The 141,934-nt window shown below is 51.3% G+C and overlaps 4 protein-coding genes and 1 pseudogene across 4 annotated transcripts; all 5 read left to right on the top strand.

Moving 5' to 3' along the window:
- The first annotated feature begins 18,177 nt into the window (after positions 1–18,177).
- LOC135873600 (uncharacterized) lies at positions 18,178–39,835 on the top strand. The gene is made up of 9 exons (XM_065398224.1): positions 18,178–18,397; positions 21,364–21,471; positions 22,265–22,348; positions 23,233–23,252; positions 35,852–36,038; positions 36,466–36,480; positions 37,482–37,589; positions 38,606–38,689; positions 39,725–39,835. Exons 1-9 carry the CDS (start codon positions 18,200–18,202, stop codon positions 39,833–39,835), a joined length of 915 nt encoding a protein of 304 aa, XP_065254296.1. The 5' UTR covers positions 18,178–18,199.
- Positions 39,836–50,579: 10,744 nt separating this feature from the next.
- Positions 50,580–73,338, top strand: LOC135873881 (uncharacterized). The gene is made up of 8 exons (XM_065398490.1): positions 50,580–50,759; positions 53,944–54,051; positions 55,720–55,803; positions 62,652–62,666; positions 66,668–66,874; positions 70,976–71,083; positions 72,120–72,203; positions 73,240–73,338. The coding sequence occupies exons 1-8, from the start codon at positions 50,580–50,582 to the stop codon at positions 73,336–73,338; spliced, it is 885 nt and encodes a 294-aa protein (XP_065254562.1).
- A 5,970-nt stretch (positions 73,339–79,308) lies between these two features.
- LOC135874815 (cathelicidin-2-like) lies at positions 79,309–91,953 on the top strand. Its single transcript, XM_065399751.1, has 4 exons — positions 79,309–79,512; positions 89,577–89,684; positions 90,721–90,804; positions 91,843–91,953. The coding sequence occupies exons 1-4, from the start codon at positions 79,309–79,311 to the stop codon at positions 91,951–91,953; spliced, it is 507 nt and encodes a 168-aa protein (XP_065255823.1).
- Positions 91,954–102,041: 10,088 nt separating this feature from the next.
- LOC135874814 (cathelicidin-2-like) lies at positions 102,042–107,251 on the top strand. The gene is made up of 4 exons (XM_065399750.1): positions 102,042–102,221; positions 104,894–105,001; positions 106,019–106,102; positions 107,141–107,251. Exons 1-4 carry the CDS (start codon positions 102,042–102,044, stop codon positions 107,249–107,251), a joined length of 483 nt encoding a protein of 160 aa, XP_065255822.1.
- A 2,104-nt stretch (positions 107,252–109,355) lies between these two features.
- LOC135873880 (uncharacterized) lies at positions 109,356–134,207 on the top strand (annotated as a pseudogene).
- Positions 134,208–141,934: the final 7,727 nt, after the last annotated feature.

Raw genomic sequence — 141,934 nt, 5'->3', positions numbered from 1 at the left:
CCCTGGCTTTTCTGGGCAGGCTTCTCCCCATTGCTCTCCCTCTGTCATCCCTTTGCCTCCTGCCCCCTAACCAGGGCTGGCTCCAGGCACCAGCTTGCCAAGCAGGTGCTTGGGGCGGCCACTGTGGAGAGGGCAGGGGAGGCTGGGTTCAGGGGCCGGGTCTGGTCCATACAGAAGGTTCGACTGGTCAGGGCAGGGGTCAGTGAGAATCTCCCTGGGGCAGGGTCATTTCTGGGGAGGCCGTGGATCCCCTGGGGGGGGGAGATGTAATTCCCACAGTGGGGACGGGGGGAGGGAGGGTCCCTGGCTCCACCCAGAGCATCCTGCCAGAGCGACCCTGTATCCGATCCCATCCCACCCCCCGGGAACCCCAGGAAGGGGCACGAGGCAAAGAGCCTCCCTGCAGGGACGTGCTCAGGGCCCCGTGCGCAGGACTTACCAGCGGCTGCCGTTGGGCTCCGTCCACCTGGGCTGATGCCCCATCACGCGCTGCCACCGCGCCGGGACCCTCCACGCCCAGCGGCTGCTGCAGGATGGGCCCAGCCACGGCAGCCCCGGCCAGCGCCAGAACCAGCAGCAGCACCAGCCACAAACGCCTCATCGTCCCCTCAGGCTGCGTCTCCTCGCGGGACTCTCGGGCTGTGCCACAGATTCTCCTGGGAGAGGGGTCTCGGCCTCGTGTGGGGCTGGGGGTTTTGTGAGCGGCTGGCGGGTGCGAGAGGTTTTTAACCAGCCTTCCTCTCTCCCACACGGGGAGGTACCTTGGGGGTTTAGGAACCTCCTCCCCCCGAAACAGGAAAGTGCCTCGTGTGCAATACACTGAAACTGCCACTTAACGGATCTCTCCAGCAGGTTTCCTCACCGCATGGAAACCTGGAGCAAGAACTATTTTGTAACATCGCCCATAGACCCTGGGCCCGGGCAGACCCCTCCCCTGGGGTGTTTGGGGTCGGCGTGAGGGGCAGGATGAGTTAGCACAGACTGTTCTGTCCCATTACTCGTACGTGATACTTTGTCTCTCACACTGAGCCATCAGCCCCGACAGTCACTACACGGCATCTCCAGGGCGTCTGATCAGCCCAGCGTTAAAGGAGTCAAAGCCGTGGGGCTCCCACCTGTTACATGGCAGAGCTGCTCAGAGCCCGCGGGGCTGGAACGAGGCGGCCCGGGGTGATATCGGGCAGAGGGGGGCCGAGGGGGACTAGTAAGGTATGTGAGTGTGTTTTACCCCCACTCATGGTGTGCAGGCCTGCTCTGGACAGGGTTAGACACCCCAGTGCTCAAAACACCCGCCCCCTCCTGCACCCCTGTCTGCGCTCCCTGTATTCTCACCCCCGGGCGGAGCCAAACCTGGGCTAGGGAAGGGGGGAAATTTGGACGAAAATCTCAGTGTCGACCCCCCTCTTGCCTGTCTGAGGGAAGGTCAGTCCCTGTGAGCCCTGGGGATCCCCACACACCCGTGTGTACCACGTCCAGCCTTGTGTGTGCACAAGCGAGGGGGGGAGGAGGCGAGGGCAGCACCGGTAAAGGGTTAATTACATGAATGCTTTTGGCTGAGGCAGCAGGTGCTGCAGCCTGTGTGTGTTCAATGCGACTCTGCTTCCATTTCCTGCCCGGTGCCAGGGAGCAGTTCAGGGCTGTGCTGAAAAGACCTTGGGGATTACAGTGGATGAGAAGCTGGATATGAGTCTGCAGTGTGCCCTCGTTGCCAAGAAGGCTAACAGCATATTGGGCTGTATTAGTAGGAGCATTGCCAACAGATTGAGGGAAGTGATTATTCCCCTCTATTCGGCACTGGTGAGGCCACATCTGGAGTATTGCGTCCAGTTTTGGTGCCCCCACTACAGAAGGGATGTGGACAAATTGGAGAGAGTCCAGCGGAGGGCAACAAAAATGATTAAGGGGCTGGGGCACATGACTTATGAGGAGAGGCCGAGGGAACTGGGCTTGTTTAGTCCGCAGAAGAGAAGAGTGAGGGGGGATTTGATAGCTGCTTTCAACTACCTGAAGGGGGTTCCAAAGAGGATGGAGTTCGGCTGTTCTCAGTGGTGGCAGGTAACAGAACAAGGAGCAATGGTCTCAAGTTGCAGTGGGGGAGGTCTAGGTTGGATATTAGGAAACATTATTTCACTAGGAGGGTGGTGAAGCACTGGAATGGGTTACCTAGGGAGGTGATTGAATCTCTATGCATAGAGGTTTTTAAGGCCCCGCTTGAAAAAGCCCTGGCTGGGATGATTTAGTTGGGGTTGGTCCTGCTTTGAGCAGGGGGTTGGACTAGATGCCTCCTGAGGTCCCTTCCAACCCTGATCTATGATTCTATGAAGTGCGTTGAGATACTGAGAATGAAGCTGGATCTATTGGCGCCGACTCCATGGGTGCTCAGGGGCTCAAGCACCTGCAGAGAAATATTAGGGGGTGCTCAGCACCCAGGGGGCTGGCCTGGGCTGCTGCTCTGGCGGCTCTGGGGGCAGCTGCCAATCAGATGTTCAGCGGTTGGCCCTGCGCCCCCATCAACTCTTCAGTGTCTGCGCCGCCGATCAGCTGTTGACCTAGGCTGCCCCGCCACTCGCTCCTCTCTGCCCTTAAGGGGTGGGGCACCCACCGGCAAAACCAAAAGTCAGCCCCTCTGGGTGGGTGCCATTGGCAATATAGACCAGGGGAGGGGGGTCCCCAGCACTGGGAGGCCAGGGGAGCCTGGCTTCTCCCTAGAGATTCATCCAGCCCCATGTCCCCTTGAGCAAAGACCTTTCCCGGCACCCTGTCTCCTCATGGCCTGGCTGGGAGCCGGGGAACCCGCCACTCCCTTCGGTGTCAGGACATGAGTTAGGTCCCAGCTGTCAGAGTGGAGGCCGGGGCAGGGCCTAGTCTACCCATGGGCCTGTGGACGGAGCCCGGTTACATGGGCCTCACTCCAGCTGTGCTGGGGATGCAGCCTTACTCCCCACTGGAGAGGGGTGGGGACGGGGGTACTGCAGCGGCTGGGAGCTCTGGGCTGCCTACGGGACCCTGCCCTGCGCCCCTTCGAGCCGGGGCCGTTGGGAATGAGGGAGCCAGGCTCAGAGGTTCCTGTTTTATTGGTTCCTGCTTTTACTCCTGACGTGTAACCTTCGCTGACAGCTCAGCAGCGCCGGGGAACAGGTGGGGGAGGGGAGGCCGGCTGGGCCCAGTCAGAGGGGAGTGACCGGAGGTGCCGTCCCCTCCTGAGCTGAGACGCCTGTTCAGCCTTTCTATTTTCCACGTACAATGAGGAAGCCTAGGACTGAGAGCCTGCCTGGTCTCCACATCCTCCACACGGCCGGTCTCCCTCTCGCTCCCTGAAACACACACGGGCGAGACACGGTGCTAGAGGCCGGAGGAGCTGGAGGCACCGGCCCGCTCCATGGCTGCCCCCTCCAGGCTGGCACTAGGGAGACCCCGGGGGTGGGTTCCAGCCCACCCAGGCTGCGAGGCAGCGAGTCTGGGAGAACCACAGGGCCTGTCTGCATTGAGGTTTTCAGCTTTCTAATCGCAGGAAACTGAACACCCTTGTCCTGCTCCTGCCCCGCCCCCTTCTCCATGGCCCCGCCCTGCTCATTCCATCCCCCCTCCCTCCCTTGCTCCCTCTCCCCCAACCTCGCTCATTTTCACCGGGCTGGAGCAGGGGATTGGGGTGCGGGACGGGGTGCGAGCTCCAGTTGGGGGTGCAGGCTCTAGAGTGGGGCCAGGGATCAGGGGTTTGGGGTTCTAAATCGGGGTTCTGGACTGGGGCCGAGGGATTCAGTGTGGGAGGGGGCTCTGGGCTGGGGTAGGGAGTTGGGATGCGGGAGGGGGTGTGGGGTCCGGGGGGGTGTTTGGGTGCAGGAGGGGGCTCTGGGCTGGAGCAGGGAGTTGCGATGCGGGAGGGGGTTTGGGGTCTGGGAGGGGGTTTGGGTACAGGAGGGGGCTCCGAGCTGTGGTAGGGGGTTGGGCCATGGGACAGGGTGCAGGGCGCGGGCTCCTGGCAGTGCTTAGCCGTGGAATAGCGGCCGGCATGTCACTCCAGCTCGGGGGCAGCCAGGTGACTCCATGTGCTGTCCCCTGGCGGCCACGGTCAGCACCACTGACCGGGCTGTTAAAAGTCTGGTTGGCGGCGCAGCGGGGCTGGCAGGCTCCCTGCCCGGCTCTGTGGCGTGACTCCAGGGAAGCGGCTGGCATGTCCCTCCAGCTCCTAGGCATACAGGTGGCCACGGGGGCTCCACATGTTGCCCCCACCCTGAGTGCTGACTCCGCAGCTCCCATTGGCCGGGGCCCGGAACACATTTCCTGCTCTGAAGGGAGCCCCTTTGCCCAGAGCTGATGAGGAGCTGGCGACTGATCCAGGGGCTCAGCCCTCCCCAGCTTCAGCTGCGCCCCTGGGGAAAGGTTGGAGTGGGAAGGCTGGGTCCAGGGGCCGGCCCCACCCCATATGGAAGGTTCAGCTGGTCAGGGTAGGGGTCAGTGAGAATCTCCTATGGGGCAGGGCCATTTCTGGGGAGCCCATGGATCCCCTGTGTGGGGAGATGTAATTCCCACAGCAGTGATAGGGGAGGGAGGGTGCCTGGCTCCTCACAGAGCATCCTACCAGAGCGACCCTGTATCTGATCCCATCCCACCCCCCAGGGATCCCCAGGAAGGGGCACGAGGCAAAGAGCCTCCCTGCAGAGACGTGCTCAGGGCCCCGTGCGCAGGACTCACCTGAGCACAGTTACCCATGCCATTGTGAGCTCCAGGCTTTGTCACTATGAGCCCCACCACACACACACACACACACACAGACAGAGTGAGTTTCATTTGGAAGGCACACAGATTTTACAGTGATAGGGGCCACATAGGTGTTATGTTCACCACTTACAAACAGAGAAAATAGATAAAAATATTGTGACAACGTTCCTCCTCTACCTTGGTGGGTCCTGCGCTAATTGGCGGATTTGCTCGCTTCACAGATTCACCCTGTGGGTCAGGAAACAGTCCAGAGACCTTCCCCTCTGGCAGAAGCTATAGTCCAGGTCAATTCCTCCTGTGTTTGATCAGGAGTTGGGAGGTTTGGGGGGAACCCGGGCCCGCCCTCTACTCCGGGTTCCAGACCAGGGCCCTGTGGACTGCAGCTGTTTAGAGTGCCTCCTGGTACAGTTGCACGACACCTACAACTCCCTGGGCTACTTCCCCATGGCCTCCTCCCAACACCTTCTTTGTCCTCACCACCGGACCTTCCTCCTGATGTCTGATAACACTTGTACTTCTCAGTCCTCCAGCAGTACACCTACTCACGCTCAGCTTCTTGCACACCTCTTGCTCCCAGTTCCTCTCACACACTTCCTCTTCTCTGTCTCCCTGGCTTGACTGGAGGGAGCCCTTTTATAGCATCAGAGGGGCCTTAATTAGAGTCAGGTGCTTAATTGCCTCACCTGACTCTTAGCAGGTTAATTGGAGTCAGGTGGTCTATTAGCCTGGAGCAGCCCCTGCTCTGGTCACTCAGGGAACAGAAAACTACTTATCCAGTGGCCAGTATATCTCCCTTCTGCTACTCTGCTGTTCCCAACTGGTCTGGGTCTATCACAATATAAAATACTCTTGTTGGAAGTTGCAACGTAGCATGACTTTAATTTCTTAGAATACAGAAACTTAACACACAAGAACCAAATACAGAGAGAGACAAAGCAGGCTGCTCCCTAAATCAGAGAGGCACAACTCATCCCACCTTGCTCTAGGCTGGCTCTTTGCAGACTGACTCTGCTAGCTTCCCTACAGAGCCCCTGGCCTGCAATGAGGACCAAGAAACCCCGCTGAGCGTTTAAAGTGATAGCGTACAATTTTGACACAGTTTTCAATACACCACAATAGGTACCTGGACACAGAGCAGCTCCTGCAGAAGACCAGAGTTGTGTGAGCTGCATCTGCTGCCCCCCACCACCTGAAACACACAATCTATTGAGGCGTCCAGAAGCTGCTTCCATTTGACCTCTCCCACCAACAGAGTAGAGGTGGACATGGCCCCCTTGTACATTGCTTAGGGCTCCTTTGTGTGTGGGGGAGGTGGGGTGGTGATGACCCTTTGTCATTAACGATCACTCACAGAAGGGTAATTAGACTTTAACCTCTTCACTCCCCATAACTTCTCTCGGTGTCCAAAGAGAGACTAACGCTGTCACAGTGGACTCTGCGGAAGAGGAAGGCAGGCTCCCTGAACTGCTACAAAGAGCAGAAATGGAAGTTTTTAAAAAACGGTTCTGCTTTCAAAGAGTGCCTGGCAGCAGCCACCAGGAGGCAGCAGAGGGTAAGGCACAAGGCCCAGGGTGGCTGTGCTGGTGGAAGGGTGACCTCAAGGCCTCCTGGCTGGTTCCCAGCAGGGGAGTCCCTGGGCGGTAGGGCTGGGGGTACCACGCTTTGCTATGGGCAGGGCACCCCAGCTCACGGCGCCGTCTCCATGCGGCACCCGGGGGGTGCTGTGACTGAGGTGCCTGGCACCGCCGTGCAGCCCTGCCCTGCAGCAGGAGAGCGGGCGAAGGGCAGAGTGTTTTGCCTGGCTCAGAAGGGGAGGGCTAGCGACGGCCAGGCTGGCTCAGAATCCATCCCCGTTTCGCCCTTCCCTGAAAGTGCTTCGCTCCTCAGCCCCGGGGCCGTGTCCTCTGGGCATGCCGGCCGGCTCACAGGCACTGGATGGCCCCTTCCCCAGGGCCAATGACACAGAGCGGCTCTGCCCTCCCATGGCACCTGCTGCTCACGCATTCACTACGGTAGGACCCAGAGCCCAAGGTAACCCGCCTTAACCCTTTCCTGGCCACCGGCCTAAAAACTCCTGTCTCTGTGTGTGAGAAAGAAAGAGTGACTCCCCCCCAAGGAAGGCCTGTGGGGTCCGTGCTCTAGGAGCTCTGCCCGGAAAGGGCATCGTTAACGGGAGGCCCGGAGACGCTCACCCCTCTTCCCCAGAAGCAGCTTCCCCAGGGCTGTGCTGAATCTGAGTAGCCTTGGACCGGCCCCAGCCCCTCTGAGGGCAGCCCTGGCTGCCTGAGAGCCCCCAGGAAAGTGGGAGTGTGTAGACACTTACCCTGTGCTGGGCTTGCCACAAGCAGCAGCCCGCCGCGGGCGCAGGTGCGAAGCCAAGGTCACTGGAGAGGGAGGTCAGGTCCCCTCAAGCCAGCGCCGCCTCCCCTGAGCTGTACTCCACTGTCGCCCCAGGGCCGTGTCGGAAGAACCCCGCAGGCACCCGGGGTGATGCTGTTGTGGGCTCGTGCACTCTCACTGCATCCTCCTGGGAAGCTGAGGGGGTGCGAGGGTGGGATGGTAGGCAGCAGCAGGGGATTGAGGTAGGAGACTGAAGAGGGCAGAGGCCTTGTGGCTATGGCACAGGACCAGCTCTCCAGAGAGCTGGGTTTAATTCCTGCCTCTGCCACCGCGCCCCTGGGTGATTTTGGGCAAGTCACTTAGCATCTCTGGCCCTCAGTTCTCCTCTGAAATGGGGCCAACGATACTCCCTTGCTCCCACCCTTTGCCTGCCTAGATTGGAAGTCCCTTGGGGTAAGTCCTTTCTCTCACACGGGTTCCCTGAGCTCAACTGGACCCACTCAATGCTACTGCTCAGCTCCTGTGCACGAAGCCTTTGAACAAGTATTTCACAAGCACTTACATGTACACAAAAATGTAGCTCCACGGAGCTGCCTTAAGGTGGCAGCATAAGTGCACAAGTGCTCACAACACTGCCCTGCGGCTGGAATCCATTGGCAGGCTACATCCCGTTATAGACTACGTCCCCCAGCAGCACATTTTTATTATTTAAAAAACATTTGGTCCCACTGCTGTGGTGGCTCAGCCGGGCTGTGGCAGACGGGGCGCTGCTCTGTAATAATTGCAGACACTGTATGTGATCTGGTTATAGGATGGGTCCTGTATGACTACCTTGGTTCAGTTTAATAGCCGTCTCTTGGGAAAAACAAGCAGGAAGTTAAACAGTAGCTCAAGATAAGCTCCCTCCTGGTAAACAGTTCAGGGTGACAGAGGCAATGCCTGAGCGCCTCCCTGTGAAGATCCTACCTCCGGGCTCAGCCCCGGTTGCAGAAATCATATGCCAAGGCTGGGCGCCAGCAGCGCAGAAGGACTGCAAAGAATTAAAAGGTCGCTCTTGGTCCAGAGGCCAGCAGCGCAGTTGCTGAGAAGTTGACCGGATGGACAGACAATGCTGGGGATGTCTGGAGTAGGTAGGCCTGCCAGGGGCCCCATCGCAGGGTGGTAGGGCTTTACGTCAGACAGACTGTTGATTTAAAATCCTTTTCCTCTTACGTTATGTTCCTCCAGTTAAGGTTAAATGGTACTTTGGTTGCACAAGGCCATCTGGTCACTGTGAATTCCCTCACGATCACAGGCTCCTGAAGGGAAGAAAGGCAGGTTCAGAACCCAGACAGAGCTGCTGGGGTAGGCACAGGTGAATCTCAGGGTGCTATAGGCCAGTCCCTGGTCTAAGAGTGGGAGAATCACATGATTCCACCCCAGGAGACATAAGGGCATGAGGCCTGGCACATCAGGCAGAGGACAGAGATGCAGCTAGCCCTGTAACCGTGGGCACAGCTGCTACCCACATTCTTAAGGCTCCCCTTGCAGATCTAACCTGCTCCCTGTTAGCCTTGCTATAGAGCAGCTCCCGGATCATGTGGAGCACCTCCGGCAGCTGCCATATCTTTTGGTCTTCGTTCACCCCCTTTTCCCTGACAGCAACCACAGATCCGTGTTTGGCTGCTTCCCCCAGAAACAAGCAGAGATCTGCCCTACAAATGACCCCTGCAGCAGTCCGAAGACTATGCATGCTGAATACTAAATATCCCCATGACATTCCCAGGCACCCTACAACAAGGCAGGGCTGCCTTCTCTACGACACACAGCTGTAGTCCGGATTGAGAGGGGAGTGGCCAAGAAATGCACTTGCTCCCTTTGGAACATAGAGTTTATTATCCCCATGCTTCAGAGTGGTGAAGCCCACTCCAGAATCCACCCTAGCCAGCTGTGTAGTGCAGAGCAGGGATTCCTTCCTGGCCCCTGCAGCGACTTGCTTATGCCCTGAAGCATGAGATTTATTTACCCTTATTTTAGCCCCTTATCTACAAAGATCAAATTAACCAGCCTCTTTCCAAACCTAGCCATGGTTCTTAAAGCGACGCTTCCTTCCTGGCCGTTCCCTAACCCCCTCCTCAACAGAGTCACTTTAGCTCCTGAGAAGGGCATGCGGGGGACACATAGCCCCCTTGCTCACAGTGTGTGGGGCATGTACGTGACTCAGCTTCCGTATGAACCCAGCTTCTGAAGAAGGCGGTAAGACCGGTAACCAAACAGCAGCACGGCTGGCCTGTCCCAAATGCATCTATCTTAGGGGCTCTGTCACACCCTATGACAAAACTCCCACTGGCTTCAGTGAGTGCAGGATTGAGCCTCAGGGGCGTAACCACCCTGAAAAGGCACTGGGGGGCTCTGGGTTTATCGTCTCTCTGACTCCAGATCAAACGTGCCCTGTTTACGTGTAAGACGGTTGAGGCACGGGCAGGGAGGGCTCTGACTACCAGCTCTGCAAGCCCCTCTGGGATCGGAGCAGCCCACTCCCCCAGAATCATCTGCACCTGGGCCAAGTGGGTGTAAAACGCAGCTGCTGGTGGAAGTGAGGCTTCTGACTCGGAAGCATTTTGTGCAGGTGTAAATGACTCACCCGGGGGCCAAGGCAGGGGAGGATCGTGCACCGAGAGCCAAATTGGGTTCTTTCCTTCTCACACTCCCCCCGTCATTGATTGGAACTTGGTAAACAATTCTGCTGGTGATGCACATGGCGAAAGAGCCCCCAGCTCCCTCTCCCAGAGCTCTGGTGCCTCCCCGGAGCTAACGGGGATGGAAAAACAGACATCCGTCCCTAACAGCCAGCGCATCTGATTTCAAATACACCCCCGGAGCAGCCCAGTTGAGGAAGACGATGCAGTTATTACGTAGCCCCCTTTCAGAGCAGAACCCCGGTTTAACAGAAACTCCCGTTGCACGTGATCAATTGCGCATCTGCAGAAGTTCAGAAGGGTGTCCATAGAAAGCACGCCGGTTCAAACTCAGCACAGCGCACCGTCAGCGTTCACGCCTGCTCACGCACCACGGCCGTCGTTGCGTAGCTCACCAGGAGAAGGACGGTGGGGAGAATCTTTGTGTTCGTGGGAGAAAGATTTTTTTTAACCCTCTTAAAACTTTGCAAGTAAACTTTAAAAAACAACCCCCCTACAGAAGAAGTGACCGAGGAGGGAACATTTAAGCCCAAAAAAGTAAAGCTTTTGTAAGACAGGAACTGCCGGACTGGATAAGACCCTAGGTCCATCTAGCCTAATGTCCTGACTCGGACAGTGGCCAGTACCAGCTGCCTCCTAGAAAGGTGTAAAAAGCCCTACAGATCTGAGCTAATCTGCCTCTCTAGGAACATCTCCTCCTAACCCCAACAGAGATTTATTTAAACCCTGACGCAGGAGGTTTAATCTCCCTTCCGAAGCGCTTTGGTTCCCATTACCTATTATACCACTGGATATTCTGGTATAAATGTCTGGTCCCTCACAGAATCTTGAATGTTATGAATGGGTGAAAATAGCTGACACTGAAAAAGTTTTTGCAACTTAACTCTAGTGGTTACGGCCAGCAGAATCATTATACTGCTAGGCATAAAGCAGAACTGTGCCCAGCCCTTTGGAAATACCAAGCACACAGCGCTAAGCTGATTTTCCACTGGCTTGCACCCTGCATGGACATACGGCGCTTGATCCAAAGCCACACGGACTCAGCTGACATACTCCCATAGGCTTTGGGTCAGGCCACCCCAAAGGGCGAGTAAAATGCCACCAAACTTGCATGGGAGCATTTTATACTCATAATTTATTTTAGGTTGATGAACCACTTAGCACAACGGGGCACAGCTTTGTTGCAGCTTTTGGTGCTACCACAATATCCGTGTTAAACTGGAAGAAGAAGAAGAAGGTGGCTGGAAGGTGTCAGCATACGAAGGAGAAAAGTTGGCTGAGTCGATATCTTGTATTGGACCAGCCGGCCTGTTCTACCTTGTATTTAGCTGTGACACTCTGAGTACGTTGCCCAGCCCTGAAGAAGAGCTCTGTGGAGCTCGAAAGCTTGTCTCTCTCACCCACCAAAGTTGGTCCAATAAAAGATATTACCTCACACACTTTGTCTCTCTAGTATCCTGAGACTGACACAGCAACACTGCCAACACCTTAGAGGCATTAGCTAGGTCAACGGAGGAATTCTTATGCTGACCTAGTGCTGTTTACATGGGGGGGGGGGGAGCATAGGATGGCACACCCCGCAGAGAGGTAACTGTACCAATGTAAAGTCCAGGTATAGCCCAGGCCTCAATTAACTCTCATTTGGAGACATGATCCTGTGACTGTGGCTGTCCTGTACACACAGCTCTGTGGCTTTACATATGTCTGACAAAAGGCAGCCTGGCCTGCTGGGTAGGCCATTGGGTGGTGTAGAGAGGTTAGCCGGGGCTCGTCTCTCTCCGGGGCGGCGGGGAACCACACCGCCTCGCTACACTCGGGAAGATGCCTTGTGGGGAATTAGTTCGGCCGTGGGAGACTTCCTCGGCGGCCTCTGTGAGGGCAGAAATAAACACAGCGAGCCCAGGCCCTAGATCAGGGCGGGGCACTGGTGAGTCAGGCGCTCAAGCCCTCAGGCAGGGGCTGAGCAGTAACGGTATATAAACAGCAGGCCCAGGCCCTAGGACCCAAAGGGCCTGGGCGAGGGGGAGACGGCCACCCGTGAGTGGGGTGGCAGGGGGGACGCAGGCCCTCCCACTCCACTGCATCCCAGCCCGGGGCCCTAGCAGCGGCGGAAACTCGCTGCTGCGTCAGTGGGGATCCCAGCCGCAACATACTGACATGGGCTCCGGCAGTGCTGCAGCCAGACTAGGGTCGGCTGCCCCCGGGCTACTTCCAGACTCCCCCTCTTGTAGTACCTGGGTCGGGGTGGTGTCCTCCGGGGGCTCCAGCACCATGGGCTCCTCGGGATAGCTGGCCGGGGTAGACTTGGCAACTCCTCCGGGTAGCTGGCGCGGGGCAGGTTGGTCCAGTCCTCGGGTTTACTGCAGGCCGCTGGGGTTTCCCAATCGCGAGCTAGGCTGGAGGCGTCTGGCCTCCCCGGCAGTTGCTCTCTCAATGAGCTCTGAGAATATAAGACCATAAGAACGGCCGTACTGGGTCAGACCAAAGGTCCATCCAGTCCAGTATCCTGTCTACCGACAGTGGCCAATGCCAGGTGCCCCAGAGGGAGTGAACCTATCAGGTAATGATCAAGTGATCTCTCTCCTGCCGTCCATCTCCACCCTCTGACAAACAGAGGCTAGGGACACCATTCCTTACCCATCCTGGCTAATAGCCATTAATGGACTTAACCTCCATGAATTTATCTAGTTCTCTTTTAAACCCGGTTATAGTCCTAGCCTTCACAACCTCCTCAGGCAAGGAGTTCCACAGGTTGACTGTGCGCTGGGTGAAGAAGAACTTCCTTTTATTTGTTTTAAACCTGCTGTCCATTAATTTCATTCGGTGGCCCCTAGTTCTTCTATTATGGGAACAAGTAAATAACGTTTCCTTAATCACTTTCTCCACAGCACTCATGATTTTATAAGGTCGGGCCTTTATACTTCTGGGGCAACGCCTGACCCTCTGGAGGGCGGGCTCAGAGCTCCCTGGCTCCGCCCACTCTGGTCTCCGGAGGGACTCGTCTCTCTCCGGGGCGGTGGGGAACCACACCGCCTCATTACAGGTGGGAACTTGGGAGAGCCGGCTTCTGTTCCTGGCTCAGCTACTGACCTGCTTTGTGACTTCTTAAGTCATTTCACTTCTCTCTGCCTCTGTTTCCCCCATCACCCTTTGTCTTGTCTATTTAGACTGTCTGCTCCTTGGGGAAAAGATTTACTCTGGGTTTGTGCCCCACCCAGCACAATGAGGCCTTGACCTTGGCTTTGGGGATTGCTACAAAGAATAATTCTATATATTTTCTTTTCTATTTATCCCAATTCTACTCTTCATTCTGCTTCCTTCATCTTAACTCTGGTCACTTCAGAAGGACCTTTCCCTGAGTGATTTGCTAACACCCAAGTAAAGAGGTTACAAAAGTCTGTTCTTGCCACACTGGTTCCCAAAGTTTAGTTTTTGCATAAAACTGTTTTCCGGTATGTTAGGAAACAAGAGGCAGTCTGCACCGTTTAGAACTTGGCATGGAGGGGGAGGGAGGCTGTCATTTGACCAGCCCTGGGTTGCAAAAACATGTACTCAATACAGGGCCGCGGAAACGTCTGCAATGCATTTTCAAAGCAGAAGTGGAGGAAGAGTTGAGCAATTCTAAGCGCTCTTCTCCAGGCTGGCAGCTTCTGAAGATTGGCCTGTTAGCTGGCATCAAAACCTGGGCCTTTATCCCTAGAGCCCCAAATCTGCCGAGAGGGCCTGGCTCTCCCTCTCCGCAACCTCGGGGTAAATCAGGAGCAATGCTGCAGACGTTATGGACTTACAAGGGTGCGAATGAAGGGAGAATCGGGCTCAGGACCTTCATGTAACTGTAGCTGGCAGGGAGCTGTGCAGCTTGCCTGATCTGATCATTGACATCATCACAGTCAGGCTTCAGCAATTCAACTGCAGCGTGGCCCAGCTGTTTGCACACATGGCCCAGAAAACTGTACCCTGGTTATGGCCAGCCAGGTGACAGATCGTGGTCACTGCCCTCGATTGGCTAAGAATTAGGCACCTTCTATTAATTTTATTACCGTCTCCACCACCCCCAGCCTGTCTGCCTGACCCACCCTCCTGTTACGCTTTGTCTTTTAGACGATCAGGGCTTTGGGGCAGGATCTGTCATTTATTACATCTCTGTACAGCGCCTGGCATAACGGGCCTACACCCTGCTTGAAGCTTCGGGGCACAATCACTTAAAAATCACATGGGTCTGGACAAGTAACTGCTTTTGTGCTACTTACTCACTCAGTACCTGCTGGCCTGTGCAAAAGAGGGGTTTCCAGGCGCAGCAGGTGTTACATACACGTCTGCTAGATGCAGCTGGCCCCAGCTGTCTCATAGAGCTAAAAGAACCAACACTCAGAGCATGATCCTGCACGCTGTGCCATTGATTGTTTTAATCAGAACTCTCCAGGGATTTCAACTGAGAGTGCAGGTTAAAAACCACCGCTGGGGTCGCTTCTGAGGGTCTAGATCAGGGATCGGCAATGTTTGGCACAAAGCCCGCCAGGATAAGCCCCCTGGCGGGCCGGGCCGGTTTATTTACCTGCCGCATCCGCAGGTTTGGCCAATTGCAGCTCCCACTGGCCGCGGTTCGCCGCTGCAGGCCAATGGGGGCTGTGGGAAGCCGCAGCTAGCACATCTCTCGGCCCGTGTCGCTTCCCGCAGCCCCCATTGGCCTGGAGCGGCGAACCACAGCCAGTGGGAGCCACGATCGGCCGAACCTGCGGACGCGGCAAGTAAACAAACCGTCCCGGCCTGCCAGGGGGCTTACCCTGGCGGGCCGCAGGCCAGACGTTGCCGATCCCTGGTCTAGATCGGCTTGCAATGATTTGGATGCTTATTCAAAGGGATCCACTTATTTCTTTTCCTTTCACATCCTCGGAGGAGTTCACTGACTCTGGAAATATTTGTCACTGGTCCAGCTGGGCATTTCTAGCCCATCGAAGGCAGGGATCGATTGAATTGGTAAGACCATATTGCATCATTCTCTAGGCCTAGCTGGGCTTTCCTCACTTCCAGTCCTAAGGGACTGGGTACCACTGAGCTGTTTCAGTCGATCGAGATTTAGGAAATGTCTTATGTTAATATTCGTTCCCTTCCAGGAACCCATTCTGTGAGCACAGTTAACAAGACCCGCCCGGTCACGGGCTTACCAGGCGTGGCAGGGCACGAGGTGTTGCTGTCCCAAGCGGGTTTGTATTGGTTGAGTGACACCTTGTTGCGTTATTGCTCCCAGAGAAGCCACTTTTGCAGGCGCGCTGCGTTGACACCCACACAGCAGCCCAGGCCACGACAGGGCCACTCCCAAGGGACCCATTGAACTGCTCTGATGCCTCAGGCCCAAGTCTGCTTCCACTGAAGTGGGTGGGTCTCGCCACACCTGACTTCAACGGGGGCATGACTAGGTGTGTGTGCATGGCCCTGGGGTCTAAGCCCTGGCAGTGAGGGTTAATAGACGTTCTCCTTTCGCTCACGTGGCAGAAGCCTGTGTTTTCAGAGGCCAAGGGTGCAGGTTCTACCCCTGCTGCAGCATATTTATGGTTTAGCTTTAGGGTGTCCATTATCTTCAGCCCAGAGACTCATTCCAATGTGGCTTTGTCTTTTCCCGCTTCCCTTCCCAGCCGTTAACCGTCCCCCTCACCACCTATTTCCCAGGATCCCACGGCTCCAGGTCAGGTTTGGGCTCTGTGATTGCTGCCACACACTGCTACGGCCCACGGGGGCTCTAAGGGTCCAGCAGCTCACTCCTGGAGGGACCATGGTGAAGGGCGAACAGCTCCTGGCATGGGGGAAAATACTGTCCGGGGTGTGTGTGTGTGTGTGTGTGAGTGATCCGTGCACAAAGCGAGGGGAGTTGGGAGTCAGCCCAGCTCTGAGATACGGACGTGGGGCACTGGGAGTTCCCGTAAGGGTGGGCTCTGGAGAACCCTGGCAACCTGCCCTTTGATTGGCTCATTAACGACACATCTCTGCTGTGGTTTGATCCTTCCCATCCCCCCATCTCCTTACCCCTCTCTGGGGTCCCTCTCCTGACTGCTTCAGTGTGGGATCAAAAGAGGGATTTTCATGGGAGATTACCTTAGGGTGTGGAAAGCACACAAAGCGACTGGCACAATAATCTGCTTCACACAGGACCACACACACCGGGCACATTGACAGAGGGGAAAATGCATGTTAGGAGCTTGATCCTGCTTGCTTTACTCATCCGTGTGCTCCCATTCCCTTCAGTGCTCATGGGAGGACAGTGACCATGTCGTGAACTGTAAAGGCCCAGGGTGCTCAGAGCCAGGGGATAAATAATATCGGAGCATGACATTTCCCTGCCTTGCCCTTATAACTAAACTACTGGAAGAAGAACGTCTGGGCAGGAAGGGAGGGAACCTTTGTTTAACCACATGGAAGTTGCCCATGATGTGAAAGTACCTCTCAAAACTAGATGGAAACCCCCAGTTTACTACAGCAAGGCCAGGGCCAGTAGTCACTTCCATGTTTATGTAAGAGCCTGGGACCTGCCCCCAGCTCAGCAACAGGCCCCATCTATGTTCAGATGCATATGGGTCTTCTGGGTAGCCCAGGGCAGCCTGCAGTAATGCTGGCGCGACTGCACATCTAATTTGCCCACATGTCCAGGGATTGCACGCTTAAATCAGGGGGTGGCAAGTGCAAGGTGGCCAGCGGGGTGTCTAAATGGTGGTTGGCATGCAAAAATCCATGGTTTGCAGTGCACAGGCTGATGCCACAGCGACATGGTCACCAATCACTGTGTGCAGATTTCTGAACACAGCTGATGCTTTATATGATTGGTGTCATGACACATAGGGATTAGAGGACCGTGGAAGGATCCTGCTGCTGGCATGCCCCCTTGTGGCTGGGCATGGCATACCAGGCTTTCCTCCTCTAATGTCCCCATGGGACGGTTGCTCCAGTCCCTGCGGTGGTCCGCCTCATTTCATGACTCGGCCCTCCGGCCAGGTCACAGCCATCCCACCCCTTCTGGGGTAACAGACAGTCCAAGCAAAACAAACGCCTGACCCCTCTGCCGCCCTTGGTTCTGGACCCAATGGTTGATAGATGATTTTCCCAGGGCTTCATGCCACCCTATCAGAGGCTGGTAGCGGAACCCAGGCCCATCCTCTACACTGGCTCCCAGTCCAGTGACCCTAGCAGAGGCAGTCAAGGATCACACCAGACTCCTTGCTGCTAGCTTCCCTCTAGACTTCTCCCTCCCAAGGGTGTCAGCAGGGATCTCTCTGTTTGTCCTGCCAGGGCCAGGATGCACAGGGCTCCCCCCGGAATACCCCATCAAACCCCCCAAACAAAAGTATAAACAAACCCACTTCTGCCCTCCTTGGGCTTGACCTGTCATTCCCCCGATCCTCAGTGGAAAACCTCCCAGGCGTCTCTCCCTGCAAGTCCAGATCCTGCCTCATTATCGAGGCTCATCACCAGAGCCTGCTCCAGCCCCAGAGCCTGCTCCATGTCTCTCCTGGCCTCTTCCCAGACTCCCCGGCAGAGCCCACTCTTACCCTGGGCTCCCTCCTGATCTCTCCACTCTAGTCCCAGAGAGTGACTGCAGAGCTTCTCCCTGCTCCAGACTCCCTGCCTTTAGAGCGGCCACCCCACTCCTCTCCCAGCTGGGACTCATGGGCTGCCCCCCCCAGCTGCAGCCGGCTGGGTTAATTGGCCTCTCATTAACCCTTTTACAGCCGGATGGGGTATATGTATCCCATCACAGGGCCAGTCAGGATCAGGGCCCCCTTGCGTGCGTACACACACACTATGATATAGTCCTTGCCCTGAGGAGCTTACAATCTAAATCAGGCCCTTTGCAGTTTCTTTCCCTTGAGTTGGGGTGGGGGGGATAAGTGGTATCTCCTAAGCAACACCCACTTGTGATGCCAAACTGCAGCGTCATAGTTGGCATGAAAATGATCGTCACTGGGCCCCTGAGTTAGTTCGGCACTGCAATGAATGGGGCAGGAGCTGTTGTTTCAGGCTCTCGGCAGGCTCAGGCAGACATTGCTGCAGAGGGCACAGCTGAGACCGCATAGAACAAGATGGCAGTTGGGGAGAAGTGGTGCTACACCACGCTGCTGGGCATCTCTGACCCAGACCCTGGGAGTTAGGAGCTAATAATAAATGAAACATATCGCAGGGAGCTGCACGTCCACTTGTTCCTTCTCTCTTCGCAGCTGCTTGCCCATGCCATGTAAGGCAAATGTTTAGCAATACACACAGCCCCAGCATTGTCCCTTGTTTGCGCTGATCTTCTTGTTTTGCATGTACCAGCAGATTGGCCAAGGGAGATTTCCTGTAAACAACAGGAAAAGCCTCGGTTTCCGGGGAGCCCAAGGACATAAACAGTGAGTCATGAATCTCCCCATCGCGGAGCGAGATATAAAAGGGCTTCCCTCAGGCGGCAGGATGGCACTCTGCTGGCACTGCCGCCAATGGGCCCGAGGATGGAGACCTGCTGCCGGCGCGTCCTGCTGCTGGTCATTGTGGCCGCAGCAGCCACCGCGGTGCCTTCTCAACACAAGACGCTGAGCTATGAAGAGGCCATTGCCCTGGCCGTCGATTTCTACAACCAAGGGTCAGGCATCGACCATGCCTTCCGGCTCCTTAAAGCGGACCCACAGCCTGAGTGGGTAAGTACCAGCTCACTCCCTTTATGGCACTATGCCCTGGCTGCGGCTTGAAACCAGGCACCAGAATCAGACCCTCCCCCACTAGGCTCGTCACTCCCCCAACCCAACTCCCATCGATTCAAAACACAACCCTCGAAGCTTTGAGATATTCACACCAGGTTCTAACAGCAGCTTCCTGCCTTGTAAGTGTCACACCGACAGACCCCGGTTGTTGGGCAGGATTGAACCTGGGACCTCTGAAGCTTAATGCATGAGCCAAAAGCCACAATGGCCGTTAGCTGAGGCTGTAGCTAGGGTTACCATATCTGAACTTTCAAAAAAGAGGACACTCCATTGGGGGGGTAGCCCCGCCCCCTAGCCTCTCCCTCCCACTTCCCGCCCCCTGACTGCCCCCCCCCAGAACTCCCAACCCATCTAAACCCCCCCTGCTCCCTGTCCCTGACTGTCCCAACCCCTCTCCACACCCCTGCCCCCCTGACAGCCCCCCCGAACTCCCGACCCATCCACCCCCCCCGCTCCCTGTCCCCTGACTGCCCCCCTTCTCCAACTCCCCAGCCCCCTTACCGTGCCGCTCGGCTTAGAGCAGGTGTCTGGCTCCGCGCCCCAAGGAGCGCCCCCCCCCCCGAGCGCTGCCGAGCGGCGTGCTGAGGCTGTGGAGGAGGGGGGGAAGCAGAGGAGGGGCTCTGGCCGCCGCTGCCAGCCCCGCCGCCACGTTCCCTCACGGGCGCACAGCCCCGCCCCCCAGCGCTGCCAGGCGGCGTGCTAAGGCTGCAGGGGATGGGGGGAGCCGGGAAGGGGGTTTGGCTGCCGAGGCCCCAATGAGAGCGGCGCTCGGCTGCCCTGTCAGCCGCTTTTCGGTCGATAAATAGCCGACCGGGGGGAAATCCCGGACATTTTTAGATTTTTAGAAATCCCCCCCCGGACGGCTATTTAAAGAGCGAAAAGCCGGACATGTCCGGGGAAACCCGGACGTATGGTAACCCTACTGTAGCAGACTCATTGATCTCTAAGTGGTCTCGGTGTCACTAGAGGGGACAGAACACCACACCCAGGAGGTGTGTGGGTTACATACTTCCCTAGCTGAGGAAAGACGTCCTGAGCTTCAGAGACTTCCCAGCTAAAATCCCGGACGAGCCTCCACTTGTAACACCAACAGACCCCAGTCGTTGTCGTGTGGGATCAAACCTGGGACCTCAGTGCATGAGCCTCTACTGCATGAGCTAAAAGCCACATGGTTCTTAGCGAAGGTGGTAGCAGACTCATTAAGCTCTAAGTGGTCTCGGTGCCACTAGAGGGGGCAGAACACCACATCTAGGAGGTGTGAGGGTTACATACCGACAACCATGATGGGTCGTAACGCAGCCTTTCTGTAGGATTTGTTAAGATCGGGATTGTTTTCTCTCGAGGCAAAAATTTATGATAAACCTTAATATTACATATATCGCAGAGCTCTCTCTATATATATTTCCAATGGAGAACCATGCAATAAGAGAGAAGTTTTAAATTAAGGGCCAGGCGTTCAAGCACTTGGTTGTGCAAAATACAGAGACGATAGCTAGACTAATTTGCACATGTGATTGCTGGGATTGCTTGTGCAAACTGGTAATTGCATTGCCAGCGGCTCAGCAGTGGCATTTGTGTGTGTAGTTGTCCAGTTTGCATGCTCACTTGCGATAATTATGCATGCAAATTAAGTGAGTAGTTGCCATCCAAAATGTTTGTAAATCTGCCCCCTAGTGTCCACTGTGTGCCTCACCATGCAGTGAATTGACATCTCAATAAGATAAACCCTGAGACACTACTCTAATGGGTGCCATATAAGAGCCTAAAGTACAGAGCTGGAGAATGAGTTGAAAGCAGATTTATGGAGATTTAGCAACAGAGTCACCTGCTCCCCATGTGTCCTCTGCAAATGGCGTTTGCAAAAGACTCATTTTATTTGTAAATTGCAATGCTGGGGCTCAGTTCTGCTCTCGGTCGCTCCGGTGTGAACTGGAGGAGTTCCACTGGGGTGAGCTGGGTGACACGTGGGAACTTCGTCTACTGCCTCATTACAGCTGGACCAGTGCTCTACCTGCTGGTGCAGTAATGCCGAGCTGCAGCCCGATGCACGGCTGCTCTTGCTGGATATATGCAGAGAGAGAAGTTGGGATAGCACGTGGCTGATGTGAGCTGATGGCGAGGCAGAGCCTGACGTGTGGGTGCTGTTGTGGATATGGGGGTTTACTCACTGTAAGGAGCTTGACTCACCCCTGCGGCACCTCCTGCTGGTTGTCTCAGGGAATTAGCTCTCCCAGCGTCCGGAGTGCCCTCTGCAGGCCGGTGATCTGCCTTACCTGTGGCCCCATGTCCCTCCCAGGACCCTGGTGCCCCCTTTACCTGGGGTGCTGCCCCCCTGGCAGTAACCCCTCACAGCCTCAGGGTCTCCCCCTTCCAGGGGAACCCCCACCCACTATCCCCACTTCGCCTCAGTGTTCGGCTACTGCCAGTCCCCATCTAGCCCCCCGCTCACTGGGGCGGACTGCAGCGTACGCCACTCATCATAGGCAAAGGGGGTTTTGGACCTGCTGCCTTTGCCTACCCATGGGCTGCCCCCTGCAACCCAATACCTAATGCCTGCAGCCTGGGGCTTTCCTAGGCCGGAGCTCCCCGGCTCCCTAGGCCTTTCTCCAGCCCTGCTCCACTCTAGGGTCCCTTCTTGGCACCTTGCAGCCAGGCCCTTCTCTCTCTACAGGCAGAGGAGACTGCCTGGGCCTCTGGCTCACCGCCTTTTATAGGGGCCAGCTGGGCCTGATTGGGGCATGGCCCCGGCTGAGCCTACTTTCCCCCAATCAGCCCAGGCTTCTTGCCCCAGCCACAGCCTTCTCCTGGGCTGTCTCTAGCCCCGCAGGGCAGGAGCGGGTAACCACCCCGCTACACTCCCCATCAGCGTTTATCCCAATCTTCTATTTCATTTTTTCCCCCAGGACATGACATCTAACCTGCGGCAGGAGCTGAAGTTCATGGTTAAAGAGACCGTGTGCCCGGTGTCAGAGAACCTCAACGGGACCGAATGTGACTTCAGAGACAATGGGGTAAGCCATAACCGTCTCTGGAGACAGCTCCACAGGCTCTGTCAGCTGCCGTGGTCCCTGATCAGCGCTACCTAACCCCCAGGGATAGCAGGCGTAGAACGTTCATCGCCATGGCCCTTTGCGTGGCGACAGAGCTGAAATAAAGGGGGCTAGTCATGGGAGTAAACCCTACTTAGGAGGAGTAAGAGACCCAAGCCCTCTTGCTGGAACTGAATATCCGGAAGGGGGGTGAATTCATTTGACAAGCATGAGCAGACGTTCACAGGCTGATTTGCCGTTATTGCCCAGCAGGGAAGGCTGCTGCTGGGGGGAAGCGTTCTTAGAGAAATGGTTGGAGGTGGGCTCTGACCCACAGTGTATGTCTGTCTTTTGCCCATAATGGTTTGCAGCTTGTGGTCCAGCACTGCTCAGGAAGCAGCAACGGCCTATTCAGCCTTCTGCCTAGCCCAGAAGTTGCAACTTTTCCTCTCTACCGTGGTCCTCACCAGGGTCATCCAGCTGTAATCACCTCCAGGCTAGACTCTTGTAATCTGCTCTACTTAGGGCTGTATTTGCAGACCACCAAGGGCTTTAACTAGCAGGGATGCAGCTGGTGGATAAAGTGGCCATCCCAATCTCTCCCTCTCATACCCGCCACACCACCTGTGGTGCTACTTGTCACCATGACCTAGGGTGAGGACTTCAGCCCATTTTCCCCACAGCCAGATTTGTACCCACACCTCCAGAGGCGGCTCACACACCGCCCTTCCTCCCACGGCACTCAGAAACTGAGCTGAGATCTTCCTCCTCACAGGTGGTCAGAGACTGTTCAGGATTCTTCTCCACCCAGCAGGAGTCACCCATAGTCATCATCAACTGCAACACTGTGACCAAGGAGGTAGGTCTTGCACTCTGGTGACATCATCTTCCAAGTGGGGGCTGGGCTGGTGATGGGGCAGGGAGGGTGTCTTCCCCATCGGTTCCCTGCGGGGGATTTGAGACTGTGAGGATAGCACAGCGATGGGTGTCTAGCTGCATCCGGTAGGGGCATAGCCACTAGAGACCCCCCCCTTGGGCTGGCAGCTGAATCCCACAGATCCCATCTGCCATGCAAACACCTCACTGGGATATAGGAAGCGTCCAAACCTCGATGTCGTCTCCACCTGGGATCAACAGATGGCCAGGTGGAGAGGAGGATGCCCTCTCTGTGGCTACGATTTAGTCCCATTTAGGAGGTTTATGGGTAACCGATGCAGCAGGAGCCTTTCCTAAGCCCATACAACAGATATTGACACCACGATGTAGCAAGGACCTTCCCCCCTGCCCAGAGAGCCGCCATGGACAGAATTGGGAGGTGGTGCTCTTTCTCCCATGAAAGCTTTGTCCCAGAGCTCTGGCTCTCCAGCAAGGGAGTTCCAGGCCCTCCCAGACAGGCCCCATCGTGCAGTGTCAGCCTTCAGCCAGGAAGAGAGAAGCAACAGTCTCTCCCTGGGGGGACCCACGGGCTGCAGCTGCTTCCCCCTCCTCCCAGGGCACCCAGTGATAGCATCCCCTCCACTAAGCGCCCAGCTGCTGGCCTTGGAGCAGGCAACCAAGCTGGGCCTCCTGACTCAGACCTCCCCAACACAGGGCAGTGCAGAGAACATAGCAATGGGCTGTTGAAGGAAGCCACCTCCTCCCCCTTCCCAAGCAAATCCAGAGTGGCAGATAGTGATGCAGAGCCGGTATCGGTCTCCCTGGAAACACTCGTGTGCTCCTTTCCCTCCAGGATACTCACATCAGGAGGTCCAGGAGCCCAAGACGTAACCGGCGGCCTCGTCGCTGGCACCTGCCTGGCTCCTACACACTCATCGCCCATGGCGGAGGCAAAGGCAAAGGCAAAGGCAAAGGCAGTAGATTACAAGTGGCCTGATGGGAAGAGGCCTGGGCATCCACACGGCAGCTTCGGCGACTCTTGCTTTGTTGCAACCCTTGTTGCTTTGTTCCTTCCGTTTCTGTTCTCAGTTTACTCCTGATACCATGTCATGTTCTTCTGCACCAGATGTGGACTGGCTACCGAGCTTCCTTATACCCACCACATGTGTTCATCATAAGACCCTTCAATGCTTTGCCGGGTGGTATTTGACACACAGGTGTGGCTAAAAGGTATTAAATAAAGTATTTGACACACAGACCCCCCCCAGTGGCTTGACAGTATAATACAATTTAGCATCCCATTACAGTTCCAGCCTCCTTCTTGTAGCTTCTGAATGGCTTGTAAGTGACTCAGATATAGGGTTACCATATTTCAGCAAGCAAAAAAGAGGATGGGAGGAGCCCCGCCCTAGCCCCGCCCCTGTCCTGCCCTAGCCCTGCCCCTGCCCCTCCCACTTCCCACCCCCCTCAGAACCCCCAACCCTCCCCCCCCCTCCTTGTCCCCTGACTGCCCCCTCCTGGGACCCCTGCCCCTAACTGCCCCCCAGGACTCCACCCCCTACCTAAGCCTCCCTGCCTCTTGTCCTCTGACTGCCCCCTCCTGAGACCCTCCCCCCATCCTAACTGGCCCCCTAGGACCCTACCCCCTTCCTGTACCCTGACTGCTCCAACCCTTATCCACACCCCCACCCCCAGACAGACCCCTGGGACTCCCACGCCCCATCCAACCACTCCCCACCCCCTGACAGCCCCCCCCCAGAACTCCCAACCCATCTAAACCCCTCTGCTCCCTGTCCCATTGACTGCTCCGATCCCTCTCCCCACTCCTGCCCCCTGACAGCCCCGCCCCCAGAACTCCCAACCCCCCCCCGCTCCTTGTCCCCTGACTGCCCCCTCCTGGGACCCCTGCTCCTAACTGCCCTCCAGAACCCCACCCCCTACCTAAGCCTCCCTGTTCCTTATCCCCTAACTGCCCCCTCCTAAGACCCCCCCCAACTGCCCCCCAGGACCCTACCCCCTACCTGTACCCTGACTGCCCAAAACCTTATCCACACCCTCCCCCAGAAACCCCCCCCCCGAACTCCCAACCCCCCCCCCGTCTCTTGACTGCCCCCTCCAAAACCTCCCTGCCCCTTCTCCGACCCCCTGACCCCCTTGTTGTTGGCCTTCGCCTAACGTCTCTGTGAACTTGCTCAGGAACGGCCTGAGCCGCTCGTCCCAGCACGCTGAGCAGCGGGGGAGGAGCTCCAGACTGCCGGAGGCGATCTGCGAATGCGGGGAGGGAGGGAGGGAGTGATCTCAGCTGCAGGGGAGAGGAGGAGGGGCTCTCTCTGGCTGTCAGAGCCTCATGTAAGTGGCACCATCCGGCCGGCTGCCCTGTTAGCCGCGCGCGCTCTGCATGGGGGGGGAAGTCCGGACATTTACAAATTCCCCCCGGACGCTATTTTTAGCTCAAAAATCCGGACACGTCTGGGGGAATCCGGACGAATGGATGGCCACACGACATCAGAACCACAGTCCAGCTTAGGGTGACCAGATGTCCTGATTTTATAGGGACAGTCCTGATTTTTGGGTCTTTTTCTTATATGGTCTCCTATTACCTCCCCCCCCCCCCGTCCTGATTTTTCACACTTGCTGTCTGGTCACCCTAGTCCAGTAGGCCCGTGTCCTGCCTCACACTGTGACTAGCTTCTCATGATGGCACAAGGAGGAAAGACGTTTCAAACGCTCTCTCATTTCCCATCGCTTCCTTGGGTTGGTTTTAAATGGCACGTGTCCTTTCCTCAACAAGAGATTTAACACAACCGGGCGACACAGGGGTGGGCCTTCGAGTAACATTCGTCCCTGGGCCTCCTGCCCAACTTTGTGAATCCAGGGACGCCCAGCACAAGCGAAAGCGCTCTGGGCTCTGAAGCCAGTAGGGACACATGAGGAGCTGGGGTGGAAAGAGCTGGGAATGGGGCTCCTGCATCACAGCTGGTGGCTCGGTACAGGTGACAGGTGCTCCAGAACTGCAGAGCGATGCATTCATCTAGATAGGCAGATGGTTAAAACACTCACTGTGTATGGGCCTGATCCAAAGCCCATTGAAGCCAGTAGGCGTGTCAAGGCTGTATTCCCACTTTGAACTTTAGGGTACAAATGTAGGGGCCTGCATGAAAACTTCTAAGCTTATCTACCAGCTTAGCTCTGGTCCGCTGCCACCATCTCAAGAATTCCCTCCCTGGGAAGCCTTGAGAAACCTTTCACCAATTCCCTGGTGAATACAGATCCAAACTCCTTGGATCTTAAATAAGGAGAAATTGACCCTTCCCCCCTCCTTCCTTTTACCAACTCCTGGTGAATACAGATCCAAACCCCTTTTGGATCTTAAAACAGGGAGAAATTGACCCTTCCCCCCTCTTTCCTTTCACCAACTTCTGGTGAATACAGATCCAAACCCCCTTTGGATCTTAAAACAAGGAGAGATCAATCAGGTTCTTAAAAAGAAGGCTTTTAATTAAAGAAAAAGGTAAAAATCATCTCTGTAAAATTAGTATGGAAAATAACTTTACAGGGTAATCAAACTTAAAGAGCTCAGAGGACCCCCCTCTTCTGTCTTAGGTTCAAAGTACAGCAAACAAAAATAAACACTCTGGTAAAAGGTACATTTACAAGTTGAGAAAAACAAAGTAAATCTAAGACGCCTTGCCTGGCTTTTACTTACAATTTTGAAATAAGAGAGACTTGTTTAGAAAGATGGGGAGAACCTGGATTGATGTCTGGTCCCTCTCAGTCCCAAGAGCGAACAACCCCTTAAACAAAGGACACACACAAAAGCCTTCCCCCCCCCAAGATTTGAAAGTATCTTGTCCCCTTATTGGTCCTTGGGGTCAGGTGTCAGCCAGGTTACCCGAGCTTCTTAACCCTTTACAGGTAAAAGGATTTGGAGTCTCTGGCTAGGAGGGATTCCATAGCACTGTACACAGGAGAGCTGTCACCCTTCCCTTTATAGTTATGACAAGGCGTCTTTCCATTGACTTCAGTGGGGTTTGGGTCAGGCTTTCAGCTCCCGCTTCCCTTTGCCTTTTGTGGGTGAGACGCTCCGGATTTCACCTGGTCTCTCCCAGTGGCAGAGCAATCACTGCGGCACTGAAGGCCCTATACCGCTGACAAGAACCCCAAGGCAATGTAAAAAGGAAGTAGATGCTGAAATTTCCCTTGTGATCAGGGGAGACAGAGACAGTATTTGACACTGCATCAGGCTTCCCATCTCCCTTAACCTTTGGCAGGGGGCCCTTGATACAGACTAGTCTCAGTGCCCCCTTTGGGGGTGGGGAGAGTTCATCCCCCGTGAAGTTGTGGTTTAGTACAATTACATCCAAAGACGCTATTAGAATCTACCCGCATACGAAGGTTCCTGTAGATCAGAGGTGGGCAAACTACGGCCTGTGGGCCACATCTGGCCCGTGGGCCCATCCTGTCCGGCCCCTGAGCTCCTGGCCCGGGAGGCTAGCCCCTAGCCCCTCCCCCGCTGTGTCCCCTCCCCCCGCAGCCTCAGCTCGCTCCGCCGCCGGCGCAATGCTCTGGGTGGTGGGGCTGTGAGCTCCTGGGGCAATGCAGCTGCAGAACTGGGGCCTGACCGGATCTCTGTGCTGCGCATTGGCGCAGCTGCCTGTCCTGGTGCAGCCACGCCGCCAGCCACCGGTGCTCCAGGCAGCGCGGTAAGGGGGCAGGGAGCAGGGGGGATTGGATAGAGGGCAGGGGAGTTCGGGGGATGGTCAGGGGCCGGGGGTGTGGATAGGGGTCAGGGTGGTAAGAGGGCGGGGAACAGGGGCGTTGAATGGGAGCAGGGGTCCGGGGGGGGGGCATTCAGGAAGGAGGCGGGGTTGGATGGGGCAGCGGGGGGCAGTTAGGGGTGGGGTGTCCGGGGGTGGTCAGGGGACAGGGAGAAGGGGTGGTTGGATGGGGCAGAGGTCCCGGGGGGGCAGTCAGGAAGGAGGGGGGGTTGGATGGGGTGGCGGGGGGCAGTTAGCGGTGGGGGGCAGTTAGGGGCAGGGAGTCCGGGGGCAGTCAGGGAGAAGAGGGGGTTGGATGGGGCAGGGGTCCCGGGGGGGGCAGTCAGGAAGGAGGGGAGAGTTGGATGGGGTGGAGGGTCCGGGGGACAGAGAGCAGGGGGGATGGATGAGGCAGGGGTCCCCTGGGGGCCATCAGGGAACAGGGTGGGGTTGGATGGGGCAGGAGTGCTGGGGGGCCGTCAGGGGGCGAGAAGCAGGGGGGGGGGGTCAGATAGGGGGCGGGGCCGGGCCATGCCTGGCTGTTTGGGGAGGCACAGCCTCCCCTAACCAGCCCTCCATACAATTTCAGAAACCCTATGCGGCCCTCAGGCCAAAACGTTTGCCCTGTTCCTGCTGTAGATCCTCACCCCATTGCTTCCCCTGGATGTTGTTGGTTTAGGCTGTGAACTCTCTGGGGGCAGAGACACTGTCTCCCTATCTGCACAGCTCCTGGCACACTGTTAGCATGGTATGAATACATTCCAATAACCATCTCAGCTAGTGAACGTGGCTCCTTGCAGCTATCCAAGAGATGTACATTCAGTGAGGTGTCTATGCTTAGCTACCCATTTGTCATGTAACTTGGAAGGACTAGGGCCCACTTACAGAAAGCAGTAAAACATGAGCCTAAAGTCGATTACATGCTTAGGTCCCATTGAAGTCAATGAAGTTCTCTCCTGAAGAGAGATGCTTTTCTCAGCCAGGCTCTAGGGCATTTAATCGGTCACCCCCTGCCAGCGCAGGGTTGTTCCCGACAAGGTAGTGCACACCCCAGTGCCTTTCCCAGCCGAGTGTCAGCAATGGGATTCCCTCCGCTTCCCTTGGCAGACTCGTCCACGGCCCCCAGATGTTCTACCTAGATCACCTTGTGCTAAGTTTTATCCCAGTTGGTTGCAACTGCTTTCCTCTGAGTCTCACCCTAACACCCCATCCTAGTCCTGCTCCCCGAGCCACTCCTGAATTTACCATCCTCCTCTCACCCAAGTAACAGTCCCCTTGGAGAACTAGCCCTTCATGCTCTGTTCCTGTGCTCTGTGGGCCAGACACAGACAGTCCTGCCCTGGGAGGGGCTCCACTCACAGATCTGACTGCGGACGCAGCTCTAATTGCCCCATGTGGGCACTGCAGGGGATTTGAACTTTCAAGGTCTGGAGTTATTGAAGCCACTGGCCAGACTCCCCACTGATTTCAACAGGCTTCGGATCCGGCCCTTGCTGATTTGTGCCCTTTTTGTCCCCACATGGCTGCCCTTGGGTTCCAGACTCGGGTCTGAATTTGGCTCCGGCAGATCAGGCGGTAAATAAATTTAGATAATCAGCTGTGATATTTACAGCTATTCCCAAACCCAAACCTGAGTGCAGTGGCTAAGTATGGGGGATCGAAACACAATTACATCTGACTGTCCCAAGCAGATCTCAGGCACATACAGCGTGTAACAGAAACGTGTCAAGCCTCGCCCTTCACACTGAGATTATAGACAGTAACATCACCCCCTGCACGGCCTCTCCAGGTGAAAGTCACCCCTGGGCAGAGGGTCAACCCAGGGCTATGCACCACTGAAGTTCCACGGATGACCTCTGTGCTCCGTAAGGCTCTCCGTGAATGTTCTCTGTCTGGTCATCTGATTTGCTTTGTCCATCATACAGGAAGGCTGGCCTTCGACTCAGTTACAACCTCTTGATTTCTATGATCAGACAATCTTCCATTCACCTGTCTCGGTTCCTGCCCCATGGGGTATTTCCCTGATGGCTCGGATGCTCTTTCAGTCTAGTGACACATGTTGTGGAGCACCTGTTTGCTGTCTACTCGGAGACTTATTGTTCCTCATGGCCTATGAAACGTGTCTGCAAGCAGGGGTGCTGGACTAATTTGTGTAGTGAGGGTGCAGAGAGCCATTGAACCAAACCCTGTATATAATGGAGTCCATTTCAAGCCGGGGGGGTGCGGCAGCACCCCCAGCACCCATGTCTGCAAGTGACTTTCTCAGCACAGCTCGACCACTGCACAGCCCCTGGCATTGCGGTCTGGTCTCCTACGCTGCTCTGCCAAAGGGCCTGCGACACCCCCTGCTAATCCAGGCCTGAGCCCCCCCATGTAGCTTCACAATGCACCTCAGGGCTGAGCTGCAGCTCCCCTGCTCTCCCATCCTTGGCCTTCCCCCCCACCGATCCACCAGGGCATATGGATCCTGACCTGCAGCATTCCCAGCTGTTTCAGGCCTGGGTGTCCTCCATCTCTGCCAGGCCACCTCGCCCCTCACGGCCAGCAGCTCCTGCTGTTCCAGTCCTGCTCCCACCCCACAGTTCTGCCTCTGGCTTTGTGGGACCCCCCCGCTCAATTTTTCAAGGGGATGGATATTGCATGAGGGACTGGGGAAGTGATGGGCTAACAGCAAAATCAGGGAGAAGAGCCCAAAAGATGGAAAAATGAACCGCCAAAGCCGTCTTCTCCCTCAGCTCAGGGTGTGGTGCCGAGCAGCCCAAGTGGGGCTGCTGTGGTCCCAATGAGCCACGAGGAGGCCCACACAGCCCCTCTGCATCCAGTGCAGGGAAGGGCCATCCTATCGCCCCGCTAGGGCAGCCTCCTCTGTTACCCTGACCTTGCGGGGCCTGTTTGTGCACTTGGGTTTTCCTGAACACTGTTGCGTCTTGTGATGGGCATGGTCCTGTCCCAATCAAGAGAAGGCTAACGAGCCCCTCTGGGCTCAACTGGCACTAACTAAGCACACCTGCAGTGCTTGGGCCACTTGGGGGAAACACGCTTAAAAGGGAGAGCTCGTCAAGGGACGAGGTGGCTCCCAGGAGCAGGGCGGCTGTGCCCGAGAGTTCGCTGTCTCTTGCAATGGGGTCACTGAGAGGAAGACGGCGTGTAAACTTCTGCCACCCCCAAGGACTCGCCAGACGAGGTACAAACCGATTGCCCCAGGAAGAACTCAAAGATAACCTCTGACCTGGGGTTTAGCCATATCTCATGGCCACAAATTAGCCAAACCTCTAGAGATTCCCTTAAAGGAAAAGTCAGAGAGTGAACATCCCCTTAATCAGAAGGTCCCCATACCTGTGAATGTGGGAAGACTGGAGGAAGGTTCTGTCATGGACTCACAGGTCGTGCCCACTCTTGGCCCCGTATGGTCCCTGGGGGGAACCCCCTTCAGTGTGACAGCCCTTCTCAGGGGTCCACTCTCGTTCGGGGGTTAAACCCCTCCGCCTCCTGGAACTGCACCTCTCTGAGCCTTAGCACACCTGTCTCTTGCCATGGGCCTCCTCAGGGAGTCCACTCGCTCTGGACCCCCGGGGCCTCCACACCCAGAGGGAATAATGCCACCCTGTTCTCTAGACCAGAGCGACTCTCAGCCAGCGTAAAACAGGAGGGTTTATTGAGTGTCTGAACACAGCACGGAAACTCTCAGGGCCTCAGGCCTGGCCTCCCTCAGCACAGTACATCTAAGTCTCCCCTGCATCCAGGTGGGCTCTGCCTGCTCCTTCTCTCCAGTCCCGAGACCCTGTGCTTTCCAGCTGGGCATCCCGGCCCCAACAGCTCCTCCCCTGTCCTTTGTCTTCCATCCCAGGTAAACAGGTCACTGGGGCCCTCTAGCCTCAGCCCATTGTCCCCCCACTGGCCAGAACCAGCTGACTGCCAAGCTGGGGTGGGACCCTTAGTCTCCAGGTCACCAGTTGTTAGGGTTCCCCAGCTCCAAGCAAGGTCACACCTGGTCCCCTGCAACAACAAATTCTCCCACCACCTTGTTAAACATGCAGCACACGGAAAGTGAGGAGCGCACACACTATTCATGTAAAACACGACAAAAATCCCCAATTTCGTCACAGGTTCCCCAAAGGGGAAAGGACTTTAGAAGGGAGAGACTGAAAAAGCCCAAGCGGGGCCTGGCAAAGGCCCAGCCTATCACACTTCCTTCTGCCGAAATCTCCGTTGGCGAAGGTGCCGGTGCAAGCAGAGATGGGAACTCCGACCAGCTGGGATCGTGGGGTTAGGCTGCACACCCCATGTTTACAGCAGCGTATGGCTTTCAGTGTCCTGTGGGCAGCCTCCCGTCTGGCTGTCTAGCAGGCAAACCCACAGCTAGCTGGATATCTCACTGCACCCACTCGGCTAGTGATCCTCCTGGGACAAGTGTACCTGCATCCCCGGGCAACCCTGTTGAAATCAGTGGGGCAGACCCCCAGCTGATGTAACTGAACATGGCTCCACTAGGGTCAAGGGAGCTATAGCGATTTATACCAGCAGAGGATTCAGCTCAGTCAGGGCAGGATCTGATGCATCGTGTGTAAAAGTATTTCTGTCCTGGGTGGTTATGGGGAGACAGTGGGGTGTGGTGAACAGGGAGGAAGATGGACTGACCAGTGTGTGTGTCCATTTCAGACTGCTAGACACGCTCCTGGGCAGCTCTCGCTTGTCGTTTGATGGCTGAATGCCTCCTTGAATTTGGCATGTGAGACTCACTGGCAAAGCAGAGGGACCTAGAGGATTTGGAAGCCAACAATACACACCACTAGGCAGACATTTCACAGCACCCCTGTGCCAGTGATCAGACTGGGACAAATTTACCTGCATGCCCCAGTCACCCTAGTGAAATCAACTGGCCAGACCTGGGAATGCTGTGGAGCCAGGAGCCGAGTCCTGTTTAGAGCCGGGGCTCTGAGCTTCCAGCTTGGCTGCAGAACCTGGAAGATCTGGGGTTTGTGGCCCTGTGGCTGTCTACCTGGTGGATGCACCCCAGGAGCTGCAGAACCTGGAAGCGTTGGGGTTCCCATCCCTGGAGCAGCCCATGTGGTGGGGCTACCCCAGAGCCACAGATCCAGGAAGTCCAGGGTCTTTCTTTCCTATGTCCCCACTCCCCAAATCCTAGAGACACGCGTGTGGGGCGTCCTGCTGTTCTGGCCAGCCCAGACTTTGTCTTACACAGAACTGAAGCTTTGTTCTTTGGTCAGGCTCTGGTTTATACAGATGAGGCGACGTTGGTGGGCCTGGAACTCCCCGAAATGGGAGTGTTGATTAGGCAATGGCTACATATGTAAAATGTAATACAAATTCTGCTATGAGAGTACACTACTTCAACCTGAACGAGCTAAGGAGAATGGGTCTCCCACCTTCACAGCGCTGCAATGTTATAGCAGTTGCAGCTTTGCTTTCCAAATGCCAGGGCATTTCTTTTGCGAATGTGGAAAGTGGAAGTTAGTTGGGTAACATCCCCAGTGGCTCGCTAGCTGGAATGGGGTCTCCTAGTCCATTTCTTTGCTGTGGCAAATGAGATCCCCATCCCACAATCACGTGCAGACAGACAGACCCTGGCACCTGTGTGGAATCCCACTGTCTTCAACAGGGTCCATGTGGGCACAGGGGGCTGTCTGTGCAGATCTGACTGCAGGATCGGGGGCTAAAAGTTGCAGCTCTTGCAATGTTCAGGCTAGCAATAGGGCGCACATTTTTAACAGCGAGTGTAACTGAGCACAGGAACCACTTACCTGGATTCTCCATCACTTGCAGGTTTTAAGTCAGGACTGGATCTCTTTCTAAAAGAGATGATGTTCTCACTCCTACAGGAGTTACGGGCTGGAGGCAGAAATGACTGGCTGAGGTTCTTTGGCCTGTCCTGTGTTCCACAGCAGGTCAGACTAGATGATCACAATGGTCCCTGCTGGCCTGAACAGCTGTGACTGTATGAAAGCTATGAAGGTCGGCAGCAACGCTTCAGTAACACATCTGTTGGGGTTCCAAACTCCTTTCTCAGTGAGAGCTTGGAAGCTCCCTCACTGCGGTAAACATCACCACTGATTAGCTTCAATTTATTCTGTGGTCTGATCCTCCTGAGCCAAATTAAGACCAATTGTGTGTCTGTATCCCAAGGGAAACCGTGTGGGCAAAATGGCACAAGTCAGCAAGCGCCGGATCTGAAGCCCATTGAAATCAATGTCCAGTGACTTCAATGGACTTTGGTTCAGTTGTCAAGATCCTGAAGCTTAAAACGCCCACTACTGCCCCCATGGGGCAATTAGAGATGCGTCCGCAGTGAGATCTGTGAGTGGTGCAGCTCCCAGTGCAGGTCTGTCTGAGTCTGGCCAGCAGAGCCCAGGGTTAGTTCTTCAAGCAGATTGTTACTTGGGTGAGTCTAGGATGGTAAATTAAGGAGGGGCTGATGTGCGGGACTAGGACAGGGGGTTAGGGAGTGATTTGGAGGAAAGCAGGTGCCTCCGACTGTGATAACAAAGAACACAAGGTAATCTAGGTAGAACATCTGGAGGGAAAAACCCAGAAGATGAGGTTTATGAGGTGGTGGTTGTTAAAATTTACAAAAGCTCTCAATTTCATTCCGATATGGAAGGAAAACAAATTCTGAAATCTCAATTTTGTTTGTGAAACTGAATTTTTGTTTTCTGGTCAGGCCTAATTATTAACCCCCCCTTTTAGAGGGAGAAACTGAGCCAGAGACAGGGCCGGCTCCAGGCACCAGGCAACCAAGCACATGCTTGGGGCGGCACCTGGTAAGGGGCGGCCAATCTTGGGGTGGCGGGGGGCGGTGCGGGGTGCGGCACGGCATTCCGTGGGGGGGCGGGGGCGCTCTGGCGGCGCGGCGCTCGGCGGGCTCCGGCGGCGCGGCGCTCGGCAGGGGGGCGGCGCGGGGCGCGGCACTCGGCGGGCTCCGGCGGCGCGGCGCTCGGCGGGGGGGGCGGCGCGGGGCGCGGCGCTCGGGGGGGTTTCCGGCGGCGCGGCGCTCGGCGTGGGGGCGGCGTGGGGCGCGGCACTCGGGGGGGGGGTTCCGGCGGCGCGGCGCTCGGCGGGGGGGGCGGGCTCCGGCGGCACGGCGCTCGGCGGGGGGGGGGGGGGGGGGGGCTTGGCGGGGCGGCGCTTTTTTTTGCTGCTTGGGGCAGCAAAAAAGTTAGAGCCGGCCCTTGCCAGAGAGAGCTAATATTACATTTTCCAGTACTAATGCATCTATTTTTTTCATTAATGCCCTCTTCACGGATACCTATATTGACTGCAAAAGTTGCCAGTCACCTTTTTTAGTTAGTGTGGAGCAAAACCAGAAAACATCCCCAAATCTCAGTTAAGCCGGAGTTCCGGGGTAAGTGAGGTTCGGTGAAGTAGGGTTCTGCTGCACAGTTACAAGCAGAACTCACGGAGACATCTGAACGACATAAAAGCAGCCACATGTTACAGAAGCAGCTTCAGGAACGAGACTGCCAAACTCTGCAGGCTCCTAAACTCATAGACTTTAAGGCGAGATGGGACCGTCTTTATCATCTAGGTGCCCTGGATGATCAGAGGTAAACCCTAGTGCTCTAATCGGGCTCTCAGAGCAACCAGAATTCAATGGAGTTACAGGCTCCAACCAAGATCAGGGCCCCACTCTGCAAACACATAGTAAGAGACAGTCCCTGCCCTTAAGAGCTTACAATCAAAATGAGCAATACAGAAAAAGGGTGGGTGAAATGGAAGGATCATTATTTAAAGATGGGTAGCTGAGGGCCAGGGGGATAAAGTGACCTGGCAAATTCATACAAGCAGTAGACACTCTGCAAACTTTGGAGCCATATTCAATGAACCAGCATCCAAATTGGGGCTCAAGTACAACTCTGCATCTAAACTAAACCTTGGGGGGACACATGCAAGAGTGGGGTGACCAGACAGCAACTGTGAAAAAACGGGACAGGGGCTTGGGGGTAATAGGCGCCTATATAAGAAAAAGTCCCCAAAAAAGGAACCGACCCTTTAAAAACGGGACATCTGTTCACCCTATGCAAGAGGCACTCGCTGGGGCGGAGGTGAAAGTTGGATGGAAGGCTGGTGAAAGGATGGTTTTGTGATTAAGGTGTTACAACTATGCAATTAATAATAATAAGTGAATTAAAAGATATGACGACTCAATGATCAAACAGGCGACTAGGGGAGTATTATTAGACATATAAAGAATTTCTAGTATTTCAGCTACTAACTGATAGAGAAGCATGTGATATGAGCGCACTGCCACCCAACCCCATGGGACAGAGCAACCGTTTTAATTCACAGACTGCACAGGGAGGGATGGAATTGTCGGTTAGAAACCCCGACCGTCCTGCCTGGATTACAAAACCGCAGCTAAACGGTCAGCCAGACTGTGCCAGAAATGAGCTGAACAAAGAATCCTGAGACTTCCTGTTCTCATCCCGCAGCAGAATCCAAGGAGACTCCAGAGCCAGCAGTACTGTCCACACTGTTCATTGCATGTTATGTGGGAGGGAAAGTATGGTGAGAGCCCCTCCCAGAGGACACGGAGAACGTGCTCTAATCACACAGAAGAACAGATCTGATCATTTGATTGCTGTGCTTGACAGAACTGCAGGACCAGTGGATGAGCAATAAGTGGTCAGTGTGATAAAACCGGCCCTTGGTAACACATAGGAGATAGTGTCTTACAAAATGTGACTCTCAAAATTAATTCGAATTGTGTGGAGATCTGGCCCAACAGAATTAAGAATGGAGACCTGCCTGAAAGTCCTGCTGATCATCGGGGTGGTCACAGCAGCCCCCATGCCATCATCGTCCCCTCTGCCAACCCACGAGGATGCGGTTTTAGCTACAGTTCAGATGTACAACCAAGAGCCAGGCACAACACTGGCCTGTCGGCTCCTGGAAGCTGAGGCCTTGTCTACACTACCGCTTAAGCTGATGTAAGTTACGTCGCTCAGGGGTGTAAAAACCCACCCCCCTGGGCAACCTACCTTCCATCAACTTAACACGGTATCTACACTGCGCTAGGGCAGTGGGAGACGCGCTTCTGTCAACACAGCTTCCGCCTTTCACTGAGGTGGATTAATTATGTTGATGGGAGAGCTGTTTGCCAGAAGCTGGGAATGGGCAACAGGGGATAGGTCACTTGATGATGACCTGTTCTGTTCATTCCCTCTGGGGCACCTGGCATTGGCCACTGTCAGAAGACAGGATACTGGGCTAGATGGACCTTTGGTCTGACCAGGTATGGCCGTGCACCAGACCCGCTGGCTAACTTGATGCCACTGCATCAATTGCAGTGGTGTGGATTTAGCTCAGCAGGGAAAACAAGCCATAGCCTCAGCCAGACTGGGTGAGTGACCTGGGGAATCGCTTTGTGGCCTGTGTATATTCCATGCTGCTTGAACTCATAGAGCAGGTCAATGGGGAAACGTTGCCTCTGATGCTAGACTCCTGTACCTACAGTCTGGTATTTACACCCTGGTTGTTATTATCCCGGGCTGATTTCTGGTGGGGCCCCTATAGGCCTGGTACTTTCCAAACATTCAAGGACAGTTAGGGAAATAACCATTGTTTAATGACAGGCTTGATCCTGTGAGCTGCTGAACACCCTCTGCTTGCAATGAGGTCGGTGGAAGTTGAGGGTGCTCAGAGCCGTGCATCATCAAGCCCAAAAGGGGGACACTTGGGGCCCGACCTGCAAACACCTGCACACACAAGTAACTTCTGCAAGACAGGACCCACGTATGGAAATTACCGTGAGGCAATAAGCCCTGGAATCCCAGGAGCTCACTTGGACCATGTCACTTTTCAGACCAGAATCGCACTTTCAGGAATTAAAAGACAGACAGAAACCCTGAGCGACTGGATTTTCTAAAAGAATAGCAGGAGATGGGGGAGGAATTGCAAGATACCAACTATTTGTTCAAAACATAGTGCTGGAGACACATGGGCCAGACCTCTACTGATGCACATCGGCCCCATTTAAGACAATGGAGCTACGCCAGAGCGAGCACATGGCATATGAAGTTACATTCCTGGATTAATGTTTGAACAGCCTTTGAAACATGCCAGGCCCTAGACAACAGCTGAGAATGATTATTAACTTTGTACTTCAGTGGACTAGAACAATTCAGTGTTGCATTCTGATAGAGACAGAATCTCTTTGGGGCAAGGGCCTTGCCTGCGTATGTGTGTGACAAGCGCCCGGCACGATGCGGCTCTGACGCCAATCTAAGACTCTAGGCAATATTGTAACATAAAAGAAAAATATTTACAAGCCCAAAGTGGAACCTGGTGCCTTGTCAATCACCATGAATGTTTATTTTGTTCTTTCATTGAATGTCTTCTTAGGACGTGTCTTCGAAAACGATCCAATCGCTGAAATTCACTGTTCAAGAGACAGTGTGCCCAGTATCAGAGAAACGTGACTTCAACCAGTGTGAATTCAAAGAAGACGGGGTGAGGATCACTTGCTTCACGGAGACATCTCCATCTGATCTTCTTCTCACTGATCACACAGCTGCACCTTGAGCTGACCAATAGTATTGCTCAGACATAAAGGAAGGAATGGGGCTATGGGACAGTGCCTTTTCCGCAGTAGCCTGCTTACTGATTCTTACATCAATGTCACAGACAACATCCATCCATTCAACCCCTAATTATAGGACTGCCTGGCTTTTAATCTCTGGTTTGCTGTTGTCAGCTGGGGCACCGTTCTACTGGGGAACCCTCACTGAAATCCAAAGAAGAGAGGGATGAACCTCGTGTCTAATATTACTCGTGGTACACTAGCACTTTTACATCCCTAATGAGATCAGGGGCCCTGGTGCCCGGTGCTGCACAGACACAGACAGTCCCTGCCCCAAAGTGTTCACAATCTAAATAGACCAGACAGGCAAAGGCTGGCCGAGAGGGAGTGCTCTTATCCCCAGGTCACTACTGGGTGATGTGACTCGCTCAAGGTCACACACCAGGACAGTAGCAGAGTGGAGAATTCAACCCAAATTTCCCTAATCTCAGCCCAGCGCTGTAACTGCACGCCCACGCTTCTCGTTCCGTAAGCATGCTCTGCCCTAACAGCAATCCTGCCTCGCTTGGCTCAACTGAGTGTAGATTTTGGCTCATTCTCTCCTTGTCTATATCTACATTTACCCATACGCTGCTCTCTGTGGGCCCCTCTCACGCAGCTGGAGTAGACAAGGAATCGCACAGATCACATAGTGACAGCTCGCAAAGTAAGGTGCTATTGAACACGAGCCAGGGTTACATAGATTGTGACCTCCTCGGGGCAGGGACCATCCTCTGTACAGCGCCTCGCACAACGGTGTCCTGACCCAGTGTGATGTCCAAACCAGGCCCACGATTGAGCCTCCCAACCGCCTCCTGAACTTGTGACCAACCCACACTGGGAAGTGGCCTGAGCGTTATCACTCCCTGACAGTAAGATGCTGAGGTCTCTTTTCTCTCCCTTGCAGCTGGTCAAAGACTGCTCTGGATTCTTCTCCACTGAACAGGACCCCCCTTCCGTCATTATCAAATGCGAGGAGGCGTCTGAGGAGGTGAGTGACCTAGACAGCCTCCTCTCTGCTCACGGCTGGGCTGAGGCAGGGTTACGGGTTTCCCTCGCTGAGATCCTGCCCAGGTATTTCACACTGCACAAGTGTCCCCAGAACAAGTGTCCAGCTCATCTGCTGGCAGCGAGTTGGCAAAGGCCTCCTGCCCCACGAGCGTGGAGATGGAACCCTACAGCCGCCAGCAGAACCGCAGGGAGCAAATTCTAATCTCACGGGGATACATAACAAACCTAAAGCCCCATATGGTGACTGGGGGCGGGGCAAGGGCAGGGGGCCTCAGGAGGCTCCTCACCACTTACCTTTGTCTGGCAGTGACATTTACAAACGTTGTATGATGCAGACATTGAATGGCCCCTGGTCCCACACACCAGACAAAAGGCCCCAGCATGGCCCCTCCTTCTTACCCTAGAACAGGGACCTGCCCAAGGTGGGCGTAAGGGTTAGACACAGTAAAGGGGGAGGGGATAAGGGCTGAGTCTATAATCCTGCCTTCAATGGCATGGCCCTAGCACCCTGTTCCTCCAGCAGGCAAGCTCCTGCCCCTCCCTCAGAGCCACAGAGCGATGTCACCCTCCGTCCAGAGTCCAGCGGCAACGCTCACTCCTGAGGGCTACTCCTCTCCCCCGTTAGCTGCCTCAGCCCACAAACACACTGGTCGGATGCTCTCTGTTGCTCTGGAGAGGCCATGTGTTCCAGGGGAGCGGGCACTGGATTGGGACTCAGGAGACCTGGGCTCTACTCCCTGCTCTGCTACTGACCAGCTGTGTGACCTCAGTCATGTCACATTGTCACCCCTCACCCTTTACCCCTCTGTCTATCTAGACTGTAATCCCCTTGGGGCAGAGACTGTCTCCCACTGTGCGTGTTACAGCAACTACCACAGCCCTGATCAAAGCTGGGGCCTCTAGTCATTGCTCATAACAAATGAAACACAAGAGAGAACAAACTAACATTCCCTGAGCTGTAGGAGCCAGGTTCAGTCTGCGTGGAGATGCTAACCCTGACCTCTTGTCTCTCTAGCCTAATGTCGTCACACGGGGCCGCTGGGGACGTTGGAGGAGAAAAGCTGGTAGGTTTATTAAGCGAAATCGCTGGAACATCATTGCTACCGGTCTCAAGTGGCTTGGCTAACAAGATCCAGAGAGAGAGGAGATGAGAGCAAGCCGATGCTTCCAGACCCAGCTGTGCCGCCATTTCTCCTCCTCTGGAAACACCATCAGAAGCAAGGCTTATAACAGCTTCAGAGTGTCTGCTTCTACCTACCGCTTAGCAGCTGTTGCAGTGCTGCTCACCAGGGCGCCTCTGCATAATAAATTGCCATTTTGCAAATCTATACTGTTGTCCTCTTCTTCCATATTGCAGGAGGAGATTAGGGACATGAACTGAAGTGAGTCACCTGACTGTGCTACTGGCCAAGGAAAGACCCCGACTAAGAGTCATATGCCATCCTCGTTAAGCAGAACCAACCCCTGCCCAATTGCAACTGAGATCCTGACACTAAGACCCAACTTGTTAAAAGTGACTAGCAATTTTGGGTGCCCAATACAGACGGCCTCAAAGCGGCCTGATTTTCAGAAAGTGTTGAGCCGCCACCCTCTGAAAACGAGGCCCCTTCAATATCTTTCTCATTAGACATCCAACTTTGGAGCCATCCAAAATCAACAGTCACTTTAGAAAAGTTAGAGCCCAGGGCAAGTAATGCTTTACAGAGTGGGACTTTCATTCATCCACCACTAGATGGCACCAATTGGCCTGAGATGCAGTAAAAGGGAATGGGTGTAACTAGCACACACATCACTGAGGATCTTAAATGGGTTAACAGTCACATCCATCGTGGATTCTCTCAGCCTCCCTGATTTACTGCGGGTTCCACCCAGAAAGTGGGTAACACCCTCTGCCCTATTGGTTTTATGAAAACCCCATAACCCCCAAATAAATCACTTCCCATAAGTTTAATACACTCCAGCAAGGAGGGACTGACTGCGTCCCATGTTAAAGGCTTGATGGTCACAGGTTCCTTTGCAGATTTGGGGTGAAATTTCCCCTAAAGAACAAGCTGGGGCTGCCCCAAAGGTTTCTCCCAACCAGGCACACCCGTAGAGTTCAGGCTCCTAGCTTTCAGCGTGGAGTTGATAATGAGAGAGGACCCTACAGCTCCCTTCCCACCTCCCAGTACAAAAACCAAAAGGGACCAAATCCCACAGCAGGGTCATTAAAGGTACAAATTCCATCAGACTGAAAACCCTCGAGCTCTTTGGCCTGACAACAAACCTGATTCTGCCGCCCTTATGCTCTAGCCTTAAAACCCTATGAAGTTGGAGTCATGAGGGACAGGAAGTCTAGTGAGAGACCAATATGGCTGCATCAGGCGCGCTCTAGTGACCTGAAAATCATAATGTGGAAACATGGACAAATTGCTAAGGATGAGTAGAAAAGAACAACCCAAGTATGTAGGGAGAAAACCAGGAAGGCTAAGACACAAAATAAGTTACACCTAGTGAGGGACATATCAGGCAATAAGAAGAGGTTCTATAAATACATGAGGAGCTAGAGTAAGATGAAGGAAAATGCAGATCTGCTATTTAAGGGGGAAGGAGAGCTAATAATGGAAGATACCAAGAAGGCTGAGGTGTTTGATGCCTATTTTGCATCAGTTTTCACTAAAAGCTTTGATTGTGACCAGACACTAAACAAGCAGGGTGAAGGAACACAAGCCAGAATAGAGAAAAACAGATTAAAGAATTGTCAGGGTTCCTTCCCCATTCTAAACTCTAGGGTACAGATGTGGGGACCAGCATGAAAGACCCCCTAAGCTTATTTTTACCAGCTTAGGTTAAAAACTTTCCCAAGACACAAATTCCACCTTGTCCTTGAACAGTATGCTGCCACCACCAAGTGAGTTAGACAAAGATTCAGGAAAAGGACCACTTGGAGTTCCTGTTTTCCCAAAATATCCCCCCAAGCCCTTCATCCTCTTTCCTGGGGAGGCTTGAGAATACTCTACCAACCAGATAGGTAACAAGGTGAGCACAGACCAGGCCCTTGGGTTTTAGGACACTAAAACCCAATCAGCTTCTAAAAAAACCAGACTTTATTATCAAGAAAGAAAAAGTAAAAGAATCACCTCTGTAAAATCAGGATGGTAAGTACTTTACAGAATAACAAAAGATTTAAAAAACACAGAGGATTTCCCCTCTAGGCAAAACTTTGAAGTTACAAAAGCAGGGATAAACCTCCCTCTTAGCACAGGGAAAATTCACAAGCTAAAACAAAAGGTAATCTAACGCATTTCTTTGCTATTACTTACTATTTCTGCAGTACTAGATGCTTAGTCCAGATATGCTTAAGGAGATGTATTTTTCCTGCTCTGGTTCCTTGCTGACTCGAAGAGAACAAAAACAAAGACACAAACAAAAACCTTCCCCCACAGATTTGAAAGTATCTTCTCCCCTTATTGGTCCTTTTGGTCAGGTGCCAACCAGGTTATCTGAGCTTCTTAACCCTTTACAGGTAAAAGAGGAATTAACCCTTTACAGGGTAAAGAGGGATTTTATGCTACCCTTAGCTGTATGTTTATGACAAGAATATTTAACTACGTTAGATGTATTCAAGTTGTCAAGGCCAGATGCCATTTACCCTAAGGTACGTAACAAACTAGCTGAAGGAATCTTTGAACCAGTAGCGATTATCGACCAGAACTCGTGGAGGATGGGTGGGGTCCCAGAGGACTACAGAAGGGAAAACACAATACTGTACCTTTCTTTAAACAGGGAACAAAGAGGACCCGAGAAATTACAGACCAGTCAGCTTAACTTCGATACCTGGAGGTTATACAATCAGACTATTAAGCAATCCATTTGTAAGAATCTAGAATATAACAGCATAATAAGTAATAGACAAAATGGATTTGTCAAGGAGAAAATGGATTTCTCATCAACAAATCATGCCAAATCAAATTTCTTTCTTTGTCAGGTGACTGCCCCTGTGGATACGGTGAAGCAGTCGATGTGATGTATCTTGATTTCAGTAAAGCTTTTTACACAGTCCCACATGACATTCACATAAGCAAATGAGAGATGTGTGGTCTAGATGAAACACTATAAGGTGGGTGCAAAACTGGTTGAAAAAAAACATACTCACAGAGTAGTTTTGAATGTTCACTGTCAAATTAGGAGGATCTATTTATTTGGATCCTCCAGAGGCCTGTCCTGGATCCAGTACTAGTCAATATTTTCATTAATGAGGTGGATAATGGAGTGGAGAGTATGTTTTAAAAAATCTGCAGATGACACCAAGCTGAGAGGGGTTGGAAGCACTTTGCAGGACAGGATTAGAATTCAAAATCACCTTGATAAATTGGAGAACTTTTCTGAGATCAAGAAGATGAAATTCTGTAAAGATAAGTGCAAAGTACAACACTTAGGGAGGAAAAATCAAATGCACAAATAAATAATGGGGAATGACTGGCTAGGTGGTAATACTGCAGAAATGGATCTGGGGTTACGGTAGATCACAAACTGAATATGAGCCAATGACAGGATGCTGTTGTCAGGGCCGGCTCCAGGCACCAGCCCACCAAGCTTGTGCTTGGGGCGGCACCTGGAGGGGGGCGGCATGGCACTCCGGCCGCCGGGGAGAGCGGGGCCGCGGCCGGGCTCGCCGCCCTCCCCCCTGGCGCCCTCCCCCCGGCCGCTGGGGGGAGAGCGGAGCCCCCGCCGGGGCTCGCCGCCCTCCTCCCAGGGCTCTGGCCGCCCTCCCCCCGGCCGCCGGGGGGAGAGCGGAGCCCCGGCCGGGGCTCGCCGCTCTCTCGCCGCCCTGCCCCCTGCGCTCTGGCCGCCGGCGGGAGAGCGGAGCCCCCGCCGGGGCTCGCCGCCCTCCCCCCGGGGCTCTGGCTGCCCTCCCCCCCGGCGCCCTCCCCCCGGCCCCCGCAGGGGGGGGGGAGGGCGGCCGGAGGCTTTTTTGCCTGGGGCGGCAAAAAAGCCAGAGCCGGCCCTGGCTGTTGTGAAAAAGGCTAATACCATTCTGGGGTGTGTTAACAGGAGTGTCATATGTAAGACCCAGGAGCTAACTGTTCCACTCTACTGGGCACTGGTGAGACCCCAGCTGGGGTGCTGTGTCTAGTTGTGGGTGCCACACTTTAAAAATACATGAACAAATTGGAGAGAGACCAGATGGGCGCAATCAAACTGATAAAAGGTTTAGAAAACCTGACCTATGAGGCAAGGGGGGAAAAAACTGGGCATGTTTAGTCTTGAGAAAAGAAGACCGAGGGGGACCCGATAACAGTCTTCAAATATGTTAAGGGCTGTTCTAAAGAGGACAGTGATCAATTGTTCTCCATGGCCACTGAAGGTAGGACAAGAAGCTATGGTCTTTATCAGCAGCAAGGGAGAGTTAGGTTAGATGTTAGGAAATACTTCCTAACTATAAGGATAGTAAAGCACTGAATAATAATACCTGCACATTTAACATTCCCCCACCCCCACCCCTCTTCTCCTTCCTGGGCACCCACAATAGGAGCACACACGAAACATATCAGGAGTCACCCACCAGTCTTATGGGGTCCCTGGTAGGCCAAAGTGTCTCCTACCCTTCTGCACAGGCTGGGACAGAAGGCCCTGTCCGTTTGCTGGATCAGAAACAATGTCAGTTTAAACTCAGCCTTTTTATACCAAAAGCCCTTTCTTCAATTGTCTCTGGAAACCCCAGTTTGAACCAGTGCATGAAAACCTCTCCAGGGGCAGGGGCCTCTCTAGAATGGTTCCGTTTTAGTGACTCGCCTTAATTACCACCCCCCCCCCCACACACACACACTCTTTGTCGTTCCAGGAGGAGGTCTGGTACCCCTCCCCCAGAGAGTAGAACACAATCACACTGAAGCCATTCCTTGGTTTAACACATTGGTCCGCAAAGATCCAGCAGGGGGTCGCAGTAGCTGTCACACGCAGTTCTTCTCCCTCGGCTCAGGGTCTGCTGCCGAGGAGTGAATGTGGTGGCTGCTGTGGCCACAGTGACCCACCAACAGGACCATGCCACCTCTCCCCATCCAGTGCTGGGAAGGGCCGTCATGTCGCCCCACTAGGACACCCCCGATTGTCACTCTGACCTTGGGGGATTTGTTGTTTGTGCACGTGGGTTTTCCTGAAAGTGGTTGCCTGCTTTTGTTGGCAAGCGTGCCAGGAACTCAAATCAGCTGGGATCAGGGGTTAGGCTGCACATTCCATGTTCACAAGAGTGTACGGCTTTCAGTGTCCTGCGGTCAACAGCCCTTGCGGCTCTCTGTCAGGGAAACCCACCACCAGGGAGGTACCTCACTGCACCCACTCTGCTAGTGATCCTCCTGGGACAAATGTACCTGCATCTCTAGGCACCCAGGTTACAATCACTGGAAACCTCACCTGAGGTAAATAAGCACAACTCCATTAAATTCAATAGATCAAGAGGCACTCATATCGGCGAGGAATTTAGCCCATAGGTAGAGTATGATTTGTTCCATTCTGTGTAAAGGCATGTCTGCCTTTGGAGACTGTGGGTACAGTGTGTGTGTGTGTGTGTGTGTTGCGGAGGAGAGACTAACACCTAGATTCATACATTTCAGACTGCTTGACACACTGCTGGACAATATTCGGTTGTCATTATATAAATAAACTACTCATTGAGTTTGATATGTGAGAGGCACTGGTAAAGCCCAGGGACGGAGTGGATTTGGAACTTGCATGCAAAATATCATCTGATGGACAGAGAGGTGTAAGGACACTGGGCCAAATGATAGAAGTTGCAGAGAAGCAGGTTCTTATGCTAACAATGATGCGATTGTAAGGAGGGGAAGAGAGGAGGGAGCTTCCAAGCTCTCACTGAGAAAGGAATTTGGAACCCCTTCAGACATGTCACTGAAGCGTTGCTGCCGACCTTCATAGCTTTCATACAGTCACAGCTGTTAAGGCCAGTAGGGACCACTGTGAATTAATCTAGTCTGACCTGCTGTGGAACACAGGACAGGCCAAAGAACTTCAGCCAGTCATTTCTGCCTCAAGTCCGTAACTTCTGTTTGAGGGACAGCATCTCTTTTAGAAAGAGCTCCAGTCCTGACTGAAAGCCTGCAAGTGATGAAGAATCCAGCACATCCCCAGGTAAGTGGTTCCTGTGGTCAATTAGCTTCACTATTAAAAAATGTGCCGTATTTCAACTCTGAACATTTGCAAGAGCTACCAATTTTGCGGCCCAATTCTGCAGCCATCCCAAAGGACAGACCCATGTGCCCACATTGACCCCATGGGTCATGGGGTGCCACAGAGACTCCAGAGCCTGTCTGTCTGCAATGACTGTGGAAATGGAGTCTTAGCACAGCAAAGAAAAGGACTAGGAAACCCCAGTCCAGTGATCAAACCGCTGGGGATGTTTCCCAACTAACTCTTGTTTCCTGCATTCACAAAAGAAATACCATCGCGTTTGGGAAGCAAACCTGCAACTGCGATAACGTTACAGTGCTGTGTAGGTGAGGGTGGGAGAAACATTCGGAATAACCTCGGTCAGTTTGAAGTACTTTACTCTCATAGCAGAATTTATATTACATTTTTCATATTCAGACATTGTCTAATTAACCCTCCCAACACTCTGGAGATTAAAATCTCCATTTCAGGGAGTTCCAGGCACCGGTATGGCACTTATCTTTGTCTCCTTTAAGAAAGCATAACCCGAGAAAGGAAAGGCGCTTTAGTTCTGTGTATGGTAAACTGTCCAACACAACAGGACACAACACACGTGTAAGTCACTACAGGTGTGTAGTGTTCTCAGATATTTGTAATGTGTGTGTGACAGGCACAGGGTGTTTGAAAACCCCAAAGACCCATTTCTAGGGAAAAATTCATAGCAAAATTGTTTATTATCAGTGATTTGCATCACAGCAGCCCCCGTTCAGTGCGGGTATCAGAGTCCCATTGTGCCAAGCACCGTACCCAGGAATAAAACCTGGAGTTGGCTGGTAGCCAGCATCGATGATGGCAGAGTTTAAGACCAGTCTGCACTGGGAGGGGCCCAAGGTCCCCCTTAAACCAACCTGCCTTAAAAGCATTTCATCAAAACCAGGGGTCTCTGATTAGCTGAAGGCTTCCGGAGATTGCTGGAAACAAGTGGGGTTTCCTGAAATCCGAGGCTTCGATCTCTGTGCTCCAGATCTTCCAAACTCTGGAAACAGAGTTCAAAGCCTCTTCCAGGGACGAGAGCTGGGGAGTTGTGGAAGAGCCTGCTCCATAGCATAATTGTGGGGACCATATGAACAGTGAGGATTGTGTTGGCTTCAACGCTGGCTGCCCCTGGAGGAAGTGGCTGGTTTCCAGGATTTGGGAAGTGGGGACACAGGGAAGATGTAGGAGGCAGCTGCCCTCCAGCTCTGTCGGACTGGGGATACAGGGAAGATATGCCGGTGAGGTCTAGAGAAAGAAGCTGATTGAGGGACCTGGACTGCCATGAGGGATAAATGCTGGTCAGTTTCCCAAGGGCAGGTTGTGCTGCAGCCGGAGGAGCCTGTGCTCCGTGCTCAGAAGATTTCACTGCAGTGCAGACAACACAGGGCAACTGCAGTGCAGGTAACACCAGGCAAACCAAGAGGACACCCCCAAATTTCAATTAAACACAAGTTCTAGGATAAGCAGGGTTCAGTGATCAGGTTTGTGCAGGAGAGCTGCAAGGAGAAAGCACCGAGACATCTGACAGATACAAAAGCAACATCTTGTTACAGATACACCTGCAAGAAGGAGACTGCACATGTTTGCAGGCCCGTTGGCTGAGCAGTGCTAAACCTTAGGGCTGCAACAGAGCGGCAATGGGACTCTCGGAGCAACCACAATTCAATAGCGCGCCAGAAACTAAAGACTGGGGGCTGAATTCTTCACTGCCATGAACCTCAGTCTTCTTATTTCATATGACACTAGCACCTGCACATACCAACCAAGATCTATTATGCTAAGTGCTGTACATACACAGGACGGGAGAGACTTTGTCCTTACAAACAGCCAATAAGGACGAGGAATGGAAGATAGGTAGGATAGCTATTTACAGATGGGGAACTGAGGCTCAGAGAGATAACATGCCTGGGCGGCGCGTGAACCGCTGGCTGGGGGAGGCTAGCCCCCAGTTCTGTCCCTTCTACACGAGGCCCCACCCCTTCCACGTGATCCAGAACCAAGAGTCCCTCCACCATGCCCCCTAGCCCCCGCCCCAGGCTGGCTAGTGCCCGCAGCCCCTCCAGCCCTGGAGCACTGGGAGAGAAAGCGTGCGGCAGCAACGCTGCAGCCAGGGCCGGCTCCAGGCACCAGCCAGCCAAGCATGTGCTTGGGGCTGCACCTTGAGGCAGGGCGGCGCTCGATTTTTTTTTTTTGTGTGGATTCGGTGGCGCGGCGCTCGGAGGGGGGAGCGGGGGCTTCGGGCGGCGCGGCACTCGGAGGGGGGGCGGGGCTTCGGACGGCGTGGTGCTCGGAGGGGAGGCGGGGGCTTCGGGCGGCGCTCGGAGGGAGGGAGGGGGCTTCAGGCGGCGTGGTGCTCGGAGAGGGGGCAGGGCTTCGGGTGGCGCGGTGCTCGGAGGAGGGGCGGGGGCTTCGGGCGGGATCGAGGGGGCGGGGCTTCGGGCAGCATGGTGCTCGGGGGGGCGGGGCTTCGGGCGGCGGGGTGCTCGGAGGGGGGGCGGGGGCTTCGGGCGGCGGGGTGCTCGGAGGGGGGGCGGGGGCTGGCGCGGCGCGGTGCGGCGCTCAGAGGGAGGGCGGGGGCTTCGGGCAGCGCGGTGCTTGGAGGGGGCGGGGCTTCGGGTGGCATGGTGCTGGGGGGGCGGGGATTTCGGTGGCGCTCGTGGGGGGGGTACGGCGGGGCGGTGCTCTTCTTTTTTGCGTGGGGCGGCAAAAAAGTTAGAGCCAGCCCTGGCTGCAGCCCTGTCCCCAGCCCCAGAGCGCCGGGAGGCAGAGCGCGCAGTGGTGATGCTGCAGCCCCGCCCCCAGCGTGCCGGGAAGGAGAGCGGGCAGTGCCGCCACAGCCCCCCCCAACCCCGGGAAGGCGTGCGGCGTGGCCCCAGCCCCTGGAGCCCAGCAGCACCGCCAAAGAGGGGCCCTAGGGGCAGAGTGGGTGTGGCTACACCAGGCTGTTTGGGGAGGCACAGCGTCCCCCAGCCTCCTCTACCCACCACCCATGATAAAGTGACTTGCTGGAAGTCACATAAGGAGTTGACAGACTTTGCAAACTATCGGCCAGATTCAATCATCAACATCCAAACTGTGAATCAAGGACAACTCGGCATCAAACTAAACCCCAGGGGGGCACATGCAAGAAGGACTCTTTAGGCTGAGGAGGAATATTCAGCTGGACAAAACATGATTTTGTGATTAAGATGTTACAGTAAACTAATAATAATAATAGCATTAAATTGTATCAATTCTCAAGGATCAGACAGGCTAATAGGGGAGTATTATCAGAGACGTCAAGAATTTCTAGCATTTCAGCAACTGACTGATAATTGGTAAGAAGTAAGTGGTACGAGCGCACTGCCACCCAATCCTACGTGACACAGCACCAGCTTTAATTCACATACCGCACAGGGAGGGATGGAATTGTCGGTTACAAACCCCGACCATCCTGCCTGGATTACAAAACCGCAGCTAAACGGTCAGCCAGAATGTGCAAGAAATGAGCTGAACAAAGAATCCTGAGACTTCCTGTTCTTATCCCGCAGCAGAATCCTCATCAAGGAGACTTCGGAGCCAGCACTACTGTGTGCATTGTTCATTGCATTTTATGTGGGATGGAAAGTATTGTGAGAGCCCCACTCAGAGGACACAGAGAGAACGTGCTGTAATCACAGAGAAGAAGAGATCTGACTGATTACTGTGCTTGGCAGAACTGCAGGACCAGTGGATGAAGAGGAAGTGGTCAAATGGATATAACTTGCTTTCTGTAGCACATTTGAGACAGTGCCTCACAAAATCTGACTAACAAAATTAATTCAAATTGGCTTGGGTAGAGACACAGCCATGTGCAATGAAAATTGGCCAATTGGGAATACAGGATAAGGAAAATATGGCAGCAGCCTACAAAAGAATTAACCCAAAGAGAGGGGGATTCATTTGGAAAGGGGGCTATGGGTATGACTAGGAGCAATGGGATAACATTAAGAAGGGATGGGTTAGGCTGACTCATGGGAAGACTTCATGACAGCGAGATGTCTCAGACTTTGGAACAGGGTCCTCCTATTGGACATGGGGCAGCCCCATTGCTAGGGATACAAAAGAGCAGGTTGGCCTGTCAGGAGCAGTCCGGTGTGTGGTTATCCATTGTCGACGCACTGTACGCTCCCCTTGGATTTAGCGGTGGCACCATCAAAACCAATGACCTGGGCCTACTGACTGGCTCTAGGGGAATGCTTGTGGTGTGATGTCTGGACTGAGAGCTGGTGGGTAAAGCTCTGGTTGTCTGGACTTTAGGGGACAGGTCTTCTATTGGTGTAAGTCAGCGTAGATCCATGAAAGCCACTGGAGCTATGGCAACTTATACCAGCTGAGGATCTGGCCCAACAGAATTAAGACATGTAGCGCAGCCTTTCCCAACGCAGAGGCCCCTGGACAGCTCCCACCCCCATCATGGGTTGTTTTGCAATTGGTGCACACGATTTCAGCAATTTATTTGAAAAAATCCTCCTTTTCCTCTGACCGACCTCCCCCCTATGCCTGCCCCGGAGGGTGACCAATGGAGGGAGAAAAGCCACTGGTTAAGGGAGGACCGAAGCAGGCAGCCAATCAGGGACTAGCCCATACAGAGGAGGCAGCGTATAAAAGTGCTTCCCCCGGGAGGGACAGGGCTGCCCATCCAGCTCTCACTGAATGCCACAGGGCATAGGATGGAGACCTGCCTGAAAGTCCTGCTGCTCGTCGGGGTGGTTACAGCAGCCCCCGCGCCATCATCAGTCCCTCTGCCAACCCACGAGGATGCGATTTTAGCTGCAGTTCAGGTGTACAACCAAGAGCCAGGCACAACACTGGCCTATCGGCTCCTGGAAGCTGAGCCGCAGTCAGACTGGGTGAGTGACCTGGGGAATCGCTTTGTGGCTTGGGCAGGGGTGGCCAAACTTACCGGCCCTCCGAGCTGCATACGGCAATCTTCGAGAGCGGGGATGCGCCTGCTGGGGCTCAGGGATTCAGCCCCGTTCCTGTTGAAGCCCTGAGCCCCAGCGGGCACACCCCGTGGGTGGAGGCGGAATAAGATTTATTGGGGCCCTGGCCACAAAGAACATTTGAGCACCCACATGCCCCCTGCCATGGGGCCCCACCCCCTGCTCCTCCCCTTCCCCCAATAGCCCCACCTCCTGGTCTAACATAAACCGGGTGGTGCTAAGAGCTGCCCCGGGAGCCCTGGACCCTCCACCTGCCTTCAGCAGTGTGCCCTGGGGGGGGGGGGGCGGGCAGGGAAACAGGCACCCCAGCACCCCGCCCAGTGGCGTGGGGGATGGGCTCAGGAGAGGGGCTCAGGCCAGGTCCACGCAGGGGAGGTGGGGCCAGGACCAGCCTTAGGGGTGGGCCACCCGGGCGACTTCCCAGGGGTGCCATAATCAAGGTGGCGCCGTGCAGAGGTGCGCACTGCTGGTGTAGAGTCAGAAACTGCTCCCGGTGGCAGGAGAGCACCTTGTGGGGGGGCCCAGATTTCCCCCTGCTTCCTCCCAGCAGAGGAACATAGGGGCGGGCGAGTGGTGACGCACAGATACTGCTCGTCCCCTCAATGTTTCTCTGCACCTCCGTACTGGGCTGTGGGGGGGGAGCGAGAAGCACCCCCCTGCCCCAGCCCTGAGCCCCCCTCAAACCCAGAGCCCCCTCCTGCACCCCAAACCCCTCATCCCCAACCCGCACCCCCAGCCCAGAGTCCATACCCCCTCCTGCAGCCCAACCCCCTGCCTCAACCCACAGCCCCCTCCCGCACTCCGAATCCCTCGGCCCCACCCCCCAGCCTGGAGCCCCCTCCTGCACCCCAAACCCCTCATCCTCAGCCCCAGCCCAGAGCCCGTACCCCCTTCTGCAGCCCAACCCCTTGCCTCAACCCACAGCCCCCTCCCCCAGCCTGGAGTCCCCTCGTGAAATTTATGGAGGGTGGCAGCCATACACTACTTCCCTTTATTACCACACAGCAGCTTCTGGGTCCCGCTGGCCTGAGACCAGCAGTTCATTCACATTCAGCTGGCAGAGAATGTTTCCATTTGAATTATGCTGTGAGCAATTCAGGGCAGGGACCATCTTACTCTGTGTTTGTACAGCGCCTGGCACAAAGGTGGTGGCCAGCCACAAGTATTCAAAGAGAATGAGTCAGTCCTGAAAAAAACATGGGATAGGCTTAAAAATCACGATTAAAAAATATACGGGGTACTGTAGTTTTTTTTTCTTTTTGCTGCCTGGGTTCTGAGCCTTTACAGATAAATACTAATTATTGGTCATTAAAAGAGAGGGTTTTTGGAAGGTTTAACAAGGTTTAAGAGGATAACCTCTTTGAATTCAGTGCCCTCCCTGGGTCTCCTTGTGCAGAGAATTCAAATTTAGTAGTAGGTAGAAGAAAGATTTAAGAGGTTAACAACGTTTTTAAATTATTATCGTTATTTATTAGGTGGCCACAAAGTGGCAAAGTGCTGGGAACTAATCTTGCCTCAGATACCTAAATAATGTATTATTTATATCCCAGCAGCATCTAGAGGTTCAAGCCAAAATCATGGCCCCGCTGTGCTGTACAAACACATAGCAAGAGACAGTTCCTGCCTACAAGAACTTTACAATCTAAATAGATAAGACAAAGGTTGAGAGAAAGGATGTATTATTATCCCCATGTCAGAGGGGGAAACTGAGGCACAGAGCAATACCTTGCAATCAAAATACATTTACACTATCCAGTGTTCTAATGTATGTAATTTTTCCTTAATGTCCTGTTCACAGACACCTACCTTGATTGCAAAAGTTGCCAGAGTTACCGTTTATCTTCCGTACAAGTTTGTGTTCATTTTAAAATGCTGCCCTTGCTCTGAAAAGTGGGAGTGCCCCAAATGGCATCCCCTTGCTCAGCTGAGCTGCTCCCTCTGCGTATTCAGTTAGAGCTGTCGGCTTTGGGCCAAGAGGTTTGTAAGTGACGAGTGATTTCAAGTGCCCAACTGGAAACGCTTCAGAAGCGCCGGATTTCCAGAACATTCTGAGCCCTCTCAGAATGAACCACACAACGGTCTCAAACTGGGCACCCAGTCGTGAGGCACATAAACTCACCAGCCACGTTCTAAAATCCTGGCCGATGGCTAACAGAAATGCTCACTCCTTTGTACTCCAGCTGGCTCTGCAGAGCGGGAGCTGGGTTTTGTTCCTTCTCGTGCATCATCAACAGCACCTTGTTTAAAGGGTTCCCGTGATGAGGCAGGAGAAGGAAAAGCAGGGCTTGAGCTTCAGAGCAAAGTTCAATTTGCAGGACTGACAGTTAGGGAAATAACCATTGTTTAATGACAGGCTTGATCCTGTGAGCTGCTGAACACCCTCTGCTTGCAATGAGGTCGGTGGAAGTTGAGGGTGCTCAGAGCCGTGCATCATCAAGCCCAAAAGGGGGACACTTGGGGCCCAACCTGCAAACACCTGCACACACAAGTAACTTCTGCAAGACAGGACCCACGTATGGAAATTACCGTGAGGCAATAAGCCCTGGAATCCCAGGAGCTCACTTGGACCATGTCACTTTTCAAACCAGAATTGCACTTTCAGGAATTAAAAGACATACAGAAACCCCGAGCGACTGGATTTTCTCAGAGAAGGGCAGGAGATGGGGGGAGGAATTGCCAGATACTCATTATTTGTTCAAAACCTCAACTTAAGACAATGGGGCTACTCCAGAACTAACCCACAGCACACAAAGTTACATTTCTGGATTAATGTTTGAACAGCATTTGAAACATGCTAGAACCTAGACAAAAGCTGAGAATGATTATTAAAAACATATTACTTCAGAGGACTAGAACAAGTCGATGTTACATTCTGCTGAGACTGGAATCTCTTTAGGGCAAGGGCCTTGCCTGCGTATGTGTGTGAGTAGCGCCCAGCACAATGCGGCTCTGATGCCAAAATAGGCCTCTGTGATACTGTAACAAAAATAATAATAAAATAAAAATAATTATGCCAAACACCAAAGTGGAGCCTGGTGCCTTGCTGCTCACTGTGAATGTTAATTTTGTTTTTTATTGAATGTCTTCTTAGGACGGGTCTTCGAAAACTATCCAACCGGTGAAATTCACTGTTCAAGAGACAGTGTGCCTGGTATCAGGGAAACGCGACATCAACCAGTGTGAATTCAAAGAAGACGGGGTAAGGATCACTTGCTGCACGGAGACATCTCCATCCATAGGCAGCGAGTTATATGGGCCCGTGGTGACCGTGCTCCACCAATGTTTGGGCTTATATTTTCAGAGCCGGCCCTTCCATAGGACAGACCGGGGCAACTGCCCCAGGCCCCGCACTTTGGGGGGCACCACGTTTCACGGGGACGCAGGGTCCAGGGCGGCCTGGGAGGCTAGCAGGGGGCCTGGCACCGGCAGCAGCGACCTGACCCCAGCCCGCCCTGCTCCGCCCCGCCTCGCCTCTTCCCCCCTGCTCCACCCCCTCCCCGCCCCCATTCCACCCCTTCCTCAAATTCCCGCCCCACCTCTTTCCGGCTTCCGTCCCCTCCCACGAGTGACGCTGGGAGCCGGCGGTGTGGAGCGGAGCGGAGCAAGGCGGGCTGGGACCGTGTCATTCACTGCTGCCGGAGCCATGCCCCATGCTAACACCCCAGGCCGCCCTGGAACCTGCATCCCCCTGAAGCATGGGGCTCCCCAAAGTGCAGGGCCCAGGGCGGTTGCCCTGGTCTGTCCTATGGATGGGACGGTTCTGCTTGGATCCATTCTGGGCACCACCAAAAATTATACAAACCTAGCGCCCATGTCTCCATCTGCTCTGCTATCTCACTGATCACACAGCTGCACCTTGAGCTGACCAATAGTATCTCTCAGGTGCCCAAAGCTCACAGAAAATGTATATTTCAACCAGAGACATAAAGGAAGGAATGGGGCTATGGGCCAGTGCCTTTTCTGCTGTAGCTTGCTTACTGATCCTTACATCCATGTCACAGACAACATACATCCATTCATCCAACCCCAAATTATAGGTCTGCATGGTTTTTAAACTCTGGTTTGCTGTTGTCAGCTGGAGCACCGTTCTACTGGGAAACCCTCAAAACCCTCAAAAGAAGAGCGGGATGAACCTCATGTGTCACATTATTTGTTACACTAGCACTTTGACATCCCTAAGGAGATCAGGGGCCCCGGTGCCCGGTGCTTCACAGACACAGTCAGACCGTCCCTGTCCCAAAGTGTTCACAATCTAAATAGACCAGACAGCGAAAGGCTGGCCGAGAGGGAGTGCTCTTATCCCCGGGTCACTGCTAGGTGATGTGACTCGCCCAAGGTCACACACCAGGTCAGTAGCAGAGTGGAGAATTCGACCCCACTCTCCCTAATCTCAGCCCACTGCTGTAACTGCACGCCCACGCTTCTCATTCCGTAAGCATGCTCTGCTCTAACAGCAATCCTGCCTCGCTTGGCTCAACTGAGTGTAGATTTTGGCTCATTCTCTCCTTGTCTATATCTACATTTACCCATACGCTGGTCTCTGTGGGCCCCTCTCACTCAGCTGGAGTAGACAAGGAATCCCACAGATCACATAGTGACAGCTCGCAAACTAAGGTGCTGTTGAACACGAGCCAGGGTTACATAGATTGTGAGCTCCTCGGGGCAGGGACCATCCTCTGTACAGCGCCTCGCACAACGGTGTCCTGACCCAGTGTGATGTCCAAACCAGGCCCACGATTGAGCCTCCCAACCTCCTGCTGAACTTGTGACCAACCCACACTGGGAAGCAGGTCTCCACACGCGAGTGGCCTGAGCGTCATCACTCCCTGACAGTAAGATGCTGAGGTCTCTTTTCTCTCCCTTGCAGCTGGTCAAAGACTGCTCTGGATTCTTCTCCACTGTACAGGACCCCCCTTCCGTCATTATCAAATGCGAGGAGGCGTCTGAGGAGGTGAGTGGCCTAGACGGCCTCCTCTCTGGTCACGGCTGGGCTGAGGCAGGGTTACGGGTTTCCCTCGCTGAGATCCTGGCCAGGTATTTCACACTGCACAAGTGTCCCCAGAACAAGTGTCCAGCTCATCTGCTGGCAGTGAGCTGGCAAAGGCCTCCTGCCCCACGAACCCTAAAGCCGCCAGCAGAACCGCAGGGAGCAAATTCTAATCTCGCTGGGATACATAACAAACCTAAAGCCCCATATGGTGACTGGGGGCGGGGCAAGGGCAGGGGGGCCTCAGGAGGCTCCTCACCACCTACCTTTGTCTGGCAGTGACATTTACAAACGTTGTATGATGCAGACACTGAATGGCTCCTTGTCCCACACACCAGACAAAAGGCCCCAGCATGGCCCTTGCTTCTTACCCTAGAGCAGGGACCTTCCCTAACACATGGGCCAAGGTGGGTGTAAGGAGTAGAGACAGCAAAGGGGGAGGGGATAAGAGTTGTTTAAAATCCTGCACACCTCTAGCACACTGTCCCTCCAGCAAGCAAGCTCCTGCCCCTTCCTGAGCCACAGAGCGATGTCACCCTCTGTCCAAGGGCTCGATGGCAACACTCACTCCTAAGGCTACACTTCTCCCCCAGTAGCCACCTAGGCCCTAGTGACACTGGTCGGATGCTCTCTGTTGCTCTAGGGAGGCCATGTGCTCCAGGGGAGCGGGCACTGGGCTGGGACTCGGGAGCCCAGGGCACTACTCTTTACTCTGCCACTGAACAGCTGTGGGACCTCAGGCATGGCACGCTGTTACCGTCCGAGCCATTGCCCCCGTTTATCTCGAGTGTAAGCCCTGCTAACCCTGGCCTCTTTCCCCTCTATCCTAATGTCATCTCACAGGACCGCTGAGGAAATATTGGTAGGTTTCTTCGTCGAAATGCTTGGAACCTTATTCACATCGGTCTTGCCCTTACTAGCTAAGAAGATCCAGAAAGGGAGGAGATGAAAGCGAGTCAATGCTGCCAGACCCAGCTGTGCCTCCATTTCTCCTCTACTGGCAGCACCATCGGAAGCAAGGCTCATAACAGTGTGAACAGCTTCAGAGTATCTGCTTCTACCTACCGCTTAGCACCTCTTTCCGTGCTGCTCTATGGGGCTCCTCTGCATAATAAACTGCCATGCTACAAACATATACTCTTGTCCTCTTCTTCCATATTGCAGGAGGAGATTAGGGACATGAACCGGAGTGAGTCACCTGACTGTGCTATTGGCCAATGAAAACCCCCGACTAGGAGTCACACGCCATCCTCATTAAAGAGAACCAACGCCTGCCATATTGCAACAGAGAGCCAAACACTAAGGCCCAACTTGTTAAAAGTGACAAGCAATTTTGGGTGCTCAACACAGACGGCCTCAAAGAGGCCTGGTTTTCAGAAAGTGCTGAACCTCCACCCTCTGAAAATGAGGTCCCTTCAATAGCTCTCTCGTTGGGCATCCAAATTTTGAGCCATCCAAAACCAACAGTCACTTGGGAAAATTTAGGGCCCAGGGCATGTAATGCTTTAGACTGGGACTTTCATTCATCCACCACTAGATGGCACCAGTTGGCCTCAGGTGCAGTAAAGGGAATGGGTGTAACTAGCACACACATCTGAGGATCTTAACTGGGTTAACAGTCACATCCATCGTGGATTCTCTCAGCCTCCCTGATTTACCGCAGGTTCCAGCCAGAAAGTGGGTAACACCCTTTGCCCTATTGGTTTTATGACCCAGGTAGCCCCATAACCCTCAAAGAAATTACTCCCTGAGGGTCTAGTACACTCCAGCAAGGAGGGACTGACAATGTCCGGTGTTAAAGGCTTAATGGTCACAGGTCCCTTTGCAGATTTGGGGTGAAATTTCCCATAAAGAACAAGCTGGGCTGCCCCATGGTTTCTCCCAACCAGGCACACCCGTAGAGTTCAGGCCCCTAGCACAGCTTTCAGCGTGGTGTTGATAATGAGAGTAGACCCCACAGCCCCCTTCCCACCTTCCTGTACACAAACCCACAGGGACACAATCCCACAGCAGGGTCATTAAAGGTACAAATTCCATCAGACTGAAAACCCTCGAGCTCTTTGGCCTGACAACAAACCTGATTCTGCCGCCCTTATGCTCTAGCCTTAAAACCCTATGAATTTGGAGTCATGAGGGACAGGAAGTCTAGTGAGAGACCAATATGGCTGCATCAGGCGCTCTCTAGTGACCTGAAAACCATAAAGTGGAATCATGGACAAATTGCTATGGACGAGTAGAAAAGAACAACCCAAGTATGTAGGAAGAAAACCAGGAAGGCTAAGACACACAAGTTGTTACACCTAGCGAGGGACATACCAGGCAATAAGAAGAGGTTCTATAAATACATTAGGAGCAAGGGTAAGATGAAGGAAAGTGCAGGTCTGCTATGTAAGAGGAAAGGGGAGCTAATAACCGAAGACATCAAGAAGGCTGAAGAGTTTGATGCCTATTTTACTTGAGTCTTCACTAAACGAGTTGATTGTGATCAGATGCTTAACAAGAAGGGGGAAGGAACACAAGCCAGAATAGGGTAAAACAGATTAACGAATATTTAAATAAGTTAGATGTTTTCAAGCTGGCAAGGCCGGATGCTATTCACTCTAGGGTACTTGAGGAAGTAGCTGAAGCAATCTTTGAACCAGTAGCGATTCTCTTCCAGAACTCGTGGAGGATGGGTGGGGTCCCAGAGGGCTACCGAAGGGAAAACATGGTACCGTACCTCTCTAAAAAAGGGAACAAAGAGGACCTGAGGAATTACAGACCTGTCAGCCTAACTTCGATACCTGGAAAGTTACTGAAACATTTATTAAACAATCCATTTGTAAATACCTAAAGTATAACAGAATAATAAGTAGTAGACAAAATAGACTGGTCAAGAACAAATCATGCCAAACCAGCTTAATTTCTTTCTTTGCTAGATTACAGGCCCAGTGCATGGAGTGAAGCAGTAGATGTGCTATATCTTGATTTTAGTAAAGCATTTGACACAGTCCCACATGATATTTGCATAAGCAAATGAGAGAAATGTGGTCAAGATGAAATACTCTAAAGTGGGTGTAACACTGGTTGAAAATATAGTAATGAATGTTCACTGTCAAACTGAGAGGGTGTATTTAGTGAGGTTGCCCAGGGATCTGTCCTGAGTTTGGTACTATTCAATATTTTCATAATGATGTGGATAATGGAGTGGAGAGTATGCTTATAAAATTTGCAGACGACACCAAGCTGAGAGGGGTTGCAAGCACTTTGGAGGACAGGATTAGAATTCAAAATCACCTTGGTAAATTGGAGAATTTGCAGTAAGTGAGAGTTAGGTTAGATATTAGGAAATACTTTTTAACTATAAGGACAGTTAAACTCTGGAATAGTTTCAGCATTAACTGTTCTGCCCTGGTTCCTGGGCACCCACAATTTAAGCACACACTAAACATTCCAGGAATCACCCATCAATCTTATGGGGTCCCTACCAGGCCAAAGTCTTTCTAACACGTCCGCAAAGGTTGGACAGAAGGCCCTGTCCGTTTGCTGGATCAGAATCCGTGTCAGTTTAAACTCAGCCTTTTTATACCAAAAGCCCTTTCTTTGATTGTCTCTGGAAACTCCAGTTTGAACCAATCTATTGAAACCTCTCCAGGAGCATGTGCCTTTCTAGAATGGTTCAGTTTCAGTGACTCACCTTAATTACCCCCCACTCTTTGTCGTTCCAGGAGGAGGTCTGGTACCCCTCCCCCAGAGAGTAGAACACAATCACACTGAAGCCATTCCTAGGTTTAACGCATTGGTCCCCAAAGATCCAGCAGGGGGTCGCAGTCGCTGTCACACGCAGTTCTTCTCCCTCGGCTCAGGGTCTGCTGCCGAGGAGTGAATGTGGTGGCTGCCGTGGCCACAGTGACCCACCAAGAGGACCATGCCGCCTCTCCCCATCCAGTGCTGGGAAGGGCCGTCATGTCGCCCCACTAGGACACCCCTGATTGTCACTCTGACCTTGGGGGATTTGTTGTTTGTGCACGTGGGTTTTCCCGAAAGCTGCTGTTCCCTTGTGTAGGAAACATCTGTTGACAAACGTGCCAGGACAAGCAGAGATGGGAACTCAAATCAGCTGGGATCATGGGGTTAGGCTGCACACCCCACATTCACAAGAGTGTACGGCTTTCAGTGTCCAGAGGGCAACAGCCCTTGCGGCTCTCTGTCAGGGAAACCCACCACCAGGGAGGTATCTCACTGCACCCACTCTGCTAGTGATCCTCCTGGGACAAATGTACCTGCATCTCTAGGCACCCAGGTTATAATCAATGGGAACCTCACCTGATGGTAATAGGCATAACTCCATTAAATTGAATAGATCAAGAGGCACTTTTACCAGCAGGTAATTTAATCCATAGGTAGGGTATGATTTGTTTCCATTGTTTGCGAAGGAATGTCTGCCTTGGGAGACTGTGTGTGTGTGGGGGTGTGTGTGTGTGGGGGGGACAAGATTGACCACTATGAGCATACCTTTGAGAGTGCTAGACACACTTCGGTGCAACACTCTCTTGTCTTTATATGACTAAACTCCTCATTGAGTTTGACATGTGAGAGGCACTGGTAAAGCCCAGGGACAGATTGGATTTGGAATTTTCATGCAAAATATCATCTGATGGACAGAGAGGAGCAAGAAGTCTCGTCCAAATGATAGAAGCTGTAGAGAAGAAGGTTCTCGTGCTAACAGTGATGCGATTGTAAGGAGGGGAAGAGAGGAGGGAGCTTCCAAGCTCTCACTGAGAAAGGAATTTGGGACCCCATCAAACATGTCACGGAAGCGTTGCTGCCGACCTTCATAGCTTTCATACAGTCACAGCTGTTCAGGCCAGCAGGGACCATTGTGGTCATCTAGTCTGCCCTGCTGCAGAACACAGGACAGGCCAAAGAACCTCACCCAGTCATTTCTGCCTCAAGCCTGTAACTTCCATTTCTGCGAGAGCATCGCTTTCGAAAGGAAATCGAATCCTGACTGAAAGCCTGCAAGTGATGAAGAATCCAGCAAATCCCCAGAGAAGTAGTTCCCGTGGTCAATTATCTTCACTATTTAAAAATGCACCATATTTCTAGTCTGAACATTGCAAGGGCTCCAACTTTTAGGCCCCAAATCTGCAGTCGTTCCAAACAGGGCCGGCTCTAGGCACCAGCAAAGCCAGCAGTTGCTTGGGGCGGCAGATTTGCAAGGGGCGCAAGAATCCAGCAGGGGAGCTGAGAACCAACAGGGGGCCCTGGGAGCTGTAGTTCCTTGGTTAGCTCCCTGCCTATAGAGCCAGCCCTGGAGCAGGGAAAGAACTACATTTCCCAGCATTCTCTTGGCCACTAGCAACAGGAAGGGGTGTGGGAAAGGAGTATGGAACTGAAATCTGCAGCTTGCTGTGAATGGTAGGAACACAGCCAGCTCTAGGTTTTTTGCCGGGCGCCCCCCTGCTGCCCCAGCTCTGGCCCCCACCTGCACTCCCAGCCCTGGGCTCTTCCCCCCCCGCATCCCCTGCCATCCCAGCTCTGGCCCCCACCTGCACCCTCCTGCCGCCTCAGCCCTGGGCTCTCCCCCCACCCGCAACTCCTGCCGCCTCAGCCCTGGGCTCTCCCCCCAACCGCAACTCCTGCCGCCCCAGCCCTGGGCTCTCCCCCCACCCGCAACTCCTGCCGCCTCAGCCCTGGGCTCTCCCCCCACCCGCAACTCCTGCCGCCTCAGCCCTGGGCTCTCCCCCCACCCGCAACTCCTGCCGCCCCAGCCCTGGGCTCTCCCCCCACCCGCAACTCCTGCCGCCTCAGCCCTGGGCTCTCCCCCCACCCGCAACTCCTGCCGCCTCAGCCCTGGGCTCTCCCCCCACCCGCAACTCCTGCCGCCTCAGCCCTGGGCTCTCCCCCCACCCGCAACTCCTGCCACCCCAGCCCTGGGTTCTCCCCCCCCCCCCCCGCACCTCCTGCCGCCCCAGCTCTGGCCCCCACCTGCACCCTCCTGCGGCTCTCCCCCGCCCACACCCCCTGCCGCCCCAGCCCTGGGCTCTTCCCGCATCCCCGGCCACCCCAGCTCTGGCCCTCATCCGCACCTCCTGCCACCCCAGCCCTGGACTCTCCCCCGCCCACACCCCCTGCAGCCCCAGCTCTGGCCCCCACCTGCACTCCCCTGCTCCCCCAGCCCTGGGCTCTCCCCCCACCCGCACCTCCTGTTGCCCCAGTCCTGGGCTCTCCCCCCCCCCCCGCACCCGCTGCCACCCCAGCTCTGGCTCCCACCCACACCCCCTGCCGCCCCAGCCCTGGGCTTTTCCCCCCCACCCGCACCTCCTGCCGCCCCAGCCCTGGGCTCTCCCCCAAAGAAGGAATTGGGGGGACTAAATGGACGGTGCACCTCACTATCTGAAGCCTAGCAAGGGAGGTATGTGGATCCCACTAGATTTTAAAATGAAAAGTAAGGGAGGGGAGGCTCTGGACCTGAGCAGTTTTAGATACAGTACCAGGCACTTAGGAGGATTTCCACTTCTGAGCCATGGAAGCAGAAATTGACTTTTCCTCTCCAGATATAGCTAATATTCAGAAAGGGAATCTAGCACCTGCCTTCCAGATTTGAACACCCTCAAAATTCAGGAGTGCTCAAGCTCAATTTGGGCAGCTGTTACTTCATTTCCCCCAAATCAAATATACTGATCCACTGTAACTTGCTGTAGAAAAAGTAGAATAAATTGAGCAAGAAATGCTTCCCAGTGGTTATTAGGACTGGAATTGCTATTTTCAACAGACATTGCTTTATTTTTTTTTTTTTTTTTTAAGTTTTAGTTTTATTTGTTTAAAAGGAAGACCGTGATAGTGCATTCCCCATAGAAACAAAGAATGGAACAAAAGAATAATAAAGGCACCTCAACTTTTCCTCATTTATGTAGGACAGTCTTATAATATGCATCCAGATATCCTCCAGTCACACAAGCTGAAAATTGTTCCACTTTACTGCAGTTCTGTAACGATATGGGAACCAGTCCTGTCTGTGTTCTGTGCACATCCAAAATTCCTGCTGAATGACCCACCCTGGGAGCAAGTTACCAGTGACCCAGGGCTGGGGCAGCAGGAGGGTGCAGTTGTGGGGAGGGGGAAAGCCCAGGGCTGGGGTGGGGGGCAGCCAAAAATTTTTTTGCTTGGGGCAGCAAAAAACCTAGAGCCGGCCCTGGTTCCAAAGGACAGACCTCTGTTCTCACATGGACCCCATTGAAACCATAGGGTGCCACACAGGTACCAGGGTCTGTCTGTCTGCACAATACTGTGGAATTGGGGTTTTATTTAGCACAGCAAAGAAATGGACTAGAAACCCTATTCCAGTGAGCAAACTGCTGGGCATCTTACCCAACGAACTTCTGTTTCCTGCATTTGCAAAAGAAATACCATCGCATTTGGGAAGCAAACTGCAACTGCCATAACGTTACAGTGCTGTGTAGGTGAGGGTGAGAGAATCATTCTGAATAACTTAGCTCATTCAGGTCGGAGTTCTTTGCTCTAATAGCAGAATTTATATTACATTTTAAATATTCAGACATTGCCTTTTTAACCCTCCCAACACTCCTGAGACCTAGGTCTAGATAAATATTATAATCTCCATTTCAGGGAGTTCCAGGCACAGTTATGCCACTTATATTTGTCTCCTCTAACGAAAGCATAACCAGAGAAAGGAACGGCACTTTAGTTCTGTGTAGGGTAAATCACAGACTCTCCAACACAACAGGACACAACACACACATGTAAGTCACTATGGGTGTGTCGTGTTCTGAGATATTTGTATTGTGTGTGTGATGGGCACAGGGTGTTTGAAAACCCCAAAGAGCCATTTCTAGGGGAAAATTCATGGCAAAATTATTTATTATCAGTGATTTGCATCACAGCAGCCCCCGTTCAGTGCCGGTATCAGAGTCCCATTGCACCAAGCACCGTACCCAGGAATGAAGCCTGGAGTTGGCTGGTAGCTACTATTGATGAGGGCAGTCTTTAAGGCCAGCCTGCACTGGGATGGCCCCACGGTCCCCTCTAAACCAACCTGTCTTAAAAGCACTTCATGCAAACTAGGGGTCTCTCATTAGCTGAAGGCTTCAGGAGGACACACAAAGCTCTATGGAAACAAGTGGGGATTCCTGAAATCCGAGGCGTCGATCTCTGTGCTCTGGATCCTCCAAACTCTGGAAACAGAGTTCAAAGCCTGCAGGGGCAGCTCCCTCGCTCTTCCAGGGACGAGAGCTGGGGAGTTGTGGAGGAGACTGCTGCATGACATGGTTGTGGGGACCATATGAGCAGTGAGGATTGTATTGGCATCAATACTGGCTGGCCCTGGAGGGAGGGGCTGGATTCCAGGATCTGGGGAGTGGGGACACAGGGAAGATGTGCTGGCTGGCTATGTAAAAGGCAGCTGCCCTCCAGCTCTGTCAGACTGGGGATGCAGGGAAGATCTGTCGGCGAGGTCTGGAGAAAGAGGCTGCTTAAGGGACCTGGACTGTCATGAGGGATAAATGCTGGTCAGTTTCCCAAGGCCAGGTTGTGCTGCAGACGGAGGAGCCTGTGCTCCACAGGACAAACCAAGAGGAACCCCCCAAATTTCAATTAAGCAGGAGTCTTGTGATAAACAGGGGTCAGTGCTCCAGTTTGTGCTGGAGAGCTGCACGGAGAAAGCACGGAGACACCCGACAGCTCCAAAAGTAACATCTTGTTACAGATGCACCTGCAAGAATGAGACTGCAAATGTTTGTGTAACCCACACACCTCCTGGGTGTGGTGTTCTGTCCCATCTAGTGGCACTCAGGGGGTGTGTGGGTTACATTTGCAGGCGCTTGGCTGAGCAGTGCTAAACCTTAGGGCTGCAACAGAGCTGCAGTGGGACCCTTAGAGCAACCACTATTTAATAGAGCGCCAGAAACTAAAGACTGGGGGCTGAATTCTTCACTGCCATGTGCCTCAGTCTTATTTCATATGACACTAGCACCTGCACATACCAACCAAGATCAGTTATGCTAAGTGCTGTACACAGCCATAGGATGGGAGAGTCATTGCCCTTATGAGCATTCAATCTAAACAGGAAATATGGACGAAGAGTGGGAGAAAGAAAGGATCGCTAGTCGCAGATGGGGAACTGAGGCCCATAGAGATAAAGTAACTTGCCAAAAGTCACACACGGAGTTGACAGACTTTGCCAACTATTGGCCAGATTCAATCATCAACATCCAAACTTTGAATCAAATACAATTCTGCATTTAACCTAAACCCCAGGGGGGCACATGCAAGAAGCACTCCTTAGGCTGAGGGGGGAAATTCGGCTGGGCAAAACATGAATTTGTGATTAAGATGTAACAATAATAATAATAATAATAAGTAGTAAGACTCAAGGATCAGTCAAGTTAATAGGGGAGTATTAAAGGACACGTCCAAAACTTCTAGCATTTCAGCAACTGACTGATAGAGAAGCAAGTGGTATGAACGCCCTGCTGCCCAGTTCTGCCTGGCACCAGTTTTAATACACGTATTACCCAGGGAGGGATGGAATTGTCGGTTACAAACCCCGACCGTCCTGCCTGGATTACAAAACCGCAGCTAAACGGTCAGCCAGAATGTGCCAGAAATGAGCTGAAGAAAGAATCCTGAGACTTCCTGTTCTCATCCCGCAGCAGAATCCTCATAAAGGGGACTTCACAGCCAGCAATACCGTCCACACGGTTTACTGTGTTTTATATAGGAGGGAAGGTATTGTGAGAGCCCCAAGCAGAGGACACAGAGAACGTGCTCTAATCACAGAGAAGCGCTTTGACAGTTTGATTGCTGTCCTTGACAGAACTGCAGGACCAGTGGATGGAGAGGAAGTGGTCGATGGGATATAACTGGCTTTTGGTAACACACCTGAGACAATGTCTCATGAAATCTGATTCTCAAAATTAATTGAAATTGGCTTGGGTAGGGACACAGCTACATGCAGTGAAAATTGGCTAATGTAAATACAGAATAAGGAAAAAATGGTAGCAGCCACAAAAGAGTTAACTCAAAGAGAGGGGGATTCGTTTGGAAAGGGGGCTACGGGGTATGACTAGGAGCAATGGGATAATATTAAGAAGGGACAGGTTAGGAACACTTCCTAATAGCGAGATGTCTCCGACTTTGGAACAGGGTCCTCCTATTGGACATGGGGCAGTCCCATTGCTTGGGATACAAAAGAGCAGGTTGGCCAGTCAGGAGCAGTCCGGTGTGTGGTTATCCATTGTCGACATACTGTACGTTCCCCTTGGATTTAGCGGTGGTACCACCAAAAACAACGACCTGGGCCTACTGACTGGCTCTAGGGGAATGCTTGTTGTGTGATTTCTGGACTGAGAGCTGACTCTGGTTGTCTGGACTTTAGGGGAGAGGTGTTTTCTTGATATAAGTCAGCGTAGATAGAGCAATGGCAACTTATAGCAGCTGAGGTTCTGGCCCAACAGATCCTCAGCTGGTTTAAGTTGCCCTAGCTCCATTGGCTTTCATGGATCTACGCTGACTTACACCAAGAGAGGTACAGGTACCTTGGCCTTTCCCAATACAGCGGCCCCCGGCCACCCCCCGCCATGGGTTGTTTAGCAATTGGTGCACACGATTTCAGCAATTTATTAGAAAAATTCCTCCTTTTCTCCTGACCAACCTCCCTCTCTGCCCGCCCCAGCAGGGGAGCCAATGGAAACATCCTGCAGATGGAGGCAGAAAAGCCACCGGTTAAGGGAGGACCAAAGCAGGCAGCCAATGAGGCACTAACCCGTATAGAGGAGGCAGCGTATAAAAGGGCTTCCCCCCTGGAGTGACTGGGCTGCCCACCCAGCTCACACTGAATGCCACAGGGCACAGGATGGAGACCTGCCTGAAAGTCCTGTTGCTCGTCGGGGTGGTCACAGCAGCCCCCACGCCATCATCGTCCCCTCTGCCAACCCACGAGGATGCGATTTTAGCTGCAGTTCAGGTGTACAACCAAGAGCCAGGCACAACACTGGCCTATCGGCTCCTGGAAGCTGAGCCGCAGCCAGACTGGGTGAGTGACCTGGGGAATCGCTTTGTGGCCTATTAGATGCTGCTTGAGCTCATAGGGCAAGTCAATGGGAATCGCTGCCCTCTGATGCTAGGCTCCTGTACCTACAGTCTGGTATTTGCACCCTCGTTATCATCCAGGGCTGATTTCTGGTGGGGCCATGAAAGACAGTTCCTGTTCGCAGTCCAAGTAGGCAGAGGTTAGGGGAAGGGGAACAACAGGGAATTTATAGATGAGCCAGCTGGAGTCACTGAAAGCAGCATGGCCAACATTGGTTATAAAGAGGGAGTGAACTATGTGCAGGGACGGGTAGCAGCCAGACAGCTATTTCCCTGTATTACCACACAGCAGCTTCCTGGTCCCAGTGCAGAGGAAGGGCCTGACACCAGCAGTTCATTCACATTCAGCAGGCAGAGAATGTTTCCATTTGAATTATACTGTGGGTAATTCGGGGCAGGGACCACCTTACTCTGTGTTTGTACAGCACCTGGCACAAAGGCGGTGGCCAGCCACAAGTGTTCAAAGAGAATGAATCAGTCCTGAAAAAATCATGGGACTGGCTTAAAAATCACGATTTAATAAAGATACCGGTGGGGTTCTGGTTTTTTTTCTTTTAGCTGTCTGGTTTCTGAGCCTTTACAAATAAATACTGATTTTTGGTCATTAAAAGATGGTTCTTTGAAAGTTTAAAAAGCTTTAGGAAAAGACCTTTTGAATTCAGTGCCCTCCCTGGGTCTCCTTGCACAGAGAATTCAAATTGAGCCATATGTAGAAGACAGACTTAATTTAAAGACATTTGTTAATCTCTTATTTTCATTATTTATTAAGTGGCAACAAAGTGCTGGGCACCATTCTTCCCGGAGGGACCTAATTGATATATTATTTATATCCCAGCAGCATTAGAGGTTCAAGCCAAGACCACGGCCCTATTGTGCTAGGTGCTGTACAAATACATAGTAAGAGACAGTTCCTGCCTAGAACTTTACAATCCAAATAGATAAGACAAAGGGTGGGAGAAAGGACATATTATTATCCGCATTTTAGAGGGGGAAACTGAGGCACAGAGCAATACCTTGCAATCAAAATAAGCATACACTATCCTATGCTCTAATGTATGTAATTTTTCATTAATGTCCTGTTCACTGACACCTGTTCATAGATTCATAGATTCTAGGACTGGAAGGGACCTCGAGAGGTCATCGAGTCCAGTCCCCTGCCCCCTATGTTGATTGCAAAAGTTGCCAGAGTTACCGCTTATCTTCAGTACAAGTTTGTGTTCGTTTTCAAATGCTGCCCTTGCTCTGAAAAGTGAGAGTGCCCCAAATGGCATCCCCTTGCTCAGCAGAGCTGCTCCCTCTGCGTATTCAGAGTCAGAGCTGTCGGATTTAAAAGGAATCAATTATGAAACACTTAGAGGAGAGGAAAGTGATCAGGAACAGTCAGCATGGATTCACCAAGGGGAAATCATGCCTGACTAATCTAATTGCCTTCTATGAGGAGATAACTGGCTCTGTGGATGAGGGGAAAGCAGTGGATGTGTTATTCCTTGACTTTAGCAAAGCTTTTGATACGGTCTCCCACAGTATTCTTGCTGCCAAGTTAAAGAAGTATGGGCTGGATGAATGGACTGTAAGGTGGATAGAAAGCTGGCTAGATCGTCGGGCTCAACGGGTAGTGATCAATGGCTCCATGTCTAGTTGGCAGCCGGTTTCAAGCGGAGTGCCCCAAGGGTCGGTTCTGGGGCCAGTTTTGTTTAATATCTTTATTAATGATCTGGAGGATGGTGTGGACTGCACTCTCAGCAAGTTTGCAGATGACACTAAACTGGGAGGAGTGGTAGATACACTGGAGGGTAGGGATCGGATACAGAGGGACCTAGACAAATTAGAGGATTGGGCCAAAAAAATCATGATGAGGTTCAACAAGGACAAGTGCAGAGTCCTGCACTTAGGACGGAAGAATCCTATGCACTGCTACAGACTAGGGACCGAGTGGCTGGGTAGCAGTTCTGCAGAAAAGGACCTAGGGGTCACAGTGGATGAGAAGCTGGTTATGAGTCAACAGTGTGCTCTTGTTGCCAAGAAGGCTAATGGCATTTTGGGCTGTATAAGTAGGGGCATTGCCAGCAGATCGAGGAACGTGATCGTTCCCCTTTATTCGACATTGGTGAGGCCTCATCTGGAGTAGTGTGTCCAGTTTTGGGCCCCACACTACAAGAAGGATGTGGAAATACTGGAAAGAGTCCAGTGGAGGGCAACAAAAATGATTAGGGGTCTGGAGCACATGACTTATGAGGAGAGGCTGAGGGAACTGGGATTGTTTAGTCTCCAGAAGAGAAGGATGAGGGGAGATTTGATAGCTGCTTTCAACTACCTGAAGGGGGGTTCCAAAGAGGATGGAGCTCGGCTGTTCTCAGTGGTGGCAGATGACAGAACAAGGAGCAATGGTCTCAAGTTGCAGTGAGGGAGGTCTAGGCTGGATATTAGGAAACACTATTTCACTAGGAGGGTGGTGAAGCACTGGAATGCGTTACCTAGGGAGGTGGTGGAATCTCCTTCCTTGGAGGTTTTTAAGGCCCGGCTTGAGAAAGCCCTGGCTGGGATGATTTAGTTGGGAATTGGTCCTGCTTTGAGCAGGGGGTTGGACTAGATGACCTCCTGAGGTCCCTTCCAACCCTGATATTCTATGATTCGGGTTTTAAGAGTTTTGTAAGTGATGAGTGGTTTCAGGTGCCCAACTGGAAACGCCTCAGAAGGGTCTGATTTCTAGAACATTCTCAGCACCCGCACTCCAAGACTCAGGCCCCTTTAAGGCCCTCAAATAGGGCACCCAATCGTGAGGCACACAAACTCACCAGCCACGTTCTAAAATCCTGGCCCATGGCTAACAGAAATGCTCACTCCTTTGTACTCCAGCTGGGTATTCAGAGGGGAGCTGGATTCTGTTCCTTCTCTTGCATTATCAACAGCACCTTGTTTCTTGGGTTCCCGTGATGAGGAATGAAAAGCAAAAGCAGGGCTTGAGCTTCAGAGCAAACATTCAATTGGGGGAAATAATCATACTTTTAATGAAAGTTTTGATCCCGTGAGCTACCGAGCACCCTCTGGTCGCAGTGAGGTCAGTGGAAGTTGAGGGTGCTCCGAGTGTTTCATGATCAAGCCCAAAAGGAGGACACTTGGGCTCCGATCCTGCAAACACCTGCACACACAAGTAACTTCTTCAACACAGGAACCTACGTATAGAAATTACAGTGAGGCAATGACACCTGGAATCCCAGGAGCTCACTTGGACCATGTCATTTCAGACCAGAATCCCACTTTCAGGAATTAAAACACATGCAGAAACACTGAGTGACTGGATTTTCTAAGAGAAGGCCAGGGGACAGGAGAGGAAGGCGGGGAGAGAATTGCAAGATACTAATTATTTGTTCATGCTGTAGAAACATGGGCCAGACCCTCATCTAGTGCAAATCAGCCCCATTTAAGACAATGGAGCTACATCAGAGTTAGGCCACAATATATGAAGTTACATTCCTGGATTTATGTTTGAACAGCATTTGAAAAATTCAGGGCCCTAGACTACTGCTGCGAATGATTATTAATAACTGTTTACTTCAGTAGAATATCGCCATATTTGGGGTCGGGAAGGAATTTTCCTCCAGGGTAGATTGGCAGAGGCCCTGGAGGTTTTTCGCCTTCCTCCGCAGCATAGGGCAGGGGTCGCAAGCTGGAGGATTCTCTGCGACTTGAAGTCTTTAAATCACGATCTGGAGACTTCAACAGCTGAGTTAAGGGAAAGTGGGTGGGTCCGCTTTTGTGGCCTGCATCATGCGGGAGGTCAGACTAGATGACCATATTGGTCCCTTCTGACCTTAAAGTCTATGAGACTATGAGTCTATAGAACAAGTCAATACTTACATTCTCTTTAGGGCAAGGGCCTTGTCTGGGTATGTGTGTGGACAGCACCTCACACAATGCGGATCTGATACCAATCTGGGTGATACTGTAACATCAAAGAAAAATATTTACAAGGCCAAAGTGGGGCCTGGTGCTTTGATGCTCACTGTGAATGTTAATTTTCCTTATTCATTGAACTTTTTTTTAGGATGTGTCTTCTAAAACTATCCAGCCGGTGACATTCACTGTGAAAGAGACAGTATGCCTGGTATCAGAGAAACGCGACCCCAACCAATGTGAATTCAAAGAAGATGGGGTAAGGATCACTCCCTGCACGGAGACCCATCCCTCTGCTCTTCTCTCACTGATCCCACAGATGCCCAACAGCATCTTTCAAGCAGAGACGTAAAGGAAAGAAGGGTGGTACGGTAGAGTGCCTCTTCCGCTGTATCCTATTACTGATCCTTACATCAATGTCACAGACAACATACATCCATTCATCCAACCCCTAATTATAGGACTGGATGGTTTTTAATCTCTGGTTTGCTGTTGTCAGCTGGGGCACTGTTCTACTGGGGAACTCTCACTGAAGTCAAAAGGAGAAGGGGATGCAGCTCGTGTAAAATATTATTCATGGTACACTAGCACTTTGACATCCCTAATGAGATCAGGGCCCCATGGTGTCAGGTGCTGCATAAACTCAGACAGTCCCTGCCCTGCCCCAATGTGTTCACAATTGAAATAGACCAGACAGCGAAAGGCTGGCTGAGAGGGAGTGCTCTTATCCCCGGGTCACTGGTGGGTGATGTGACTCACTCAAGGTCACACACCAGGACAGTGGCAGAGAGGAGAATTCAACCCAGGTCTCCTGAATCTGTGCCCAGTGCTGTAACTGCACGTCCACGCTTCTCGTTCCATAAGCATGCTCTGCCCTAGAAGCAATCCAGCCTCGCTTGGCTCAACTGAGTGTAGATTTTGGCTCATTCTCTCCTTGTCTATATCTACATTTACCCATACGCTGGTCTCTGTGGGCCTCTCTCACTCAGCTGGAGTAGACAAGGAATCGCACAGATCACATAGTGACAGCTCACAAAGTAAGGTGCTATTGAACACGAGGCAAGGTTACACAGATTGTGAGCTCCTTGGGGCAGGGACCATCCTCTGTACAGCGCCTTGCACAATGGGGTCCTGACCCAGTGTGATGTCCAAACCAGGCCCACGATTGAGCCTCCCAACCGCCTGCTGAACTTGTGACCAACCCACACTGGGAAGCAGGTCTCCACACGCGAGTGGCCTGAGCGTTATCACTCCCTGACAGTAAGATGCTGAGGTCTCTTTTCTCTCCCTTGCAGCTGGTCAAAGACTGCTCTGGATTCTTCTCCACTGAACAGGACCCCCCTTCCATCATTATCAAATGCGAGGAGGCGTCTGAGGAGGTGAGTGGCCTAGACGGCCTCCTCTCTGCTCACGGCTGGGCTGAGGCAGGGTTACGGGTTTCCCTCGCTGAGATCCCGGCCAGGTATTTCACACTGCACAAGTGTCCCCAGAACAAGTGTCTGGCTCCACCTACTGGCAGTGAGCTGGCAAAGGCCTCCTGCCCCACGAGCCTGGAGAGGGAACCCTACAGCCGCCAGCAGAACCGCAGGGAGCAAATTCTAATCTCGCTGGGATACATAACAAACCTAAAGCCCCATATGGTGACTGGGGGCGGGGCAAGGGTAGGGGGCCTCAGGAGGCTCCTCACCACTTACCTTTGTCTGGCAGTGACATTTACAAACGTTGTATGATGCAGACACTGAATTGCCCCTGGTCCCACACACCAGGCAAAAGTCCCCAGCATGGCCCCTCCTTCTTACCCTAGAACAGGGACCTTCCCTACCACATGGGCCAAGGTGGGTGTAAGGAGTAGAGACAGCAAAGGGGGAGGGGATAAGAGTTGTTTAAAATCCTGCACACCTCTAGCACACTGTCCCTCCAGCAAGCAAGCTCCTGCCCCTTCCTGAGCCACAGAGCGATGTCACCCTCTGTCCAAGGGCTCGATGGCAACACTCACTCCTAAGGCTACACTTCTCCCCCAGTAGCCACCTAGGCCCTAGTGACACTGGTCGGATGCTCTCTGTTGCTCTGGAGAGGCCATGTGCTCCAGGGGAGCGGGCACTGGGCTGGGACTCGGGAGACCTGGGCTCTACTCCCTGCTCTGCTACTGACCAGCTGTGTGACCTCAGGCATGTCACACTGTCACCCCTCACCCTTTGCCTCTCTGTCTATCTAGACTGTAATCCCCTTGGGGCAGAGACTGTCTCCCACTGTGCGTGTGTTACAGCAACTACCACAGCCCTGATCAAAGCTGGGGCCTCTAGTCATTGCTCATAACAAATGAAACACAAGAGAGAACAAACTAACATTCCCTGACCTGTAGGAGCCAGGTTCAGTCTGCGTGGAGATTCTGACCCTGACCTCTTGTCTCTCTAGCCTAATGTCGTCACACGGGGCCGCTGGAGAAATGTTGGTAGGTTTATTCGTCGAAATGCTTGGGACCTTATTCACGTCGGTCTTGCCCTTACTAGCTAAGAAGATCCAGAAAGGGAGGAGATGAAAGCGAGTCAATGCTGCCAGACCCAGCTGTGCCTCCATTTCTCCTCCACTGGCAGCACCATCGGAAGCAAGGCTCATAACAGTGTGAACAGCTTCAGAGTGTCTGCTTCTACCTACCGCTTAGCACCTCTTTCCGTGCTGCTCTATGGGGCTCCTCTGCATAATAAACTGCCATGCTACAAACATATACTGTTGTCCTCTTCTTCCATATTGCAGGAGGAGATTAGGGACATGAACCGGAGTGTCACCTGACTGTGCTACTGGCCAATGAAAACCCCCGACTAGGAGTCACACGCCATCCTCATTAAAGAGAGCCAACCCCTGCCATATTGCAACAGAGATCGAAACACTAAGGCCCAACTTGTTAAAAGTGACGAGCGATTTTGGGTGCTCAACACAGAAGGCCTCAAAGAGGCCTGGTTTTCAGAAAGTGCTGAACCTCCACCCTCTGAAAACGAGGCCCCCTTCAATAGCTCTCTCGTTGGGCATCCAAATTTTGAGCCATCCAAAACCAATAGTCACTTGGGAAAATTTAGGGCCCAGGGCATGTAATGCTTTAGACTGGGACTTTCATTCATCCACCACTAGATGGCACCAGTTGGCCTCAGGTGCAGTAAAGGGAATGGGTGTAACTAGCACACACATCACTGAGGATCTTAACTGGGTTAACAGTCACATCCATCGTGGATTCCCTCAGCCTCCCTGATTTACTGCAGGTTCCAGCCAGAAAGTGGGTAACACCCTCTGCCCTATTGGTTTCATGACCCAGGTAGCCCCATAACCCCCAAATAAATCACTCTCTGAGGGTTTAGTACACTCCAGCAAGGAGGGACTGACAATGTCCGGTGTTAAAGGCTTGATGATGCTCAGGTCCCTTTGCAGACCCTCTGCCATGGGGTGAATTTTCCCCTAAAGAACAAGCTGGGGCTGCCCCAAGGTTTCTCCCAACCAGGCACACCCGTAGAGTTCAGGCCCCTAGCACAGCTTTCAGCGTGGTGTTGATAATGAGAGTAGACCCCATAGCCCCCTTCCCAGCTTCCTGTACACAAACCCACAGGGACACAATCCCACAGCAGGGTCATTAAAGGTACAAATTCCATCAGACTGAAAACCCTCGAGCTCTTTGGCCTGACAACAAACCTGATTCTGCCGCCCTTATGCTCTAGCCTTAAAACCCTATGAAGTTGGAGTCATGAGGGACAGGAAGTCTAGTGAGAGACCAATATGGCTGCATCAGGCGCGCTCTAGTGACCTGAAAACCATAAAGTGGAATCATGGACAAATTGCTAAGGATGAGTAGAAAAGAACAACCCAAGTATGTAGGGAGAAAACCAGAAAGGCTAAGACACACAAGTTGTTACACCTAGCGAGGGACATACCAGGCAATAAGAAGAGGTTCTATAAATACATTAGGAGCAAGGGTAAGATGAAGCAAAGTGCAGGTCTGCTATGTAAGAGGAAAGGGGAGCTGTCATAGGTTTCACCCCCACTCTGGACTTTAGAGTCCAGATATAGGGACCTGCCTGTGAACCCCTAAACTGAATTACCAGTTTAGATCTGGTCTTGCTGCCACCACTCCCAAGTTCTAACTCCTTTCCCTGGGTAGCCTTGAGAGACTTCTTCACCAATTTCCTGGTGAACACTGATCCAAACCCTTGGATCTTAACACAAGGAGAAGTTAACCATCCCCCTTCCTTTCCCCCCACCAATTCCTGGTGAGTCCAGATCCAATCCCCTTGGATCTTAAAAACAGGGGAAAATCAATCAGGTTCTTAAAAAGAAGCCTTTTAATTAAAGAAAAGAAAGGTGAAAGACAAACCTCTGGGAGAGATTAGCATACCAGCTACTCTCACAGACAACAGATTCAAAACACAGAGGATGTTCCCCTGGGCAAAACTTAGTTACACAAAAGAATACCCAATTTGATTATTCCCCTAATGCCAAGACAAGTTACAAAAAGAAAATAAACAAAACCTATTTATTCCTTTTTTAATACTCACTACTCTGATAAAAAGCTGATTCCTTGATCTTTTCCACTCCGGCCAAAACTGAAACTGACCCAGACAAAGGGAACTTCCCTCCTTCCTTTTGAAACATTTTGTCCCCGCATTGGTTCCTCTGGTCAGGTGTCAGCTAGGCTAGGTGAACTTCTTAACCCTTTACAGGTAAAAGAGGTATTAACCCTTAACTATTTGTTTATGACAGGAGCTAATAACCGAAGACATCAAGAAGGCTGAGGAGTTTGATGCCTATTTTACTTCAGTCTTCACTAAAGGAGTTGATTGTGATCAGACGCTTAACAAGAAGCGGGAAGGAACACAAGCCAGAATAGCAAACCAGGGTCTGTCTGTCTGCACAATACTGTGGAATTGAGGTTTTATTTAGCACAGCAAAGAAATGGACTAGAAACCCTATTCCAGTGAGCAAACTGCTGGGCATCTTACCCAACGAAATTCTGTTTCCTGCATTTGCAAAAGAAATACCATCGCATTTGGGAAGCAAACTGCAACTGCCATAACGTTACAGTGCTGTGTAGGTGAGGGTGAGAGAATCATTCTGAATAACTTAGCTCATTCAGGTCGGAGTTCTTTACTCTAATAGCAGAATTTATATTACATTTTACATATTCAGACATTGCCTTTTTAACCCTCCGAACACAGCAGAGACCCAGGTCTAGAGAAATATTATAATCTCCATTTCAGGGAGTTCCAGGCACAGTTATGCCATTTATATTTGTCTCCTCTAACGAAAGCATAACCAGAGAAAGGAAAGGCACTTTAGTTCTGTGTAGGGTAAATCACAGACTCTCCAACACAACAGGACACAACACACACATGTAAGTCACTATGGGTGTGTAGTGTTCTGAGATATTTGTATTGTGTGTGTGATGGCCACAGGGTGTTTGAAAACCCCAAAGAGCCATTTCTAGGGGAAAATTCATGGCAAAATTATTTATTATCAGTGATTTGCATCACAGCAGCCCCCGTTCAGTGCCGGTATCAGAGTCCCATTGCGCCAAGCACCATACCCAGGAATGAAGCCTGGAGTTGGCTGGTAGCTACCATTGATGAGGGCAGTCTTTAAGGCCAGCCTGCACTGGGATGGCCCCATGGTCCCCTCTAAACCAACCTGTCTTAAAAGCACTTCATGCAAACTAGGGGTCTCTTATTAGCTGAAGGCTTCAGGAGGACACACAAAGCTCTATGGAAACAAGTGGGGATTCCTGAAATCCGAGGTGTCGATCTCTGTGCTCTGGATCCTCCAAACTCTGGAAACAGAGTTCAAAGCCTGCAGGGGCAGCTCCCTCGCTCTTCCAGGGACGAGAGCTGGGGAGTTGTGGAGGAGCCTGCTGCATGACATGGTTGTGGGGACCATATGAGCAGTGAGGATTGTATTGGCATCAATACTGGCTGGCCCTGGAGGGAGGGGCTGGATTCCAGGATCTGGGGAGTGGGGACACAGGGAAGATGTGCTGGCTGGCTATGTAAAAGGCAGCTGCCCTCCAGCTCTGTCGGACTAGGGATACAGGGAAGATCTGCCGGCGAGGTCTGGAGAAAGAGGCTGCTTGAAGGACCTGGACTGTCATGAGGGATAAATGCTGGTCAGTTTCCCAAGGCCAGGTTGTGCTGCAGACGGAGGAGCCTGTGCTCCACAGGACAAACCAAGAGGAACCCCCCAAATTTCAATTAAGCAGGAGTCTTGTGATAAACAGGGGTCAGTGCTCCAGTTTGTGCTGGAGAGCTGCACGGAGAAAGCACGGAGACACCCGACAGCTCCAAAAGTAACATCTTGTTACAGATGCACCTGCAAGAATGAGACTGCAAATGTTTGTGTAACCCACACACCTCCTGGGTGTGGTGTTCTGTCCCATCTAGTGGCACTCAGGGGGTGTGTGGGTTACATTTGCAGGCGCTTGGCTGAGCAGTGCTAAACCTTAGGGCTGCAACAGAGCTGCAGTGGGACCCTTAGAGCAACCACTATTTAATAGAGCGCCAGAAACTAAAGACTGGGGGCTGAATTCTTCACTGCCATGTGCCTCAGTCTTATTTCATATGACACTAGCACCTGCACATACCAACCAAGATCAGTTTTGCTAAGTGCTGTACACAGCCATAGGATGGGAGAGTCATTGCCCTTATGAGCATTCAATCTAAACAGGCAATATGGACGAAGAGTGGGAGAAAGAAAGGCTCGCTAGTCGCAGATGGGGAACTGAGGCCCATAGAGATAAAGTAACTTGCCAAAAGTCACACACGGAGTTGACAGACTTTGCAAACTATTGGCCAGATTCAATCATCAACATCCAAACTTTGAATCAAATACAATTCTGCATTTAACCTAAACCCCAGGGGGGCACATGCAAGAAGCACTCCTTAGGCTGAGGGGGGAAATTCGGCTGGGCAAAACATGATTTTGTGATTAAGGTGTAACAATAATAATAATAATAATAAGTAGTAAGACTCAAGGATCAGTCAAGTTAATAGGGGAGTATTAAAGGACACGTCCAAAACTTCTAGCATTTCAGCAACTGACTGATAGAGAAGCAAGTGGTATGAACACACTGCTGCCCAGTTCTGCCTGGCACCAGTTTTAATACACGTATTACCCAGGGAGGGATGGAATTGTCGGTTACAAACCCCGACCGTCCTGCCTGGATTACAAAACCGCAGCTAAACGGTCAGCCAGAATGTGCCAGAAATGAGCTGAAGAAAGAATCCTGAGACTTCCTGTTCTCATCCCGCAGCAGAATCCTGATCATGGGGACTTCACAGCCAGCAATACCGTCCACACGGTTTACTGTGTTTTATATAGGAGGGAAGGTATTGTGAGAGCCCCAAGCAGAGGACACAGAGAACTTGCTCTAATCACAGAGAAGCGCTTTGACAGTTTGATTGCTGTGCTTGACAGAACTGCAGGACCAGTGGATGGAGAGGAAGTGGTCGATGGGATATAACTGGCTTTTGGTAACACACCTGAGACAATGTCTCATGAAATCTGATTCTCAAAATTAATTGAAATTGGCTCGGGTAGGAACACAGCTACATGCAGTGAAAATTGGCTAATGTAAATACAGAATAAGGAAAAAATGGTAGCAGCCACAAAAGAGTTAACTCAAAGAGAGGGGGATTCGTTTGGAAAGGGGGCTACGGGGTATGACTAGGAGCAATGGGATAATATTAAGAAGGGACAGGTTAGGAACACTTCCTAATAGCGAGATGTCTCCGACTTTGGAACAGGGTCCTCCTATTGGACATGGGGCAGTCCCATTGCTTGGGATACAAAAGAGCAGGTTGGCCAGTCAGGAGCAGTCCGGTGTGTGGTTATCCATTGTCGACACACTGTACGTTCCCCTTGGATTTAGCGGTGGTACCACCAAAAACAACGACCTGGGCCTACTGACTGGCTCTAGGGGAATGCTTGTTGTGTGATTTCTGGACTGAGAGCTGACTCTGGTTGTCTGGACTTTAGGGGAGAGGTGTTTTCTTGATATAAGTCAGCGTAGATAGAGCAATGGCAACTTATAGCAGCTGAGGTTCTGGCCCAACAGATCCTCAGCTGGTTTAAGTTGCCCTAGCTCCATTGGCTTTCATGGATCTACGCTGACTTACACCAAGAGAGGTACAGGTACCTTGGCCTTTCCCAATACAGCGGCCCCCGGCCACCCCCCGCCATGGGTTGTTTAGCAATTGGTGCACACGATTTCAGCAATTTATTAGAAACATTCCTCCTTTTCTCCTGACCAACCTCCCTCTCTGCCCGCCCCAGCAGGGGAGCCAATGGAAACATCCTGCGGATGGAGGCAGAAAAGCCACCGGTTAAGGGAGGACCAAAGCAGGCAGCCAATGAGGCACTAACCCGTATAGAGGAGGGAGCGTATAAAAGGGCTTCCCCCCTGGCGTGACTGGGCTGCCCACCCAGCTCTCACTGAATGCCACAGGGCACAGGATGGAGACCTGCCTGAAAGTCCTGCTGCTCGTCGGGGTGGTCACAGCAGCCCCCACACCATCATCAGCCCCTCTGCCAACCCACGAGGATGCGATTTTAGCTGCAGTTCAGGTGTACAACCAAGAGCCAGGCACAACACTGGCCTATCGGCTCCTGGAAGCTGAGCCGCAGCCAGACTGGGAGAGTGACCTGGGGAATCGCTTTGTGGCCTATTCGATGCTGCTTGAGCTCATAGGGCAAGTCAATGGGAATCGCTGCCCTCTGATGCTAGGCTCCTGTACCTACAGTCTGGTATTTGCACCCTCGTTATCATCCAGGGCTGATTTCTGGTGGGGCCATGAAAGACAGTTCCTGTTCGCAGTCCAAGTAGGCAGAGGTTAGGGGCAGGGGAACAACAGGGAATTTATAGATGAGCCAGCTGGAGTCACTGAAAGCAGCATGGCCAACATTGGTTATAAAGAGGGAGTGAACTATGTGCAGGGACGGGTAGCAGCCAGACAGCTATTTCCCTGTATTACCACACAGCAGCTTCCTGGTCCCAGTGCAGAGGAAGGGCCTGACACCAGCAGTTCATTCACATTCAGCAAGCAGAGAATGTTTCCATTTGAATTATACTGTGAGTAATTCGGGGCAGGGACCACCTTACTCTGTGTTTGTACAGCGCCTGGCACAAAGGCGGTGGCCAGCCACAAGTGTTCAAAGAGAATGAATCAGTCCTGAAAAAATCATGGGACTGGCTTAAAAATCACGATTTAATAAAGATACCGGTGGGGTTCTGTTTTTTTTTCTTTTAGCTGTCTGGTTTCTGAGCCTTTACAAATAAATACTGATTTTTGGTCATTAAAAGATGGTTCTTTGAAAGTTTAAAAAGCTTTAGGAAAAGACCTTTTGAATTCAGTGCCCTCCCTGGGTCTCCTTGCACAGAGAATTCAAATTGAGCCATATGTAGAAGACAGACTTAATTTAAAGACATTTGTTAATCCCTTATTTTCATTATTTATTAAGTGGCAACAAAGTGCTGGGCACCATTCTTCCCGGAGGGACCTAATTGATATATTATTTATATCCCAGCAGCATTAGAGGTTCAAGCCAAGACCACGGCCCTATTGTGCTAGGTGCTGTACAAATACATAGTAAGAGACAGTTCCTGCCTAGAACTTTACAATCCAAATAGATAAGACAAAGGGTGGGAGAAAGGACATATTATTATCCGCATTTTAGAGGGGGAAACTGAGGCACAGAGCAATACCTTGCAATCAAAATAAGCATACACTATCCTATGCTCTAATGTATGTAATTTTTCATTAATGTCCTGTTCACTGACACCTGTTCATAGATTCATAGATTCTAGGACTGGAAGGGACCTCGAGAGGCCATCGAGTCCAGTCCCCTGCCCCCTATGTTGATTGCAAAAGTTGCCAGAGTTACCACTTATCTTCAGTACAAGTTTGTGTTCGTTTTCAAATGCTGCCCTTGCTCTGAAAAGTGAGAGTGCCCCAAATGGCATCCCCTTGCTCAGCAGAGCTGCTCCCTCTGCGTATTCAGAGTCAGAGGTGTCGGATTTAAAAGGAATCAATTATGAAACACTTAGAGGAAAGGAAAGTGATCAGGAACAGTCAGCATGGATTCACCAAGGGCAAGTCATGCCTGACTAACCTAATTGCCTTCTATGAGGAGATAACTGGCTCTGTGGATGAGGGGAAAGCAGTGGATGTGTTATTCCTTGACTTTAGCAAAGCTTTTGATACGGTCTCCCACAGTATTCTCGCTGCCAAGTTAAAGAAGTATGGGCTGGATGAATGGACTGTAAGGTGGATAGAAAGCTGGCTAGATCGTTGGGCTCAACGGGTAGTGATCAATGGCTCCATGTCTAGTTGGCAGCTGGTTTCAAGCGGAGTGCCCCAAGGGTCGGTCCTGGGGCCAGTTTTGTTTAATATCTTTATTAATGATCTGGAGGATGGTGTGGACTGCACTCTCAGCAAGTTTGCAGATGACACTAAACTGGGAGGAGTGGTAGATACACTGGAGGGTAGGGATCGGATACAGAGGGACCTAGACAAATTAGAGGATTGGGCCAAAAAAATCATGATGAGGTTCAACAAGGACAAGTGCAGAGTCCTGCACTAGGGAAGAATCCTATGCACTGCTACAGACTAAGGACCGAATGGCTAGGTAGCAGTTCTGCAGAAAAGGACCTAGGGGTCACAGTGGACGAGAAGCTGGTTATGAGTCAACAGTGTGCCCTTGTTGCCAAGAAGGCTAACGGCATTTTGGGCTGTATAAGTAGGGGCATTGCCAGCAGATCGAGGAACGTGATCGTTCCCCTTTATTCGACATTGGTGAGGCCTCATCTGGAGTACTGTGTCCAGTTTTGGGCCCCACACTACAAGAAGGATGTGGAAATATTGGAAAGAGTCCAGCGGAGGGCAACAAAAATGATTAGGGGTCTGGAGCACATGACTTATGAGGAGAGGCTGAGGGAACTGGGATTGTTTAGTCTCCAGAAGAGAAGGATGAGGGGGGATTTGATAGCTGCTTTCAACTACCTGAAGGGGGGTTCCAAAGAGGATGGAGCTCGGCTGTTCTCAGTGGTGGCAGATGACAGAACAAGGAGCAATGGTCTCAAGTTGCAGTGGGGGAGGTCTAGGTTGGATATTAGGAAACACTATTTCACTAGGAGGGTGGTGAAGCACTGGAATGCGTTACCTAGGGAGGTGGTGGAATCTCCTTCCTTGGAGGTTTTTAAGGCCCGGCTTGAGAAAGCCCTGGCTGGGATGATTTAGTTGGGAATTAGTCCTGCTTTGAGCAGGGGGTTGGACTAGATGACCTCCTGAGGTCCCTTCCAACCCTGATATTCTATGATTCTATGATTTGGGTTTTAAGAGTTTTGTAAGTGACGAGTGGTTTCAGGTGCCCAACTGGAAACGCCTCAGAAGTGTTGCCGGCACAAATGCCCGAGGACAGCAACAGCGGGGTTCGTTGCCCAGCGTGCTTCGCGCCAATAAACATACCGGGGTGGAGAAACAATCAAAGTTTATTTGAGATCTCAAAGTGGTGCAAGGAGACAGGCAAGTCTCAAATCGAGCACACCAGCAAAAAACAGTTTCTCTCTTCTTATACTTTTCACAACTAAGCCCCCCCCCTCTCTCCCCCTCTACCACACCCCCTCTACTCCCTCTCTACCGAAGGCATGTTTATACATTTAAGCCGTTAAATCATTCTAGGGCTATAAATCTAGCTCGTTAGTAACATTCCTCTAAACAGTTATTTGGTTCTGTTTACCCTTAGTTTATTGCCCCTTCTCCATCTAAAAACATGCAAACCTCATCATTATTGCTTGGTACCTGGTATGAGGGGGGGGTTGTAATTGGTAACTGGCTATTTACACATTCCAATTCCTGTCCTTGGCTCTTGAGGTCGATTAGAGTTAAACATGGAAGGACAGAGTTTAAACATGGAAGATCTCTGGTTCATATAGGCCTAGTAACCCCAACAGTTCCCTCCTTTGAGAATACTCAACAAGCTTTTGGCTGAGTTTTCTCATATTCTGTAGACAAGATACGATTGAGTGTCATAGAGCTGGGGTTCTCAATGAGAGGGTATGCTGGGATTTCTGGGGAACGGGGGGCACAAAGCTTACGGAGGAGCAATTTAAAACAAGCAATCAGGAGGAGGGTGACCAGGCACAGTACCACACCTGTGAGGAGGAGACGCACAAGGCTATTTCCCAGTCCTCCTAGGTTGGGCAACCAACTCCAAAGGGAATCAAAAACTGTGGGTTCCCTTTCCTGAGCCTTCCACTGCTCAAAAGCCTGTTCGGCTGACAGGACGTGCTTGTTAATGTCCTGTGAGTTTTCTGGGACATAAGTACAACACTCACTCCCAATAAGGACACACACCCCGCCCTGGGAGGCTAAAACATAATCTAAGGCCTGTCTGTTTTGCAGGGACAGCAACCGGAGCTGGTAAAGCTCTGAGTTAAGGCTTTTCTCTATGGCCAAGGTCTCATTGGCATACTTGGTGAGAAACACAGAGAGCCTACGATAAAATTGAGCCAGTCGTCCCACCCCATAGGATGGGAGAAAGATCATACCCAATCTGTCTCCTTCTGTAATGGGCTCTGGGGTGGCATACAAAGATCTACGCTGCCTAGGGCGGCCACGGGGCAGTTTAGGGAAGACACGAAGGGGAGGGCCAAGATATCCTAGATAGCAGCTTCCATACCACCGATGCGGTAGCCACTCATAGGCAGAGGTACCGCAAATATAAAAGGAGTGGCCATTCCCTACCAAGCCGTTATAACCGCTACTCCACCTATTTGTTTGTCTGTCATTAAACGATCCGAACCGGGCGGTAGAGTCGGATTTGCCGTTAACATAGACAGGGATGGAAGCGTCACTGTCAGGGGATAAATAATACTGACAGGTGCTATTCCCAGCAAACCAGGTGTGATTGCTGGACTTAAACTGTCGATAGCACACCAAACCAGGGGCCACTGGCCGCAACCTAATAGGGGAAGGGATATACGTTGAGTTGGTCTGCGGCTTCCAGGGGTCGTCCCTTAACGCATACTGGGACTCAATGGTACAGTTCTGCGACAAGGGGGTACCCGAGGCATTTTTCCCTCTACTGAACCATCCCCAACAGATATCTGACCAATTCTGGGGAACTACCCTCCAGGGTAACCCTGCAGCATGATGCGGGATTTGGGAGCATACCCAGCAGTTACAGAGGTTAAACTCTTGGGCAAAGCAAACCTTCAGGGACTCATATGTGTTTGTCTCTAAGTTAGTAGGGATTCCTTTCCATCCCGCATGTGCCTGGGGGAAACGGGAGTTAACAAGAGGAGTGTCTCTATGGCAAAGAGCACCACTGTGGCAGACCCTGGACCTGAACTCATATTGGGCAGGTGACCCTAGGGCTTAACAATCACAATTCCCCAAATACCCACAAAATAACAATTACCAATAGCAAGCAGATTAAAAACAACAGGGACCAGGCCACCAAGTTAGGCCGGCCCTGTGAAAATAAACACAACCAACGCTCAGAGGTCTCGCGGGGAATGCGCTGTGACTGTCCAAAGAGATCACAGGGCATTCCCAGCAGGCACTATTGTCGCCTGAATAACAGCTTAAGTCCCAGATCATCGCTGGCAGTCTTCTCTGCAGGCTGGACGGTCCACCGTTCAGGAGCAGGCACCGCTTTCAGGCGAGAGTGATGAATCCAGTTCTTGTGTCCTTCGACCTTTGCTGCTGTATGGGAGACCAGCAGGACGGTGTAAGGTCCCTTCCACTTCTCTTGGAGAGTCTCGTCCTTCCAAGTCCGAACGAGTACGGAATCGCCTGGCTGCAAGGAGTAGATCGGGGCATCCAGCGGGAGAGGGTGCAAATCTTTGGTATACCTGTGGAGAGAACAAAGAACAGCAGACAGAGAGCACATGTACTGAGATAAGAAGCCACACCCCATTTCCCACTCCCCTGCCAGAACCGGTGTACCATTCATAGGCCATGCCCTTCCAAACATAATCTCGAAGGGACTGAGCCCTAACCTGCCCTTAGGGAGAGCGCGAATGCGGAGCAAAACAAGGGGCAAAGCATCAGGCCACTTAAGGGAAGCCTCTTGGCAAACCTTTGAGAGGTGCCGCTTAAGAGTCTGATTTGTACGCTCCACTACCCCACTGGCCTGCGGTCGCCATGGTGTGTGAAGCTTCCAGGGGATCTGTAGGGCATCCGATATCTTCTGAACGACTTGGGATGTGAAGTGTGTTCCATTGCCAGATTCCATCCACTGGGAGAGCAATCTGAGCCTTACTCTGTGCCACTCGATATCCTCGGAGTCCAACAAAGTTCAGGAGGCTCACAGTGGCTTTAAGGCAAGAGGTTAGACCCACAGCAGCAATTAACAAGTCATCCACATATTGCAGGAGGAGGACTTTGTCCTCGTTATCCCACTCCTCCAAGTCTCTAGCCAGGGCCTGCCTGAAAAGGGTGGGGGAATTTTTAAATCCCTGGGCCAGCACTGTCCAGCAAAGCTGCTTTCTAACCCTCCTTTTGTCCTCCCACTCGGAGGAGAAAATCTCCTGAGACTGGGGGTCAACCGGAATCGTGAAGAAAGCATCCTTTAAATCCAGGACTGAAAAATGGGTGTACTGCCCCCCTATAGAGGCCAACAATGTATACGGATTTGGAACAAGGGGGTGTAGAGTCTTAACCCGCTCATTAACTGCCCTCAGGTCCTGGACCAGCTGGTATGTGCCATTGGGCTTTTGTACAGGCAAGATAGGAGTGTTCCAAGCTGACTGGCATTCTCGAAGTACCCCGCACTTTAGGAACTGGTCTATAGTTTCCTGCAGTCCCTCTCTGGCTTCCCTTTTGATCGGATACTGCTTGATTCGCACTGGACCTTTTCCTGGCAAGAGCTGAACAGTAATAGGAGTATGATGGGCTGCCTTTCCTGGGATCCCTGATGCCCATACCAGAGGAAAAACCCGCTTCTCCCACTGACTCCACTCTGGGGCTTGCATAGCTGAGGGCTCAATTGCAAGTGTCATTATCCAGGCATTCTCTGGGGGTAAGGTGAGGCTTATTTCATCTTGAGTGAAATGCAGGGTGGCACCTAAGCGACAAAGCAGATCCCGTCCTAAAAGTGGCGTTGGACAATCGGGGAGGTAAACCAGTCTGTGAGATAGAGTTCTATGTCCCAAAGCACATTCCGCTGGGGCATATACTGGGCACTTAGTTCCTTTCCCTGTGGCTCCCACCACAGTGAGGGAATCTGCCACAGGCAGCTGCAGGGGTTGGTTTACAGCAGTTCGTGCAGCTCCAGAGTCTATTAAAAAGTCTATGTCTGAATCTCCCACCCGCATTTTTACTCGGGGTTCCGGGGGCAGGATAGTCCGTCTCCCCTGACACCCCTATTCTTGATCCTCCGCTGCCATCATAGGGGTACACCTTTCCTTTCGGGGCACTCATTTTTCCAATGTCCCTCCTTTCGGCATATGGCACACTGGTTGCGACCCAGACGCCTTTCCTGTAAGCCAGGGCGCCCACGCCCACGTCCTCTCATTCCCCGGCCCCTTCCACCTTCCTGAAATCTTCCCCTGCCACCAGCCTGTACTGCTGCAACCATCATTTTCACTTGCCTCTTTTCCTTTTCTCCCTCCCTAAGGCTGTAAGCCCTGTTTGCAGTTTCCAGAATCTGTGCCATTGTCATGCCCATCAAATCCTCCTTTTTCTGCAGTTTCCTTTTAATATCAGGGGCAACACGGCTGGTAAAGATACCCTTTATAATTGCCTCAGTATCCTGATCATCAGGGTTTGCATTAGTAGTTTGCCTAATGGTATCCCGAATACGCTGCAGAAAAGCAACCGGACTCTCTTTTGGCTCCTGTACTAGCTCATACGGCTTAGCCCAATTGTTATGTCGGACAGCTGAGTGTCGGAGACCATATAATAGGAGCTCCTTGTATACAGTGAGACGGGTGAGATCCGCCGTCACGTTGGGATTCCACCGGGGGTCTGCTGTAGGGACCTGAACTGCAGCAACAGGGACGTTTGCTGCATCTGCCTCATGTCTACGCTGTGCCTCCTCCCGTGCCCTAGACACAACCTGATTTCGCTCCACCTCAGACAGCAGGGTCCGCATAAGGATATTACAGTCATCCCAGTCAGGCTTATGGCTAGCCAGACACCCTTCAAAGACCGAGATAAACTTGCTTGGATTCGTAGAAAATTCCCCTGCCTGTGCCTTAAAAGCTGCTAGGTCCACTGGGTTAAAAGGCACATGGGTATAAACCTGCATTGTAGTGGCTGGGCGATTTTCTGCTCCATGACGGGCTATCCGAGTCTCAGTAATCAATGGATAGAATCCCACCGAGGGGGCAATCTCTGGGACCTGAGGCACCCTGTCTTTATATGGTGGGGGTGTTGGAGCCGAAGGGGACACCGACTCTCCATCACAACCGGGGGAGGGTTCTGGGGACTAACAGTAGTTACTACCGAACCTGTCGGAGTCAAATTACACCTTTGCAAAAGATCTGACCTATTTCTTAACGACATAAACAACTGTACATACATATGTTCATTCCATTTACCCGTACGCTGACAAAACAAAAGCAATTGAAGGATCGTATTATAATTAAGTGATCCCTCCGGTGGCCACCTTTCCTGGTCCTCTAGCTGATATTGAGGCCAGTCTACTGTACAGAATCTTTTCAGTTTACTTTTAATCAACGGATCCGATCCAAACACTTTCCAGTTCACCAGAATGCATTCTAAGGGCGTACACCTTGCCCTGCCTGCAGTACTCTGCCCCTGCCCCATAGTCTAGGGAGACACTGGGCGTCCCCAGGTCAAAACAGGTAAAGTCCCCACTGGACTGTTCCTACCTTATCCAAGGGTCCGGTTCTGCACCGTTGCCTGCAGCTGCTTCTCCACTAATCGAGCGCGTTGCACCGTTGTACCCTCCGGGGTCGACCAAACCACGTCTCCGCCGAGGCCCCCGATGAAGTCACCGGTGCGCGCTGGGCGTCGGTTGTCGCCGCAATCCGTCGACCTCCGAGAGGGGTCCGGGCAAGGCTAAATTTCAGCCTCGAGCCCACCCAGGGACGCCAAGACTGTTGCAGGCACAGAGGCCCGAGGACAGCAACAGCGGGGTTCATTGCCCGGCGTGCTTCGCGCCAATAAACATACCGGGGTGGAGAAACAATCAAAGTTTATTTGAGATCTCAAAGTGGTGCAAGGAGACAGGCAAGTCTCAAATCGAGCACACCAGCAAAAAACAGTTTCTCTCTTCTTATACTTTTCACAACTAAGCCCCCCCCCTCTCTCCCCCACTACCCCCCCATTACCCCCCCCTCTACTCCCTCTCCCCTCTCTACCAAAGGCATGTTTATACATTTAAGCCGTTAAATCATTCTAGGGCTATAAATCTAGCTTGTTAGTAACATTCCTCTAAACAGTTATTTGGTTCTGTTTACCCTTAGTTTATTGCCCCTTCTCCATCTAAAAACATGCAAACCTCATCATTATTGCTTGGTACCTGGTATGAGGGGGGGGTTGTAATTGGTAACTGGCTATTTACACATTCCAATTCCTGTCCTTGGCTCTTGAGGTCGATTAGAGTTAAACATGGAAGGACAGAGTTTAAACATGGAAGAACTCTGGTTCATATAGGCCTACTAACCCCAACAGAAGGGTCTGATTTCTAGAACATTCTCAGCACCCGCACTCCAAGACTCAGGCCCCTTTAAGGCCCTCAAATAGGGCACCCAATCGTGAGGCACACAAACTCACCAACCACGTTCTAAAATCCTGGCCCACGGCTAACAGAAATGCTCACTCCTTTGTACTCCAGCTGGGTATTCAGAGGGGAGCTGGATTCTGTACCTTCTCTTGCATTATCAACAGCACCTTGTTTCTTGGGTTCCCATGATGAGGAATGAAAAGCAAAAGCAGGGCTTGAGCTTCAGAGCAAACATTCAATTGGGGGAAATAATCATACTTTTAATGAAAGTTTTGATCCTGTGAGCTACCGAGCACCCTCTGGTCGCAGTGAGGTCAGTGGAAGTTGAGGGTGCTCCGAGTGTTTCATGATCAAGCCCAAAAGGAGGACACTTGGGCTCCGATCCTGCAAACACCTGCACACACAAGTAACTTCTTCAACACAGGAACCTACGTATAGAAATTACAGTGAGGCAATGACACCTGGAATCCCAGGAGCTCACTTGGACCATGTCATTTCAGACCAGAATCCCACTTTCAGGAATTAAAACACATGCAGAAACACTGAGTGACTGGATTTTCTAAGAGAAGGCCAGGGGACAGGAGAGGAAGGCGGGGAGAGAATTGCAAGATACTAATTATTTGTTCATGCTGTAGAAACATGGGCCAGACCCTCATCTGGTGCAAATCAGCCCCATTTAAGACAATAGAGCTACATCAGAGTTAGGCCACAATATATGAAGTTACATTCCTGGATTTATGTTTGAACAGCATTTGAAAAATTCAGGGCCCTAGACTACTGCTGTGAATGATTATTAATAACTGTTTACTTCAGTAGAATAGAACAAGTCAATACTTACATTCTCTTTAGGGCAAGGGCCTTGTCTGGGTATGTGTGTGGACAGCACCTCACACAATGTGCATCTGATACCAATCTGGGTGATACTGTAACATCAAAGAAAAATATTTACAAGGCCAAAGTGGGGCCTGGTGCTTTGATGCTCACTGTGAATGTTAATTTTCCTTATTCATTGAACTTTTTTTTAGGATGTGTCTTCTAAAACTATCCAGCCGGTGACATTCACTGTGAAAGAGACAGTATGCCTGGTATCAGAGAAACGCGACCCCAACCAATGTGAATTCAAAGAAGATGGGGTAAGGATCACTCCCTGCACGGAGACCCATCCCTCTGCTCTTCTCTCACTGATCCCACAGATGCCCAACAACATCTTTCAAGCAGAGACGTAAAGGAAAGAAGGGTGGTACGGTACAGTGCCTCTTCCGCTGTATCCTATTACTGATCCTTACATCAATGTCACAGACAACATACATCCATTCATCCAACCCCTAATTATAGGACTGGATGGTTTTTAATCTCTGGTTTGCTGTTGTCAGCTGGGGCACTGTTCTACTGGGGAACTCTCACTGAAGTCAAAAGGAGAAGGGGATGCAGCTCGTGTAAAATATTATTCATGGTACACTAGCACTTTGACATCCCTAATGAGATCAGGGCCCCATGGTGTCAGGTGCTGCATAAACTCAGACAGTCCCTGGCCTGCCCCAATGTGTTCACAATTGAAATAGACCAGACAGGCAAAGGCTGGCCGAGAGGGAGTGCTCTTATCCCCGGGTCACTGGTGGGTGATGTGACTCGCTCAAGGTCACACACCAGGACAGTGGCAGAGAGGAGAATTCAACCCAGGTCTCCTGAATCTCTGCCCAGTGCTGTAACTGCACGTCCACGCTTCTCGTTCCCTAAGCATGCTCTGCCCTAGCAGCAATCCAGCCTCGCTTGGCTCAACTGAGTGTAGATTTTGACTCATTCTCTCCTTGTCTATATCTACATTTACCCATACGCTGGTCTCTGTGGGCCTCTCTCACGCAGCTGGAGTAGACAAGGAATCGCACAGATCACATAGTGACAGCTCACAAAGTAAGGTGCTATTGAACACGAGCCAGGGTTACACAGATTGTGAGCTCCTCGGGGCAGGGACCATCCTCTGTACAGCGCCTCGCACAATGGGGTCCTGACCCAGTGTGATGTCCAAACCAGGCCCACGATTGAGCCTCCCAACCGCCTGCTGAACTTGTGACCAACCCACACTGGGAAGCAGGTCTCCACACGCGAGTGGCCTGAGTGTTATCACTCCCTGACAGTAAGATACTGAGGTCTCTTTTCTCTCCCTTGCAGCTGGTCAAAGACTGCTCTGGATTCTTCTCCACTGAACAGGACCCCCCTTCCATCATTATCAAATGCGAGGAGGTGTCTGAGGAGGTGAGTGGCCTAGACGGCCTCCTCTCTGGTCACGGCTGGGCTGAGGCAGGGTTACGGGTTTCCCTCGCTGAGATCCCGGCCAGGTATTTCACACTGCACAAGTGTCCCCAGAACAAGTGTCTGGCTCCACCTACTGGCAGTGAGCTGGCAAAGGCCTCCTGCCCCACGAGCCTGGAGATGGAACCCTACAGCCGCCAGCAGAACCGCAGGGAGCAAATTCTAATCTCGCTGGGATACATAACAAACCTAAAGCTCCATGCGGTGCCTGGGAGCGGGACAAGGGCAGGGGGGTCTGGGGAGGCTCCTCACCACCTGCCTTTGTCTGGCAGTGACATTTACAAACATTGTATGATGCAGACACTGAATGGCCCCTGGTCCCACACACCAGGCAAAGGCCCCAGCATGGCCCTTCCTTCTTACCCTAGACCAGGAACCTGCCCAAGGTGGGCGTATGGGTTAGACACAGCAAAGGGGGAGGGGATAATGGCCGAGTTTATAATCATGGGCCTTCAATGGCATGGCCCTAACACCCTGTCCCTCCAGCAGGCAAGCTCCTGTCCTTCCCTCAGAGCCACAGAGCGATGTCACCCTCCGTCAAAGAGCCCAGCAGTAATATTCACTCCTGAGGGCTACTCCTCTCCCCCACTAGCCACCTAGGCCCACAGTGACACTGGTCAGATGCCCTCTGCTGCTCCAGAGAGGCCATGAGCTCCAGGGGAGAGGGCACTGGATTGGGACTCAGGAGACCTGGGTTCTACTCCCTGCTCTGCTACTGACCGGCTGTGTGACCTCAGTCATGTCACACTGTCACCCCTCACCCTTTGCCCCTCTGTCTATCTAGACTGTAAGCCCCTTGGTCAGAGACTGTCTCCCACTGTGCGTGTTACAGCAACTACCACAGCCCTGATCAAAGCTGGGGCCTCTAGTCATTGCTTATAACAAATGAAACACAAGAGAGAACAAAGTAACATTCCCTGACCTGTAGGAGCCAGTTTCAGTCTGCGTGGAGATTCTGACCCTGACCTCTTGTCTCTCTAGCCTAATGTCGTCACACGGGGCCGCTGGAAAAGATTCTGGAGAGGAACTGGCAATTTTTTTCGTAAACATGGTTTGAACATCCTTAGTACTGGTCTCAAAATAATTGGCTAACAAGATCCAGAAAGAGAGGAGATGAAAGCGAGTCAATGCTGCCAGACCCAGCTGTGCCGCCATTTCTCCTCCACTGGCAGCACCATCGGAAGCAAGGCTTATAACAATCTGAACAGCTTCAGAGTGTCTGCTTCTACCTACCGCTTAGCCACTCTTTCAGTGCTGCTCACCAGGGCGCCTCTGCATAATAAATTGCCATTCTGCAAACCTATACTGTAGCCCTCTGCTTCCATATTGTGGGAGGAGATTGGGGACATGAACCGGAGTGAATCACCTGACAGCCCTGCTGGCCAATGAAAGAGCCCGAGTAAGAGTCACACGCCATCCGCCTTAAAGAGATCCATCCCCTGCCCAATTGCAACAGAGATCCAGACACTAAGGCCCAACTTGTTAAAAGTGGCGAGCGATTTTGGGTGCCCAACACGGGATGTCCCCAAAGGGGCCTGGTTTTCAGAAAATGCTGAGCAGCTTCCCATCGAAAATGTGGCCCCTTCAAGATCTCTCTAAATTTGGAGACACCCAAAATCCATGGTCACTTTGGAAAATGTAGCACTCAGGACATGTAATGCTTTAGAAACTGGAATTATCATTCATCCACCACAAGATGGCAAAAAATTGGCCTCAGGGGCCCTAAGGGAGTGGGTTTAAATAGCACACGCAAGCCCTGGCTTCAGCCACTAAGGATCTTAATTGGGTTAACGGCCATAGAGAAGCAATGCCTGCCCATGGTGTGGGCCCTTAAAAAACTGAAGCCGTATCTTTTGGGCGGCGCTTTACTGTGTACACTGACCATTCGCCCCTGACGTGGCTTCACCAAATAAAAGGGGCTAATGCTAAGCTCCTGAGATGGAGCCTGCTCCTCCAGGGTTATGTCATGGAGGTGGTCCATGTGAGGGGGAGTGCCAATGTTATAGCCGATGCTTTATCACGGGGCGGGGGCCCTGAACTTCTCCAGGTCACTGGCTAAGTGACCCCACTCAGTTCAGACTCAAAGGGGGGGAGAGATGTGACAAAGCAGGGAGGTTTCTTGTTGTTTTCAATGGTTTGCATGCAGAGGGCGTGGGACTCAGTTTCCCTGGGTATTACTGGTTTAATGAGGTGGTGGGAGAGGGAGTTTGTTGTTACAGAGGGCCAGCGAATGGCCTGGAGAATGGATACCCCAGCGACTGGTGACCGGGAGGCCCAGCTTGGGAGTCACAGCCAGTTCTGGCCAGTGGGAGGACAATGGGCTGTGGAGAGAGGTCCCCAGTGACCTGACCTGACCTGAGGGGAAACAAAGAAGGGATGAGAGGAGCAGCGGAGAGAAGAGGAGGCCCAGGAGGCCTGTTTTCCTGGGATAGAAGACAAAGGACAGAGGTGGGACTTGGGGGGCGGTGATATCAGATGCCCAGCTGGAAGGAGGGGGTTCTGCGCTGGGAGGAGAGAGCAGCCAGAGCCCAGCTGAGGCTGGAGAGACCTAGATGTACTGGGCTGAAGGATTCTAGGCCTGAGGCCCTGACAGTTTCCTATGCTGTTCAGATGCTCAATAAACCCTTCAGTTTTACGCTGGCTGAGAGTCACTCCGGTCTAGAGATCAGGGTGGCATTATTCACTCTGGGTGTGGAGGCCCCAGAGGTCCAGAGCGAGTGGACTCCCTGAGGCGGCCCACGGCAAGAGACAGGCGTGCTGAGGGCTCAGAGAGGTGCAGTTCCAGGAGGTGGAGGGGCCTACAGCTTAACCCCCGAGGGAGAGTGGACCCCTGAGAAGGGCTGTCACACTGAAGGGGGTTCCTCCCAGGGACCGTATAGAGCCGAGAGAGAGCATGAGTCCTTTGAGTCCGTGACAAGAGGCCAATATGGCTGCATCAGGTGCTCTTTAGTGACCTGAAAATCATAAAGTGGAATCATGGACAAATTGCTAAGGATGAGTAGAAAAGAACAACCCAAGAATGTAGGGACAAAACCAGGAAGGCTAAGACACAAAATATGTCACACCTAGCAAGGGACATACCAGGCAATAAAAAGAGGTTCTATAAACGCATAAGGAGCAAAGTAAGATGAAGGAAAGTGAAGGTCTGCTATTTAAGAGGAAAGGAGAGCTAATAATAGACAACACCAAAATGACTGAGGATTCTGATGCTTATTTTACTTCACTCTTCACTAAAAGTGTTGATTGTGACGAGATGCTTAGCAAGAAGGGGGGAAGGAACACAAGCCAGAATAGGGAAAACAGATTAAATATTTAAATAGGTTAGATGTATTCAAGTTGACAAGGCTGGACGCCATTCACCCTAGGGTACTTAATGAACTATCTGAAGAAATCTTTGTACCAGTAGCGATTATCTTCCAGAACTCATGGAGGGCAGGTGGGGTCCCAGACGACTACAGAAGGGAAAACATGGTACCTCTCTTTAAAAAAAAGGAACAAAGAGGACCTGAGGAATTACAGCGAGTCAGCCTGACTTCGATACCTGGAGAGTTACTCAAACAGACCATTAAACAATCCCTGTGTAAGTGCCTAGAGAAGAACAGCATGATGAGTAGTAAACAAAATGGATTTGTCAAGAACTAATCATGCCAAATCAACGTAATTTCTTTTTTTGTTAGGCTATTGGCCAGTGCGTGAGGTGAAGCAGTAGATGTGCTATATCTTGATTTTAGTAAAGCTTTTGACACAGTCCAACATGACATTTCATAGAATCATAGAAGATTAGGGTTGGAAGGGACCTCAGGAGGTCATCTAGTCCAACCCCCTGCTCAAAGCAGGACCAATTCCCAACTAAATCATCCCAGCCAGGGCTTTCTCAAGCCGGGCCTTAAAAACCTCCAAGGAAGGAGATTCCACCACCTCTCTAGGGAACCCATTCCAGTGCTTCACCACCCTCCTAGTGAAAAAGTTTTTCCTAATATCCAACCTAAACCTCCCCCACTGCAACTTGAGACCATTACTCCTTGTTCTGTCATCAGGTACCACTGAGAACAGTCTAGATCCATCCTCTTTGGAACCCCCTTTCAGGTAGTTGAAAGCAGCTATCAAATCCCCCCTCATTCTTCTCTTCTGGAGACTAAACAATCCCAGTTCCCTCAGCCTCTCCTCATAAGTCATGTGCTCCAGACCCCTAATCATTTTTGTTGCCCTCTGCTAGACTCTTTCCAATTTTTCCACATCCTTCTTGTAGTGTGGGGCCCAAAACTGGACACAGTACTCCAGATGAGGCCTCACCAATGTTGAATACAGGGGAATGATCACGTCCCTCGATCTGCTGGCAATGCCCCTACTTATACAGCCCAAAATGCTGTTAGCCTTCTTGGCAACAAGGGCACACTGTTGACTCATATCCAGCTTCTCGTCCACTGTAACCCCTAGGTCCTTTTCTGTAGAACTGCTTCCTAGCTATTCGGTCCCTAGTCTGTAACAGTGAATGGGATTCTTCCGTCCGAAGTGCAGGACTCTGCACTTGTCCTTGTTGAACCTCATCAGGTTTCTTTTGGCACAATCCTCTAATTTGTCTAGGTCCGTCTGTATCCTATCCCTACCCTCCAGCATATCTACCACTCCTCCCAGTTTAGTGTCATCTGCAAACTTGCTGAGAGTGCAGTCCACGCCATCCTCCAGATCATTAATGAAGATATTGAACAAAACCGGCCCCAGGACCGACCCTTGGGGCACTCCGCTTGAAACCGGCTGCCAACTAGTCATGGAGCCGTTGATCACTACCCGTTGAGCCCGATGATCTAGCCAGCTTTCTATCCACCTTATAGTCCATTCATCCAGCCCATACTTCTTTAACTTGCTGGCAAGAATACTGTGGGAGACTGTATCAAAAGCTTTGCTAAAGTCAAGGAATAACACATCCACTGCTTTCCCCTCATCCATAGAGCCAGTTATCTCCTCATAGAAGGCAATTAGGTTAGTCAGGCATGACTTGCCCTTGGTGAATCCATGCTGACTGTTCCTGATCACTTTCCTCTCCTCTAAGTGCTTCAGAACTGATTCCTTGAGGACCTGCTCCATGATTTTTCCAGGGACTGAGGTGAGGCTGACTGGCCTGTAGTTCCCCGGATCCTCCTTCTGCCCTTTTTTAAAGATGGGCACTACATTAGCCTTTTTCCAGTCATCCGGAACCTCCCCCGATCACCATGAGTTTTCAAAGATAATGGCCAATGGCTCTGTAATCACATCCGCCAACTCCTTTAGCACCCTCGGAGGCAGCGCATCCGGCCCCATGAACTTGTGCTCGTCCAGTTTTTCTAAATAGTCCCGAACCACTTCTTTCTCCACAGAGGGCTGGTCACCTTCTCCCCATACTGTGCTGCCCAGTGCAGCAGTCTGGGAGCTGACCTTGTTCGTGAAGACAGAGGCAAAAAAATCACTGAGTACATTAGCTTTTTCCACATCCTCTGTCACTAGGTTGCCTCCCTCATTCAGTAAGGGGCCCACACTTTCCTTGACTTTCTTCTTGTTGCTAACATACCTGAAGAAACCCTTCTTGTTACTCTTAACATCTCTTGCTAGCTGCAACTCCAAGTGTGATTTGGCCTTCCTGATTTCACTCCTGCATGCCTGAGCAATATTTTTATACTCCTCCCTGGTCATTTGTCCAATCTTCCACTTCTTGTAAGCTTCTTCTTTGCGTTTAAGATCAGCAAGGATTTCACTGTTTAGCCAAGCTGGTCGCCTGCCATATTTACTGTTCTTTCTACAGTTTGCTGAATCGGAATCTGGGTCAGTTTAAACTCAGCCTATTTATACCAAAAGCCTTTCTTTGATTGTCTCTGGAAACCCCCGTTTGAACCAATCTATTGAAACCTCTCCAGAGGCAGATACTTCTCTAGAATGGTTCAGTTTTAATGACTCACCTTAATCACCCCCTCCCCTGCTGTTTGTAGTTCCGGGAGGAGGTCTGGTACCCCTCCTCCAGAGAGTAGAACACAATCACACTGAAGCCATTCCTAGGTTTAACACATTGTCCCCAAAGATCCAGCAGGGGGTCGCAGTAGCTGTCACACGCAATTCTTCTCCCTCAGCTCAGGGTCTGCTGCCGAGGAGTGAATGTGGTGGCTGCCGTGGCCACAGTGACCCACCAACAGGACCATGCCGCCTCTCCCCATCCAGTGCTGGGAAGGGCCGTCATGTCACCCCACTAGGACACCCCCGATTGTCACTCTGACCTTGGGGGATTTGTTGTTTGTGCACGTGGGTTTTCCCGAAAGCTGCTGTTCCCTTGTGTAGGAAACATCTGTTGGCAAATGTGCCAGGACTAGCAGAGATGGGAACTCAAATCAGCTGGGATCATGGGGTTAGGCTGCACACCCCACATTCACAAGAGTGTACGGCTTTCAGTGTCCAGAGGGCAACAGCCCTTGCGGCTCTCTGTCAGGGAAACCCACCACCAGGGAGGTATCTCACTGCACCCACTCTGCTAATGATCCTCCTGGGACAAATGTACCTGCATCTCTAGGCACCCAGGTTATAATCAATGGGAACCTCACCTGATGGTAATAGGCATAACTCCATTAAATTGAATAGATCAAGAGGCACTGTTACCAGCAGGGAATTTATCCCATAGGTAGGGTATGATTTTTTCCATTGTGTGTGACGGTATGTCTGCCTTAGGAGACTGTGTGTACAGAGAGAGAGAGGGAGAGAGAGTGTGGGTGTGTGGTGGAGGACAGACTGACAACTTTGTGCACACATTATAGACTGCTAGACACACTTCTGGGCAACACTCGCTTGTCATTATATGACTAAACTCCTCATTCAGTTTGACATGTGAGAGGCACTGGTAAAGCCCAGTGACCGAGTGGATCTGGAATTTTTATACAAAATATCATCTGACGGATAGATGCTTGGTCCAGTTGACAGGAGCTGCAGAGAAGAAGGTTCTCGTGCTAACAATGATGCCATTGTAAGAAGAGGCAGAGATGAGGGAGCTTCCAAGCTTTTGCTGAGAAAGGAATTTGGAACCCCATCAAATATGTAACGGAAGCGTTGCTGCCGACCTTCATAGCTTTTATACAGTCATAGTTGTTAAGGCCACCAGGGACCATTGTGGGCGTCTAGTCTGACCTGCTGCAGAACATAGGACAGGCCAAAGAAGCTCAGCCAGTCATTTCTGCCTCAAGTTTGTAGCTTCCATTTGAGCGAGAGCATCGCTTTTGAAAGAGATCCAGTCCTGACTGAAAGCCTGCAAGTGATGGAGAATCCAGAACATCCCAAGGTAAATTGTTCCCGTGGTCAGTTACCTTCACTATTAAAAAATGCACCGTATTTCTACTCTGAACAGTACAAGTGCTCCAACTTTTAAGCCCCAAATCTGCAGTTATTCTAAAGGACAGAACCCTGTGCCCACATGGACCCCAATGAAGACACAATGGGGTGCCACATGGGTGCCAGGATCTGTCTGTCTGCACAATACTGTGGAATTGGGGTTTTACTCAACACAGCAAAGAAATGGACTAGAAACCCTATTCCAGTGAGCAAACCACTAGGGGTGTTACCCAACTAACTTCTATTTCCTGCATTCGCAAAAGAAATACCATCGCATTTGGGAAGCAAACCTGCAACTGCGATAACGTTACAGTGCTGTGTAGGTGAGAGTGAGAGACACATTCTGAATAACCTCAGTCCTTAGCTCTTTCAGGTTGAAGTTCTTTGCTCTAATAGCAGAATTTATATTACGTTTTACGTACTCAGATGTTGTCTAATTAACCCTCCCAACACTTCAGAGACCCAGGTCTAGAGAAATATTATAATCTCCATTTCAGGGAGTTCCAGGCACAGTTATGCCATTTATTTTTGTCTCCTCTAATGAAAGAATAACCAGAGAAAGGAAAGGCGCTTTAGTTCTGTGTAGGGTAAATCACAGACTGTCCAACACAACAGGACACAACACACACGTGTAAGTCACTATGGGTGTGTAGTGTTCTGAAATATTTGTATTGTGTGTGTGATGGCCACAGGGTGTTTGAAAACCCCAAAGAGCCATTTCTAGGGGGAAATTCATGGCAAAATTATTTATTATCAGTGATTTGCATCACAGCCGCCCCCGTTCAGTGCCGGTATCAGAGTCCCATTGCGCCAAGCACCGTACCCAGGAATGAAGCCTGGAGTTGGCTGGTAGCTACTATTGATAAGGGCAGTCTTTAAGGCCGGCCTGCACTGGGATGGCCCCATGGCCCTCTAAACCAACCTGTCTTAAAAGCACTTCATGCAAACTAGGGGTCTCTCATTAGCTGAAGGCTTCAGGAGGAGACACAAAGCTCTATGGAAACAAGTGGGGATTCCTGAAATCCGAGTTGTCGATCTCTGTGCTCTGGATCCTCCAAACTCTGGAAACAGAGTTCAAAGCCTGCAGGGGCAGCTCCCTCGCTCTTCCAGGGACGAGAGCTGGGGAGTTGTGGAGGAGCCTGCTGCATGGCATGGTTGTGGGGCCCATATGAGCAGTGAGGATTGTATTGGCATCAATACTGGCTGGCCCTGGAGGGAGGGGCTGGATTCCAGGATCTGGGGAGTGGGGACACAGGGAAGATGTGCTGGCTGGCTATGAAGGAGGCAGCTTCCCTCCAGATCTGGGGGACTGGGCGTACAGGGAAGATATGCCGGTGAGGTCTGGAGAAAGAGCTGCTTGAGGGACCTGGACTGCCATGAGGGATAAATGCTGGCCCAAGGGCAGGTTGTGCTGCAGACGGAGGAGCCTGTGCTCCGTGCTCGGAGGATTTCACTGCAGTGCAGACACACTGGTAACACCGGGCAACTGCAGTGCAGGTAACATAGGGCAAACCACGAGTAACCCCCAAATTTCAATTAAGCAGGAGTGTTGGGATAAGCAGGGTTCAGTGATCAGGTTTGTGCAGGAGAGCTGCAAGGAGAAAGCACCGAGACAGCTGACAGATACAAAAGCAACATCTTGTTACAGATGCACCTGCAAAAAGGAGACTGCACATGTTTGCAGGCCTCTTGGCTGAGCAGTGCTAAACCTTGGGGCTGAAACAGAGCTGCAGTGGGACTCTCAGAGCAACCACTATTCAATAGAAGCCAGAAGATAAAGACTAGGAGCTGAATTCTTCACTGCCGTGATCCTCAGCCTTCTTTCATATGACACTAGCACCTACACATACTAACCAAGATCTATTATGCTAAGCATTGTACGCACACATAGGACAGGAGAATCATTGCCCTTATGAGTGTTCAATCTAAACAGGCCATACGGGCAAAGAGTGGGATCGCTAGTCACAGATGGGGAACTGACCCTCAGACAGATAAAGTGACTTGCTGGAAGTCACACATGGAGTTGACAGAGTTTGCAAACTAATGGCCAAATTCAGTCATCAAAATCCAACCTGTGACCAAGTACAAGTCTGCATCAAGCTATACCCCAGAGGGGCACATGCAAGAGACTCTCCCTAGGCTGAGAGGGAAATTTCAGCTGGACAAAATATGATTTTCTGATTATGGTTTTACAATAATTATAATAAGTAAATTAAATATGATCAAGATACAAGGATCAGACGAGCTAATAGGGGAGTTTTATAAGACACTTGAAGAAGAAGCGCACTGCCACCCAATCCTACGTGACACAGCACCAGCTTTAATTCACAGACCGCACAGGGAGGGATGGAATTGTCGGTTACAAACCCCGTCCGTCCTGCCTGGATTACAAAACAGCAGCTAAACGGTCAGCCAGAATGTGCCAGAAATGAGCTGAAGAAAGAATCCTGAGACTTCCTGTTCTCATTCCGCAGCAGAATCCTGATGAAGGGGACTTCACAGCCAGCAATACCGTCCACACCGTTTACTGTGTTTTATATAGGAGGGAAAGTATTGCGAGAGCCCCACTCAGAGAACGTGCTGTAATCACACAGAAGAGATCTGATAGTTTGATTGCTGTGCTTGGCAGAACTGCAGGACCAGGGGATGAAGAGGAAGTGGTCAGTGGGATATAACTGGCTTTTGGTAACACATCTGAGACAGTGTCTCATGAAATCTGACTCTCAAAATTAATTCAACTTTTCTTGGGTCGGACCCAGCCATGTGCACTGAAAATTGGCCAACTGTTAATACAAGATAAGGAAAATATGGCAGCAGCCTACAAAGGACTTAACCCCATGAGAGGGGGATACATTTGTAAAGGGGGCTATGGGGTATGACTAGGAGCAATGGAATAACATTAAGAAGGGATGGGTTAGGCCAGGGCCGGCTCCAGGCACCAGCTTACCAAGCAGGTGCTTGGGGCGGCCACTTCAGAGAGGGGCGGCACGTCCAGCTGTTCGGCGGCAATTCGGCGGACGGTCCCTCACTCCTGCTCGGAGCGAAGGACCTTCCGCCGAATTGCCGCGATCGCAGGTTATTTTTGTTTGGCTGCAGCGGGCGGCCAAAACCCGGGAGCTGGCCCTGGGTTAGGCTGACTCATAGGAAGACTTCATGACAGCGAGATGTCTCAGACTTTGGAACAGGGTCCTCCTATTGGACATGGGGCAGCCCCATTGCTTTGGATACAAAAGAGCAGGTTGGCCTGTCAGGAGCAGTCCGGTGTGTGGTTATCCATTGTCGACGCACTGTATGTTCCCCTTGGATTTAGTGGTGGCACCATCAAAACCAATGACCTGGGTCTACTGACTGGCTCTAGGGGAATGCTTGTGGTGTGATGTCTGGACTGAGAGCTGGTGGGTAAAGCTCTGGTTGTCTGGACTTTAGGGGACAGGTCTTCTATTGGTATAAGTCAGCGTAGATCCATGAAATCCACTGGAGCTATGGCAACTTATACCAGCTGAGGATCTGGCCCAACAGAATTAAGACACGTAGCTCAGCCTTTCCCAACGCAGAGGCCCCTGGACAGCTCCCACCCCCACCATGCGTTGTTTTGCAATTGGTGCACACGATTTCAGCAATTTATTTGAAAAAAGCCTCCTTTTCCTCTGACCGACCTCCCCCCTGTGCCTGCCCCGGAGGGTGGCCAATGGAGGGAGAAAAGCAACTGGTTAAGGGAGGACTGAAGCAGGCAGCCAATGAGGCACTAGCCCATACACAGGAGGCAGCGTATAAAAGGGCTTCCCCCGGGAGGGACAAGGCTGCCCACCCAGCTCGCACTGAATGCCACAGGGCACAGGATGGAGACCTGCCTGAAAGTCCTGCTGCTCGTCGGGGTGGTCACAGCAGCCCCCACGCCATCATCAGCCCCTCTGCCAACCCACGAGGATGCGATTTTAGCTGCAGTTCTGGTGTACAACCAAGAGCCAGCCTTAACACTGGCCTATCGGCTCCTGGAAGCTGAGCCGCAGCCAGACTGGGTGAGTGACCTGGGGAATCGCTTTGGGGCCTGTGTATATTCGATGCTGCTTGAGCTCATAGAGCAGGTCGATGGGGAATCGCTGCCCTCTGATGCTAGACTCCTGTATCTACAGTCTGGTATTTACACCCTCGTTATTATCCAGGGCTGATTTCTGGTGGGGACGGCTATGGGCTAGGTACTTTCCAGGCACTCATGAAAGACAATTTCTGTTCACAATCCAAGTAGGCAGAGGTTAGGGGAACGGGAACAACAGGGAATTTATAGATGAGCCAGCTGGAGTCACTGAAAGCAGCATGGCCAACATTGGTTATAAAGAGGGAGTGAACTATGTGCAGGGACGGGTAGCAGCCAGACAGCTATTTCCCTGTATTACCACACAGCAGCTTCCTGGTCCCAGTGCAGAGGAAGGGCCTGACACCAGCAGTTCATTCACATTCAGCAGGCAGAGAATGTTTCCATTTGAATTATACTGTGAGTAATTCGGGGCAGGGACCACCTTACTCTGTGTTTGTACAGCACCTGGCACAAAGGCGGTGGCCAGCCACAAGCATTCAAAGAGAATGAGTCCGCCCAGAAAAAAATCATGCAATTGGCTTACAATTCTTGAATTTTCTTAAAGTAATACATTTGTTTTGTTTTGTTTTATTTTTTCTGTCTGGGTTCTGAGCCCACTGATTATTGGTTATTGAAGGCTTGGATTTCTGAAGATTTAAAAATTTCAGAGGAGAAATTCTTTGAATTAAGTGCCTCCCTGGGTCTCCTTGCACAGAGAATTCAAATTGAGCAGTATGTAGAAGACAGATTTAATTTAAAGACATTTGTTAATCCCTTATTGTCATTATTTATTAAGTGGCAACAAAGTGCTGGGCACTATTCTTCCCGGAGGGCTCTAATTGATATATTATTTATATCCCAGCAGCATTAGAGGTTCAAGCCAAGACCACGGCCCTATTGTGCTAGGTGCTGTACAAATACATAATAAGAGACAGTTCCTGCCTAGAACTTTACAATCTAAATAGATAAGACAAAGGGTGGGAGAAAGGATGTATTATTATCCACATGTCAGAGGGGGAAACTGAGGCACAGAGCAATACCTTGCAATCAAAATAAGCATACACTATCCTATGCTCTAATGTATGTAATTTTTTATTAATGCCCTGTTCACTGACACCTATGTTGATTGCAAAAGTTGCCTGAGTTACTGTTTATGTTAAAAAATAACAGGAGTACTTGTGGCACCTTAGCGACTAACAAATTTATTTCAGCATAAGCTTTCGTGGGCTACAGCTCACTTCTTCAGATGCATAGAGTGAAACACACTCTATGCATCTGAAGAAGTGAGCTGTAGCCCACGAAAGCTTATGCTGAAATAAATTTGTTAGTCTCTAAGGTGCCACAAGTACTCCTGTTCTTTTTGCGGATACAGACTAACACGGCTGCTACTTTGAAACCTGTTTATGTTCAGTTCAAGCTTATGTTCCTTTTTAACTGCTCTGGAAAGTGAGTGTGCCCCAAACTGGCGTCCCCTTGCTCAGCACAGCTGCTCCCTCTGCGTATGCAGTCAGAGCTGTGGGCCAAGGGTTCTGAAAGTGATAAGTGATGTCAGGTGCCCAACTGGAAACACTATAAAAGGGTTGTTTATTGAGTTCCCGTGATGAGGCAGGAGAAGGAAAAGCAGGGCTTGAGCTTCAAAGCAAAGTTCAATTTGCAGGACTGACAGTTAGGGAAATAACCATTGTTTAATGACAGGCTTGATCCCCTCCGGTTGCAGTGGGCCAGTGGAAGTTGAGGGCGCTCAGCCCCACACAGGAGTGCTCAGAGTGGTACCTGATCAGGCCCCAAGGAGGAGTCTTGGGGCCCGATCCTGCAAACACCTGCACACGCAAGTAACTTCTTCAACACAGGAACCTACGTATAGAAATTACAGTGAGGCAATGACACCTAGAATCCCATGAGCTCACTTGGACCATGTCATTTCTAACCAGAATCGCACTTTCAGGAGTTAGAACACATAGAAAATCCAGTCACTCAGTGTTTGTGTAAGAGAAAGGCAGGAGATGGGGGAAGAATTGCAAGCTACCAATTATTTGTTCTGAACCTACTGGTGGAGAGACATGAGCCAGACCTGCATCTGATGCACATCAGCTTCACTTACGACTATGGAGCTGCACCAGATCTAGCCCATGGCATCTAAAGTTACATTCCTGCATTAATGTTTGAGTCGCATTTGAAATATGTAAGGCCCTAGACAACAGCTGAGAATGATTATCAATAACTGATTCCGTCAGTAGACTAGAGCAATGGTTCTCAAACGATGGGGAGGGCCTCGCAAGGGAGGCGTGGGGATGTGTCAAGGGAGGTGTGAGCTGTGTGCTTTTTTTTTTTTCTTTTTGGAAGAGCTCTGGCTGTCAGTGCTGGCGGATAGGGCTCGTGCAGAAGGGCCGTGCACACCCGGGCGGTAGCGAGAGGGGATAAAAGGAACGGATGGAGTCCTGCCACTCTGGGGCTGACAGCCAGAGCCCCGCCGCCCCGAGGCAGTCACTGTCAGAATCCTGCCACCCAGGCAATACTGTAATACAATATACATATAATTACAAGGCCAAAGTGGAGCCTGGTGCCTTGCTGCTCACAGTGAATGTTTATTTTGTTCTTTCATTGAATTCTTCTTAGGACGTGTCTTCAAAAACGATCCAACCGCTGAAATTCACTGTTCAAGAGACAGTGTGCCCGGTATCAGAGAACCGTGACTTCAACCAGTGTGAATTCAAAGAAGATGGGGTAAGGATAACCTGCTGCACGGAGACACCTCCCTCTGTACCTTAACTTGACCCATAGCATCTGTCAGGTCCCGCAGCCTCACAGAAAATGTGCGTTTCCAGCAGAGACATAAAGGAAGGAATGGGGCTATGGGCCAGTGACTTTTCTGCAGTAGCCTGCTTACTGATCCTTACATCAATGTCACAGACAACATACATCCATTCATCCAACCCCTAATTATAGGACTGGATGGCTTTTAATCTCTGGATTGCTGTTGTCAGCTGGGGCACCGTTCTACTGGGGAACTCTCACTGAAGTCAAAAGGAGAAGGGGATGCAGCTCGTGTAAAATATTATTCGTGGTACACTAGCACTTTGACATCCCTAATGAGATCAGGGCCCCATGGTGTCAGGTGCTGCATAAACTCAGACAGTCCCTGCCCTGCCCCAAACTGTTCACAATCTAAATAGACCAGACAGCGAAAGGCTGGCCGAGAGGGAGTGCTCTTATCCCCGGGTCACTGGTGGGTGATGTGACTCGCTCAAGGTCACACACCAGGACAGTGGCAGAGAGGAGAATTCGACCCAGGTCTCCTGAATCTGTGCCCAGTGCTGTAACTGCACGTCCACGCTTCTCGTTCCATAAGCATGCTCTGCCCTAGCAGCAATCCAGCCTCGCTTGGCTCAACTGAGTGTAGATTTTGACTCATTCTCTCCTTGTCTATATCTACATTTACCCATACGCTGGTCTCTGTGGGCCTCTCTCACTCAGCTGGAGTAGACAAGGAATCCCACAGATCACATAGTGACAGCTCGCAAAGTAAGATGCTATTGAACATGAGCAAAGGCTACTTACATTGAAAGCTCCTCAGGGCAGGGATCATTTTTCTGGTCTGTGTTTGTACAGTTCCACTCACAATGGGGTCCTGATCCAGTGTGATGTCCAAACCAGGCCGGAGGCTGAGCCTCCCAACCTCCTGCTGAACTTGTGACCAAACCTGACAGTAAGATGCTGAGGTCTCTTTTCTCTCCCTTGCAGCTGGTCAAAGACTGCTCTGGATTCTTCTCCACTGTACAGGACCCCCCTTCCGTCATTATCAAATGCGAGGAGGCGTCTGAGGAGGTGAGTGACCTAGACGGCCTCCTCTCTGCTCACGGCTGGGCTGAGGCAGGGTTACGGGTTTCCCTCGCTGAGATCCTGCCCAGGTATTTCACACTGCACAAGTGTCCCCAGAACAAGTGTCCAGCTCATCTGCTGGCAGTGAGCTGGCAAAGGCCTCCTGCCCCACGAGCCTGGAGATGGAACCCTACAGCCGCCAGCAGAACCACAGGGAGCAAATTCTAATCTCACGGGGATACATAAGAAACCTAAAGCCCCATACGGTGCCTGGGAGCGGGACAAGGGCAGGGGGTCTAGGGAGGCTCCTCACCACTTACCTTTGTCTGGCAGTGACATTTACAAACATTGTATGATGCAGACACTGAATGGCCCCTGGTCCCACACACCAGGCAAAGGCCCCAGCATGGCCCTTCCTTCTTACCCTAGAGCAGGGACCTGCCCAAGGTGGGCGTAAGGGTTAGACACAGCAAAGGGGGAGGGGATAATGGCCGAGTCTATAATCCTGTGCCTTCAATGGCACGGCCCTAACACACTGTCCCTCCAGCAGGCAAGCTCCTGCCCCTCCCTCAGAGCCACAGAACGATGTCACCCTCCGTCCAGAGTCCAGCGGCAACGCTCACTCCTGAAGGCTACTCCTCTCCCCCACTAATCACCTGGGCCCAAAATCACCCTGGTCAGATGCCCTCTGTTGCTCTGGAGAGGCCATGTGCTCCAGGGGAGAGGGCACTGGGCTGGGACTCGGGAGACCTGGACTCTACTCCCTGCTCTGCTACTGACCAGCTGTGTGACCTCAGTCATGTCACATTGTCACCCCTCACCCTTTACCCCTCTGTCTATCTAGACTGTAATCCCCTTGGGGCAGAGACTGTCTCCCACTGTGCGTGTGTTACAGCAACTACCACAGCCCTGATCAAAGCTGGGGCCTCTAGTCATTGCTCATAACAAATGAAACACAAGAGAGAACAAACTAACATTCCCTGAGCTGTAGGAGCCAGGTTCAGTCTGCGTGGAGATGCTAACCCTGACCTCTTGTCTCTCTAGCCTAATGTCGTCACACGGGGCCGCTGGGGACGTTGGAGGAGAAAAGCTGGTAGGTTTATTAAGCGAAATCGCTGGAACATCATTGCTACCGGTCTCAAGTTGATCGGCTAACGAGATCCAGAGAGAGAGGAGATGAGAGCAAGCCGATGCTTCCAGACCCAGCTGTGCCGCCATTTCTCCTCCTCTGGAAACACCATCAGAAGCAAGGCTTATAACAGCTTCAGAGTGTCTGCTTCTACCTACCGCTTAGCAGCTGTTGCAGTGCTGCTCACCAGGGCGCCTCTGCATAATAAATTGGCATTCTGCAAATCTATACTGTTGTCCTCTTCTTCCATATTGTGGGAGGAGATTAGGGACATGAACCGTAGTGAGTCACCTGACTGTGCTACTGGCCAGTGAACACCCCCAACTAGGAGTCACACGCCATCCTCATTAAAGAGACCCAACGCCTGCCCTATTGCAACAGAGATCCAGACACTAAGGCCCAGCTTGTTAAAAGTGACGAGCAGCTACGGGTGCCCGACACAGGACACACAACTCAAAGGGGCCGGGTTTTCAGAAAGTGCTGAGCAGCTGCCCTCCGAAAATGTGGCCCCTTCAAAGTCTCTCTAAGTTTTGAGACACCCAAAATCAATGGTCACTTTGGAAAATGTAGCACTCGGGGCATGTAATGCTTTAGAAACTGGAATTTGCATTCATCCACCTGGCAAAAAATTGGCCTCGGGGGCCCTAAGGGAATGGGTTTAAATAGCACACGCAAGCCCTGGATACAGTCACTGAGGATCTTAAATGGGGATAACAGTCATGTCCTTCCTGGACTCACTCAGCCTCCCTGATTTACTGCAGGTTTCATCCAGAAAGTAGGTAACACCCACTGCCCTGTTGGTTCTATAACACAGGTAGCCCCATAACCCCCAAAGAAATCACTCTCTGAGGGTTTAGTACACTCCAGCAAGGAGGGACTGACAATGTCCTGTGTTAAAGGCTTGATGGTGCTCAGGTCCCTTTGCAGATCCTCTGCCATGGGGTGAATTTTTCCCTAAAAAACAAGATGGGGCTGCTCCAAGGTTTCTCCCAACCAGGCACACCCGTAGAGTTCAGGCTCCTTGCACGGCTTTCAGCGTGGTGTTGATAATGAGAGTAGACCCCACAGCCCCCTTCCCACTTTCCTGTACACAAACCCACAGGGACACAATCCCACAGCAGGGTCATTAAAGGTACAAATTCCATCAGACTGAAAACCCTCGAGCTCTTTGGCCTGACAACAAACCTGATTCTGCCGCCCTTATGCTCTAGCCTTAAAAATCTATCAATTGGAGTCATGAATGATATGAAGTCTCATGAGAGGCCAATATGGCTGCATCAGGCACTCTTTAGTGACCTGAACATTATAAAGTGGAAACATGGACAAATTGCTACGGATGAGTAGAAAAGAACAACCCAAAGAACATAGGAAAAAACTAGGAAGGCTAAGATATAAAATAAGTTACACCTAGCAAGGGACATACCAGGCAATAAGAAGAGGTTCTATAAATACATTAGGAGCAAGGGTAAGATGGAGGAAAGTGTAGGTCTGCTACGTAAGAGGGAAGGAGAGCTAATAATGGATGATACCAAGAAGGCTGAGGAGTTTGATGCCTATTTTACATCAGTCTTCACTAAAGGAGTTGATTGTGACCAGATGCTCAACAAGAAGGGGGGAAGGAACACAAGCCAGAATAGGGGAAAACAGATTAAATATTTAAATAGGTATTCAAGTTGGCAAGGCTGGATGCCATTTACCCTAGGGTACTTAAGGAACTAGCTGAAGCAATCTTTGAACCAGTAGCGATTATCCTCCAGAACTCATGGAGGATGGGTGGGGTCCCAGAGGACTACAGAAGGGAAAACATGGTACCTCTCTTTAAAAAAGGGAACAAAGAGGACCTGAGGAATTACAGAGAGTCAGCCTAACTTCGATACCTGGAAAGTTACTCAAACAGACCATTAAAAAATCCATGTGTAAGTGCCTAGAATAGAACAGCATGATGAGTAGTAGACAAAATGGCTGTGTCAAGAACTAATCATGCCAAATCAACGTAATTTCTTTCTTTGTCAGGTTACTGGCCCAGTGGATAGGGTGAAGCAGTAGATGTGCTATATCTTGATTTTAGTAAAGCTTTTGACACAGTCCCACATGACATTTGCATAAGCAAATGAGAGAAATGTGGTCAAGATGAAATACTACAAGGTGGGTGCAACACCGGTTGAAAAAACATACTCAAAAAGTAGTTATGATTGCTCACGGTCAAACTGGGAGGGTGTATTGAATGGTGTCCTCCAGTGGTCTGTCCTGGGTCCGTTACTATTCAATATTTTCATTAACGAGGTGGATAATGGAGTGAAGAGTATGCTTAAGAAATTTGCAGAGGACACCAAGCTGAGAGGGGTTGCAAGCACTTTGCAGGACAGGATTAGAATTCAAAATCACCTTGATAAATTGGAGAACTTTTCTGAGATCAACAAAATAATACTCAGTAAAGGCAAGTGCTAAGTGCAACAGCAAGAAAGGAAAAAAATGCACAAATACATAATGGGGAATGACTGGCTAGGTGGTAATACTGCAGAAATGAATCTGAGGGTTACGGTAGATCACAAATTGAATATGAGCCAATGACGGGCTGCTATTTTGAAAAAGCTTAATATCATTCTGGGGGGGTCTTAAGAGATATGTCATATGTAAGACCAGGAGGTTATTGTTCCATTCTATGGGGCACTGATGAGATCCCAGCTGGAGTGCTGTGTCTAGTTGTGGGTGCCACACTTTAAAAAATACATGAACAAATTGGAGACAAGAGGAGAGCAACCAAAATGATAAAAGGTTTAGAAAACCTGACCTATGAGGAAAGGGGGGGTGGAAAACTGGGCATGTTTAGTCTTGAGAAAAGAAGACTGAGGGGGACCCGATAACAGTCTTCAAATATGTTACGGGCTGTTATAAAGAGGGTGGTGATCAATTGTTCTCCATGGCCACTGAAGGTAGGACATGAAGCAATCCGCAGCTGGGGAGAGTTAGGTTAGATATTAGGAAATACTTTCTAACTATAAGGATAGTTAAGCTCTGGAATAGTTTCAGCATTAACTGCACTTTTGATACCCTTCCCCCTCCGCCCTTGTTCCTTGGCACCCACAATTTAAGCACACACTAAACATTGCAGGAAGCACCCACCAGTCTTATGGGGTCCCTACCAGGCCAAAGTTTTTCTAACACTTCCGCGAAGGTTGGGCCCCACTTGGACAGAAGGCCCTGTCTGTTTGCTGGATCAGAATCCGTGTCAGTTTAAACTCAGCCTATTTATACCAAAAGCCCTTTCTTTGATTGTCTCTGGAAACCCCAGTTTGAACCAGTGCATGGAAACCTCTCCAGGGGCAGGGGCCTCTTTAGAATGGTTCAGTTTTAGTGACTCGCCTTAACTGAGAGTAGAATACCATAATCCCGAAGCCATTCCTAGGTTTAACGCATTGGTCCCCAAAGATCCTGCAGGGGGTCACAGAAGCTGTCACACGCAGTTCTTCTTCTTAAGCTCAGGGTCTGCTGCCGTGGAGTGAATCTGGTGCTGCCGTGGCCACAGTGACCCACCAACAGGACCATGCCACCTCTCCCCATCCAGTGCTGGGAAGGGCCGTCATGTCGCCCCACTAGGACACCCCTGATTGTCACTCTGACCTTGGGGGATTTGTTGTTTGTGCACTTGGGTTTTCCTGAAAGCTGTTGCTTCCTTGTGTGGGAAATATCTCTTGGCAAACGTGCCAGGGCAAGCAGAGATGGGAACTCAAATCAGCTGGGATTGTGGGGTTAGGCTGCACATCCCATGTTCAGAAGAGTGTACGGCTTTCAGTGTCCTGAGGGCAACAGCCCTTGCGGCTCTCTGTCAGCAATACTCCCCACCAGGGAGATATCTCACTGCACCCACTCTGCTAGCGATCCTCCTGGGACAAATGTACCTGCATCTCTAGGCACCCAGGTTATAATCACTGGAAACCTCACCTGATGGAAATAACTCCATTAAATTCAATAGATCAAGAGGCACTCTTACCAGCAGGGAATTTAATCCATAGGTAGGATATGATTTGATCCACTGTGTGTGAAAGTAGGGCAGCCTTGGTAGACTTTAGATACAGAATGTCTGTGTGTGTGTATATATGTGTATGTGTGCGTGTATGTTGTGGCAGACAGACTGACAACTTTGTGCACACATTTCAGACTGCTCGACGCACTTCGGCGCAACACTCATTTGTATTTATATGACTAAACTCCTCATTGAGTTTGACATGTGAGAGGCACTGGTAAAGCCCAGGGACAGATTGGATTTGGAATTTTCATGCAAAATATCATCTGATGGATGGACAGGAGCAAGAAGCCTGGTCCAAATGACAGTAGCTGCAGAGAAGCAGGTTCTTGTGCTAACAATGATGCGATTGTAAGGAGGGGAAGAGAGGAGGGAGCTTCCAAGCTCTCACTGAGAAAGGAATTTGGAACCCCAATAGATGTGTTACTGAAGCGTTGCTGCCGACCTTCATAGCTTTCATACAGTCACAGCTGTTAAGGCCAGCAGGGACCACTGTGATCATCTAGTCTGACCTGCTTTGGAAACAGGACAGGCCAAAGAACCTCAGCCAATCATTTCTGCATTGAGCCCATAACTCCTGTATGAGTGAGAGCATCTTTTTTCGAAAGAGATCCAGTCCTGACTGAAAGCCTGTAAGTGATGGAGAATCCAGAACATCCTGAGGTAAATTGTTCCTGTGGTCAATTATCTTCATTATTAAAAAATGCACCGTATTTCTACTCTGAACATTGCAAGAGCTCCAACTTTTAGGCCCCAAATCTGCAGTCATTCCAGAGGACAGACCCCTGTGCACACAGGGACCCCATGGAAAACAATGGGGTGCCAGGATCTGTCTGTCTGCACAATACTGTGGAATTGGGGTTTTACGTAGCACAGCAAAGAAATGGACTAGAAACCCTATTCCAGTGAGCAAACTGCTGGGCATCTTACCCAACGAACTTCTGTTTCCTGCATTTGCAAAAGAAATACCATCGCATTTGGGAAGCAAACATGCAACTGCCATAACGTTACAGTGCTGTGTAGGTGAGGGTGAGAGACACATTTGGAATAACCTCAGTCCTTAGCTCATTCAGGTCAGAGTAATTTACTCTCATAGCAGAATTTATATTACATTTTACATATTCAGACATTGTCTAATTAACCCTCCCAACACTCCTGAGACACTAGGTCTAGAGAAATATTATAATCTCCATTTCAGGGAGTTCCTAGCAGTTATGCCATTTATCTTTGTTTCCTCTAACGAAAGCATAACCCGAGAAAGGAAAGGCGCTTTAGTTCTGTGCAAGGTAAATCACAGACTGTCCAACACAACAGGAAACAACACACACGTAAGTCACTATGGGTGTGTCGTGTTCTGAGATATTTGTATCATGTGTGTAACAGACACAGCATGTTTGAAAACCCCAAAGAGCCATTCCTAGGGAATATTATCAGTGATATGCATCACATCAGCCCTCGTTCAGGGTCTCAATCAGGAATCAGAGTGGTGGTCAGGGGGCGGGGGTGTGGATAGGGGTCGGGGCAGTCAGAGGGCGAGGAACAGGGGGTTGAATGGGGACAGGGGTGCCAGGGGAGCAGTCAGGGACAGGGTTTCCGGGGGCCGTCAGGGGACAGGGAGAAGGGGTGGTTGGGTGGGGCAGGGGTCCCAGAGGGGCAGTCAGGAATGAGAGAAGGGGTTGGATTGGGCGGCGGGAGGTGGGCAGGGTTTCCAGGGGCAGTCAGGGGACAGGGAGGGGTGGATGGGGCAGGAGTCCGGGGGCCGTCAGGGGGCAAGAAGCAGGGGGGGTCAGATAGGCTGTTGGGGGAGGCACAGCCTCCCCTAACCGGCCCTCCATACAATTTCAGAAACCCGATGTGGCCCTCAGGCCAAAAAGTTTGCCCGCCCCTGCTCTAGATAATACTTAATCCTGCCATGAGTGCAGGGGACTGGACTAGATGACCTCTCAAGGTCCCTTCCAGTCCTATAATTCTATGATTAACGCCACTTAACTTTGCCTCCAAATAAACCAGAGCCTGATAAATAGGGCCCTACCAAATTCACAGTCCATTTTGGTCAATTTCATGGTCATAGGATTTTAAAAACCATACATTTCATGCTTTCAGATATTTAAATCTGAAATTTCACGGTGTTGTAACTGTAGGAGTCCTGACCCAAAAGGGAGTAGTGGGGGGGGGGGGTGTCACACGGTTATTGTAGGGGGATCGCAGTATTGCCACCTTTACTTCTGCTCTGTGGCTGGCGGCGACACTGCCTTCAGAGCTGGGCAGCTGGAGAGCGGCAGCTGCTGGCCGGGAGCCCAGCTCTGAAGGCAGCACCACCGCTAGCGGCAGCGCAGAAGGAAGGATGGCTTGGTATGGTATTGCCACCCTTACTTCTGCCCGGCTGCCTTCAGAGCTGGGCCCTTGGCCAGCAGCCGCCACTCTCCGGCCACACAGCTCTGAAGGCAGCAGCGCAGAAGTACGGGTGCCATGCATGGGCGGTGCGTATAATAGGCCATGGGAGGCTCTACCTCCCCCGGCACTGCTGTGGCCGCAAGACCCCCAGTTGCAGGTTTGGTGGTGAAGTTTTTGCTTTATTATGCCCCATTCAGGTTCCAGGGCAGCTGAGAAGGCACATACCACCTCCTCAGCCACCCCGGAACCTGCATGGGGCATATCAAAAGCATCTTCTAACAGACACTTTTCCTTGGGGTGGGGAGACCCATCCAGGGCTCCTCCAGGTGGGGCTGGGGGAGCGCTCATGGCTTTGGCTGGCCTGGGGATCCTGTAGCCGAGGGGGGGGGGCGCCAGGCTTCTCCAGGTGTGTGGGGGGGGGGGGTTGTGGCTCTGGCTGCAGGGGGGAGGAGGGGGTCTCAGGGCTCTGGCTGTGGGGAGGGCGTGGGCGGAAGGGTCGGAGCCAGGGCTAGCCTCCCCAAAGGCTGTGAAGGAGGCAGCTGCCCTCCACATGCAGATGACCTGTAGTGTAGGGAAGATATACCAGTGAAGTCTGAAAAACGAGGCTGCTTGAGGGAGCTGGACTGCAATGAAGGATAAATGCTGGTCAGCTTCCTAAGTCCAGCAAGGGCTGGAGCTGGAGGAGCCTGTGCTGCACGCTTGGAATTGAGTGCAGACACCCTGTCAACACAAGGCAAACCGAGAGGATGACACCCCCAAATAAGCAGGAGTTCTAGGATAAGCAGGGGTCACGGATCAGGTTTGCACTGGAGAGCTGCAAGGAAAAAGCAGGGAGACATCTGACAGATACAAAAGTTGCATCTTGTTACAGGTGCACCTTCAAGAAGGAGACTGCACATGTTTGCAGGCCCCTTGGCTGAGCAGTGCTAAACCTCAGGGCTTCAATGAGGCTGCACTGGGACTCTCAGAGCAACCAATACTCAATAGAGCGCCAGAAACTAAAGACTGGGGCCAGATTCTCCACCACCATGCATCTCATTCTTCTGATTATTTTAGATGACACTAGCACCTACAGGTTCCAGGCAAGATCAGGGCCCTATTGCGCTAGGTGCTGTACATACAGATAGAAAGAGAACGTACCTTTATGGGCTTACAGTCTAAACAGGCAATTCAGATGAAGAGTGGGAGAAAAGAAGGATCATTATTTCCAGATGGGGAACAGAGAGATAAAGTGACTTGCCTGAAGTCAGAGAAGGAGTCGTCAGATTTTGCAAACCATTGGCCAAATTCAATGATTAACATCCAAACTGTGACTCAAGTACTACTCTGCATCTAACCTAAACCCCAGAGGGGTGCACGCAAGAGACACTCCCTGGGGCTGAGGGTGAAAGTTGGGCTAGAGAAAGGATGGTTTTGTGATTAAGGTGTTATAATAATACAAATCAGTAATAATAACAAACAACAACAAGTGGATTAAAGAAAAACATGACTCAAGGATCAGACAGGCTAATAGGGGAGTATTATAAGACACGTCCAAAACTTCTAGCATTTCAGCAACTGACTGATAGAGAAGCAAGTGGTATGAACGCCCTGCTGCCCAATTCTGCCTGGCACCAGTTTTAATACACGTATTACCCAGGGAAGGATGGAAATATCAGTTACAAACCCCGTCCGTCCTGTCTGGATTACAAAACCGCAGCTAAACGGTCAGCCAGAATGTGCCAGAAATGAGGTGAAGAAAGAATCCTGAGACTTCCTGTTCTCATCCCACAGCAGAATCCTGATGAAGGGGACTTCACAGCCAGCAATACCGTCCACACTGTTTACTGTATTTTATATAGGAGGGAAAGTATTGCGAGAGCCCCACTCAGAGGGCACAGAGAACGTGCTGTAATCACACAGAAGAGATCTGATAGTTTGATTGCTGTGCTTGACTGAACTGCAGGGCCAGTGGATGAATAGGAAGTGGTCAGTGGGATATAACTGGCTTTTGATAAAGCATTTGAAACTGTCTCAAGAAATCTGACTCCCAAAATTAATTCAAATTGGCTTGGGTAGGGACACAGCCACGTGCACTGAAAATTGGTCAGTTGTAAATAAAGGATAAAGAAGAAATAGGGCATGAGGTTGTGGGGTCTGTCCAATGGGAAGCGTTATGGTTTGATGCGAGGCTCAGACTTATTGTAAACAGCTTCATTAACGCTCTGGAAGAGACGAAAAGAGCCAGGGCAAATTTGGGGATGTCTACGCAAAGCCATGATGTCAGAGCGCAGAGAGGGAACCATTCCTCCCTCAGTGGCTCTTGCGTCTGATGAAGTGGGCATTCACCCACGAAAGCTTATGCTCCAATACTTCTGTTAGTCTTAAAGGTGCCACAGGACCCTCTGATCCCTCCCTCAATGGCTCTACAGAAGCTTAGCGCATGAGTAACTGTACTGACCTGAACAGACTCGTTGCATGGGGTCAGCAGGATCAGGCCTTAGGGTTCTGCTTTTGGCTCTGGGCACCTTGCCTCCAGAAAGGGACTGACCAACTGGGGAGGAATTCAGAGAACAGCAGTCAACCCCAGCAGGGAGATGGAGGGATCAACCTGTGAGTAAAGATTAAAAGAGCTAACCATGGATTGCTGGCCTAAGGGATGGCTGAGGGAGGACACAATAGCAGCCGGCAGAGGGGGTTACACAAAGCGAGGAGGTGGGATATGGGGTATGACTGGCAGCAATGGCATAAAATAAAGAAAAGGAAAAGTTCGGCTGAATGACAGGAAAACCTCCTGATAGCGAGAGGCCTGAGGCTTTGGAACAATGCCCTCCTATGGTGACAGGGGAGCCCCATTGCTTGGGACACAAAGGGCACGAGACCCTGGAAAATGGCCTGTCGGGAGCAGTCCGGCGTGTGTTTATCCATTGTCACTGCACTGTACATCCCCTTGGATTTATGAGTGGCACCATCAGAAACAGCGTCCTGTGCCTGCCAATTGGTTCTAGAGGAATTTCAGACTGAGAGTGGATGAGTAAAGCTCTGGCTATCTGGACTTCATAGGTGTATGTCTGCAACTGACATAAATCAGCCTAGATCTGTGAAAGCCAATGGAGCTATGGCAATTATAGCAGCTGAGGATCTGGCCCAACAGAACGAAGACACGTAGCTCAGCCTTCCCCAACAGAGGCCCCTGGACAGCTCCCACCCCCACCATGGGTTGTTTTGCAATTGGTGCACACGATTTCAGCAATTTATTGAAAAAAATCCTCCTTTTCCTCTGACTGACCTCCCCCCCACGCCTGCCCCAGAGGGTGGCCAGTGGAAATGTCCTGCAGATGGATGGGGAAAAGCCACCGGTTAAGAGAGGACCAAAGCAGGCAGCCAATGAGGCACTAACCCATATAGAGGAGGCAGCGTATAAAAGGGCTTCTCCCCTGGAGTGACTGGGCTGCCCACCCAGCTCACACTGAATCCCACAGGGCACAGGATGGAGACTTGCCTGAAAGTCCTGCTGATCATCGGGGTGGTCACAGCAGCCCCCGCACCATCATCATCCCCTCTGCCAACCCACGAGGGGCTCTTTCCCCCTCTTTTGGCATTTACAACCAAGAGCCAGGCACAACACTGGCCAAAGCCTGTTGAAATCAGTGGGAGTCTGGCCAGTGACTTTAATGAGCTTTAGATCAATCCCCAAGGCCCTGAAGGTTCAAATCCCCTGCAGTGCCCACATGGGGCAATTAGAGCTGCGTCCGCAGTCAGATCTGTGAGTGGAGCCCCTCCCAGGGCAGGACTGTCTGTGTCTGGCCCACAGAGCATGAAGGGCTAGTTACTTGGGTGAGACTAGGATGGTAAATTATGCAGTGGCTGGGCTCAGGACTAGCATAGTGGATTAGGGAGAGACTCAGAGGAAAGTAGATGCAACCAACTGGGATAAAACTGAGCACTGGGTAATCTAGGTTAACATGTGGGAAAAAATCTGAAGAGTGAAGTTCATTAGGCTGAAGGTTTTTTGCCAAAAAAAATTGAAATGCTTCCGTTTTGTTTCAATATGGAATGAAAAAAAAACCATACAAAATGTTGATTTTTGTGTAAATGCAATTCTAGGTTTCCAGCCAGCTCTAATTATTAACCCCCTTGTAGATGGGAAAGCCGAAGCCCAGAGGTATACCTTGCAATCAAAATGAGCTTATAATAGCAAATGTTTTTATACTAATGTAATTTTTCACCAATGGCCTATTCGCTTGCCCTGACGTTGATTGCAAAAGTTTCCAGTCATTTTTTTATCTTCAGTTCAAGTTTGTGTTCGCTTTAAAATGCTGCTCCTCCTTTGAAGAGTGAGTGTGCCCCAAAATAGCAACCCCTTGCTCAGCAGAGCCGCTCCCTGTGTGTATGCAGTCAGAGCTGTCGGCTTTGGGCCAAGATTTTGAAAGAGACGAATGATTTCTGAGGCCCAACTCCTTGAGCTCCCCCCGCCTCTGAGAAACAGGTCCCTTTAAGGAGGCTCAGATTGGGCACCCAAAAACCCGAAGCACCCAAAATCACCAGCCACTTTCTAAAACCTTGGCCTATGGCTAACAAAAGTACTTTCCATTTTTTACTCCTCTTAGCTCTTCAGAGACTCCAATCTCTTTAGGGCAGTAGTTCTCAAACTTTGTACTGGTGACCCCTTTCACATAGCAAGCCTCTGAGTTCAATCCCCTTTATAAATTAAAAACACTTCTTTATATATTTATCACCATTATAAATGGTGGATGCAAAGCGGGGTTTGGGGTGAAGGCTGACAGCTCGTGACCCCCCCATGTAATAACCTTGTGACCCCCTGAGGGGTCCCGACTCCCAGTTTGAGAACCCCTGCTTTAGGGCAAGGACCTTCTCTTCGGGTTTCAACAGTGCTTAGCACAATGGGGTTCTGGTGCTGCTCAAGGCCTCCAGGATGATGTTGTGCCATAAAATAAAGATAATTATAAAAGCCAAAGTGGAGCCTGGTGCCTTGTTGTTCATCACAAACATTTATTTTGTTTTTTCTTGAATTTCTTCTTAGGACACATCTTCAAAAACTGTCCAACCACTGAAGTTCTCTGTTAAAGAGACAGTGTGCCTGGCATCAGAGAAACGCAACGTCAACCAATGTGAACGCAACGTCAAACCAGACGGAGTATGGAACTCTGGGTGCATGGAGACATCTACACCTCTCGACTATCTCATCTCACGCACATCTACACGTTGAGGTGGCCGATAGGCTCTATCAGGTCTCCAAGCCCAATATGGGCATGAGTGAGATTGCATGAACTACAGTGCAATGATCATGGGCAAAGGGGCCAGCGTGACAGAAAGGAAAGGATGGTACGGTACAGTACCTTTCCTACTGTACTCTGATTACAGATCCTTACACCCACACCTTGAATAGTGTGTGAAGTTCTGGTTGCCCCATCTCAAAAAAGATACTTTAGAATTGGCCAAATACAGAGAAGGGCAACAAAAATGATTAAGGGGATGGAACAGCTTCTATGAGGAGAGATTAGAAAGACAGGGATTGTTCAACTCAGAAAAAGGATGACTCAGGAGGGATGTGATAGAGGTCTATAAAATCTTGACTGGGGTGGAGAAAGTGAATAAGGAAGTGTTATTTATCCTTTCACATAACATTAGAACCAGGCGTCACCCAATGAAATTAATAGGCAGGAGGTTTAAAATAAACAAAAGGCAGTGCTTCTTCACACAACACACAGTCAATCTGTGAAACTCGTTGCCAGGAGATGTTATGAAGGCTAAACGCATAACTGGATTCAAAAAAGAATTAGATAAGTTGATGGAGGATAGGTCCATCAATGGCTATTAGCCAAGATGGTCATGGATGCAGCCCCATAATCTGGGTGTCCCTAAGCCTCTCACTGCCAGATGCTGGGGCTGGATCCCTCAATAATTGCCCTGTTCTGTTCATTCCCTTTGAAGCACCTGGTATTGGCCACCGTCAGAAGACAGGATACTGGGCTAGTTGGACCATTGGTCTGACCCAGTATGGCCATTCTTACCCATGTCATAAACAATGTGCGCTCATGTTATAGCAGGAGGTGAATATCAGAAGTGGGGAAGGTCTGGTTGGGATCAGCTTCCCACGGTACAAATGTTGATCCAAAGTTACCAGAGTTTCTTTGCCATGGGAATCTCACTGAGAACAGTTTCCATCAGCCCCTAGAGTTGTTCTACTGCTGAGGTCTCTTTTCTCTCCCTTGCAGCTGGTCAAAGACTGCTCTGGATTCTTCTCCACTGAACAGGACCCCCCTTCCGTCATTATCAAATGCGAGGAGGCGTCTGAGGAGGTGAGTGGCCTAGACGGCCTCCTCTCTGCTCACGGCTGGGCTGAGGCAGGGTTACGGGTTTCCCTCGCTGAGATCCTGGCCAGGTATTTCACACTGCACAAGTGTCCCCAGAACAAGTGTCCAGCTCATCTGCTGGCAGCAAGTTGGCAAAGGCCTCCGGCCCATGAGCCTGGAGATGGAACCCTACAGCCGCCAGCAGAACCGCAGGGAGCAAATTCTAATCTCACGGGGATACGTAAGAAACCTAAAGCTCCATACGGTGCCTGGGAGCGGGGCAAGGGCAGGGGGGTCTGGGGAGGCTCCTCACCACTTACCTTTGTCTGGCAGTGACATTTACAAACGTCGTATGATGCAGACATTGAATGGCCCCTGGTCCCACACACCAGGCAAGAGGCCCCAGGCATGGCCCTTCCTTCTTGCTCTAGAACAGGGACCTGCCCAAGGTGGGCGTAAGGGTAACAGACAGTAAAGGGGGAGGGGATAAGGGCTGAGTCTATAATCATGGGCCTTCAATGGCACGGCCTAGCACCCTGTCCCTCCAGCAGGCAAGCTCCTGCCCCTCCCTCAGAGCCACAGAGCGATGTCACCCTCCGTCCAGAGTTCAGCCGCAACATTCACTCCTGAAGACTACTCCTCCCCCTACCTAGGCCCACAATGATGTTGGCTGCTCTCTGCAGAGGCTGTGTATACCTGGGAATCCGAAGACCTGAGTTCTAATCCCTGCTCTACCACTGACCCGCCATGTGACCTTGGGCAAATCACGCTGTCGCCTCTCTATCTAGACTTTAGCTCCTTAGTGCAGATACTCTCTGCCACTGTGTGTGTAGATACCGCACCTTGCATGATGGGGCCTCTAGGCATTAATAATAATAAATAAAGCACAAGAGAGACACAACAAACTAACATTCCTTGAACGTTTGGAGCCAATATCAGCCTGCATGGAGACGCTTACCCTTCTGTGCTCTTTTCCTTCTAGCCTAGACCCACTACAAGGCATAGAGCTAAAAATTCTTTACAGAAGTTTGTAACTTTGGCACGGAAATCATACGGGGCATGCTCTCCATTGATGAGAAGCTCCAGGGAGAGAAGACATAAAAGCAACCTTGACCCTGATAGACCTAGCTGTGGCTCCATTTCTCCTCCTCTGGAAGCAACATTAGAAGCAAGGCCGATAACAATCTGAACAACTTCAGAGCATCTGCTGCTACCTACCGTGTAGCAGCTGTCGCAGTGCTGCCCACCAGGGCTCCTCTGCATAATAAACTGCCATGCTGCAGACTTATACGGTTGTCCTCTCCTTTCCTGTTGTGGGAGGAGATTAGAGACATGAACCGGAGTGAGTCACCTGACAGTGCTACTGGCCAAGGAAAGACCCCGACTAAGAGTCACACGCCATCTTTGTTAAGGAGAACCATCCCTGGCCCAATTGTAACCAAGATCCAGACACTAAGGCCTGGTCTACACTAAAGGGAAAAGTCGACCTAAGCGATGCAATTTGAGTTACGGGAATAGCGTAACTCAAATCAACATAGCTTAGATCTACTTACCGCAGGGTCCACACTCCGTGACATCAATGGGAGACGCTCTCCTGTCTACTCCCCTTGCTCTTCTCGATCAGGTGGAGTACAGGAGTCGGCGGGAGAGCGATTGGCGGCCGAGTTAGCGGGTTTTCACTAGACCCGCTAAATCGAACGCTGATGCATCGATCGCCACAGCGTTGATCCTCCGTTAAGTGTAGACAAGCCCTAAGGCCGAACTTGTTAAAAGTTACTAGGAATTTTGGGTGCCCAACACAGGATGTCCTCAAAGGGGCCAGGTTTTCAGAAAGTGCTGAGCCCCCATCCTCTGAAAACGAAGCCCCTTCAAGATCTCTCTATTTGGGCACCCAAATGTTGACCTACCCAAAATCAACAGTCATTTTGGAAAATTTATGGCCCAGGGCATATAATGATTTACAAACTGGGACTTTCATTCATCCACCACTTGATGGCACCAATTGGCCTCAGGTGCCCTAAGGGAATGGGCATAACTAGCATCCACAGCCCTGGCCTCGGTCACTGAGGCACTTAGTTGGGTTAACAGTCATGTCATCTCCATTGTGGACTCACTCAGCCTCCCTGATTCACCACAGGTACCTGCCAGAAAGTGGGTAACGCCCCACACCTGTTCATTCAATGACATAGGCAGGCCATAACTCCTCGTCCCGAAAATAAATTAAACTACCACGTCTATGCTGATGACTAACAGACCCACCTCTCTACTCGAGACTAAAATCTCCTTCTGTCCAAATTAAAATCTCAGCCTGTCTCTGTGACATCTCCTTGTAGATGTCCAGCCGTCAGCTCAATCTAAACATGGTTAAAACAGAGCTCCTCATCTTCCCAGGACACTGGGAAGACCTTTGGTCTGACCAAGTATGGCCATTCTTCTGTTCCCCACAAGCCTCCCCCGCTACCTGGCACTCCGGCCCACACCATGGCTGTCATCTTTGGCTAGGTCTACACTACCCGCCTGAATCGGCGGGTAGAAATCGATCTCTCGGGGATCGAATTATCGCGTCTCGTCGGGACGCGACAATCGATCCCCGAATCGACGCTCTTACTCCACCAGCGGAGGTGGGAGTAAGCGCCGTCGACTGGGAGCCGCGGAGGTCGATTTTGCCGCCGTCCTCACAGGGGGGTAAGTCGGCTCCGATACGTCGAATTCAGCTATGCTATTCGCGTAGCTGAATTTGCGTATCTTAAATCGACCCCCCCCCTCCCCGTAGTGAAGACCTGCCCTTTGACTCTGCCCTCTTGCTAGGGCCTCACATCCAGGCCAATTCTAAACCTTGCCAATTCTTTCTGTATAATACCGCCAAGACACGGCCTTTCAGGTCCATCCACAGGGCTAAAATTCGTCCAAGTGCTCATCATCTTGATCACTGCCGCATCCTTCTGTCTGGCCTTGATAAATGCGATCTTGCCCCACTAACACCCATTTAGATGCTGTGGCAAAGCTCATTTTCCTGGCCTGTCTCTTTGACCACGCCGCCCCCCTCTTTGAATCCCTTCACTGCCTCTCCCTTCTCTATCACTTCCATCATGAGCTGCTCGTTTTCATTTTCAAGTCCCTTCATGGTCGATCCCCACCCTCCCTATCCTCTTCTCATTCGCTACCAAGCTGTCGCTGCTCGCCTTTGGTGAGCCCATGTTGCTAGCCTCCATTGCCCACTCCTTTTCAAACAGGCACCTCCCTGCTTTCTCCCAGGCTGCCCCAGGCACTCGTGAGATGGCTACATAAACATCTGCCCAACCACCTCATTATCCACCCGTAGCTCTCTCCTCAAAACGCTCCTTTGCCGTGATGCCTACGAAAAACAGCTAGGCTGCCGAAACCTCCACCTCTCCTGCTGACCAGTATTGTCTCATTGTTCCCTTGTCTGTCTGTCTCCAGCTGTTGTCCCTTGTCTTGTACTTAGACTCCAAGCTCCTTGGGGCAGGGACCATCTGGCTGTTCTGTGTTTGTACAGCGCCTAGCACAACGGGGTCCTGGTCCATGACTAGGACTCCTAGGTGCTACGGCCATACAAATAATCATCATCGTCATGAGCATGTAAAGAAATTACTAGCTCTGGGTTTAATGTACTCCAGCAAGGAGGGACTGACGGCATCCCATGTTAAAGGCTTGCGGATACTCCGGGCCCTGTGCAGCCCCTCTGCCATGGGGTGAATTTCAGCCTAAAGAACAAGCTGGAGCTGCCCCGAGGTTTCTCCCTACCAGACACACCCACTATAGATCAGGTGACCAGATGTCCCAATTTTATAGGGACAGTCCCGATTTTGGGGTCTTTTTCTTATATAGGCTCCTATTACCCTCCACCCCCGTCCCGATTTTTCACACTTGCTGTCTGGTCACCCTAACTATAGATCAGGCACCTAGCGCAGCTTTGAGCAAACCCACAGCTCCCTTCCCATCTCCCCATACACAGAGATCAGCAAAAGGAACCAAATCCCATAGCGGGGTCATTAAAGGTGCAAATTCCATCATATTGCAAACACTGATGCTGTTCGGTCTGACACCAAAAATGAGTCTGCCACCCTTTCGTTCTGGCCTTAAAACCGTATGACTCTAGGAGTCAGGATGGGGCCCTAGTATTGGAGACAGCCTGGAGAAATCACAATTTCAGTTCTTTGCACACTGACAAGGCTTCTGAAGGTGTCTTTCAAACCTGGAGCAGGGACTGCAGACGCAGAAGGGGAGCTGGGCTCAGCATGAGCGGCAGCGTTGAACGTGCTCTGAGGCAGCAAATCCGAGGGGTGAGCGAATAAAAACCCAACAAGGCCTCTTCTAGGGTGTGCAAATTAGTTACCCGGGGGAAAGACTGAAGCAGCTGAATGCTTCATCAGAGATGGTTTACTTCAGACATGCCCATGGCCATATCTAGCCCCGGGTAAAATGGTGATGACTCTCTCAAGAGCTCTAAACCCTTAGCTTGCTGGTCAGCCTCCAACATTGCACTCTTGAGGTTTGAGAGCCTAGATGTGGGATCTACTATAGCCCTCACCTCTGGAGGAAGATCGTGTGCTGCTATCAGGAAAATGATTAGGTGGAGTAACAGGCAGTGACATAGGTTGGGAAATACTCATAGGGGGAAATTCACCCCAGGCCAGAGGACCAGCACTGTGCACAGGGATGCAGGTAGGACGTCCGGTCACTAACGGGGTCCTCAAGGTGACAGAATCCCTGCCGGAGCCATCAGGTGCCCAGGACAGCACTCATGCTGCACCTACCCTTAGAAAAGGGCACTGTGCTTCCTACGCTGCACCTGATCAGCACTGGCAGGACCTCCACAGAACCCGTCCCCTTTCGGGGTGGCTCATAGCCCCAAGGACACTAGGAAGGGGCAGCCTCTGTGCTCAGGGGATGGGAGGATTTGGTGCTCTGGGCCCTGGATTCCACCCCCACAGATGACTACGGTATGACCACGGCACTTTACATAGCACTACATGGGCTGTTAAACATCTGCCACGCACCAGACCAGAGGTGGCTGCATTTCACTAAACTAAAAGGTTGTTACAAGGAGGAGGGAGAAGAATTGTTCTTCTTAACCTCTGAGGCTAGGACAAGAAGCAATGGGCTTAAGTTGCAGCAAGGGAGGTTTAGGTTGGACATTAGGAAAAACTTTCTGTCGGGGTAGTTAAGCACTGGAATAAATTGCTTAGGGAGGTTGTGGAATCTCCATCATTGGGGATTTTTAAGAGCAGGTTGGACAAACACCTGTCAGGGATGGTCTAGATAATACTTAGTCCTGCCTTGAGTGCAGGGGACTGGACTAGATGACCTCTCGAGGTCCCTTCCCGTCCTATAATTCTAATCCCCGTATTATGGACGAGCAGCCATGAGACCAGAGCGAAACTTGTGTCAAACAGGGAATAACACTGTGAATCTCTCTTCCATTTTTATGTCTAAGGCCTGGTTTTCAGAACAGCTGAGCACCCAAATCTCCTAGTGCAGTCAGTGGGAGCTGCGGGTGTTCCGCATCTCTGAAGGTCACACTGTACTTTGTCAGGTACTTTGGCAGCTTTGAAGAAAGCTCCTAACCAGCTGAGGCAGCCTGGCTTTGCGGTTAATGAAGTGGAGTTGTGGGATCAATTCCCTGCTCTACCACAGAATCCTTGTGTGACCTTGGACACTTCTCTGTGTCTCGGTTCCCTATCTGTACGTGATGTAACGTCCCTGGACGGCGGGTTGTCTGTGGGCATTGGACCCTCTGACTCTAAAATCATGAGCTTAAACTGCTACACCTGGACTAGAGGGCAACAATGTGAGATATGGTATGAGCATGTGTTACATGTAGTTTGGAGACAATCATATCTTGTCTCTTTAGGTTGGAAGCTCTTCAAGGTAGGTATTGTGGCTTACTATGTAGATTTAGAGCACCTAAGTCCCAATCTTGGCTGGAGCCACTGGCTGCAACAATAGCAGAAATAAGAATAATTTAACTCTATTACTGTATCATTATAAAACCTCCACAAGAAGAAACCAGGCACCTTTCAGAGCATAAACATGCAGGGAAATTCAAATTCCAGCAGAGAGAGAGAAAGAAATATCATTGCCGGAAACAAATCAAGCAATAGAAGTAAAGAACATCAGAGCTGCTACATCTCATGAGATCACAGGGGAGTTGACATTGCAAGGAGTTTGGGCATGAACTAAGATCTGAGCTCCAAAATAGCAATGTTCTGCTCCCAGAGCCTGGGTGATTTGTTGGCGTTACAAATCCATTTCATTTTGGCATCCCATGCAGCAGACAGGATTCCCGGTCGGTGGTTGCAGAGAAAGCATTTGATTGAGTAAAATGTACACGTTTATTTCACATGTTAGCTACCTTTGGATCCAGGGGGCTGATCCAAAACTCACGGTCAGCGGAAAGACTCCCCTTCAGTTCAATGGGGTTCACACAAGGCGCTACCTTCACATACCACTGCCCTTGAAGTCCACCTGTCACATCTCTAAACTAACTCCTCTGGCACTTTGTGAGAGCATCTTACGTTTCAGTCCAATTCGTATTTGTAAAGGGCTTTGAACAGGAAAAGCACCAAATGTCCTGGGCCGGACACCCAGCTGATGTCAATGGAACTACACTCATTTACACCAACTCAGCATCTGGCTCGTCAAGTGCTGTTTGAGACCGGACAGTTAAAAGCCGTGCTGCCTTTCACAGGCAGCGGGAGACTTCTGCACCTACCTGTACATGTAAATAGGAAAGCGTCAATTCCGCTTGATTATACCAGGCTGGCGTCAGCTGTAAAAACATCCTGAGTCTGTTACCTGGGCCTGTGTGTCACTGAGAACCCAGCTGAATGTGAAGCCCTGAACTGTAATTGGGGAAACAAGAGACGATGGCTTCATCTTTTCTTCTGCCAGTAGCATCTCCCTTCCCCTCCTCCTCCTCCCAGCATGTGTGTGCGCTAATCCAGCCAGGGTTTGAGCAATAAAGAAACCCCCCTGCACCCACCACTCTAGCTGAGCTCCCCCCTCTGTGCATGCACTAGCACCCTGGCCAGCTGCAATTTCCTGTAAGTGCAAGGGGAACGCTGCAGCCTTTGGCAAAACCCAAGTAGCCAATCAATCACCATCCATCTTATAGATTCATAGATTCTAGGACTGGAATGGACCTCGAGAGGTCATCGAGTCCAGTCCCCTGCCCGCATGGCAGGACCAAATACTGTCTAGACCATCCCTGATAGACATTTATTTAACCTACTCTTAAATATCTCCAGAGATGGAGATTCCACAACCTCCCTAGGCAATTTATTCCAGTGTTTAACCACCCTGACAGTTAGGAACTTTTTCCTAATGTCCAACCTAGACCTCCCTTGCTGCAGTTTAAGCCCATTGCTTCTTGTTCTATCCTTAGAGGCTAAGGTGAACAAGTTTTCTCCCTCCTCCTTATGACACCCTTTTAGATACCTGAAAACTGCTATCATGTCCCCTCTCAGTCTTCTCTTTTCCAAACTAAACAACCCCAATTCTTTCAGCCTTCCTTCATTGGTCATGTTCTCAAGACCTTTCATCATTCTTGTTGCTCTTCTCTGGACCCTTTCCAATTTCTCCACATCTTTCTTGAAATGCGGTGCCCAGAACTGGACACAATACTCCAGCTGAGGCCTAACCAGAGCAGAGTAGAGCGGAAGAATGACTTCTCGTGTCTTGCTCACAACACACCTGTTAATACATCCCAGAATCATGTTTGCTTTTTTTGCAACAGCATCACACTGTTGACTCATATTTAGCTTGTGGTCCACTATAACCCCTAGATCCCTTTCTGCCGTACTCCTTCCTAGACAGTCTCTTCCCATTCTGTATGTGTGAAACTGATTTTTTCTTCCTAAGTGGAGCACTTTGCATTTGTCTTTGTTAAACTTCATCCTGTTTAACTCAGACCATTTCTCCAATTTGTCCAGATCATTTTGAATTACGACCCTGTCCTCCAAAGCAGTTGCAATCCCTCCCAGTTTGGTATCATCCGCAAACTTAATAAGCGTACTTTCTATGCCAATATCTAAGTCGTTAATGAAGATATTGAACAGAGCCGGTCCCAAAACAGACCCCTGCGGAACCCCACTCGTTATGCCTTTCCAGCAGGATTGGGAACCATTAATAACAACTCTCTGAGTATGGTTAGCCAGCCAGTTATGCACCCACCTTATAGTAGCCCCATCTAAATTGTATTTGCCTAGTTTATCAATAAGAATATCATGCGAGACCGTATCAAATGCCTTACTAAAGTCTAGGTATACCACATCCACAGCTTCTCCCTTATCCACAAGCCTCATTATCCTATCGAAGAAAGCTATCAGATTGGTTTGACATGATTTGTTCTTTACAAATCCATGCTGGCTGTTCCCTATCACCTTACCACCTTCCAAGTGTTTGCAGATGATTTCCTTAATTACTTGCTCCATTATCTTCCCTGGCACAGAAGTTAAACTAACTAGTCTGTAGTTTCCTGGGTTGTTTTTATTTCCCTTTTTATAGATGGGCACTATATTTGCCCTTTTGCAGTCTTCTGGAATCTCTCCCGTCTCCCATGATTTTCCAAAGATAATAGCTAGAGGCTCAGATACCTCCTCTATTAGCTCCTTGAGTATTCTAGGATGCATTTAATCAGGCCCTGGTGACTTGCAGGCATCTAACTTTTCTAAGTGATTTTTAACTTGTTCGTTTTTTATTTTATCTGCTAAACCTACCCCCTTCCCATTAGCATTCACTATGTTAGGCATTCCTTCAGACTTCTCGGTGAAGACCGAAACAAAGAAGTCATTAAGCATCTCTGCCATTTCCAAGTTTCCTGTTACTGTTTCTCCCTCTTCACTAAGCAGTGGGCCTACCCTGTCTTTGGTCTTCCTCTTGCTTCTAATGTATTGATAAAAAGTCTTCTTGTTTCCCTTTATTCCCGTAGCTAGTTTGAGCTCATTTTGTGCCTTTGCCTTTCTAATCTTGCCCCTGCATTCCTGTGTTGTTTGCCTATATTCATCCTTTGTAATCTGTCCTAGTTTCCATTTTTTATATGACTCCTTTTTATTTTTTAGATCATGCAAGATCTCGTGGTTAAGCCAAGGTGGTCTTTTGCCACATTTTCTATCTTTCCTAACCAGCGGAATAGCTTGCTTTTGGGCCCTTAATAGTGTCCCTTTGAAAAACTGCCAACTCTCCTCAGTTGTTTTTCCCCTCAGTCTTGATTTCCATGGGACCTTACCTATCAGCTCTCAGAGCTTACCAAAATCCGTCTTCCTGAAATCCATGGTCTCTATTTTGCTGTACTCCCTTCTACCCTTCCTTAGAATTGCAAACTCTATGATTTCATGATCACTTTCTCCCAGGCTGCCTTCTACTTTCAAATTCTCAACGAGTTCCTCCCTATTTGTTAAAATCAAGTCTAGAACAGCTTCCCCCCAATAGCTTTTTCAACCTTCTGAAATAAAAAGTTGTCTGCAATGCAGTCCAAGAACTTGTTGGATAGTCTGTGCCCCGCTGTGTTATTTTCCCAACATATATCCGGATAGTTGAAGTCCCCCATCACCACCAAATCTTGGGCTTTGGATGATTTTGTTAGTTGTTTAAAAAAAGCCTCAGGTACCAGAGGAGGCAGCGCATAAAAGGGTTTCCCTGGAGCCACAGGGCTGCATGTCCACCCCTTGCTGAAAGGCCTAGGACCAAGGCTGGAGAGAGGCTGGGGAGTCCTAATGATGCTTGGGGTGGCCATAGCAATCACCACGTCACCTCTGCCGCACATGGAGCTACGAAGTGGCTGTTTCCCATGCTGTAGACCTCTACAACCAGAAGGCAGCTGGAGACTCTCTCTTCCAGCTCCTAGAGGCAGACCCTCAGCCTGGATGGGTAAGTACCCAGGGGATAATCAGGAGGTCAGACTAGATGATCGAATGGTCCCTTCTGGCCTTAAATTCTAATGAATTACTTCGGAGCCCAGATGTGCATGAGCTGCTGATTGAAATCATGGACTCTGAGCTTCTGCATACTCAGGCCAACTCAAACAGGGGTCCAATCATCCTGTCGGGCATTGCACACCTCCAGCAAGGGGCAGACAAAAGCCCTCAGCTACTACTGATTTCCACACGTGCAAGATCAGGCCCTGTTGTTTCAAACTAGAAAAAAGTGCTGACACCAGGTTGCAGTCTCTGTCGGGTGGCTGACGGCCGGTGCTGGGCTACTAGACATCAGGCCTGATCCAAAGCCCAGGGAAATCAACGGAAAGACTCCCAGTGACTTCAGGGGCCTTGGGATCAAGCCCATCCTGCTGGTGAATTGCACAACAGTGGGGTCTGGAACATTGCTGCTCCCCAAAAAGACTTTGTTTTGTTCTTTTATAGCATAGATATTTGTCTTTTCATTTAATATCTTAGGACGGAAATTCTCAAAGCACTCAAGAGCTGAACTTCCTCATTAAAGAGACCGTGTGTCTAGTGTCGGAGAAAGCTGTCACGGAGCAGTGTGACTTCAAGGAGGATGGGGTAAGGAGAATTGTGATGTTTATTACTATTTGCATTACCGTTGAATGTAGAAACCCCAACCAACAGCAGGGCTGCATTGTGCTAGGCTCCAAAGAACCTGCTCCAAAGATCTTACGGTCTAAACAAAGAGCAGGAGGTGAAACACATGAAGTGACTTGACTTGTCCAGGCTCACACAGCAGTGCCAGGAATCAAGTCCTGGTCTCCTGATGCCCAGCCCAGTGCCCTGTCCCCTGGGCCAAGCTGCTTCCCTATGACTTTATTGTTTCAATCTGATTTAACACCCATGTCTTCAAAAATTCTGCAGATCACGGATCAGCTCAGTCAAGGTTCTTCAGACCTTATATAAGGAAGATTATCTCAGAGAGGTCCCCCACCCAAAGGCCATGCCCTCACTCCAAGTACAAATAACACAGAATGGTACTTTCCAACGGATTGGTCAGTGCAGTGCATGACAAAATTTCTGTTGACATTTTATGGTTATGAGTTTAAGTATCTAAGAGTCGGGTATGCGGGGAGGGGGAGAGTGACAATTTTCAGAGTAACGTTAACTTATCCAAATGGCACCTATCTATACAGTAATGTTTCTGATAAGTGGCAAATATAACACAACAGACTGTTAAATGCACTATGTTACTCACACCATATTGAAGTCTAGCAGATTCAACATATATGTTGTATTTTCTTCATCCAGAGCTGCCAAAGCACTTCACAAATATTAATGAATTAATCCTAATGATGAGGGCAATTAACCATTGGAACCACTTCCCAAGCGCTGGGCCCTCCAGCCCTTGGTGTCTTTATATCAGAACTAGATGGCTCTTTCTCAAAGGTCTGCTTTAGTCAACCCTGGGTTATTGGGTTTGATGCAGCAACCACTGGGTGAAATTCTCTAGCCTGCATTATGCAAGAGGTCAGATTAGATGATCACATTGTGGCCTCAAAATCTATTAATTTCCCTGCGAGGCAGGTCAGTATTATTAGCCTCATTTGCAGATGGGTAAACTGAGGCACAGAGAGGGGAAACAACTGCAGAGCAGAAAGTTGTAAGGAGCTGTTACTAGATTGCAAACAGTGGTGCTCGGACTGCTGCCGGGTCTCTCTGTGCCCACATGTGATCTAGTGAGCTAAGGTTAGGACTGAGAGCAAGAAACTCCTCTGATCGGCCACTGACCCACTCAGCGGCCTTGGCCAAGTCCCTCAAAAACTCCGTGCCTCCGTTTCTCCATCTGTGACATGGGGATAAAAATATTCACATTCCTTCCTAAAAGTCGAGGGCTGTAGCTATACCAAGATTTATTCCAGATGGGGGCAGGAGTGCAGAGACACTGGAACACATGGTAAACCTTTTTTTTTTTTTTTTTTTTTTTTTTAATTAATGGAGATATCCTATCTACTAGAACTGGAAGGGACCTTGAAAGGTCATCAAGTCCAGCCCCCTGCCTTCACTAGCAGGACCAAGTACTGATTTTGCCCCAGATCCCTAAGTAGCCCCCTCAAGGATCAAACTAACAACCCTGGGTTTAGCAGGCCAATGCTCAAACCACTGAGCTATCCCTCCTGCTGAGGGTAAGAGACAGAGAGCACTGTCACGGAAGGCAGCAGAGACAGCGGACGGAAGAGCATGGAGTGAACTGGAGAGAGATGAAATCAGAGGGAAGGGAATGGTGCTTTTCAGAGGGGAAAAAAGGGGGTTATAGAGGGGAAAAGCCTAATGAAGCAGTGATCTGGAGCTGGCCAGAATGTGTTGGACATGCTGGAGAGGGAAAGGGGAGATTAAAGAAATGGAAGAAGGAAATAAGACAAGATACAGTCACCTTCTAGGTGACAGAGTTTTTTCTGCTCCTTTATTGTAGATGGCCCCTAGCCCCAGCAGATGGCCCCTAGCCCCGTGAGTGTGAGCAGCTCCCCTTCTCCTGCCACAGAGCAGGCTGGTGGGAGCTTCTCGCCTAGTCTCCCTTGCTCACCCCAAGCACTTAGCATACAGGACACAGATTGGTTCCAGGCCCTGTGTTTGGAAGTTAGCTCCAGGCCCTCCCTCTGGCCGCATGGGCGGCTGTCTCTGCATTCAATCCAGCTGTTATGCACCACAAGAGCCTGAGTTACTCCTACTGTTGGTTCCCTGATCACTTTTGCATGCAAGACGCCTGGGATGAGGGGCCATTAGCACCTTTCAGCATAGCGTTATCATGCCCACGTTGTAACGTCCCTAGTTTAGCACCAGACCAGGAGGCAGCTAACAGGGACACAGCCCAGGAGGTATCAACAAACAGAACTTTGCTGCAGCTTCTCAGAGACCAAACTATCTGAACTCTGTGGAGCCAGTTCCACTTCCTGGCATGTGCTACCATCAAGGCACACTCCACTACAGAAGACCGCTGGCCACCATGCGCTGGCTGATTTCCAGACATTTCAGAAGGGAGTGGGGTGGTCCCTGCCCCAGGGAGATCAGTCTATACCTCAGCAGACCCACCCAGAGGCGCAAGGTCTGCTCCCAACACCAGGGCTGCGGAGATGAATGAACTGAGCCTTGATCTCTTCCCTGCCTTTTCTGAGCTCTTATCACCTTTACTCCCTGGCAGCTGGCGAGAGACTGTTCAGGATACATCTTCCCCGAGCAGCAGCCGGCCACCGTCCTGATCACCTGCGACACAGTGGCTGAGGAGGTAAGGAAGGTTTCCGCTAAGGTGACCGACTGAGGGACCTGCACGGTCATCGTAGGGGCCTGGCAGAGTCAGGGGGGCCTTATCCAGCTGGATTCCTGGCCAGGGATTCCACACGGCATCAGCTTGGGGCATACTCCCATTGGACAAACAGATCCATATGTGCCAAAGAAAAGTGCCATGCTAGGATCTACGGAGTTCACATGGGGCTGAGAGATAGGCAGGAAAGGGAGGGGCGGGGTCTTAGGGCCCCTCTAGGCCTCCTGCTTGTAGGTGGGCCTGATGGGCTAGTGACTTTGGGAACGTTATGGGATGAAGATCCCGATTACAGCAGGGGATGTCCCCATGCCCACTCAACAGCCCCAGCAAGGTTCTTCCCTCTTCACCTTCCCAGAGAGGTGGGGAGCAGCTGCAGTGTCTGGATCTTTACCTTTGGGCCACTATGAAAGTTCTTCTCCAGAACATCAGCCCTGCCACTCCCCATCCCTCACAGCGCCCATAACACATTGCCCTTTCCCGGTCAAGAGGGCAGGAGTCGCACGCAGAGACAGACCTCAGCTGGGGCAAAGGGGCAAAACTCTACGGAACTCAACAGAGCTGCAACGATTTACACCAGCTGAGGATCTGGCCTGCCCTCTAAGGCTGCTCTGTTCCCCAAAGGTGTGATTGCAACGGCAGGGTTTTCCCCCCACATCCCAGTGTGCAAGTATCATCTCCTCCGGGCCCCCAGCTCTTCCTGGCCCCAAGATCAGGAGCGAAAAATCGCTCTTGAAGCTCAAGAGCTCCCTCTTAGGGCAATGCAAAGCAAGTAGGGATGGGCCGGTGCTGTTCTCAGAGGAGAACCCAGCGACACCTAACAACATTCCCTCCCCCCTAGATCATAAGTGCCAGACAGAGGAGTGGAGTTCTCGGAGCGTCAGGTAGCGTGTCTCCCTGGAACCCCTTACGAATGTGCTTCTCTCTCTCTAGCCTCCTTGTGTCCGGCGGTCCCGGTTTGGAAGGTTTTTCAAAAAAGTGAGGAAGCAGCTCGGCCGTGTTCTCCGCAACTCCCGCATCACACTTGGGGGACGAATGAGATTCTAAGGCAGAACGGGGAGAAAGGCGCAAACGTCCCCAAACATCCCCACAGCCGCTACTGCTCCTTGTGTCTGAGCTGCGCGTCTGGCTTGATCCTGTCCCTTAGAGTCTCAATATAATAAATTTAAAAAGCGACAAAGAGGCCTGTGGCACCTTATAGACTAACGGACGTATTGGAGCATAAGCTTTCGTGGGTGAATACTCACTTCATCGGATGCATGTATATAATATAATAATAAATATAATTAGGGTGACCAGACAGCAAGTGTGAAAAATCGGGACAGGGGATGGGGGGTAATAGGAGCCTATATAAGAAAAAGCCCCCCAAATTGGGACTGTTCCTATAAAATCGGGACATCTGGTCACCCTAAATATAATAAATGGTCATTTTCAGTGGGTTGTATGTCACTCGCCTTCTCTTTATGTCCCAACCCTCCTCCATGCCTCTCCTTTGTGTCACGTGAAGGGGCGGGGAAACGTGACCAGTGCGTCACCTGACCATGCTATTAGCCAATGGAAGGTCCCGGTGAGGAGATGTCATGGTCTAGTCTCCACCGTTTCTAAGGGTAATACTCCAGCTCAGAAACTCAATGCACATAACGGGTTTATCACCTGGCACTTCGACTAGCACAACACCAGACTGGGAGAACTAAGCCAAGTACCAAGGGTTGATGGGGGACTAGGTGTGACCTGCATGTGCAGCTATTAATTCAGTCCAGGAGGATGGGAGTGACCCAGATGTGGCAGCCAGGGCTTGCCCCACCCGCAGGTCCCACCCAATAAGTGGTATCATCCGCATCCTAAACAAGCAAATGCCGGCCAGGTTTATAATACCCCTAGCAATCCCGCCCCAACTGACCATATGGGGAGTAGCTCCCTGCCGCATTGTGCATCAGCAACACAGGGCATGAGAGAACTCCACCCACATCCCCACCCCACCCCCAGGGCCGACTCTAGCTTTTTTGCTGCCCCAAGCAGCAAAAAAAAGCGCCACCCCGAGCCCCCCCCAGCCGAGCGCCGCGCCGCCCCCCCCCCCGCCGAGCGCTGCAGCCCACCCCCCGTGCCGAGCGCCGCCGGAAGCCCCCCCAGCGCGAGCCCCGCGCCGCCCCCCCCCCCGCCGAGCACCGCTGGAGCCCGCCCCCGCCCACTGCCGAGCGCCGCCGGAACCCCCCTTCCAGCGCCGCGCCCGCGCCGCCCCCCCCCGCCGAGCGCCGCGTGCCGGAGCCCGCTCCCGCCGACTGCCGCGCGCCGGAGCCCGCCCCCCGTGCCGAGCGCCGCCGGAACCCCAGCGCGAGCCCCGCGCTGCCCCCCCCGCCGAGCGCCGCTGGAGCCCGCCCCCCCCGAGCGCTGCCCCCCCCGCCGAGCGCCGCCGGAGCGCCCCCCCCGTGGAATGCCGAGCCGCGCTCCTCCTGCCGCCCCTTACCAGGTGCCGCCCCAAGCACGTGCTTGGGTGCCTGGTGCCTGGAGCCGGCCCTGCCCACCCCACCCCTTGCACAGGAAGAGAAATAAGAAGGGAAGGAGAAAGAAAAGAGACAGTGTGAGTGCACAGCGACCCCTCCCCCCCATAAACACATCCTCTGCAAACACAACAGCTGACCACACATCCCGCTTGACGACGGAGCTGGCTCGGGAGGGGACCGCACAATGGGTATATCGGGAGCGGAGCAGAGGGATGGGCACTGGGATTGGTGAAGCAGTCAGCTGGCAGGGAAGTGAACTACAGAGCGGGACTGTTAGACCCATCCCCAGAGCTGCACACTCAAGAGGCTGAGATGTATCGTTACAAGAAGCCGGGCATCCTACTGCCTGTATCGACCCCCTTGCCCTTGCTGCAATTGAGAGGCGTTCTTAGCACGTGTGAGCTGCCATAAGCCTGGTCCTTCTGTCCGTAACAAGGCCATGGGACTGCCACACTAAAGAGGGGCTGTGCTGGAGGGTGGGCCGGTGGACAAGGTGCTGGACTAGCACTTGGGAGGCCAGGGTTCCAGGGCAAGTCAATTCATCTAGCCGTGCCTCAGTTGTCCTCCTGTAAAGCAAGGAGGACGCTGCCCTGCCTGGCCAGGCTGTTGTGATGATCATGTCGTTAATGCTGGTGAGGCGCTCAGATGTTACAGTGATGAGGCTAGACAGGTAACTGCCCCACAGTGTTAATTCAGGGCAATGCCGTGATGCACGCCCGCATTTGGGAGCGAACGTGTGACAGACACAGGACCTCCCTCACAGTCTGCAGGGCCCTGCTTAATGCAGCCGGTGTCGAACAGGGAGCACCGCACCGCACCGCACCCCTTGTAAAGATCAGTTTCTTTGCTTCTCTCCTTGCAGGGGCCCAGCCAGGACCTGCCCCTTTGCTGCAAATCTCCCTTGCTACCAAAAGGAGGGAAGGAAACACATTTTAGTGTTATGCAAAAACACAAGAGGTGCCACTCCGAACCGCGCTCTCCTCCTCTGTTCCCCTAGAGCAGCGATACTCAGACCTCAGGAGCCAAATTAGCAATCAACATTACCCAAAAGAGCCACCCTTTTGGGACTCCATTGTTTCATTTACTACAGCGCTCTAGATTCATATTTAAAGAGCATGACGGGGAAACACGCAGTTTATATATCATTCTCACAGCAAAAGGACTGACCAAGTATTATTATTAGATCAACTACAACTGGTTAACAACATAGGAAAAGCCTCCTGATTGGTTAATAATTAAATCACACCGTTTTTTAATATCGTGTGCTGCAGAGAGCCACAGGAGACACATTCAATAGCCGCTTGCGGTTTGGGAGCCTCAGGCTGAGTGTCACGGCTCTAGGAGAAATACTGTAGGTGGGAAGGTACGCGGGGTATTTGAATACTGAGCTGTTAAAATGTTTGGTTACCCACTAGGTGGCGGTATTGCTCATTACACACACACAGGGCCTCATTCGCCTCACGCTTTCCAAGGTGTAGAGGAGGAGGAACGCCATTGAAGTCAGTGGCGTTATGTTGCTGTAACAAAGGGGAGAGTCGGGTCCTTTTTCTCTGCATTTTTGGCCTGACTTTGGGCCTAATTCTGCCCCCTTTACTCGCCCTGAGTGGCACCTTACTCAGTGAGTAGACCTGACTGACAGGAGTCAGACGCCGCTCACTGTGAATAGAGGCGGCAGATTTCTCCCTCGCTGGGAGAAAGGAGGGTCACCTCCCTGCTGGCTCTCTACAAATCAACACAGAGTCACGCCGCTGACTACCACAATCGTCCTCCGGCGATGGAGCAGGTCCGGTGTGTGCTCAGCTGCGCGGATGACAACCCCAGGTGGGTAAGAACACAGCCTTTGTGCTCACCAGAGTTACTTCCTGTGGCTGTTAGCAGGTTGTAGAGCCATTGGTGTCACGTGAGAACTGGAAAAGGGGACGTGTCTGCAGTCCTGAAGCTGCGGTTCAGTGCACCGGAGGAAATGAAGATGCTATTGCCTCACCCGTCTTAGCCAGCAGCACTGCTCCCCACCCCCTCTTGCTGGACTGCGTCGAGTTCATTTCTACCGCGCTGCCAAGGATTTCAGCAATCAAACCAATACTGGAGTTTTCACTCCAGCCGGATTTCTGCCTTCACCTGCACAGGCGTCTTTGCCAACAGCAACTTCTGGTGAAGGAAAGGGACAGATGCATCCCTTTGGAAAAGGCAAGGGCATAAACAGAGAGGGCCAGATTCTGCCACCCTTACTTCAGGAGTGGGACCGTTGACCTCAGTGCGACTGGTAGGGCTGGAAGGATAAAGAGTGGCATGAGATAAATCCACAGTAAATAAAGTTGCCCATCTGTGTTGTTGTTATAAACAACTCAAACAATTGTTTATGCCTTGGCTTTCCCTGCTGCGACCTAGCTGGGCCTTTTAGAAGTTCAGAATGTACTCACCAATATGCACGATGTGCTGTAACTGGCGCTGTTTCAATTTTCCTGATGTCCCCGGAGAAAGCAGCTCCTGGAAACCTTCTGGCTTACTTTACGTCCCTAATGCTAATAAAATTGGATGTGCTTTTGGTGGATTTGCTGGGGACGTTATTGGTTATGGTGAGGCATGCCGGGTTTCTTTTGTTCTCAGTGGTTATAGCATAATGCGGCAGTCTGGTCACACTGGCATCTTGCTTCCTGGACCAAAAGTAGAAAAAGAGCGTGTGTGACTGTAATTAGACTTGCCTCTAACAACAGCAATATCATAACTCCTCAGCAATGATCCGACTCATTCACTGGGATCAGCTGCTTGGAAGGCCAGGGTTAGTAGCCACGCTGAAGTCAGCCCATTATTTATTATTATTATGCAGGAGTGTGTTGGTGGTTTCCAGTGTCAGATCTATGAGCAAACACAGATCTCCTTGAAGCTGATGGGCATGCTAGCCACCTTTCGTCCAGTCTAAATGGAAGAAGCAATTCAGCTCCCTTAATGGAGTAAGAGAGCTGAAGCAATAGAAGCCACCACCCAAGCAATGGACCACATGGGAAGGCCTGAGCAAGAACTAATTCAGGGAGAATAAGAAAGGCTTCCCTGGGACTGACTGCAAATGCAGAGGCTGGGCCATTAATTGGTGGAGCTGTGTGCGCATGTCAGAAGCAGACAGGATCAGAAAGCAGGGAGGAAGTGAGCAGACAGTGAGAGAAGCAGTGGGAATGTGGCTCCAGGAGGAAGCCGAGAGAGAGAGCTTCTTTCGGGCACAGGACTTTCTGGAAAGGCAGACCTGGAAATTCTGCCTCCTGCTGCTTGTTCCTGCTTGGTTCAGGGAAATCGGACCTTGTGCATGCGTTGTAAATAAATAGGCTTGCGCCAAAGAAACACCTGACTCATAGCATCAATTTCTCCTCTGAACAAACAACCGGCAAGGCCCCAAATATTGGCTAACTGCTCAGGCTAAGGGTCAGCATTATTTAATATTTGTATTAGGGCAACGTCCAGCAGCCCCAGTCAGGGTCGCTAACTTGCTAGGTGCTGTACGAATGGAACGCACTGGCCAGTGTGGGTTACAAGTCCCCTGCTGTGCCCAATCCACAGAGGCCATTACAAAAACACACAGGGAGATGTACATGGTCCCTACCCCAAAGAGCTTACTGTCTAAGGCTGCTGGTTGTGTACTGAGGATCATGCAGAGGCAGGAGTGTGCCCGAATCTCTCTCAATTCAGGAGTGGGAGCCTTAATAGCCAAAGGCAGATAAAGGATCGGGGAAAGGAAGCAACAGCTAAGCAGAGCGATCAGAGAGGCAGTAGGTACTTCCTGGTAGATACGGGGTTTGCTTGGGATTTTTAAGCAATGCTAATTGCTTCCCCATGCTAATCAGGCCCAACAGTGCCCTCCAATCCTCTCCCAGCTCCTACTTTCCTAAGCCCGCTCCCACTCCGAGAGCCCCGGAGCAGAAGTGAGGGGTTCAAGGAAACGCCTTCTGAATAGCAAAAAACCACCAAAACTTAGTGAACGGCACCACTCAGCGAGGGGGCAGCTGCTTGGCTCTGGCTGAGCTTACGGTGTCCCGTGATACAGAGGGGAAATGAGACTATGGCTTCGTTTAAACCCAGTCCCTTCTCCATCTCCGCAGTAACACACCAGGCCAAACTCAGCCCTGCGACAAGGGGATGTGGTTTCTAAAGGCATGCAAGCTGCAGCCTGTCTTCCCAGCCCGCGAAGGATGCACCGCCGTGCCCAGGGTGTTCCAGGCCCTTCCTCCAGGGCAAAGTTCTATTGGTTCAAACAAAAACTCACATGGGACCCACAGGCCTCCTTCCCTCTCTCTGCTCCATGGCTAATCGCAGGAGCCAACCTCCCTCCTGCAGCTCTCCTTCCCCAGCTGAGCTCTCCCAGCCCGGTAAGGAAATCCCCTCACTCCTTCCCAGCTGGGTCTGATAACTGACCCTGTGGCTAAGCAAAGTCTGTACAGTGGTTACAGAAACGATCGCGTCAGACATTCATAATGATCACCGGACACTGGGGCTGGATTCTGATCCCACGTGGGCCTAGGAGAGAACTTGGCATGAGGCCACCTAGGCAATAAGAGTCTAGGATTGTCACTCAAACCGGACAGTCTCTACGCAAAAGAATAAATGGACACAAATCTGACATCAGGAATCATAACATTCAAAAACCAGTAGGAGAGCACTTCAACCTCTCTGGTCACTCAGTAACAGACTTAAAGGTGGCAATTTTGTAACAGAAAAGCTTCAAAAACAGACTCCAACGAGAAACTGCTGAACTTGAATTAATATGCAAACTAGATACCGTTAACTTAGGCTTGAATAGAGACTGGGAATGGCTGAGTCATTACACAGATTGAATCTATTTCCCCATGTTAAGTATCCTCACACCTCTTGTCAACTGTCTGGAATGGGCCATCTTGATTATCACTACAAACGTTTTTTTTCTCCTGCTGATAATAGCTCATCTTAATTAATTAGCCTCTTTGAGTTGATATGGCACCTTCCACCTTTTCATGTTCTGTATGTATATATATCTCCTTACTATATGTTCCATTCTATGCATCTGATGAAGTGGGCTGTAGCCCACGAAAGCTTATGCTCAAATAAATATGTTAGTCTCTAAGGTGCCACAAGTACTCCCGTTCTTTTTACTCTGAAGCCTTGAATGTCTGTTGAGTCAACGTGAAGGGATGGGAACAGCTACAAGCTCTTTTGGTTTAGAATAGCGCCAGGTTCAATCAGCCCTGGAATTTGCTGTCTGGTGCCCTCCAGTTTTTAAATTCTCAGCTATTTTCCATGTTTTACATTTTACGAATTACACCCCTATGACAGCCCATGGGCTTTCACCTAGTAGAAATAGTAATTTTTTTAAACTTCTGGAAGTGAAACATGAAGAGCAGAATTTCTAAATACGGTAGCCCAACACAGAACTGAAGGTCAGGGCAATTACTTCCGTGGGAGTTAGACGCCTAGGCACTTTTCAAAATCCCACCAGGGCCGCCCAGAGGATTCAGGGGGCCTGGGGTCTTAGGCAGCGGGGGGTCCCCGCCGCTGAACTGCCGTCAAAGACCCGGAGCGGAAGAAGCTCCGGGGACCCGGGCCCCACGAGAGTTTTCCGGGGCCCCCGGAGCGAGTGAAGGACCCCACTCCAGGGGCCCGAAAAACTCTTGTGGGGGCCCCTGCGGGGCCTGGGGCCTGGGGCAAATTGCCCCACTTGCCCCCCCGGGCGGCCCTGAATCCCACTAAGCATCCATCTGTATTTTAAGGTGCCTAAATACCTTTAAAAAGCAACAAAGAGTCCTGTGGCACCTTATAGACTAACAGACATATTGGAGCATAAGCTTTTGTGGATGAATACCCACTTCGTCAGCTGTGTCTATAACAGCTTCGTCTGTTAGTCTATAAGGAGGAGGGAGAAAACTTGTTCACCTTAGCCTCTAAGGATAGAACAAGAAGCAATGGGCTTAAACTGCAGCAAGGGAGGTCTAGGTTGGACATTAGGAAAAAGTTCCTAACTGTCAGGGTGGTTAAACACTGGAATAAATTGCCTAGGGAGGTTGTGGAATCTCCATCTCTGGAGATATTTAAGAGTAGGTTAGATACATGTCTATCAGGGATGGTCTAGACAGTATTTGTTCCTGCCATGCGGGCAGGGGACTGGACTCGATGACCTCTTGAGGTCCCTTCCAGTCCTAGAATCTATGAATAAGGTGCCACAGGACTCTTTGTTGCTTTTTACAGATCCAGACTAACACAGCTACTCCTCTGATACTAAATACCTTTAAAACTTTGATTTTACATGATCTAATG

The sequence above is a fragment of the Emys orbicularis genome, chromosome 2, assembly GCF_028017835.1.
Source record: "Emys orbicularis isolate rEmyOrb1 chromosome 2, rEmyOrb1.hap1, whole genome shotgun sequence".
NCBI classification, from domain to species: Eukaryota; Metazoa; Chordata; order Testudines; family Emydidae; genus Emys; species Emys orbicularis.
The sequence above is the reverse complement of the archived record's forward strand: the minus strand, read 5'-3'. Positions and strand labels throughout refer to the sequence as shown.

What these genes read in the sequence shown, in the direction of transcription:
- LOC135873600 (XM_065398224.1), top strand. Translation starts at nt 18,200, where the DNA reads ATGGGCCCGAGGATGGAGACCTGCTGCCGGCGCGTCCTGCTGCTGGTC. An exon ending in GAGGTCCAGGAGCCCAAGAC is followed by an intron (nt 23,253 to 35,851) that starts GTAACCGGCGGC and finishes AATTGTGTGGAG; the next exon opens with ATCTGGCCCAACAGAATTAA. An exon ending in GTGAATTCAAAGAAGACGGG is followed by an intron (nt 37,590 to 38,605) that starts GTGAGGATCACT and finishes TCTCCCTTGCAG; the next exon opens with CTGGTCAAAGACTGCTCTGG.
- LOC135873881 (XM_065398490.1), top strand. Translation starts at nt 50,580, where the DNA reads ATGGAGACCTGCCTGAAAGTCCTGCTGCTCGTCGGGGTGGTTACAGCA. An exon ending in GTGAATTCAAAGAAGACGGG is followed by an intron (nt 54,052 to 55,719) that starts GTAAGGATCACT and finishes TCTCCCTTGCAG; the next exon opens with CTGGTCAAAGACTGCTCTGG. An exon ending in GTGAATTCAAAGAAGATGGG is followed by an intron (nt 71,084 to 72,119) that starts GTAAGGATCACT and finishes TCTCCCTTGCAG; the next exon opens with CTGGTCAAAGACTGCTCTGG.
- LOC135874815 (XM_065399751.1), top strand. Translation starts at nt 79,309, where the DNA reads ATGGAGACCTGCCTGAAAGTCCTGCTGCTCGTCGGGGTGGTCACAGCA. An exon ending in GTGAATTCAAAGAAGATGGG is followed by an intron (nt 89,685 to 90,720) that starts GTAAGGATCACT and finishes TCTCCCTTGCAG; the next exon opens with CTGGTCAAAGACTGCTCTGG. An exon ending in GCGAGGAGGTGTCTGAGGAG is followed by an intron (nt 90,805 to 91,842) that starts GTGAGTGGCCTA and finishes TTGTCTCTCTAG; the next exon opens with CCTAATGTCGTCACACGGGG.
- LOC135874814 (XM_065399750.1), top strand. Translation starts at nt 102,042, where the DNA reads ATGGAGACCTGCCTGAAAGTCCTGCTGCTCGTCGGGGTGGTCACAGCA. An exon ending in CTGAGCCGCAGCCAGACTGG is followed by an intron (nt 102,222 to 104,893) that starts GTGAGTGACCTG and finishes AATTCTTCTTAG; the next exon opens with GACGTGTCTTCAAAAACGAT. An exon ending in GTGAATTCAAAGAAGATGGG is followed by an intron (nt 105,002 to 106,018) that starts GTAAGGATAACC and finishes TCTCCCTTGCAG; the next exon opens with CTGGTCAAAGACTGCTCTGG.